Source organism: Danio rerio, chromosome 3 (genome assembly GCF_052040795.2).
Source record: "Danio rerio strain M-AB ecotype USA chromosome 3, GRCz13ab, whole genome shotgun sequence".
In the NCBI taxonomy this organism is placed as follows: domain Eukaryota; kingdom Metazoa; phylum Chordata; class Actinopteri; order Cypriniformes; family Danionidae; genus Danio; species Danio rerio.
The window spans coordinates 36,201,607-36,345,785 of NC_141023.1; the positions used below are offsets into that span (position 1 = coordinate 36,201,607).

The 144,179-nt window shown below is 36.3% G+C and overlaps 4 protein-coding genes and 2 long non-coding RNA genes across 10 annotated transcripts; 3 read left to right on the forward strand and 3 right to left on the reverse strand.

Moving 5' to 3' along the window:
- The first annotated feature begins 6,123 nt into the window (after positions 1-6,123).
- nde1 (nudE neurodevelopment protein 1) lies at positions 6,124-18,887 on the forward strand. Its single transcript, NM_001030203.1, is given in 9 exon segments — positions 6,124-6,333; positions 8,409-8,513; positions 9,006-9,159; positions 14,547-14,695; positions 14,772-14,908; positions 15,007-15,210; positions 16,847-16,932; positions 17,027-17,172; positions 17,275-18,887. Coding segments are annotated over 8 exon segments (1,011 nt in total). The 5' UTR covers positions 6,124-6,333; positions 8,409-8,427; the 3' UTR covers positions 17,324-18,887.
- A 63-nt stretch (positions 18,888-18,950) lies between these two features.
- Positions 18,951-44,813, reverse strand: myh11b (myosin, heavy chain 11b, smooth muscle). Of its 2 annotated transcripts, none has more exons than XM_087244848.1 (43): positions 44,700-44,813; positions 42,640-43,002; positions 41,259-41,415; positions 39,979-40,006; positions 37,989-38,088; positions 37,830-37,856; positions 37,554-37,580; positions 36,687-36,779; positions 36,537-36,600; positions 36,336-36,434; positions 35,029-35,172; positions 34,857-34,952; positions 34,646-34,764; positions 33,512-33,664; positions 33,247-33,420; positions 32,763-32,936; positions 32,401-32,515; positions 32,085-32,284; positions 31,508-31,629; positions 30,140-30,209; positions 29,870-30,030; positions 27,814-27,922; positions 27,615-27,746; positions 27,307-27,513; positions 26,967-27,104; positions 25,510-25,633; positions 25,253-25,424; positions 24,948-25,160; positions 24,728-24,872; positions 24,405-24,611; positions 24,190-24,294; positions 23,092-23,244; positions 22,731-22,979; positions 22,451-22,657; positions 22,125-22,337; positions 21,841-22,002; positions 21,636-21,764; positions 21,469-21,557; positions 21,264-21,387; positions 20,974-21,182; positions 20,790-20,898; positions 20,539-20,711; positions 18,951-20,379 (listed from the first exon to the last, which is right to left on the reverse strand). In XM_087244848.1, exons 2-43 carry the CDS (start codon positions 42,976-42,978, stop codon positions 20,193-20,195), a joined length of 6,018 nt encoding a protein of 2,005 aa, XP_087100974.1. In that variant the 5' UTR covers positions 42,979-43,002; positions 44,700-44,813; the 3' UTR covers positions 18,951-20,192. The 2 variants fall into 2 exon arrangements, with proteins under 2 accessions (XP_087100974.1, XP_087100975.1); XM_087244849.1 differs by having other exon boundaries at positions 20,510-20,711.
- LOC141381241 (uncharacterized) lies at positions 25,374-28,072 on the forward strand. Its single transcript, XR_015481027.1, has 2 exons — positions 25,374-27,536; positions 27,645-28,072. It is a non-coding gene; the product is annotated as an uncharacterized LOC141381241 (long non-coding RNA).
- A 3,142-nt stretch (positions 44,814-47,955) lies between the features above and the next one.
- On the forward strand, positions 47,956-78,523 carry abcc1 (ATP binding cassette subfamily C member 1 (ABCC1 blood group)). 3 transcript variants are annotated; one of them, XM_087244850.1, is made up of 32 exons: positions 47,956-48,122; positions 51,610-51,786; positions 51,902-52,027; positions 52,199-52,336; positions 53,558-53,683; positions 54,805-54,866; positions 55,062-55,193; positions 55,302-55,529; positions 55,959-56,136; positions 57,416-57,577; positions 57,673-57,765; positions 57,860-58,063; positions 58,148-58,294; positions 59,473-59,560; positions 59,797-59,866; positions 60,976-61,102; positions 61,821-61,997; positions 63,897-64,064; positions 64,154-64,340; positions 64,549-64,590; positions 68,759-68,810; positions 69,938-70,079; positions 70,234-70,441; positions 71,223-71,533; positions 71,637-71,836; positions 73,203-73,329; positions 73,407-73,508; positions 74,513-74,659; positions 74,747-74,905; positions 75,119-75,285; positions 75,380-75,574; positions 76,913-78,523. In XM_087244850.1, the coding sequence occupies exons 1-32, from the start codon at positions 48,075-48,077 to the stop codon at positions 77,019-77,021; spliced, it is 4,599 nt and encodes a 1,532-aa protein (XP_087100976.1). In that variant the 5' UTR covers positions 47,956-48,074; the 3' UTR covers positions 77,022-78,523. The 3 variants fall into 3 exon arrangements, with proteins under 3 accessions (XP_087100976.1, XP_087100978.1, XP_087100977.1); XM_087244852.1 differs by lacking the exon at positions 64,549-64,590 and having other exon boundaries at positions 59,797-60,066; positions 60,208-61,102; XM_087244851.1 differs by lacking the exon at positions 64,549-64,590.
- An 85-nt stretch (positions 78,524-78,608) lies between these two features.
- On the reverse strand, positions 78,609-113,837 carry LOC137487238 (multidrug resistance-associated protein 1). Of its 2 annotated transcripts, none has more exons than XM_087244854.1 (31): positions 113,386-113,837; positions 107,246-107,422; positions 106,102-106,227; positions 104,875-105,012; positions 96,050-96,175; positions 95,613-95,674; positions 95,371-95,502; positions 93,482-93,688; positions 91,112-91,289; positions 90,874-91,035; positions 89,937-90,029; positions 89,326-89,529; positions 89,092-89,238; positions 88,906-88,993; positions 84,488-84,557; positions 84,260-84,386; positions 83,992-84,168; positions 83,675-83,842; positions 82,816-82,999; positions 82,655-82,727; positions 82,451-82,568; positions 81,963-82,086; positions 81,562-81,872; positions 81,278-81,477; positions 81,063-81,189; positions 80,874-80,975; positions 80,622-80,768; positions 80,377-80,535; positions 80,121-80,287; positions 79,832-80,026; positions 78,609-79,747 (listed from the first exon to the last, which is right to left on the reverse strand). In XM_087244854.1, exons 1-31 carry the CDS (start codon positions 113,425-113,427, stop codon positions 79,639-79,641), a joined length of 4,440 nt encoding a protein of 1,479 aa, XP_087100980.1. In that variant the 5' UTR covers positions 113,428-113,837; the 3' UTR covers positions 78,609-79,638. The 2 variants fall into 2 exon arrangements, with proteins under 2 accessions (XP_087100980.1, XP_087100979.1); XM_087244853.1 differs by having other exon boundaries at positions 81,963-82,170.
- A 21,724-nt stretch (positions 113,838-135,561) lies between these two features.
- On the reverse strand, positions 135,562-136,410 carry LOC147845700 (uncharacterized). The gene is made up of 2 exons (XR_015481029.1): positions 136,173-136,410; positions 135,562-135,990 (listed from the first exon to the last, which is right to left on the reverse strand). It is a non-coding gene; the product is annotated as an uncharacterized LOC147845700 (long non-coding RNA).
- Between the last annotated feature and the right edge of the window lie 7,769 nt (positions 136,411-144,179).

Consider the following 144,179-nt stretch of genomic DNA (forward strand, 5'->3'; position numbering starts at 1 on the left):
CTTTCATAAAAAAGAACACACACACACATATATATATATATATATATATATATATATATATATATATAATTATTATTATTATTATTAAGAAAAATAGTAAAATATATGAAAATTTGTTAGAAAAAAATTAACATGCATCCATAAACAGGCTAAAACTGCCCTAAAGATAACCTATACTCAATCTCTGTTTACAGACTAATCAGCATCAGGCACCGGAAATATCCATTTACTAATAAACCCTACATCTCCTAATACTTTGTGTGTGTGTTCGTGTTCAAGCTAAAATGATATTTTCAGTGTTTTCAAATGGCATAAATCCTATGCTTTGTAAAACAGGCTTGTTACAAGCTATGTTTATCCCTCTGCTTAAACCGGTAGCAGTGTGATTTTTATATTTAAGTGGAGACACAGGGACGCAAATAGGACAGTGTGGTCCTGCTCCAGATGTTCATATGGTCACACCCACAGGGAGTGGCTTTCCCTCCACTGTATTTTGTGGATAAATACAGTAACCGGCTGACAGAAGTGGAACAACAGCTTCCTTATAACTATTGATGGGCTTTGAGCTTTCGCAGTAAGTTTACTTTATTTTTTTTGATTGACGTGTTTGTGTGAGTAGTTTACTGATTTTAGTTAGAAGTTTTGGATCAGTAAGATTTTTGATGTCTTTAAAAGAAGCACTTTGTTATCACCAAGACTATTTATTTGATTTAAAAAACATATTTTCTATCATAAAATACGAATTTTCTAATCAAAAGTAGTATTTTTTTCTTTACTCCTCTGGCAAAGTTCATTTTCAGCACCATTAGTCCATCCTTCATTCTTGTCACATGGTCATCAGAAGTTCTGGTTTGCTGTTCCCTTATGATCAATTATTATTGGTTAATAATAAATTCTGTAATTATCAGTTGAAAACCTTTTTTTCTGCTTCTTACTTTTGTGTAAACAAATGCATTTTACTTTGTAGATATGTAATTTAATGAACAAAGGTCATGTGTAATTACATATCTGTTCATTATAAAGTTTAATGTGTCCCTGTCTAATGAAGCTTGTAATACTCTTAACAGTTTCCACAAAAAAAAAAAAATGAAGCAGCCCAACAGTTTTCAGCACCGATAATAATAATATTAATATTAATAAATTCAATTTATTGCAAATCATCATATTGCACTGATTTTCTGAAGGATCAAGTGACACTGAATAATAATTGAGAAAGTTGACACATCTTTCAATCAAAGAAACACATTTGAAGCTATCCAATAGGAAATTATGTCTTAAAATAATCATTCATATTTTACAGAATGGGCTTCTTTTAAAAAGTCTCTTAACTAATAGTGTACGCAGGGGCGGACATGGTGATTTGGGAGCCCTAGCATTGAAACTCAAAACATTCTCTTCAAGTATAGATTTTTTTTTCTCTGTAGATTATTATTATTACTGTAAATAAAGTGCATGTTAAAAAGTATTAAAATAAATAAATAAATATGGCGGTTCCCATAGATTAGTAAAGGGACTAAGCCAAAAAGAAAATATGTATAAAAAGTATACAAAAATATTTAAAGTATATTTTATGTGTTTTAATAATTACCAGAACCTTTTACTTTCTAATGTAAAATTAAATGCACTACAATCACAAATAAATAAAAAAACATTTACCTAAATAATTTGCAACTATATATACTAAATTAGCCATTTTTGTGAATATATTTTGATGTTAAAAAAAACAAAAACATTTTAACAAATTTAATTCATGATTATTCAACTAAATGAATTGAATAAATGCTGTTTGTGAATTGGCAGCTGTTAATTTTCACTGCAATGATATATATATATATATATATATATATATATATATATATATATATATATATATATATATATATATATATATATATATATATAATTTTTTTTAACAGACCTATACTCTTAATGGTTATATACAGATTTTACAACATATGATAGAAAATTTATAAAAGATTTATATGATTAAAATAGGCTTCTAAGCATTGGTCGGGGCCCCCTAATTCCCCGGGGCCCTAAGCAGCTGCTTACCTCGCTTATTAGTTTAGTAAGCCCCTGAGTGTAAGTTTTTGAGCTCATATCACTGCTCTTACATTCCAGCAGATCAACATGCATGCCAATATATCTGCAGTCAGGACGGAGAGCGTTGAAGCTGCTTCGTGCCCTAGAATGAAGTCCTGCAAAGGAGTGAAATGCAGCTGGAGTCATTTTCAAAAGCCAGCTCTGGCCATCTTCATTGGAGGTCTTCTCTTCGGGACAGGCACTGCATTATCCTTACTGTACTTCACCCAGGTGGGCAATGTGCCCTATTTAGTAGGACCAATCTTCCTTTCGGTGGGGCTGATGTTTCTGGTGACTGGACTTGTTTGGGTGCCTGTTATCAAGCAGAAGATGGTCCACTCGGCCATGACCCAAATGAGCCAAGTCAAACCTCTGCTGCCCGAGCAAAGGAATCATTCGCAGTCCTGTGTTACCATTTCATAAGGACTCCGAGTTGAGCTTCTATTTATGGGACAGTGTTTATTTTCTGTGTCTTTTACCTTGTGAAATGAGAAATGTCACATTTTTTCATGCGTGCAATCTGTAGATGTGTCTCCCTGTTGTGCTTTTTTTATTGTTTTGTTCCCGGCAAATCCCAACAACTGGATTAAAATGGCTTCAAATGCTCGTCGCTGATGTCATCAGAGGTCAGAATTAATTCAGCTCATAGTGAACAGGAGGGTCTCACCGAATACTGCAAAAGCAGTAAGATCTAGGTCAACCTTTAGATTGGAAACAGGATGCACTGGTTTTGTTTGCTGTTAAGTTACTGGTCACAGATCAGAATAAGGGGTTTTGAGCATTAAAGCAATCAAATGTATTACAGCTTAAAACTCTTTATTTTATGTTAGATGGCTGGGAAATATATATATTTTTAGCAGGATTTGCAGAAGATTTTAGACACTAACTACAACGTAATTCTGTGTAATAATAATTTACGTATAATTCTGTCAAGTTAAATGCCTGAACAAGAATTATTTGATTTTTTATTTTTATTTTTTATGTCTTTATAATTCATTCCAAGAGAAAATTATGATCACTATTTAATGATAAATTGTTATCTAAGTGCAGGTCAGAATAGGCATGCTGTTCCATTTTTACATAAATATGTTTATGTTAAACAATTATAATTATTTTACAATTATTTCACCCAGATAGGGCTACTTTAATGAAAGCGTTTGAACCACAAATGTTGACTACTGTATTTTTTCCCTGTTTATTCTTTTTTCCCCAATTTTTGTTAAACGGAGAGAAGATGTTTTCAACACATTTCTAAACATAATAGTTTTAATAAGTCATTTCTAATAACTGATTTATTTTATCTTTGCCATGATGACAGTAAATAATATTTGACTAGATATTTTTCAATACACTTCTATACAGCTTAAAGTGACATTTAAAGGCTTAACCAGGTTAATTAGGTCAACTAGGCAGGTTAGGGTAATTAGGCAAGTTATTGTGTAACGATGGTTTGTTCTGTAGACTATTGAAAAAAAATAGCTTAAAGGAGTTAATAATTTTGTCCTTAAAATGGTGTTTAAAAATTAAAAACTGTTTTTATTCTAGCCAAAATAAAAAATAAAAAAAACTTTCTCCAAAAGAAAAAAATATTATCAGACATACTGTGAATTATTCCTTGCTCTGTTAAACATAATTTGTGAAATATTTAACAAAAGAAAAAAGAAATTCAAAGGGGGCTAATAATTCTGACTTCAACTGCACATAAAAATGTATGTATAAATAAAGTATCCCCTATATTAAATTATAATCAAGAATGATTTATATTTTCTCATGTAAATTTAGGGAGTAGATCTATAAAATGTCTGATTAATTACAAATATTGGTTTGTGGGTTTCTCAGTAAATCTTCTGAATAACTGGCTTTTCGAACTGACCTGAGTGGTTAATGATTCACAGATTCACTGAGCACCTGCAAATGTGACTAACTATAGATTTTTCCTGGTAAATATATTTCTATAAGAGCTGTTGATGTGAATTGTCAGATTCTGGTGGAAAATTCAGAGCAATTATGTATTTGTAATGGAATGACACAAGGAGAAAGCGCTGAACTACTGAATTACATTTAATGTTTTGTATAAAAGGCTTTTGTTTTTGAAATGACATCTTCAAGACACCTATTGTATGGAGAATGAAGTCGTAGGCATTACTCAGGTGTGATTTTTTTCTTTCTCAAACTTTGACAGTGTTTTAATCTAGACAGTTCTAACCCACCTCTGAGCTTTTGTTCTTATTTTCCATTGGATACAGGTTGGGTTATTGGCTGGGCCATTCCAACACCTATATTTTTTTTCTGAAAGCATTTGAGAGTTTCTTGGCTGTGTTTGGGGTCATTGTCTTGCTGAAATGTTCACCTTGGTTTCATAGTCATCATCTTGGTAAGAGGTGTTGAGACTGAATTCAATTACACAAGGGGCAGGGTTGCTAAATAACTACACAGAGACAAATATTTCCAGCTAATGAATTTAGTGTAATCTCATGCAAATATTTAGGGCCTAAACAGTATTTCAGCATGTGCCTATGAATGTATTTTGAGCAAGCAGGGGATCTGTAAGGAGGACGAATCCGGCAAAAACAATAAATAAATAAATAGGCAAATATATAAATAAATGAGTAATTACATCCATAAATTCCTGCATAAATATAATAAATAAATATGCAAATAAATAAATAGATGTATATGCAAATCCCTGCATAAATAAATATATAAATAATTTAAAATGTGTGCAGGTATATAAATAAATTACACGAATTTTAGGAGAATAAGAAAATGCTAAACTGAGAGTTTATTGCCCCTTTCAAACTTTTATTCATTCTTGAACTTTTCCTCATCTATACATGCTAATGAGAGGGTGCCTGTCAATCATCAGAAGGCGATCCTAGTGCCATCTTTGGTTGATCGATAGAAATATTTTGCATTTGATTTTTTTGACTAACTTCTGATGATTGATAGACACCCTCTCATTAGCATGTTGAGCTAAGGAAAAGTAAATACGCAACTACATTTATTTATGAATTATTAAACGTTTTAAAGAGGGGGAAGATCTAATTTTATTAACAAATGTACATTTTCTTATTCTTTCAACATTCATGTAATTTATTTAACTATTTACACTATTAACTGTCTATATATTTATTTATGCAGGAATTTGTAGATTTTATATATACATTAATTAATTAATTTATTTATTTATGGTTTTATTTATGAAGGAATTTATGGATTTATTTACTCATTAATTTGTAGATTTGCGTATTTATTTATTGTTTTGCAGGTCCTCTATAGATCTGTGGAAACTATGAAAAAAAGCATAATAATAAAAAAAAATAATTGACTTTAAAATAAATAATAAAGCAGTGGGTATCACAATCGCCTCACAGCAAGAAGGTCGCTGGTTCGAGCCCCGGCTGGGTCAGTTGGCATTTCTGTGTGGAGTTTGCATGTTCTCTCCGTTTTTGCATGGATTTCCTCTGGGTGCTCCGGTTTCCCCCACAAGTCCAAAAACATGCGGTGTAGGTGAATAAGCTAAATTGTCCGTAGCGTATGTGTGTGAATGAGTGTGTACGGAGTGTATGGTTTCCCAGTGATGGGCTGCAGCTGGAAGAGCATCTGCTGCGTAAAAACTATGCTGGATAAGTTAGCGGTTCATTCCGCTGTGGCAATCCCAGATTAATAAAAAGACTAAGCCAAAAAGAAAATTAATGTATGAATGAATTAAGATATTTACAAAATTCTAAAATAAGTAAAAAATAATGAAAGTTTTAAAATAATAAAAAATTTATTTAAAAAATGTTTATGTATAAAAAATGTGATTATTAAAATGAATCTATTAAAAATAGATATAATAAGCACCTTTTTTTGTTATTTTTTTTTTACAAAGAACTTTACAAAGCCACACTAAAATAATAATATTTTACAGAAGTCGAGCAGATGTTCAGCGCCTTCTAGTGCTCGACGAACGTAAGGCTGATCGCTTTAAAACAAACGGAACGGAACAACCAACCGAAGGCCAGTAAAATGATGGCATCATTACAAATCAGCCAATCGGATGCAGGCATGAATCAAACCACGAGCTGAGAGTTTTTACACAACAGAGGAAGAATTCTATTGTCAGGAGAGTGACGTTCCACAAAATTATTTATTGTATTGTTTTTATTTTATCCTCACAAAGCATAACCATAGCATTTAGCTCAAAATTATCTCTCACAGGAAATAGAAGGATATTCGGAAGAAAGCAACCTTGAGCACTACCCGGAGGTAAGTCGCTAGCTAGCGCGAAGGCTTTTGATAATGGCAGTTTCATTAACGTTAGTCCTGTTGAGTTGTGAGACGTGTTAGTCCTCTGAAACTCTCACCAACATGCTTATAATCATATAATTACTGTACTATATTGTATTTTACTTCAAATCACACGTCATACACTTACTTCATCTGTTGTTGAAGTGACTTCGTTACTCACAATTCTTGAATCCGCCGACTGTAGATAAAACTTTCTGTGTGCGGTTTGCTGTTAGCCAGCTAGCAGATTCAGCACAGATGTGTTTTTTATGAGATGGGGATGCTAGCTTTATGTCTATTAAAACTATAAATATTTTGCTCTGGGGTGGCTAATTCATAATTTAGACGGAAGCAGAACTGTATACTTAATTTCACATTTTTAAGAGGTTTGTTTTGTCGTTAGCTTAGCTTGAGTTGTAAATCCTTTTCGAGTGTCTTTTACACTGTTCTTAAACATTGTCTTTGTTAATAAAACAGTGAAATGTTGAGTTGTACGCCTGAGGGGAAATATTTTTAGTTGGTCAAAATCATCGCAAGACACACCCTTCCTCTTCTTTTTGTCCATGTTACAATAAACTACAGCCATACAAGACAGTGTTTCAATGGCTAACCTCATAACTTGGCCCTTTTCTGTGTGCACAGTATGTGTAAACAGGTTATTATTATGGTAGACTTCACAGTTTTTGATATAGCCTTTAGTGTTTCTGAGGGTTCCAGGATCGTTGTAAAAGTATTGATTTGCCCTTTCACAATTTAACGTCATAAATGTTATTTCACCAGAGCAGTGTTAAATTTAAGAAGTCATGGCATCAAATGTTTAATGCTGGTGAAAAACAGTAAGAGTAACAGTAAGGGTATTACTTAGTAATGGTAAGAAATAATATCTGCAAAATGAAGACATTCAAGACTACAATATATTTTTTTCTGAGAAATGTTTGTGTGTGTGTGTGTGTGTATATATATATATATATATATATATATATATATATATATATATATATACATATATATATATATATATATATATATATATATATATATATAAAATATAATTTTATATAATACACTTGAACACACACACACACACACACACACACACACACACACACACACACACACACATATATATATATATATATATATATATATATATATATATATATATATATATATATATATGGGGCATAGAAATTACTTTTCTTTGTGAATTACCATGATTTTTTTCTGAGCCCGTTGGCAGGTGAGCAATTCCATGCAAATGTCAATCTTGCCATAAAAATTGTGAAAAAAATTGAAAGCCTTTCTGTTTTTTTTAGTGTAGGCTTGTATTTTACAGTGCTTTAAAAATTCTCCGAAATGTCTCTGTAAATGTTTTTAAACAATCATATTTGATTACACAAGTGTCAATTTCACATCTGTCACATCCATAATGAAGAGATGTCATGGAGAGATGTCACACATATAAAGTATATAAACAAACAAACAAACAAACAAACATCCATAACCAAGCTTTTTCTCTCAAAAATGCATACATGTAAAGTAAATTAAAACCAAATATTTTTGATCTATAGAGAACTGTGGGTTGTGCAGTTTAATTTACAGAATTTCTACAAAGTATTTTGTGTTCTTTAAACTCACAGACTTTTTCTGGTCACATCCATAACACATGTTTATTTTCCTCATTTAAAATCTAAAAAAGATTTAAAGATTGATATTTTTCTGCTTCCACAACTCTGCGGTTAGCTGTTTTGGAAAATATTAACAGATGTTTCAATATAATGTTAACATATATTTCCTCTGTGAATTTATGTTCGGAGTTATTACTGCAAATGTCATGTCCATAACGCTGGAATTGCTCATATATTTGATTTTAAGGTTTAATTCTAAACTTAATTTGTTGTTACACACGTTCTCTCCCATAACGTATTACAATTTCAAGTCTTACGCTAACCTTCATAATAAAACTTGCAGAAGCTCAGTGGAAATCAGAGGGTTTCAACTGTACTAAAATGATTGAATTGTTTTTAATGTCTTAATATTTGTAATTTTCCCAGTAAGCTTGATTGAACAGCAATGAGTGACCCAGAGCCAGCATCGTTTGATTCTGTCGAACAAGAGAGAGACTACTGGAAGGAACAGGCTGACAAATGCAAGCAGAGGTACTTTCATCTTGTTTTTCCATTCAAATCACATCAAATCTACATGGGACTTTATGGAAATTTAGGTCTAGCAGGGTATCCGCTGGGTCCTAAAATGTTTTGAATAAAATAAAAAAAATTGTAGGCCTTTAAAAAGTGTTAAATTCACTAAAATATTGTTTTGTAGGTCTTAAATCATTTTAAACAGGACTTAAGTTTTCTATGTCTATGTAAAGCTACCCAATAGAGTATATGCCAAAGCATGCTAATAGGACTTTTAACTTGCCAGTAACCTGGGTTAAACGCTTCCGGTGAACTGTATCCAATTGCAAAATTGGCACGTTTAAGGTCTGATTACTTAATCCGTGATCTCCACTGGCTGATTGATATCCGATATAAAGTGGGTCTCAGATTGTACAAGAAGCACTGCAGTCTGGCTGATCTGGAGGATCTAGGAAGATCTGGCTGTACAAACAACATTGGGTAATTTGTATGGGATCTCTGCACTTTCAGGGCTGAGGAGGCACAGGAGGAGCTGCAGGAGTTTCAGCAGATGAGTCGAGACTATGAGGTGGAGCTGGAGACCGAGCTGAAGCAGTGTGACGCACGCAATCGGGAACTCCTTACAGCCAACAACAGACTCCGCATGGAGCTAGAAAACTACAAGGTAATGCCTGGTTAATCAACTGCTCTAGAAGAAGGTTTATAATAGTGGTAAATCGATTGCACGTAATACATACGTTGGATAGAAATTATAAATAGATAAAATTGTAGATTAACTCCCAAATTTAATAATGACAGAGTGAAAGACAGAATTAATTGTATGACAGAAGACCGATGTAATTTAAATTCTTCCTAATTAGAAGTATATTGAGATGGTAGTCATGTCTTTATGTGAATGTGGCTTGATGTACTTAAAGTTTCAGTTGCTCACAGAATTAATTCCAGGGTGTCCGCAGGGTCTTAAAAAGTCTTAAAATGTCCTAAATTCCCAAAACACATTTTTAGGCTTTTAAAATATTAAATTCAAAGAAATATAGTGTTGTAGGTCTTAAACAATTTTAAAAGGGTCTTAAATTTTCTTTTTCATGTAAAGCTTCCCAATCGATCCAACATACATCCAATCATTACAATACATCTCAATTAAACTTTTATAAGGAATATGATAACATTTTGTTGTGCATAAATTCGTTTATCAAAGTTTTTGACAGTTTTTTAAAGTTATGTTGAAAAAATTGCATGTATACAACTTGGGTCTGCTTGATTTGACACAATATTTTAAAGAGCCCATATTATACATTAAAAAGGGTCATATTTTGGTTATATGGGTCTCCAACAACATACTGATATGCACGCAAGGTCAAAAAAAAAACTTTCATGGTCTTATAATATGCATTTATTTTTACCCAATTATCCCAGCGACTCCCATATGAATCGTTCAGCGATTCATTTGTTCCCAAACCCCTCCTTAGCGCGAAGCTAATCTGTGCTGATTGGACCGATGACAGCCTGTTGCGATTGGTCGACAGCGTTCAGCGCTAGACAAATGCCCAGCGCGAGACAAATGCCCAGCGTTGTGTTAGTGGGCGGGGCGCAGGTTTAAATTTTCCTGGGTTTGCGCCCATAACAATTATGTTTCGTAGTCACGTCACGCCGAAACGGCAAAAGACACAATATAAAGATGATTCATTCTAACCACTATGAGTCGACTTTTTTTTTTTTTTTTTTTTTAGATGAATCAATAGTTTTAAAAACTGTCCACTTTCAGATTTAAGCCTTAACTGGATATTTCACTTTACTTAGATCTGTGTTACACACTACATGGAAGCTCATTTTCGAAAACCCACAATAGGGGCTCTTTAAATATGTGGCTAAAATAATAAATTAAAAATCGTTTCTTGATGGGGCAAGGTATGTTTTGTGCTGGGCCATTAAGAAAATACTATATAAGTCTCATATAGCCCTATAAAAGTCTGAAATTTCAATCTTGATGGTCTTAAAAAGTCTTAAATTTGACTTTATGAAACCTGCAGAAACTCTAAATTCAGAATATCTGAAATCACCAGTCTTCTTTTAAGTGATTCTAAACAGTTGAGGCAAAAATACAGATGTGTATAATTATATTAACATTAATACAACAAAAGAAAAGATGGAGTGACTGGCAAAAAATTATTTGAGGAGTCAATTCTGCATCGATTGTGAGGTTGTCAAAATTGTTTTCAAAACAATTATTCAAAGCTTAGTTTTGAACAGCAGATAGAATTCTCTAGCTTCCTGCTTCACAAACAGCTGTACTCTTTTAGCATCCTATTACTGTAATAATATAAAATCTAACTTGCATGACTATTGGTGCGTTCCAAATGGCACACATCACCAGGGCACTTCAGAGTAAAACAAACATGACCACCATATTGAAGTTGTTCTAATCTGAAGTATTCAAAGCTTGCCACATCTAAGGGCTCTTTAGAAGGAAGAATTTCGAATAGTACTAATTAATAAGCAACTAATTGACACTTCAAGCATCCATAAATCTTTGCACAGGGAAGTAGTTTAGTGTCATAGAATGACAACTGAAGGCTATAAATGTTTGTATAGGATAGTTTTATTGGCTACTACTGTAACATATAAATAAAGTAAATAAATGAAAACAAATAGTTATGAATAAAATAAATGAAAATTAGAAATGCATACAAACATCCATAAATAAATGCATCCATTCATCACAATATACTAATCACTCTGAGTGCGATTTGTGGGTGTCAACCTACAGACAAAGAGCGTGATGAAGGCCCACTTTTTTGGATCATCTTGTTAAGATGAATCAGAAGTGCATTCCAAAATAAGCTTTTTTTGCCCCCTACACCCTTCATTTCTTAGTTGTCACTCTGGATTGTAAACCCTTTGAAAGGATTAGGGCATAGGGATGATCCCTTCCAAATGGAATACAGTGGCTGTGTTCCAGTCCACTTTTAGACATGTACTCACAAACTTCTCCTCCCTTGTTCCCTTCGGGGTAATCCCCAACGCCATTTTGAAGTGTATTCCACTTCGTTTAGTGAATGAGGGAAGCTTACATGGACATACCCATGACCCCTTAACTTTGATCGAAGGAGTGAGTCGGCTTTATGTGTTCATGATGTAACACGATTGTGATGTCATAAAAGTGTAGTGCTCAAGGGTTTAGGATATTCCATTTAAACCCATTTGGATGTTCCACTGTTAGTAGGCACTGTCCATATTAAAGTTTCATATGGAGAAATTTATAAGTACATTTAAATTTAGAAAATGTGCAATTCACAACTGAACACTTTACATGGCGTATCTGTCTTTTATGCAAACTGTTGCTTAGTATTATTATTAGTATTATGTGGAAATATTAGTATGCTGTGCTCACAGAAAATGCAGCTTATATACAGCTTCAAACCCTACGTGAAATTCTATTAATAATACACTGTAAACTGAGGGATAATGGGGAGCCACTGCTGTGTCAGCGATGTCTCCCAAAGCACATTTTCTATCTGTACTATTTGAATATAAATTTTATTATCACCAACTGACATTCATTTGTAAGCATATAACCTCAGATAAAAGCCATTGATTTGAATGTTCTTTGACTCCTTGTGGACATCCAGAATGTATGTAGCTGTTTTCTTCAGTACTTCGTGAGAACACAGTCACACATTCATAGACAAGCAACAGAGATCCAATTCAGGATGAGGAAATCAGCTGATGCTTATTTTTGCTTCAGTTTCTAGAGGGCATGGAGGATCTCTCATGTTTTTAGTTATTTTTGGAAGGTGGTTGTAAAACAGTGTTGATTTTGGAAATAAACATTTTAAATTCTTGATTTCACAGAATTTGGGGCTTTAATGTACTATAAATCTAAATCAAATGGTTAAATATGATCGCTGATTTATCACAGTTCATTACCATTGCTTATACAGTATCAATATTTGCTGAGTTAACCCACCAAATAATGATAAATTAAATAAATTGCATTATTTTGCCACCGGATGACAAGGAATCGACAAGATGTAGCACACAAGAATTGCTGATCATATAGGATTTGATAGTGAGTTTTATTTCTGTTTGTTTTTTTTCATGGCTTGTAACTTTTTTCTCACAAGTTTTTGACCAGGTGTTTGTGTCTGTGCTGTAGTGGTAGTAAGGAAAAAGCTTATGCTATAAAGTATAGGGTCTCGTGAGAGATCCGCAGAGTGGATGGCAATCAAAAGCAAAGAAGGTCAAGGTGCTCTAGGATTGGCCAGCCCAGTCACCAGACTTGAACATTATTGAGCAGGTCTGGAGTAAGATGGAGGCATTGAAGATGAATCTTGGTGAACTCTGGAAGCCCTGCAAAACGTGTTTTTGCCGGATAACTTTATTAATAAGTTATTTAAATTTGAATTGAATTTAAGTCATTGCAGAGATGTATGGATGGTGTCCTCCAAGTTCATGGGGTCAGACACAATATTACTTGTTTTTCCACTGCACCATGACTTTATATTCTATACTGGACGTCATTTCTGTTAAGTGACAAGACTTTTGTCTAAGTAAAGTCAGACCTTACGGTCCTAATTAAATAATGAAAAAATCAAGGCATGATCATATTTTATTTTGGTAAAATAAGTGTAATTTAGAAGCCTTTGCCTTTCATATAAGCCACTTTTGATACCAAGTGATCAATTAAGGTATTATTTGTTGTGCCTAAAACTTTGATAGGCGACAAGACTTTTGTCAAGTAGTGTACACGAGGAAAAAGTTGACTTCTAACAAGTGAGTTGCAGAAGCATAAGTCGGGTAATTGTGTTTTTCATTCAGGGGCATCTAATGTTAGAGAGTGATTTTGTATGTTTACTCTGCTCATTGGCAATGACAAGTGATAATCATCCCAGTGCATGAGGAAGTTTTATTTTTGTTTTCTATATTTATTTTAATGATTATTCTATCTATCTATCTATCTATCTATCTATCTATCTATCTATCTATCTATCTATCTATCTATCTATCTATCTATCTATCTATCTATCTATCTATCTATCTATCTATCTATCTATCTATCTATCTATCTATCTATCTATCTATCTATCTATCTATCTATCTATCTATCTATCTATCTATCTATCTATCTATCTCTCTCTCTTCTCTCTCCTCTCTCTCTCTCTCTCTCTCTCTCTCTCTCTATATATATATATATATATATATATATATATATATATATATATATATATATATATATATATATATATATATATATAAATCATTGTTTATTTAACAAGGCTAGTAAAGACATTGATGTTGTTGAGATTTGTACTTTAAATAAGTGCTGTTTTTGTAAACCTTTTATTCACTGTAAAACGTATGAAAAAAAAAAGTACCACAACTAGTTTTTGCATTTGTCATATAAAAGGTATGGTTTTGCGCATTAAAGAGAGTTCACCCAAAAATGTCCTTTTTTAACCATTTAAAAGCAGTTCCAAAGTTTTATGAATTTCTTTCTTCTGTTGAACATAAAGGACAATGAGTTGAAAATGTTGGAAACCAGTAGCCATTGACATCTATACCTGGGACAGAAAAATACAATGGAAGTCAATAAATGCTTTTTTCCCAGTATTTTCAGTATATATTTTTGGTTTCAACAGAAAAATAACTCAAACTGGTTTGGAGTAAGTAAAGGATGAGTAAATGATGACAGGTTTTTTTCTTTTTGGCTGAACTGTCTCTTTTTATCTGCTTTATTAAAATTATTATTTAAGGATTAAGTGACTGATGATGAAAATTCAGCTTAACAGACATAAATAATTTTAAAATGTGTTAAAGTAGAAAAAATATTTTAAAATATATTTTCAATGTTAATGGTTTGTGTTTTTACCAAATAAATGCAACCTCAGTGAAATAATTTCAAAGACAATACAAATTTGACAGATTCCAAACTTCTATTCCCTCATTATTCTACACACCATCACTCTCTTACAGACATTTTAAGTCTAGTTTCCTGTACATTTAACTTTCAACCCAACTTTTTTTCCACACTTCCTCTGTGTGATCTAACAGGAGAAGTATGAAACGCAGCACTCAGAGGCAGTCAGGCAGATCTCGACTCTAGAAAGAGACCTGGCAGAGACCACAGCCATCAAGGACCAACTGCACAAGTATATCCGAGAGTTGGAGCAGTCCAATGATGACCTGGAAAGAGCTAAGAGGTGGGTTCAGTGCTTTTACTTGGAACATTTACATTTAACAATGTATTTCTAAACCTTATCTATCTTACTCTTACAGGGCAACTATAATGTCACTTGAAGACTTTGAGCAGAGAATGAATCACGTTATAGAGAGAAATGCCTTCCTTGAGAGCGAGCTTGATGAAAAAGAGAATCTTCTAGAGTCAGTGCAGAGGTTAAAAGATGAAGCTAGAGGTAAACTCAACAAAAACACGTCTTTATATACTGCGTTTACTTCCATCTCGTTTTCTTTCATGATTGCTGATTGTTTGCTATCTCTCTCCTCGGGGAAGATTTGAGACAGGAGCTGGCTGTTCAGCAGAAACAGGAGCGCAAGCCATCAATCAGCCTGGCTAAAGATGCGGAGAAGCCAGAAGCCACACCCGCAAGACCATCCTCTGTTGTTAACTCCGCCCTCCCGTCTCTCCTTGCCACACCCTCCAGACCTCCAGGATCAGGGAGTGCATTCAATACCCCGTCAGCATCCTACAGCAGAAGTAAGCACAGAGTAGGGGTGGCAAAATTAAATATTTGTATGGTGCATCACGCTGTAGACGAGATGATTTGGGACCGCCTTTTCTTAGCTGTTTTCCATACACCTATTTTTGTGAGTATTTTGGATGTGGGCATAAAAATGGTTGATGGAAACGCCAAGATGCGCATATATTTTGAAAATGCGCATAAAAATGTGCATAACTGTATTATAAACTTTTTATTCGATAAGAAAAGATGTGCATAAACTATGATGGAAGCACTTTTACTGAACAAATTCCAGTATGCGCATTAAATACGGTCATGTGATTTTGTTATAAGAGATCATGTGATGATAATAGTGTGAATGTACAAACCAGCAGACTGAGCACATTGTAAAACATCTGAAATGTTGTTTTGGTCATTCTAAAACTCCTTAAATGTTTCAGTATTAGTGTTATCATATTATTAATTACCTCCAAAATCAAGAGCGTCTTGTGTCTTCAAACGCTGCCACACATTTATTGCATGTCAGCGTTTTCTTCTAAGGCACAAGTAATTTATTAAATAAAGAAAAGATTAACGCAACCTCTCCTACGACAGTAAATTCCACCTTTACTTTAGGTATTTGGCGCCAGTTAATCAGGGAGTGATGATTTTGTTCTCTTTGACTCATTGGATGGAAACGTTGATTTTTTTTTTTTTTTTTTCATCTTTTATGCAATATTCCATTTTTTGCACAGAAATTTGGTTCGCATCTAGAAACATACCTACTGACACCCAAAGGTACCCAAGATCCCCATTTTACATTGTAAAAAAATAAACTCAATCCATAGAAACTGCAAACTTAAAACAGCCTTAATTATTTTACATGGTGCTGTGTGTTGCTTAAGGGGGTTGACCACTTGCCATTGACGTAGTGCAGTTACCTAACTGGAAAAAGTTTACTTAGTCATCTCAGAGATCACACTAGGATGTATCAGTCTTCTCTTCTGATCATCACTGGTCCAAGTTTACCACAATTGAACTTTGCAATGCAATGAAATGGCTTCAAACAGGCTTGTGTTTTTGGTCTCCCACAATTGCTTGTGTGTAAATAGGCGTCGAAGAAAAGAAAAATTTAGTGCAACCACACCATTATTCTTTGAACACTTGCACCCAGGAACAATACAGTTGTGTATTGTATTGTATTGAATAATAGTATGACTAAAAGCTAATTCAACAGAGCCGTATTTGAGTCTGGTTAAGCTTATCTAATAGAAATAGCTTTGAATGGCAACATGCCTATTGCATTATCTACTGACAGCTTTTTTTTTTTTTAGTTATTCTAGTGACTTAGCACTGATTTCAAAGGTTTTTGTCTTTCCAAGGCATAGGCAGCCAAGTTTAACACAACAAAAACTATTTGCTACTAGTAAAGTACCTCTAAAGTTATTGTGGCTGAATGATACCAAATCACTTGCAGAACATTGCAATGTGCACAATCACATAACCATTTTTTAAAAATAACTAAAAGAAAGTGAGGGTGAATTAACAAATGTGAAGCAAGAAAGCAGCTAAAGAAAGGAAAGTAGCTTACCCTAATTTTCCCGCCTTACATTTCAAACAATTTAAAGTAAAAAAAAAAACTGATTTCTACTTTGTCTTTCCTTTCCTGTCCAGTTGAAGGTCTGACTGGAACTCCTCTCACTACATCTGCACGAATATCTGCCCTCAATATAGTTGGAGAGTTGTTAAGAAAAGTCGGGGTAAGTCTCGCTGTAACTATTCTATCACCAAATGTTTCAGTTTATGGGGTCTGTTGTTTTTAAATCATATCTAATGTCACTTTGTTTGTTTCAGAATCTTGAATCAAAGCTGGCATCATGCAGAGAGCTACACATCCCTGAGAAAACATCAAACCGAGCACTGATAGGCCAGAGTTCACCAAGCATTGCACGAGAAACACCAGAAATCCCATCCAACACAAATGGCTTGTATGATAAGGGGTTAGTCTTGACGTTAATTCCAGCACATGTCTATTATTTTTCTATTATAACAGATCTGGCTTGGATTGTTTAAGTATTTCACACTTTGTATCTCCTTTGCAGTATGGTGAAACGACTGGACTTTGGAACAGGATCCAAGATAATGCTGTGACCAGCGCATCTTCTACAAACGCACAAGCATTCACACATCATCAGGAAAACAGTATTCCTAATCCAGTTATTATAAACAATGCTTTATTTTCAGAAGCTGAAGCAAGTGTTATGACCCAAGTCTTCCACGATCTAAGAAGGGTCTGCTTTTATGCTCATACAATATCAATCCTTCTGGTGTGCCTATATTAACTGTTCACCTGCTCTGTCTGGCCTGTGGACTTAAACTATAACTTTTTGCAGATGTACTAACTCTTTGTTTGTTTGTTTGTTTGTTTTTTATTTACGTTTTCAGGTTCTGGCGATTTATAGCCATTTTGAAATGCATAATCTGCACTGTAATCTTAATTTTTTTGGGTCCATAAATTGGGAGAATGTTGTGGGTGACTGAAAGTAAGTCCATAGATTTGCCTCTGCAACCCCAGTTACCTGGCACTAAACTACTGATCGATGTCTAGTGAATCGTCTACTGTACATGCATACTGTTGGACACAGGACTAGAGCAACGTTAACAGCAGGCTCTTTTTTTTTAATATAGAAATAGCTGATTTTATTTTTTTAGACACTAGCATTTTGATGAAATACGAGTTTGTTACTAACAGAATGTCAAGTCTTTAGCATTCAGAGTTAGAAATTGTTACAAGGAAGTTGGTGAGATGTTATGAGCTGAAGCTGCTGTTCATGTTGTTGGCTCATAGGGGTTGACGGAAGTTACCAGCAGTAGCCAAAATGTTTATGCATGAGGAAAACCCCCTAGTCTGGGGCCTTTTTTTATTTCTAGTAATAACTAACTCCTCTTTTGAATTGTCAGTGCCATCTTTGAATTCAAAGAATTTGTAGATCTCTACAATTCTGGGGAGTAGTTGATGTCATATCATGCACTGAACGTGAATTTAATGTGCCTTAATTTTGTGGCCATTATAAGCTTTGCCTCAAAGTTAACTTGGGTATTGGGGAACTTACTAGCCCGAAGGGAGCTGCAGCTTTTCTCGCTATTCTTCCCAATGTATTAATTCTCTGATATTTCAGGGATTCCAGGATGAGGAGAAATTGAAATTCTGAGTGGAGTTGTCTCGCTTAGTTTCCTACATTTCTTTCATCCATGATTTGAAGATATAGTCCAGTAACAAGCAATATGAATACTTCAGTGAAGGTTACAGATATTTTTATGTTAAAAATAGGAATTTATGGAAGAATTGATGCATTATATTATCCAGTTTTTTTAGAGGTACTAGTGAAAATGATAGAACTAGAGAATACTAGTTGATGGGAAGATTTAGCACACTTGATTGCACCATCTCAGGGCCATCTCAGCAATAACCTCACTAAAGATGTAATTACAGTCCAAATTCTATATGCACAAGGCATGCACAATTGCCAATTATGTAAATGTCAGCATGGGTTTTCTTTGCTATTAATGAACCTAAACATCTGTAATGTCCACGCATTCCTCAGCAAAGGCAATGCTTAGTTTATCCTGTGTCTAAGACCATTTGTTGGTTAATCCATAACCTACAAAATAAATGTCTGCTTGACAGGATTAAATGATTGACTCTTTTTGGAAATTGTTCTCTTTTTTTTCCCTTTGCATTTAATTCTGTAACACATCCAAGGCACAGATGGCAGTGTAGAAGCAGAAAATTTATTATAGGTCAAAAAAAGTATCTTATACACTTTACGGAGGAAAAAAATTAAGACTTGAAGAAAGAAAAAACTTTTTAAAGGCATGGTTTAAGGGGTAAGTTTCACAATTTTCAACCAGCTTTGTACGGTTATGTTGTAGGCATTATAAGAAAATGAACATTGCTTACTCCCGGGACTTGAAGAAGTCTGGTAGCATGGAAATCAACACTTTCAAATGCACAAGCATCAGACTATTTTTTTCTAGCATTGAGTACATGGTTATTTGAAGAAAAAAATCCATGGAACAGCGTGGCAGTACTTCATGATATTTAGAGATACACTATTGACCTTATTCTTCACATATAAGCAGGCACAGCCGTTTTAATCCTTTTGGCTTGAGATGTCACATTAACCTCCATTCTTTACAATAAAATGGCTTGTTGTGCTGCTTAATGTTGCAAACTGATATTTTGTGTTGTGTTGAAACATAATTGTTTGTAGAGCGAGTAGTTAAACCGTTTTCTGCTGCTTATTATTCCCAGTCATAGCTGCCAAAACAGCCCTATCAGGATAGACAAAGTATCCATTTTGGACACTTGAGACTTGCACTGAACATTTACTGAAAGGAAAAGCACCCCCAGAATGTCAGTATTACAACAGAAACCAAACTGTTAAACTTGTGGAATGCCCTATTTTTAATGTTATCAGACGTTGTTGTTTTTTTATCTGGATGGATTTTAAATGAAATATTTTTTAAATGTGTATCTTTCTAAAATTGTACTTTAAAAAAAAAAATCAATAGTAAACCTTAAACTGTTTGAGATTTTTATCTTGTATATTATTACTGTTATTATTTATGTATTTTATCTTGTGTATTATTTATTGCTGTTGATGACTTTTAATTGATAGACTTTTAATTGATTTAATTGATAGAATATTTAATACTAAAACAATCGCAAAAACAAGTGCACTTCCGTATTGCAGAATAAGGTCATTAGTGCTAAAGAGTTAATTAACCATTATTTTATGATGTTCATGCCCAAAATGCATGGAGGCACCATGGTACTCGGTAATAAATTTGCTTGCTTGTACAACCCTGCATACACACCCTTTTTAATTAGTCAGTTTTTACCCATAAAGAACAAACATAAGTACCAATCCTCCTTTGTAGGAGATGATCAAGATTAAATAAGTATAAATTACACAGAAATAGGAAAAAACATGAAGCGAGAAGGAAATCCGTTTTCTTAGTTGTTATCCTGGGTGTTGCTGATTGACTCCATCTGAAGTTCCCCAGGTTGACACACTGATGTAGCAGATGGACCCCCATCTTCTGGGATCTCTGACGTTTCCATCATGGTTCTGCGTGCTTGTCTAAAGCTTCCACCAGCGCTACGCCTTAATGGTGTGCTGAAGGATGAATCACTGCCACGCCTGAGGAACATAAAGGATACTAAGAATCCACTTGTCTCCAAACACGATTTTCAAAAGTGATTATCTATTCCACTGATTTTATATCTTTGTACAATACAGAGAATGTCAGTGGAATTCTGGTTTCACATACACAATAAAAAGGAGTCACTTCAGAACAACCTGAGTTTGCTCCTGAGTGAGGAAACTTCTCTGCTCAGGGCATCGTTGGCCTCGATGGCCTCATTCAGCTCTTTCTGAAGTTTACGCCGAGCAGCAGTAGCACGCTGAGATTCTTCATCGCTCTCTTCCATCTGCATCTTCAGCTGCCTTGCTCGAAGATTTGCTTTCTCAGCCTTAAACATATGCAACGTCCATTAGATTTGTCAGAATAGAACATAGGACGTCAAATACTTTACATGAACCCTTTATACCTGGTCCTTATATTGCTCCATCTGTTTCCGTTCATCCTCTACCTGATTCATCAGCTCCTTTAGTTTCTTGTCTTTCTGGCGCATGGCCTTTGCAATTGCTTGTCTCTCTCTAGAGCAAGAAAATATTTTAGTCGGGCCTACTTTTTCTTTACAACCAAATCCATCTTAATGCTGATGATCTCACCTGCTTTCATGATCCAGCTGGTCTTCTGTTTGTTGTAACTTCGACTCTAGGGCAGCTACAGTGGACCGTTGCTTGGACTTGACTTGTCCCTCCATCTCAAGCAGCTTGGCCCTGAGCTCTTTGTTCTGCCTCTCCATCTGCTGCCAGCCACTCTCCATCCTCTGAGCATTGGAGCGTTCAGTATGCAGCTCATTGGTCAGCTGGTCCACCTGGTTATAGATTAAAATAGATCTGTTGTATAAACTGGAACAACAGTAACTGCCTTAAAGTGATGAACAAAAACCAGTTACCTCCTGCACACTTCTTCGCAGTCTCTCATTAAGCGTCTCTGTGGTTGCCTGTTCATCATCAAGCTCCTCTTCCAAATGTTGGATCTTAGATTCCAGACGACGTTTCTCATCAGACGTACCAGATCTATCAGTGTGCAATAATTGTATGTTTAGTGGCTTGTCCTGTTTATTTTTCTCCTTTCACTAATAATAACCCTCAACTTACTTTCCGAAGGAACCACTTGCCATCTCCCCTGCTATCTCATCCCTCTCTCTTTCAGCATGTTTGCGAGCTTTCTCTGCTGAAGCAAGTTCCTATAAAGGGATTGGTATTGCCGTTGTATGGGAAGTAATTTAAGTACATTGCAGTAAAAAAATGTGGTATTATGTTACCTCATGCAAGTGTAAGATTTCGGCCTCCATAGCTCTGGCCTTTCGCTCAGATTCTCTAGCATCGGAAAGAACTTCCTTGTGGGATGCTCGAGCATCTTCCAGCTCCCTCTGGTAGTCTTTCATCTGAGTCTGTCATGGGGAAGATAAAGGCTGGTGGGAATGGCTTGGGAAATTCTGAAAGAATTTGAAGAGTTATCTTTCTGACCTGAATCTTTCGGAGTTGTTTAACGGCCTCATCCCTCGCTCTGCTGTTTACATCAACCTGGTCTTCAAGGTCCTGCAAATCCCCTTCCAGTTTCTTTTTGGCAGCAGCCAAGGACGTTCTCATCTTCTGCTCATCTTCTAGCTCAGCCTCAAGCTCACGGACCTGTGCATGAAGTGAGTAAATAATAAAAGAAAAGATTTCTTGCTATTGCTTTATGAATAAAGTTAAATAATCTACAAGTGCAGTTCAAATTCAAGAAGACCCAGAAAGAAATTGATCTACACCTGCTTGAGGAGTTGTTTCCTCTTCTCTTCACTTTGCTCCTCTCTGCCTTGGATGTCTCTTTGTATTTGGACTTTGAGGGCCTGCATATTTACTTCCAAATGGAGCTTAGCATCCTCCGCAGCCTGTAATTCATCTTCAAGCTCCTCCATCTGAATTGTCATTTCTTCCACTTGAGCCTCCAGTGCACGTTTGGTCTTCTCCAGCTCATGGGCCTTTTATAAATGTTATGTTTTTATTATTGTTTACATTCAGATGACTACTGTACACCTTCACATTTACAATTAACTTCTCTCCAATTTTCATTCGGCTTTAAAATGCAACTCACATTTTTGTTGTCTTTTGAACTGATTAGATCTTCCATGTCAGTGCGAAGTGTCTTGTTGAGTTTCTCTAACTCACGTAATGAACCCTGGCATTCCTCCAGCGCTCGAGTGAGGGCCAAACATTTGGTCTCCTTCTCCCGTGCCTCTGCCTCTGCGCAGTCACGCTCCTGAGAATATTTGCTGGAGAGGGTCTTCTCATCCGCAAGCATCTTGAAGAGAAAAAAGTAATTGAGCAGCAGTAATCTTACTGAGGAAAAGGACAAATTATAACAGAAATGCAACCTGGTCAAATTTCCTTTGTTTCTTCTCCATATTTGAAACCAGCTGTCTCTGGTTGTCTAGGTCTAACAGGACGTCATCCAGCTCTTGCTGAAGATGGTTCTTGGTCTTCTCTGACTTGTCATAGCTTGCAGTTTTCTCTTCTAATTCTCCTTTAGTGGCCTCCAGATCCCTCTGTAGCCGTTTTTTGCTTTCTTCAAGCATTTGGAAATTGCTGGAGTACTCGTCCAATCTCTTTTTTGCCTCCGACAACTGTTGTGGAAACAAACATTTTTAGCTCAGCTTTTCAGCTTCATTTGTACATTTTCTAAGATGCTTTTTAAAAAATATTCTGAGATATGCGTTACAAATGTGAGAGACTGACTTGTGTGTTAAGACTAGAGACATGTCTCTCCACATTCCTTCTGGCTTCTGTCTCTTCATCTATTTGTTCCAGAAGACCATTTCGTTCATCCTCCATTTGACGCAGTCTAGTGGAAAAGTTAAGTTTTTGACGTGTCTCCTCAGCAAGTAGCTCCTGACAGGAGGACAGACAAATCATCATCAATCAGGTGCATCTTAAAATATGCACTATAACCTTATGGTGTTCACTTCATTTTAGATGAGAGTTTTTCAAAAAGCATGACTCCACGTTATGACGATCCTGCTTTGAAAGTTTCTTATTTTAAAATATAAAGGTAGCTTCACTCGCCAGGCACATTATAAACTACTTCTTGCTAAACCAAAATTCAAATTATTACGATTGTATATGTTTATAGGGTGAAGAAGATTTGCTAAAAGTTAAACTGAGCATCAGAATGAGTTAGAAAAAGGAATTTAGGTTTATTCATAAACCATTTTCGAGAGAATCACATGCTTATAAATGATCTTCACCTTGAAGAATCCCCCCTTCCACCCTTACTCCTACACCCTACTCCTGGTGATCCAGTGGTTAGCAATGTTGCCTCAAAGCAAGATTGTCACTGGTTCAAGTCCTTTTCAGGCCAGTTGACATTTCTGTGTGGAGTTTACATGTTCTCCCTGTGCTCGTGTAGGTTTCCCCCGGCTTCCCCCGTTTTACTCCAACCGTCCAAAGGCATGCGGCATTAGTGAATTGACTAAACCAAATTGGCACCACACATTGAGCTCTTAGACGGCAGTACATAGCAATTATGAATTTCTCTGTAGCCATAAACAGCAGGGGAGTTCGCGAGGTCTACCTGAGCTCAAACTCCCTGGAAGGGGAGTGAGTCCTGGGCTGGAGGATCTTATGAGCTCAGCGCTCTCTCCCAGGACAGCACGCCTAACACACTTTATAATCAATTATCAGCTAAGTGTGAACTCTTGAAGGGACTTTAAACTTAAGATGATTGTCAATGCCATACAGAGTTGGTCAAAGTATTTCAGAATTTGCTGATCTTTGCGGATTGTCATGCTCTAAGAATGAAAATCTAAAAACCATTTGCTAGTGGTTATATAGTACCTGTGCATCTTGGAGCTGTGAGTTAAGGCTGACAACGTCTTTACTCAGCTTGATGTTCTTGCTCTCTGCCTCATTGAGGATGCTGTTCACATTGTTATACTCTGTCTAAAAGAGTTCACGAAAGACATTCGTTATTCGAATATGCCTGTACAGAAATATTGTTTCGTTTATACCATATTGTTTACTCAGTAAATTAATCTGAATGTAAAACTCACATTAAGTTTGGACACTGCATCTCCAAGCTCCTCCCTTTTTCTCTCGCTCTCATTGAAACGAGTCTGAAGGTCAGCAAGCTGGGTCTCTACCTTCTTCTTCTTCTGCTCCAAATCCTGCTTGGCATTACCCAGTGAGCGAAGGTTTCCATTTAGGTCTCCAACCTCCTTCTCAAGGGCTTGTTTAGCCTTCTCCAGAGTGGCTTTGGCCTGTTTTTCAAGATTAGACCCATTGCTTATATTTAATGATTTTGCAGATGCTTATATCCAAAGTGAACTTAAACATTTTGAACTTTTTTTTTGCCAGTGTTAAGCAGTTTTCTCACCCGTTTAGATTGGTCTAGCTGCTGACTAAGTTCATCTACAGCCTGAGCATGTTTTTGTTTCAGCTCATGCACTTGAGCCTCATGGCTTCGGCCTTCATCTTCTATCAACTTCTTCAACATAGCCACCTCCTGCTCCCTCTTAGCCCTGCTCAACATACACAAAGTCGATAGTATAGGAGGAATCATGTTGCTGAAATGTTAATGCTATTGAAGTAATCACCTTAGCTCTTGCTGCACGGCTGTGGTGTCTAATGAGTCCTCTAGTTCAGTCCTCAAGGCTGACAACTCTTCTTCCAACTCCTTTCTGGCCTTTTCTGACTTCCTACCAGCCCCCTGTTCAGCTTCAAGCTCATCTTGCAGCTCTGAGAGAAGTCCTTCCATTTCGTGAATCTTTTTCAGAGCATTGCTCTTCTGGGTTGATTCTGCTTCCACGCTGGGTGATATACAGGTTGTCTGGTTACAGTTTACATTGAGCAGTGAAGCAATATCTTTAAAAAGCTATTTATGGGATGAGTAACAATGCACCTTGCTTGAAGTTCTTGAATTTCCATTTCACTTCTGGCTTGCTGTGTCTTAAGCTCTGCTATCAGGGTCTGCAGGTTCTTCATTTGTTCCTGTAAATCACTATGCTCTGTCTCCAGTTTACGTTTTGCTTTCTCTACGTCCTGACGACTCTTCTCTTCCTTCTTCATTCGAACTGCACAGGCGCACAGTAATGATTGTTTTAAGGTATTGACAATATTATTTAATAATGTAGATGATTAAAAGAAACGTTAAAACACCTTCAAGATCTGAAATCATAGATTCATGTTTAGCCTTTAGTTTAGTCAGGTTTTTAGATTTTTCTTCCTCCTCAGCAAGGTTGGAGCTAAAGTCAGCTAACCGCTCCTCCAGCTGTTGCTTCTCCTAAAAGTGCCAAAACAATAGCTAATAATTTAACAGAAAAAACACTCCAATAAACCATGATTAATAACTACAATAAACTACAATAAAACATGAACAATAAAACTGAATGATTAAATTGACAAAAAATAATTAGCCTAAATTAAAAGATGGGTAGGCCGTTCCATAGCTTTGGCAAACAATACGAAATAGCCACCCATGGTCTTAGGTTTACAGCGTTGCTGATACAGGGTTAGTCAGTCTAGATGCAGAATGAAGACTGTGGGTGGGAGTGGCGAAAATTACCTGGTCTCAAATGTAGTCAGGTGCTAGCCCATGCACTGCTTTAGATGTTAATATTAAGGTCTTAAAATCAATACATGACTTAACAGGAAGCCAGTGAAGTTGCTGAAGTACAGGGGTGATATGGTGGTGCGAGGAAGTGTGGGTTAAAACTCATGCAAGAGCTTGTTGTCGGCTCCAATAGCTTAGTAGTTAAGTGCGCCGACATATAGCACCATGGTGCTCACAGCGACCCGAGTTCAATTTTGCCGACCCTTGCCCTTTTTCTGCTCTCAACTATTTCCTGTCAATTCTCTGTACTTTTCTATCCATTTCTATCCATTCTATCCAAGTTAAAACCCCCTAAATAATAATTATAAATTAAACCTCCGGCCCCCGAAGAGTGAGTTACAGAAATCACGACATGGTGTGATAAAGGCATGGATGTTCTGCATCAAGCATGATAGAAAGTCTGATCGGCGCAATGTTACGTAATGTATTGTAATGTTTATTTACATAGCACATTTAATGTGTATGGCCATACACCCAAAGTGCTTCACAATAATGAGAGGGGGGTCTCTCCACACCACCACCAGTGTGTTGCATCAACTTGGATGATGCGACGGCAGCCACAGGACAACGGCGCCAGTGCACTCACCACACACCAGCTATTGGTAGAGTGGAGAGACCGTTTCGGTGGATGGGATGCCATGAAAGGGCCGATGGAGGGAATTTAGCCAGGACACCGGGGTTATACCCCTTTTCAAGATGTGCAATGGATTTTTAATGACCACAGATAGGGCCTCGATTTAACGTCTCATTCGTAAGACGTAGGTAAAACAAGGCTGTTTCTGTCAAGTGTGAGGTAAAACTGAGCTGTGCATCAGAAAGTACTGCAAGGTTGCACATCTGGGCAGAGGGAGACACTTGGAGATCATCAACAGAGAGTTTAAAATCATTTCACTGGTTAACATTGAGTGCCAATTAGTAGAACCACTGTTGTTTATACCTGATGTTTGTTTTCCAAATGGGGATGATTATGATCCAAATAAAACTGGTCAAACTTGATACAAACCTTTTGCAACTTGTTTTTCTGATCCTCCATGATGAGGACATCCTCTTCAAGTTTCTTAATCTTCCCATCGGCAGCGCCACTTTCCAACTGAAGCTTCTGTCGGGTGGCATCTTGTTCTGCCAAATGGTTTTCTAACTCCTAAACATAAACAATTACAGAATTAAAGTTATACTACTAATAAGTATCAGTATTACTATTGCTTTATCATCATTATTACTATTGTTTGTCTTTTTTTAGTTTCAACAATAAAAATAACAATTTGATGATATGTTTTCGACAAATTACAGTCTCATTAAATTCCACTTGTTCTATAGTTTGCCATAAGTAATCACTATTTAACCTTAAGTTTTTGTTGCAAATTCCCTTTCTCTTGCTGAAAAGCCTGACTGCGCTCCTCCTCTTCCTCAAGTCGAGCCTCCATCTCATGCAGCACCTCCTCCAGTTCTTGCTTCTTGGTCTCCAGTCGTATCCTGACCTCCTCAGACTCTGCGTACAGTTCTGCTTCCTCCTGGAGCTTCGCCTGCAGCTTATTCCTCTCCTCCACAACCTGTTGAGTAAATGCTTCAGCTGGTAAGTGCATATTTAATCTGTATGAATGACAATAGTAATTACGGCTGAGTTTGTGTCACATTTTTGATCTGACTTTACCTGGTCGTGTTTCTGTGTGATCTCCTTTAGTTCCGTTTCAGACTTCTGGGCAATTTCTTTGGCTTTCTGGAGCTCCTCTTCTATTTGATTCATCTCCTCTTCTTGACGAGTCACCTGAAGCAGGGGTTTGACCTAAAGGAGAAAATAAACTGAGTACTTGAGCATACATGGATAATGTGTAGCTGGGTTTTACACTTACTTTAGTGAAAAGTCTCCACCACTGCCAGTTCCTGAGTGTCAGATAAACAGCACAGTTCCTCTGTAGCACTTTCATGGCTGTCAACTGCTTTTGTTTGTTGCTGAATGCCCTGTAAATTTAGAGGTTTTAGATTTACTTAAAATGGCCACTGTGAGGCATTTTGATAAATATGATTACTGTTAATACAGTAAGAAAATTCAAGTAGATGGTGACTGATGTACAGTGAAGATTAAAGTCAAGATCAGTGTGGAGAACAGCCTATGCATTTTGAGCTTACTGCTTTGGTCCTCTTTTTTTTAATTATTTAAATAGAAGGAGCAATTTTTAAACATTTACACACTACTTTCATGAGTTCGTTAATAATATTCGATGAATAACAAGTTTAAAGAACACTTTGATTTTTAGTGATGTTAATCTATCATCTGGTTGTGAATTCATTTATTATCAGACAACCCTATTTAACTGGCAATCAAACTTTAGTAACTAATTAATTTATATAGCATTTATATAGCACTTTTATAGTGTATGGACACACACCCAAAGAGCTTTACAATCATGAGAGGTTGGTCTTTCTACACCACCACCAGTGTGCATCATACACTCGGATGGTACAACAGCACCAGTCCGCTCACCACACACCAGCTACAGCTGGAGTTGAGAAATAGTAATAGAGCCAATTTGGTGATTGGGGATGAATTGGGATGCCATGATGGGTTCAGACCACTGGGGTTACATCCCAGTTCTTTACGAGAAGTACCATGGGGTTTATAATGACCACAGAGAGTCAGTTAACGTCTTATGCGAAAGACACTGCTCATTGACAGTATTGTGTCCTCATCACTATACTGGAGCATTAGGTTGAGTACCCCCTGCTATCCTCACTAACACCACTTCCAATAGCAACCTCGTTTTCCCATGTGGTCTCCCGTCCAGGTACTGACCAGACTAAAGCCTGGTTTATACTTCTGCGTCAAGAGATCGGCGTGACCCACGGCGCATGCAATGCGCGTCACTGTGCACTTATACTTCTGCGCACTGTTTCTGTTGTTCTGCAATAACACTTCCGAAAAGCTAGTTGGCAGTGAGGTGTTATTGTTCCTCTGTGTCGAGTTTCTTCGCCTGTGTTTTGTTTTTTCCGAACACTACCTTAATGTACAAGTGGCTTAAACTCGCTCATTTTTTCCACTTTAACCATGAGGTAAATGCAAAACAAAACTTTCCATCCGTAGCTCCTTCACGGGACTCCACACTTGTAAACAATCGCTCCATTGGCCTCGCGCGGCTCTCGGTCCCGCCCAGACTTGCAGACTTCCAAGCCGTTGCGGCGTGTAGTTACATTTTTTGAGAGGTGTGCGTCAGCGACTCCAACGGCCAGGCCGTAGGGCTATGCGTCAACGTGTAGGCTGCGCCGTAGCATACACGTGCGCTTAACGCAAAAGTATAAATCAGCCTTAAAAATGTCACTTTAAGCTGTAAAGAAGTGTCTTGAAAAATATCTTGTCAAATATTATTTACTGTCATCATGACAAAGATAAAATAAATCAGATATTAGAGATTAATTATTAAAACTAACTGACGGTCACCTCTCAAAAAAATTTAACCACATGTCGCAACGATGCGTATCGCAAGCTCTGTGATTAGTCGGCTTGGTAGCACTGATGAGTCTGGGCAGGACCGAGAGCTGGGTGAGCAGATGGAGCGATTATTTCCAAATGTGGAGTCCCATGAAGGAGCTCTGGATGGAAAGTTTTGTTTTGTGTTTACCTCATATAGGTTCCCCTAGGCTGCCTGGTGATATGGCTAGGGCAAACTGAGTGAGAAACTCACAGCTAGCCAGACAGAGAATTTGGTAATTACAAATCTGATTTCTAAAATATTTCATTATTTACAATGACATTAACTAACTCATTCAAAATAGCCACTACAGTGCAATTGTGGAAAACACAACTAGCATGGTAAAACTGGTATTACACTACTTAATATTATTATTATTATTTTTTTTTATGTAAATCTTTCTGCAATTTTGATCTCCTGTATGTGCATGTCAAGAACTCACTTTCTGCCAAGAAAACCACGGGCCTGGGCCTGGAAGGCTATTATAATATCAGTCAGTTTCAGGTCTCGTTCTTCCTCCAGCTGTGCCAACACTCCTGTGCGGAAGAATATCTTGCTCAGACCAATCCGATACAGGTTTGGGTCCAAGTCTAGATGTTTAATCTGATGTTCATAAAACAGGGAGAAATTGTCATCAAGGGTAAGATAGGTTAATATAGCATTTGAATTGTCCCTGCCAGTAGAGTAAAATGAGATATTTTGCTCAACTCACCATAAGCGTACAGGATTGTTTTCCATCCATGAAACCTTTAGGAATGGAACCGGCAGCAAGAACCTCATAGCTAGAAATTTATTAATATCAATTTATTCTACAAACCTCAACTTAAGTGCCTACTAATGCCCTAAGTTTAAAGTTTATTGACATATAAAGTAGTTTTATGGCACGTCATTTTTATGATGTCAAGATATCAAGGATTTAGTATATCAAAAATGCTGACTGTAGATAAAACAATTACATGTCAACTATTAACAATGTTAATTTTCTATCAACAATGATGTCATCATTTGCAGAAATACAATTCTTCATATCAAAAATGCTGATGGTTGATATCATCTATTTAATTCTTGATATCAAACATTTTATTCCTGAAATCAATAATTAAGATTTTGATATCAATAATTAAATTGTTTAAATCAGGAATTGCATTTCCACTAGTAAAATGGTTAATTCTTGATCTCAAAAATTCATTTTTACTAGTTAAAATGATCATTCTTGATATCGGAAATTGAATTTGGTTTCACTTTTTTGAAATAAACAATTTAGAGGACTTCATTTTTGATATCAGTAAGCAAGTGGCTACTAAAGTGCAAATGTCTATTCTCTGTAAAAATTTTAAATGTAAATCGACATCTGTAAATGTATTTCAACATGATACATTTCTGATATCTGGATAAATATTTCTGATTTGAATACATAATATCTACAATTTTAACTTGTAGCAACACAATTATTGATATCAGAAATTACATTTCAACTACAACAAAATTAATCAACAATTACATTTGAATGAGTATTGACACTAATGAAAATACAATCCCAGATAGCAAAAATTGAATTGTTGATTCTAGCAATTTAACTATTGATATTCATTCATTCATTCATTTTTTTTTTTTCGGTTTAGTCCCTTTAATAATCTGGTTGCCACAGCAGAATGAACCACCAACTTATCCAGCATATGATTTAGGCAGTGGATGCCCCTCCAGGTGCAACCCATAACTGGGAAATTTACTTTTGATATCAATATTTTAATTAATTAACAGTGCACATTTACTAGTAGTAATTCAGTTGTTGATATCAACAATATAAATCCTGAAATCAACAATGAATTTATTGATGTCAAGAATTACATTCAAACTATTTTGAATTTTGTTTTGCTAAATTTAAATTATTAACTTATGATGACATTTAATAATATGGTGACATTTAAATTTAATAAATTCAATTATTACATGTCAAAACGGCTTGCCATATTGCTTGCAATGTTACCTATGTCACACAGAATGTCTTAAGTCATCAAAATTAAACATGACCTTGGAGACATCTATGTCTACAAAAGTGTGTGTTACAGAAATGACTCACCGCTGGCGAAACTCATGAAAGACGATACGATTAGGGAAGCCCTGGCGACAAATGCGGATCCCTTCTAGTACACCATTACAGCTCAGCTGGTCTAGAACAAGATGGGCATCTATCTTGCCAGCCTGGGGATAGAAATGGGGATTTTTTTTTTCAAATACAACATCACACTCCAACAGTGCTGAGCAAATGTGTCAGGAGTCTCCAAAAAGTGATGAATCTGGCCGCTTCTATACACAAACAACAAGGAACAACCAGGGCGTTCGAATGAACAAAAAAACTTTTAGCTCTCCAACAATGCCATTGACTAAATAGGAAGCAGACAGATTTTTTTACTTTTTGTTTCATGCGTTATTTGCCACATGTTTCTGTTTGTGCATGTGTTGTCAAACAGATCTTGCAGTGTGTTTGAGCTATTTCGGTCAATGTACATATCTGCCCTTTAAAGAAGGCAAAGTTGTACAGTAGATTTGAACCATGCATGTGTATTCCTTGCAGTGTGTTTGAGCTTTTTCGGCCAATATACACAAGTTGTACCAGTAGGTTTAAACCACATTAAAGGATGATTGCTGTGGCATACCCTTTTTTCGTGGTTGGGAATGATACAGCGCACAAAGTTTGGTTGAGTGTTATGAAGAGTGGTCATGAGTTTGCCGAGGGACTCTTTGTACAGCTGCCCGACGGTGCGGAACATGCCTTTCTTGGACTTGGAAGCAGCAGGAGCTGAGCTGTCAGACTTGGCCATCTTAGCCATGGTTTCCAAACCCACCACACGGTCCACTGTGGAAACACCGGCATTTATTACAAGATACATTTTAATAACATGAAGGAGTCTCTTCTGCTTTTCAAACAGACTTGAGCAATCCATATTATTACTTATTCAGGCAAAGACTGACCATCTTTCCAGATGTCCTGAATAAAAGCACTGGATGAGTTGCTCAGCAATGCTGTGACGTTGTCGTTGAGTGGGTCCATGTTTTTAGTCAACCATGACATGGCATTATAGTCCACCTAAATTTAATGAAACTGTTACTATTATACAAACGGCAGTATATCTGTGCTGTTTTCCCACTTCATCTGCTTTAAACGTCTGTTCAGACAGATACTTATAGATACTCTTTTAGGATTGTTTTTAGGATTCTGTTGTGAAAATGTATAAGAACTGCATGTGAAATAGAAATCTTTTGTCCCATTATCAACACATTTACCGTCATTCTGTGCAATATAATGCTTTGACTGTTTGAGTAGATAGAAATACCTTGCCGGCATAGTGTTGCACAGTGAAGAAAGTCTTCTCCTTCAGATTCTTGGGTTTGGAGAATTTGCAGTGGCTTGAGTGAGTGTTTGTGAGTTTCTCAACAAAAGAAACATCAGTTGCCTTCGGAAACCAGCACTCCTCATCAAGCAGAGCAAGAATACCTGGAGGGTTGTTCTGTAAGAGAAAACCACTAGAAACATCATGACTGAGTAACCTTCGCCAGTTCTTAAGAGTCGACCTTATACAGCAGGGGTCACCAATCTCGCTTCTGGAGGTCCGGTGTCCTGCAGGGTTTAGCTCCAACTTGCCTCAACACACCTGCCTGGGTGTTTCAAGTATACCTATTAAGACCTTGATTAGCTTGTTCAGGTGTGTTTGATTAGGATTGGAGCAAAAATCTGCAGGACACCGGACCTCCAGGAACAAGTTTGGTGATTCCTGTTATATGTTTAATATGATTGAATGATGTTGGTCATAAACTGACTGGTCTCTCGATGAGCTCAATGCAGGGCTGCAGGTCCAGACCAAAGTCAATGAAGCTCCACTCGATGCCTTCCTTCTTGTACTCCTCCTGCTCCAGGATGAACATGGTGTGATTGAAGAGCTGTTGCAGTTTCTCGTTGGTGTAGTTGATGCACAGCTGCTCGAATGAGTTATCCTGTGAGGAAATACAAAAAAAAGGAACGTTTTAAACTTCATGTTTTGGTAATGTGTTCATAAAGATAATTAACGCTTATTATCACACTCACCTCAAAAATCTCAAAACCTGCAATGTCTAGGATGCCTATAAAAGAGGCTCCCTGACGCTTTGTTTTATCGAGAGCCTTGTTGACACGGCCCAAGATCCAGCGAAACAGACGGTCATACATGGCCTTAGCCAAGGCTTCCACTGCAAAGTCAGCCTGGTAGATAGACAGTATATCATATGAATAAACATTCTTATACAGTTGAAAATAAAATTATGTGTATCTCTTCCTGTGCAATTTTAACAATTTTCCATTATTTCCCAAATTATATTTAATAAAGAGCAAAATTATATTTAAAAAAGCTATTTTTTTAAACAGCAATTCCTATTGTATTTTTCACCTGGAGAAATTATTTGTGTGTGTGTTTGTGTGTGTTTGTGTGTGTTTGTGTGTGTGTGTGTGTGTGTGTGTGTGTGTGTTTTCAATATTACTGTTAATATTATATATTTTTTATAAATATTTTTCCAGTTGGCTACAGAACAACCCCTGATGCAAAACCATTATTATGAAGAACATTTTAATAATCTAAAGAACCCTTTTTCACCATGAAAAATCTTTTGCTTGGAAAAATTATTAAATAAACTATGAATCAATATATATTTTTTTACAAACTACAATCAATCTGTTGATTAAACAAGCATTTAAAACATTCTGAAAGGATTTATTATGCTCTGGTTGCCAAATTTATTATCATGGTTATTATTAAGTTGTGGGTGATGTTTAGCACTGTGTGGATTAGAATTTTATTAAGTATTTAATCAGAATGACTTGTATGAAGTTCTATGACACTTTGATTCAGACTTTCTTATTCTTGTGATTTTCTAAATCAGTTGATGACTGTAATTTGATAATGTTTTGTTTGTTCAGAGTTTGAGAGGATTTAGAAAAGAATTAAAGAGATTGTTCAGCCAAAAAAGAAAATTTACTCATTATTTAATCATCCCCAAGTATCTCCAAACCTTTGTCAGTTTTTTTTTTTTTTTTTTTAACAAAAGAAAACATTTTGAAGAATGTTGGAAACCGGTAACCTTTGACTTTCCACGAAATACCATAGAAGTCAATGGTTATCAATTTTTAGGAGAAAAACAAAAGTTTGTGAGAAGTGAAGTGTGAAAGTTAGTGTGAGAGTTAATGCACCTGTTCTTTGGTCTGTGCCTTCTGCACCAGCTCTCGGCCCACTTTGATTTTAGGAGTGAGCATGGCTTTGGTAAAGTCAGTCACATTAATCCCCTGCAGATGGCACACTTTCTGTGCAGCTGGCGAGTACATTTAATGCAACACATGAGTATTTTTTATTTTAGTCTGGTTCAGGATAAGAGCAACGTTGCAGAATAATCCATCTGTTTACCTGTGTTGTCTGGCATACTGGCCTGCTCTTGGTTTTTTTCTGCTTTGAACTCAATATTGCCCAGTTGCAGCACAGTAGAACAGATTTTAAACATGCCTTAAAAAAGCAAAACACGTAAGCAACATGAACGGGTAAGGTGTACATTTGTGATTGTCAAATATGATTTAGACACCTATTCGTTCTTCCTCGTTGAAGCCCAGAACCTCCATGGCCTCAAGAGTCTCCTCTAACATCTCGTCATCTTGCTGGTTTTGAACCTGGACATGTCCAGCCACCAGGAAACGGTAGTTAGCAAAGTCCTCTAGCAAGAGCTCCTCTGTGGAGGGGAAAGACTGTTACTGCTATGTCTGAAATGCAGACGGTAATTAAATATCACCTATTTTTAACCCACCTAGAAATCTGATATATGGAAAATTATATGTAACCCAAGACCACAAAACCTAATATTGTAAATTCATGTGAATAGCATAAACACATTGCATAAATAAAAATGATTGATATTTTTATGCCAAAAAACATTAGTATATTAAGTAAAAATCATCTTCCATGAAAATACATTTACATTTTTTAGAAATATGCTTTGCTTAGAACTTAATTTGGACAACTTTAAAAGGGGTTTTCTCAATATTTATATGTTTTTGGAACCCTTAAATTCTTTGCCAAATAGTGTCCTATCCTAATAAACATACGTCAATGGAAGGCTTACTTATTCAGATTTCAGGTAATACATAAATCTCAATTTCCCAAAAAGAAAAAAAAAAAAAGAATTCTGGCCCAGATTTGGCATAAAGCTGGCACAGCGGGCATTCATCCGGCTCATGGGCCAAACATGGCCTGGGTTTGACAGAGGTGGCACCATCTTTAAGGCAGCACACAAGATTTGGGCCAGATGTAAAACGTAGTTTTTGGCTTAGATGTTAAAAATTGATATGTGGGCCATGTAAGTTTGGCCTGTCTTGACCCACATTCAAAATACATTACAATAATTTTTAAATAAAGTAAAAAAATCTACCAATCAGGTCGCTTTGAGAAAAAACATGTTCATAGTGTACCTAAAGCGCAATGCTTCGTGGGTTTATTAATTTCATTGCAATCGGCACACCAACATATCTGGCCCAGTTAAGAGTTATTAACTTGGCTGTGACTTGATCAAAAAAATGTTGCTTAAATAGGCTAATAATTTCTACCTTAAAAGGGTGTTTAAAAAATTAAAAACCGCTTTTATTCTAGCAGAATTAAAAATTTCAAAATATATGTCTCGTATTTTTATAAATGAAATCTAAATATGAGCCCATTTATGTCATTTGCATATATTTCCATGCATCCGATTTCTATACGGGAGCTCTCAGGAAGTAGAAAACAAATGCATCATTTTTTTTGTAAATAAAGTTATCTAATAAACTGACCAAATCAGGTTATATACTTCCACAAGACTGTGCTATAGAAGTAGATATGTTAAATACTCATGCTAGTCCTCACCTCGCATTTTGTCTTTTGCTCCAGCCACCATATAGTAGAAGATGTGGAAGGATCTCTCGATTTTGGCCTGTCGGATACAGCGAGACTTTTCCAGGAGGTCTGGATTCAGAGATGTTAAGGTGAGAGTGTTTGACTGTATAATTTACTATTGTAAGATGGATAGTTAAACTATTTATAAATTGAAAGAGATTATAAGGATACACGTTTCAATGTTTGCTCCAACGATGTAGCCGGTGTTGTCAAAGTTGATTTTGATAAATTTACCCTGAGAAGTTAAGAGCATTCTTTATTAGTTGATTATAAAGGTAATCAACAAATTTTCAGTATTGAAGCAATGAAGTGTAAACTCACAAATCTTGAAGAATTATCATTTTTGATGGTCTTTGCATTTCCAAATGCCTCCAGAATGGGATTGGCCTGCAGGAGCTGCTTCTCAAGCTCTCCCTGAATCAATTAATTCAATCAACCATTCAATGAAGTGTAATATAATATAATATAATATAATATAATATAATATAATATAATATAATATAATATAATATAATATAATATAATATAATATAACATAATATAACATAACACAATATAATATCATTTAATATAATATAACATAACACAATATAAAATAATATAATATAATATAACATAAAACAATATAATATAATATAACATAAAATAATATAATATAACATAACACAATATAATATAATATAATATAATATAATATAATATAATATAATATAATATAATATAATATAATATAACACAATATAATATAATATAACACAATATAAAATAATATAATATAATATAATATAACATAAAACAATATAATATAATATAACATAACACAATATAATATAATATAACACAATATAATATAATATAATATAATATAATATAATATAATATAATATAATATAATATAATATAATATAATATAATATAATATAATTAATTGATAAATTGTATAATATAATATGAATAATGTAAAATATTGGTAAATAATAATGCAATTATTCAGTTAAATGTATATTCCTGTAAAAATGAAATGTCGAGTCTTGAAGGATAGTAGCAAAAAATATTGATTGTAATTATTCTCTAAAAATTTAGTTTTAAAATCTTATTTAATTAAGAAAGCATGCTGCATTATACATCTTAGACACACTAAAGAAAAGAAAATGTCTTGGTCATGCATGATGCTTCATATATACTCACAAATGCTAGCTGGGATCCTTTTTGTTGCTAAACAAAGCCAAAAGAAGAAATTTAGAAACAAATAAATGGAAAAAATTGAGAATGACTTAAGTTTAAAATGTTTAGAAATGATAGTGTCTTTAATGTCTTCAGATCTGCATATCCTGCACATTATTGCTGAGAATGCATCAGTTGCATTTTGTTTTCTATATTTACAGCCACCAAAATTCAAAAACACATGCAAAAGCTTATGTACTACAGGATTAAAGTACTTTGCCATGTAACATTCAAACATACCTTGTTTGGTGCTGAAGAGCTTGTATCCTACATCAAAGATGTGACATTTGTATTAATCAAACACTGCACTGTTATTAAAATCTAAACAGTAATCAAGGACATGCAGAACCCATCTCACTGTACTGGATGGGGTATTATATATCAAACAGACGGACTCACAGAAGTGGCCTCTTTCTTTCCTTTATGTGATGATGCCACAACCGCCAGGTACTGGATGACTTTTTTGGTATTTTCAGTTTTGCCTGCACCAGACTCACCGCTATTAAACACACAGGATCACATGATGATTTGCATAGTAAGTGATAATAATTTACATTGAAGGCTGCTTTGCACATACAGTATGACATAAATGAGTATAATTTTATGGCCTGCGTAATGTTTGACCAGGCAAAATCTCTTGCAAAAACTCTTGCAAATTGTTCTGCTGATTACATCGTTACTGAATGGCACTTCAAAGGCACAATGAACACTTGTGTAAAATGAGTTTAAACGCTTTACCACTGAAAGAGGAGTTTGTAAAACTTTCAATAAAGCCTGTGTTTATAATGCACTATAAGTGAATGGTGACACTTTAGTTTAAGTACTGTTCCCAACTTCCAACTGTTAATTACTGGCTTATTATGGGCCTATATAAATAAATTTATATTTAATATAAATATATATTTTCCCAGTGTTGGGTTGCAGCTGGAAGGGCGTCTGCTACGTAAAACATGCTGGATAAGTTGGGTGTTCTTTCCGCTCTGGCGACCCCAGATTAATAAAGCGACTAAGCCCAAAAGAAAATAAATGAATGAATATATATTTATATTTTGATATCGGTTGTTAGTTGAAAATAGTATGGTCTTATTCTACACCCCTAATCCTACCCAATACCTAACTACTACCTATACTATTAATAAGCACCCAAGTTTGAGCTAAAAGTCTTAATAATTTCTACAATTCAGCAATTAAAGCATTAAACTTTTTAATAAATCGAGTATACATAATGTCTTATAGTAAAAGCTATATTATTATAGCTTTTTAAAGTTGAACTATTACTTTAGGAATACTGCATTATGCATACACTGTAAAAATGTACAGTTGAAGTCAGAATTATTAGCCCCCCTGAATTATTACCCCCCTGTTTATTTTTCCCCTCGATTTCTGTTTAACAGAGAAAAACAATTTTTCAACACATTTCTAAACATAATAGTTTTAATAACTCGTTTCTAATAAAAATGATTTATTTTATCTTTGCCATGATGACAGTAAATAATATTTGACTTGATATATTTCAAACTTAAAGTGACATTTAAAGGTTTAACTAGGTTAATTAGGTTAACTAGGCAGGTTAGAGTAATTAGACAATTATTGTATAATGATGGTTTGTCTTGTAGACTATCAGAAAAATATATATAGCTTAAAGGGGCTAACAATTTTGTCCTTAAAATGGTGTTTAAAAAATTTAATGCTGCTTTTATTCTAGTCGAAATAAAACAAAAGAAGAAAAAAAAATTATAAGGCATACAGTGAACATTTCCTTGCTCTGTTAAACATCATTTGGGAAATATTTAAAAAGAAAACAAATTCAAAAGGGGGCTAATAATTCTGATTTCAACTGTATGTGAACAATTAGTCATGACATCATATGTTTTTAGGTCATTGTAACTTGTTAAACTAAGATATTTATGTTCTAACTTAATTTTATAAGTTACACGAGCTGTTTTAAGTCCGTTTAACATAACAGAAGTTCAATGGACTCTTAAGGCTAATTTTATTCAGCTTAAAAATTTAAGACAACCAGCTTTTTTTAGTGTACATGCTTCACAGAAAGTCTTACTATTCCTTGAAAATTTTTTAGAGATAAAAATAAAAAACAATACAAGTAATAGATCACAGTTTAATGTAAAAAAATAATATTACAAAAAAAGCCATCACAAAAAAAGCTTTTATGTTACTTTAACTTATTTTAATATGTTCATCAGGTTTGAACACATTTTTTAAAGGTATACAAAGCCTAATATTTAACCTAATATCTTTAGTCAGTTTGACTGATGTAAGTTGAGATGACTAGAAAAGATCATGTGATTCAGCTAAAAAAATAAGGCAGTTTTTAATTTTTTTTATTTACAGTGTATATGGAGCAAATAACATGTATTTTAAAACTCACGTGCAGAGAATAGACTGGTCCTCACGCTCTGTGGAGAAAGAAAAACAAAACCCTGTAACTTCTGAACTAGTACAGTACATGAACAGGGCAAGAAATGCTTGAATTGTCACAGTTAAGAACCTGAAGAAGATTAACAAGGGGCCAGCCTGTCCTAACACAAACTCCACTATTGTTCACTGGAGCTCCCTGCCTCCTAAATTGTACGTATGCTTAACAGATTGCAGGGTGAGATTAACTTCAGTTCATCTTTCCAAAAATAGCTGTTAAAAGTTTTAGTAAGACCCCATGTATGGTGATTCTGATGGCTGTTCTGGTGCGATGTGCAGTGCCCATGCTCCAGTACATAACTGGACTGAATCACTATCCTAACATGGATCATTTTTACAATTTTGTCATTCAATATATGCAGTGCACAAACAGCCACAATAAAAAAGACATTTTTGGAAAGACAAAACTAAAAATAAACTACTAATAACACACTGTAAAAAAATTATATAATAGTCCTGGCATCATGTTATTCATGTTCTATTAATATAATAATTCACGTAAGCTGTTTTAAGTCAGTTTAACATAATATAAGTTCTTTGGACTCAGTAAGGTTAATTTGATTCAGTTTAATAATTTAAGGCAACCAGGATTTTTCACGGTGCAGTCAATAGCAGGAATTACTTCATATTTTGATTAAACTAATGTTAACATCTAATAAAATAAAGACAATTAAGTAAAATATGTTTATGATTTCTTTCGTTAATAAGCTGACTAAATGATAATGAAATATAAGTTGCATTTTACATTACTTTTGCAATTTCAACATGCATTTTAGTCCAATTTTAGTAGTTAATTCAAGTTATAGTTGGAAGGCCAGTGAACAAAAATCTTTGTATCTACTGGACAACTTCTAAAAACTAATTTTGTCTACAAAACATAATTAGTCAAAACGACAAAATCTTACAATTTTCATCTTTTTTCAGTGCACAGCTTTCTATTTTGTAAGATCATTTTTTTTCCATAGAACAATTTAATTTAGCCCATTCATTTACTAAACTGTAGAATATGTTGGGTTCCACACGATTCCTTCATGTTATCCAAACAAAAACAGATTAAGTTACCTTAATCGTTTTTACTCATTTAAGTGGAGCGTGACAAAACAATGAACTTGTCCCCACAACAATTAAAATTTTGTGTTGTTTCAACTCATTTTAAATAAGCAGTTTGAACAAGGAGCAAAACTTATTTTGTGTGTAAAAGTGTGCATTCAGTGAGTGAAAGCTGACAGTCACCTTGCAGCATGTTCCTGTAGGCATTATCAGTGACAGAGTAGATGTGTGGAGGAACCTCATGACGCTTCTTCCCCTTGTACATCTCAATGATCTTCTCAGAGTAGATGGGCAGCATCTTATAAGGGTTGATCACCACACAGAAGAGGCCTGAATATGTCTGGAGAATTGACATGATACATGTTAAAACAGGATGCAATATTGTTGCAACATTTGAAATATATTTGTGTACAAATACAAGTCTTTATTAAACATTATTAGACATTTTCAATATATTTGATACACTTTCTATGCTTTAGCATTGTGAAATTGAGAGTCCACTTGGAAATATTCAGGTTTCTGGATTTACAATTTGGAGTTTTGGTAAAGCTATTTTTGTTTTGTTCTACTAAACTACTGTTGACGTTTAAATAATAATGATTTCTTTCCAAAAAAAAAAAAATGTCATTGTTTCTAAATAAAAATTGGTCAAAACAACAAAAAAGTGACCCCCCCCTCCTCCCTCCCTCCCCCCCCTCCAGGGACAGACGAGTCTTCGCTGAGGCCAGCTTCCAGCCTTCACCACTGAGACTGCTGCTCTGCATAAGACTTTTGGCCAGCAGAGAAATTAAAATGGTCGTGCCGAACTGAGTCTGGTTTCTCTCAAGGTTTTTTTTCTTCACTTTCCTATCGGTGAAGTTTTTTTTCCCCTCTCCGCTGTCGCCACTGGCTTGCATGGTTCAGCATCGGTAGAGCTACGCATCGATAAATTTGCTTTTCAGTGTTTGGACTCTCAGTAATAATTTTAAACCACACTGAACTGAGCTAAACTGAAATGAACTTAAACACTAAAAACTAAACTACCCTGATTCAGTTACTATGACCATTTATGTGAAGCTGCTTTGACACAGTCGACATTGGAAAAGTGCTATACAAATAAAGCTGAATTGAATTGAACACACACACACACACACACACCATTAGAAGGGCATAAGAAAGCAGTACTTGGTGGAATACCCCCTAAAATTTAATTTACAACTAATGAAAACGTTAGTTTTTTTTAAATAAATGACAATATTATTTTATTTGAAATTTGAAAGAAATGTAATCAGACCTTCATAAATAAAATCAATATTGCCATTTTACTTAAACACACTTAGAAAAATCAGTCATTTAATTTTTCTTCAATTTTTCAAACAAATCCATCCATTCATATTTGACATTTACAGATTCACTTTTATATTTTTAAACCAAATCTCTAAAACTAAATGGAAAACATTTAAATCAGATTTGATACTAACCATGTTTTTCAGTTTTCACATATTGCAGAAAGAGAAAAGCTAAATTCATGTACCCTGTGTAATCACTTATCTGTCTGTATATGGTGATTATTGAATGCACTTACATAAATAAGGCCTGAGAAGTACCTCTCCCTGAGGTTGTGCAGCACTGAAGCCTCGTTCAGGCAGGTCAGAGCAGCCATGTCTTCAACCTTGTTGAATTTGGGTGGGTTCATCTTCTGAATGTCGTCTTTGCTGACGGTCACCTTCTGCCCGTTGTCCAGCTCCACCACCACCTCATTCCCCGTCTCTTCTTTAATGCTGGCTGACTGAAAACCATCCCTTTCTGAGGGAATCCACACCATCTTTCTGGTGGACCAGTCAGCCTGAGCCACCCCACTGTTTTTGAACTCACTGTCCAGGAAAAGGAACTTGTTGCTGTCATCGTTGTCCTGCATGGTCATCTTGAAGAACTTCTGTGAGTTATTCTGTGGTTAAAAGTCAATTCATTATTTGACTTTTTTTACAAAAAATATTTCAATCAAGAATGATATTTCTTCAGTGTGAAGCAAGCTTATGTTATTCAGGCGATATTAGAAACATGCAGTTGAAGTCACAATAATTAGCCCCCCTTTTATTATTATTTTTTAAATATTCCCCAAATGATGTTTAACAGAGCAAGGAAATTTTCACAGTATGTCTGATAATATTTTTTTCTTCTGGAGAAAGTCTTATTTGTTTTATTTCACTTGGAATAAAAGCAGTTTTAATTAAAAAAAAAAATCATTTTAAGGTCAAAATTATTAGCCCCTTTAAGCTTTATATTTTTCGATAGTCTACAGAACAAACCATCGTTATACAATAACTTGCCTAATTACCATAACCTGCCTAGTTAACCTAATTAACCTAGTTAAGCCTTTAAATGTCACTTTAAGCTGTATAGAAGTGTCTTGAAAAATATCTAGTCAAATATTATTTACTGTCATCATGGCAAAGATAAAATAAATCAGTTATTAGAAATGAGTTAATAACTATTATGTTTAAAAATGTGTTGAAAAAAATCTTCTCTCCGTTAAACAGAAATAGGGGAAAAAAATAAACAGGGGCTAATAATTCAGGGGGTTTAATAATTCTGACTTCAACTGTAAATGTATTTTATCACGTGTCTGTATTTGACACTGGGATGGGTGTGCAAACATTTGGCCTTATTTTATAATCTAATTAGGCAAACTGTAGTTATATCTTTGCCATTCATGGGTCACTTGTGCTCTCTAGCTGTAAACCTGTTGAAAGTCAATAATGAATGGCCCATGATCATTCCTTATATGGAGTGTGTCCAGTGAACGCAGTCCCAATGACAATTACAAGCTTTTCTGCTTTGCATGATTTTTACAGTCCCTGTCATGGACATTTGCAGTCTATTCTGTAAAAATGGCAGGTTTTCTGGTAATCGTTTACATATTTAAATAACCGTACACTGCAGAAACATGAAATTCTTATGACAGTAACAGTCCCAACTATTAAAAATGTTATTTATAATTAAGAGTTAAGATGAATTAACATGAAAAAGTAAAGAATGCTTGTCTTTCTTTTGGAATAAAGTACAATAACTCATCCTTTAAATTAAGTAGTATATGCAAGTATTATATACTACTTATAAGTTAAATAGTGCACAGAATAAATGAATACACCCCTATTGAAAAATTATGATTTTTAACCATTTCTTAGTGAATAAGGACAAAATATATTGATGCAATTTTACAAAACAGTTTTATTAAACAGTTATATTCATTAAAATAAGACTGTTGCTTGTTAACATTTTAATATTTATTAAATATATATTTACATTTTATATTTAATATTTTTTAAATTAAAAATAGGTGTTGCAAAACTGATTAATTGGGAAATTTCAATTTTACAAACATATTCATGGGGTTTACTCATTTTTGCACCATGACCTTAAATTACTTTGTTAAAATGGGTTTGGTTTTGGCTTACAAACATTTAAAAAAAGCAGATTTACACAAATGTTTCACTGAAAGTGTTTATTTAAAAGTAGTTTTTCTAAAAAAAAAGAAAAAAAATAAAATAAATAAAAATAAAAAACAATTTATCAGAGGTACTCGTTTATGCTGAGTACCCGTATAGCCTTATACATATAAAAGTATAAATTATTAATACTTACATGATATGATAACCTCTTCTTGGCTTTGCAGTGTCAGTGTGTGTGTGCTTGGAGCAGTATCCAGAAAGTGAGTGCCTTGGATGATCTTCATTAATATCTGAGTTTTAATTTATGGACAGCCTTGGCTTTGGTGGGCGGAGCAGACCACCTTACAGCCAAATTCATCAGAATAAACTGCAAGGGCTATTTGCCTATACCCAAATGACAAGGCCTTCCTTCTGAAAGGCAGCTTTGTACAGGTCATTAAACACTAAATTGCTATCTGTATGTGTCTAAGTGCCTTCACTGAAGTCATTATTTAATATTTGTGTTTTAACTTGGGCAGCTGATAACTGTGGAGCATTTAACCCACACACTATAAATATGTTACAAAACTTTAGTGTAAAATCACACAGGCCAGGTTCATGTGTTATTATTTTCAAGGTTTACACAAGTACACAAGTCTTTCCTTTCATTTTTAACTTTTAAATGAATAGTTTAAACACCAATACAAAAATGTGCTCTCAAGTTACTCAACCCCAGGCCTTTCTAGATGTATCTGACTTGCTTTCTTCAGCTGTAATTTTGAATTTGAGTTGTGTCACCTCATGCGTGAGTCATATTTTCATGTCTTGTTGCTGTGAATTAAAAATTAATTCATAATAAATAGTCTATAAATAAATAGAAATAGTATGTAAATAAATACTAAATAATATTCAGGTTCCCACACAGACAGTTTTTCCCTAGTATGAGTCATAGTTGTAATTGACATGTTTATTTTTACTCTTAAAGAGTCAGTAGTTGTTGATATAAATTGTATGAATTATCAAGGAACACAGTTTTAGCCTAAAATACTCTTTATTGTTCTCCTAAAGAAATAGAGTCATGTATTTCTTGGATGGCCTGAGGGTCAATAAATTTAGAGAAGTTTTAAGTTTAGAGTGAACTATATCCCGTCAATAAATTCTTTTTGCTACTGTATTTCAATGATCAAACCAAAGTAAAAAATAATTAAAAGAACCCTTAAAGGGATGGTTCTCCCCAAAGCAAGCTTATGTTATTCAGGCGATTTAAAAAACACAGTTGAAGTCAGAATTATAAGACCCCCTTTTAATTTTTTTTCTTTTTTAAATGTTCCCCAAATTATGTTTAACAGAGCAAGGACATTTTCACAGTATATCTGATAATATTTTTTCTTCTGGAGAAAGTCTTATTTGTTTTATTTCAGCTAGAATAGAAGCAGCTTGTAATTTTTTTAAAAACCATTTTAAGATCACAATTATTAGCCCCTTTAAGCATAATCAAACCAAAGTAAAAAATAATTAAAAGAACCCTTAAAGGGATGGTTCTCCCCAAAATAAAAAGTTGCTCTCATTATTGCTCCAATTTACTATTTCACTTACCCTTTATATGTGACAGGGTGGCTCAGTGGTTGGCACTGTCACCTCAAAGCAAGAAGGTTGCTCCTTGAGCCCTGGCTGGGTCAGTTGGTATTTCTGTGTAGAGTTTGCATGTTCTCCCCATGTTCATGTTGGTGTTCTCTGGGTGCTCAGGTTTCCCCTAAAGTACAAAGACATGCAGTATACTGCATGTGTGAATGAGTGTGTATGGGTGTTTCCCAGTACTGGGTTGCGGCTGGAAGGGCATTCGCTGTGTAAAAGTTATGCTGGAATTGTTGGCAGCTCATTCCGCTGTAGCGACCCCTGATGAATTAAGGGAATAAGCCAAAGGAAAGTGAATGAATGAAAGAACTTACCCTTTACTTGTTCTAAACCTGATTGAGTTTGAAACAAAAAAGCAGTCACTTGTCCATATTTGTTTTTGCTATGGAAGACAATGGTTACAAGTTTTCAACTTCAAAGCCTCTTTTGTTTTTAACAGAAAAAATAAACTCAAAGGTTTGGAACCACTTTAGGTTGAGTAAATAGTGAGTAAATAAAATTATTTTTGGTTGAACTATGCCTTTAACTATGCCAATGGTTAGCCTTCAAAACAAAAACAACAACAAAAACTCTAAAAACCGTTGAGTTATTGATTTAACCCAATGGTTGAGTTATACCTATTTGGTGCTCTGTTTTTATTTTATTATTATTATTATTATTATTATTATTATTATTATTATTATTATTATTATTATTATTATTTTTATTTTTATTTTTATTTTTAACCTTTATTAGGTTATTTATTTAATAACTTAATCAGTTGGGTTAAATATTTGGTTCTTTGTTGGGTTATTTTTAACCTTTATTTGGTTATTTTTTAAATAACTCAACCAGTTGGGTTTAACAACTTTAATTTCACCAGTCAACTGATTTAACTGACAAAGAACAGCTGTATCAGAATCAGAACAGCTGATTCTATATTTATTTACATACATTTATATACATACAATTTAAGTCAGAATTATTAGCCCCATTGAATTATTAGCCCCCTGTTTATTTTTTCCCCAATTTCTGTTTAATAGAGAGAACACATTTCAACACATTTCTAAACATAATAGTTTTAATGACTCATCTCTAATAACTGATTTATTTTATCTTTTCATGATGACAGTAAATAATATTTGACTAGATATTTTTCAAGACACTTCTATACAGCTTAAAGTGACATTTAAAGGCATAACTAGGTTAATTAGGTTAACTAGGCAGGTTAGGGTAATTAGGCAAGATATTGTATAATGATGTTTTTTTCTGTAGACTATCGAAAAAAAAAATAGCTTAAAGGGGCCTTAAAATGGCTTTAAAAAATAATAACTGCTTGTATTGTGGCAAAAATAAAACAAATAAGAATTTCACCAGAAGAAAAAAATACTATCAGACATACTGTGAAAATTTTCTTGCTCTATTAAACATCATTTAGGAAATATTTAAAAAAGGAAAAGAAAATTCTAAGGGGGGCTAATAATTCTGACTTCAACTGTACATAATGTTGTTGTTTTTTGTATACATGTTTTGTTGGTATTGTATTTGTAAAATTGTATTATTATTAGTTGTATTAAATTTTATGTTATTCAACAACTAATATATAAGGAAAAAACATTTAAAGGGCACTTTATAAATACACTGCAAGTAGGTTAATACAGGGTTGAAAACCAAATAAACCAAAAGCTAGAACATTAGCTGAGTTAACCTATCTAGGCTGGTAAGATTATAATAGCCTACTTACTTCCTCTTGTTAATTTACAAACTAGTTTTAACATTTAAAAAACACTTGTCATGCTGTCGTGCGTGACTTTCGTTACGTCAATAGTTAAATCAATGAAGCAGCAGCGCCCTCTATGTGTGACCACATGTGTGGCATTTGTACACAGGTCCCCATCACCATAACACACAGCAGTGGTTATGAAACGGCGGCAGTGTAAACTCAGCACACTTAATTAGACCTTTCCTGGGGCGAATGGGTATTGACAGTTTCTGCAGTTTGGACGGTTCTGATCCGTTGTGGGTGAGTAAACAAACATTTCTACCTTCACGAATTATATTTTTCCGACGATATGTTGTATTGTACAGATTGGTGAGGTTCGCCGGGGTTTTGTTTCACAGCATGGAGACACCGGGTGTGTGTCAATACATAGCGAGCTGACTAACTAGACAGCATGTGTGTCGTCTTGGACGGTAGTTAACGGCCTTTTGAATAGTCATATAAATTCCAGGCACCACTTATGTATGTGAAGAGTACGGATTAGTTTGTTATGATGCGTTCAAACGCCTAGTAATACCGTCTAGGTAGGCAGCTCACTAATATTGAGACGCAGCCACGGTTGCTAAGCTAACCGGTTAGCTACTCGGCAAACTACCATAAATGTTTATACCTCTATGGACTTTGGTTTTGTTCTGTTAGTATTTCTCTGCGAGAGCATAATCGTCACATATAAAGGTGATTTATAAACAGTGACACCTGCTCAATGTTTGTCTTTACCACAGTGTAAAGCTTAAGAATTGACTTGTCACTGCTCTGACTTGTTTTTTGCTTGCTAACTTAATTCCTCTCATGCCAGACAGTTTAATTTTTACTTGAGAACATGTGTAATCATTTGTCATATTTAGAAAAAAGGAAACTTTGTTTATTTGAGTTGCAAGATCTGACAGGTCATTGGATTAGGAGTATTAGTTGGAGTGTGACATGTTTAGACAGTCAGTTTGTCCTTTAGGATCAGAAGGCCAAAACACTGAAATATGAATCAGTCTGGCAGGTGACTGCTTACCAAGAAAGTATGCTGCTTTTCTCGAAAAGCTCTCAACTTTTTTCTTAAAGTAGGAAGTCATTTTTTAATCCAAGACTACAATGCAGTGGAAGTTTGCCTGGTTTGTAAAGACAAAACTTTTTTGAGTCTACCAGGGTAACTATTTAAAACCCTCTGAACAACATGTTCTAGTCATGTTTACCACAAAATAATAGTTGTTATTATTAATAATATTATTGTTATTAAATTATATTAAAAAGAATAGTTAGGGCTGGGCCAATAAAAAATATTATATTAAATTGCGATAAAATTTATATCAGTGACATCTGATCTAAAAGCCAATCACACAGCAGAAGTGTGCAACATTGTGAATCTAAAAGTGTTTTGATATTAGAGGTGTACCACATTTTCAGCCACCAAAAAGTTATCGGTTGAAATATGCTATGCCATTTAATGGACAATCTAATTTTTGCGGCTTCAGTCTTTGTTGGGAGACTCTTAAATCTGGAAGCATTAGCAACTTATATCAAAATATATACAGTTGAAGTCAAAATTATTAGCCCCTCTGTTTGTTTTTTTTCCCCTATTTTCTGTTTAACAGAGAGCTGATTTTTTTTCAACACATTTCTAAACATAGTAGTTTTAATAACTCATCTCTAATAACTGATTTATTTTATCTTTTCATGATGACAGTAAATAATATTTGACTAGATATTTTTCAAGACACTTCTATACAGCTTAAAGTGACATTTAAAGGCGTAACTATGTTAATTAGGTTAACTAGGCAGGTTAGGGTAATTAGGCAAGTTATTGTATAACAATGTTTGTTCTGTAGACTATCGAAAAAAAATTAGCCTAAAGGGGCTAATAAATTTGTCCTTAAAATGGTGTTTAAAAAAAATTAAAACTGCTTCTATTTTAGCCGAAAAAAAAATTCTCCAGAAGAAAAAAATATTGTCAGACATTCTGTGGAAATTTCCTTGCACTGTTAAACATCATTTAGGAAATATTTAAAAAAAGTGAAAAAAAATCAAAGGGGGGGTTGTTTGGGTAATAATTCTGACTTATATATTTAGCGTTAACATACATATACTTATATACTATATATATAGTTATTGTTCAATATGGAAATTAATTATTGAGATTGCATTTTGCCATATCGCCCAGCTCTAATAGTAGTAGTAGTAGTAATAATAATTGCAATATTAGATTTTTTTTGTGAATAAATTATAAGCTATTTTAGAAGGTTATCATAGTAATTTTAGATGATATTATTCTAACAGCCATTTTTCAGACTTTTTTATTTAAGAAATTGAGCAATCTTTTTGTTCAGCCATAAGTGAGGAAATAGATCAAATGCCTCCACTAGGCTTGTCACGATATCTATTTTTTGTTGTACATTATATTGCACCAAAATATATTTGGATAAACGATATTATTGTCATTTTAAGACAGTTTTATGCCACTCATTATATCATGTCAGAACTCAGAACACAATGCAAGTACAATATAAAATATGATATGTATTTAATTTAATTATAGTAATAAGGTTTTTGTAATCAGAATGGGAAAACACATATCCTAAATAAATAATAATCAATGTTAACAAACAAGTGCAACCTAAAAAGTATTAGAGGCTGCGATATCTGCTACTAGATCAACACCCACATAAAAATATACTTTAGTAATTTATAGTAAATACTACAGTGTTTTAACCATACTGACACTAACACCTCCAGTAGAGATAGATATGTTGCACAATCAGCTACAATGTTGCTAGAATTGTTTTTTTGTATGGACGATATATATTGCATCATCAAAAATGATTGAGGTGATGTCCATGTGTTGTGCGATAAGTCGATATATATATATATATATATATATATATATATATATATTAATCATTGCGACTTCCATGATATAAAAATACTAATTTAAATGTCAAATTTCCTTATCACATTGTAATATTATTTGAATAAATTCTACAATATTGTCAACTACATGTTTTGCAGTAAAATAAAATTTCATTATTAGCACATATTTAAAATAAAAATGTAATTTGCTTCTATCATATTTTCACTTATTTAATGTTTTTTTTATATGGGGAGTTTTACATTTTATATGAATTATTGTCCTTTAGTCCTAGTGGTTCTAAAAACTGGCTTTGTTTTTCTTTTAGGAAAAACAAGTACTTTAGAATATAAATGCCATGAAATACGTTGCTCTTAACAGCTTTTGAAGGAATCATTAGTGTCAACATAAAATGTTGATATTGCTGTTCAGATGCATTTAACTCAACAGTTCAAATGTCAGGCAAATCACATTTCGTGTCTTGCACTTGAGCAGCCTTTTATTTATTGATCTGTTATTCTCATTAATTTATTGATCTATTTTTTTTCTCCTCAGAGACAGCAGGGTTATGGGAACACATGCTTCCTGCAGAGAACAAGATTAGATTTTCTTTGTAAGGAAAAGGTTTAGTTAATGTTTTAGAAGTTACTACTTAAAGAAGACTCTCAGCTCTGCTCTATTGCGTAGAAAAAAACATCCTTGACTTTGGTTCTCAGAAGGCTCCTCGCAGAAGTCCTGAAGTGTTTGTTCCTTGCACACATCATTAGTTCTTTGTGTGCTTTACTACTCGTCTGAGATCACAGTGTCCACTTCAATAATTGCTTTGTTTCCATGTTTCATCTAAAGAATTTCTAGAGATGTGGAGAAAGGAATGAAGCCCTCTTGTCTTGTTTTCAGGATTGGAACCGGACATGGCAAACATACTATCCAGACCTGACCCCATGTTTCCAGAACACTGTGCTGGTTTGGATACCCTGTCTCTACCTCTGGCTTTTTGCACCACTCTACATCCTATACCTCAAAAGCCATGATCGCGGATACATATGCATGACCCACCTCAACAGAGCCAAAACAGTGAGTACAGTAAACAACTCTGTTTGCGTGTTGCAGCCTGCTTTGTGAATGTGTTTCCTGATAACTCTGTCAAGGTCAACAGGGGTTTGAAGGTCATGTGACTCTCCTCCACCAGGTTATCGGGTTTACCCTATGGCTTATCTGCTGGGCAGATGTTTTCTACTCTTTCTGGGAAAGAAGCCACGGGGCTACAGTAGCCCCAGTCTACCTAGTCAGCCCCACAATGCTTGGTGTTACAATGGTGAGACCCGTTCTTTCACAAAAGGAAGAGCTGAGCTAAACTGCTTTGCCTGTAATTTACTTTGCATTGATTTCATATTCAAATGACATACATGTATTTTCCTTGAAGGGAGGAAATAGATTTCTTTATAGATGGTAGCATGGTCTGCTCATGTTCATGTATGTCTTTCAGTTGCTGGCTACTTTCTTGATCCAGTACGAGCGGATGAAGGGGGTCCAGTCCTCAGGAGTGATGCTCAATTTTTGGCTGATCACTATAGTGTGTGCTACGATCACCTTTCGCTCCAAGATCATGCACGCACTGAATGATGTAAATATTATTCTTTTGTTAAAACTTAACAAAATATTATAATTTTTGGTTAGATTTTATAATTTATTTGTTTTGCAATTTGTGCTATTATTATTATTTAAAATGATTATATAGTTCCCAGAAATGTGTTGCAGCTCGAAAGGCATCCGCTGCATAAAACATGTGCTGGATAAGTTAGCTGTTCATTTCGCTGTGGCAACCCTGGATTAATAAATGGACTAATGCGAAAAGAAAATGAATGGATAAATGAATGATTATATAGTTTTTAGATTTATTTATTTATTTATTTATGTTTCTAATTATTTTATTAGCCACAACAAATCTGCAGGTAATGGACCGATAACCAATAATTAACTAATAATCAAAAATTAAAATCTGTAAATCAAAACAAAAACAAATTGATACAAATAAAATGCAATGCTGAAATACAAAATTGCATGTACAGTTAAAGTCAAAATACTGGGATTTTTATTGTATTTTTTTCAAATATTTCCTTGAGGATTTTTAACAGAGCAAGGAATTGGAATAATATTAAATGCATCTTAATAAATATTAAAGACGAATGCATATATTTCAAATACAAGTTTTTTATAAATATTTTCTAAATTTCTTTCATTTAAATTACAAAATGGTTATAGTTTTGTGTATGTATATATCTTAATTTCACATTTAATTTACATTCAATACATTTTACAGTCACTCTTGAATGAGACTGAATGGGAGTGATTTACTAAAGCTGATCTAAACAGTTTACAAAACTGGCCACAGAATTTAATATTTTTTTATCATTATAAAGAGTTATATATCTGTATCTATAAGTGAATTCACTTATTCGTGTTCATTCTTAACTTATGTAGTGAACTAAATGGAGTTCTGTATGTAAAAATGTGGGCATGAGTAAATAGTCATTTGATTTAGATGCAGTATTTTCATGAAAATGTTAAACGCCTCTGTTGCTTATGTCATGTGGGCTCTGGACCGCAGGAAAAGCCAAATTTCTTGTCTGTTTTTACACTGTCAGCTAATTTTCAGTTCCTGTAAAAGAAGAACGTTCAGTATTACATTGATTGTAATATCATTACTGTAGCAACTAATAAATAAAAACTGACTCCACTCTCAATTGCAAAATTATAGTTAGACCTGAGTGAACATTGAACCAAATCAGATTTCTCTGTAATGTGATCAACGCCTTAAAGTAGTATTGTTTGGTTTTCCTTATAGCCTGCAAGTGTGGGTGTATTCAGATATACCACCTTTTACATATATTACACCCTGCTGCTCATCTCCCTGATCCTTGCCTGCTTGTCTGACCAACCTCCACTGTTTTCAGAGGTCGTCAAAGACTCGGTTAGTAAATTTCCTTATTTTATCCAGATATTGTTGTTCAATCTCTACATCCCTCTCTCTTTCTTTCTCTCTCTAAAATGTTTTGTTTGGGTCATTTAGAACCATTAAGTATATTTAGATTACAGAGTGTTAACATGTTCTATGAAGCTATATTAATTTTAGAAACATAAAAAAATATACACTACTTGACTAAATTCTTCTGCAGGATAGCGCCCCTTCTCGTACTTTAGCCTCCTTTTTTCAAGTTCCTGAAAGCAAAAAAGGGCAAGGTGCTTTAGGATTGGCCACTCCAGTCACCATGTATTAACATTATTGAGCATGCCTGTGGTAAGATAAAGGAGGAGGCATTGATGATTAATCCATTGGATGAACTATGGGAGTCCTGCAGGAACGCTTTCTTTCCCATTCCAGATGACTTTATGAATAAGTTATTTGAGTCATTGCAGAGATGTATGAATGCAGTCCTCCAAGTTAATGGGGGTCATACACAATATTAATTGTTTTTCCACTTTACCATGACTTTATATTCTATACTGGACATCATTTCTGTTAGGTGACAAGACTTTTGTCTTAGTAAAGTCAGACCTGTCCAAATTAAATAATTAAAAATCAAGGCATGATCATATTTTATTTTGGTAAAATAAGTGTAATCTAGAAGCCTTTGCCTTTTATATAAGCCACTTCTGATACCAAATGATCAACTTATTATTTCTTGTTCCTAAAACTTGGAGAGGCGACAGGACTTTTGTCAGGTAGTGTATTAATCTTTTGTCCTGCATTAAACCCAACTTTGAAACCGACTTTGGTTGATAAATATGATCACGTATACCTGCAGATAAACCATTTTATTGTGAACCATGAAATATTTATTATGTATTTTTTCATCTTGAAGTGAAAGTTTTTCAGTGTAATATTAGACATGAATATGTATTAAAATAAATGTATATGTAGGATTTATACATTGGAAGAATGTCATTCATCCTGATTAATTGAGCTGATACTGTTTAATACACACTCATAAATATATTTATGTATATATACAAAAATAAACAATATTTAAAGTAAATAATACCATCTCCTTTCCCTCACGTTTACATGTTTTATCAAATGTTTGTTTATAGAATCCATGTCCAGAGTCAGGAGCTTCATTCTTGTCAAAAATCACTTTCTGGTGGATTACAGGGTGAGCTGAAATTCCATTTGTGAAAAAAAAAAATAATTGAGAGAGAAATTGCTTGCTTGTTTATGCATTTTTTTTTTGTCTTGCTCATGAAATTTCTTGCTCCCATTTGTTCAGTCTCTTTCTGTATTCTATGTACTATCTGTCAGCATTCAAAAAGTCCTTTTGTTACTTGACATTTGTTCCCTTCTTTCACAGATTGATGGTGAAGGGTTATAAACGGCCCCTGGAGGAGAAAGATCTGTGGTCACTCAACAATGAGGATAAGTCTGAGAGAGTGGTGCCACAGCTGGTGCGCCGCTGGGACCAGGAATGTGTCAAGGTCAAAAGGTCAGACAGAAGAGTTCGATTTTTAATCGTTTTCTCAAAGACAATAAAGACTGTGGATTTGCTACAAAATTGGCTAATCCTCTGGCTGGTGTATGTGTTTTGTGCTAGGCCGGTAGACAAGACACTGTACTCTCCAAAACGATCTACAAGAGGAGAAAAGAAGGACGGACAACCAGTAGAGGAGTCAGAGATTCTGCTTGCAAAAGCCCTTCAGAAAACCGGGGAACCGTCTCTCTTTTTTGCCCTCTGCCGAACATTCGGACCATACTTTCTCGTCAGCTCTCTGTATAAGATTATACATGACGTCTTGATGTTTGTTGGACCAGAAATTCTCAGGTATGAATCTACAGCAACAACATGAGCTATTTTTGCCTTTCTGCTTGTAATTATCTCAGTCTTTGCTGGGTTCAGGAGCAGTAGTGGTCTGCAGGGGCAAGGGCAAGCCTTCCCTCAGCGTTTTCACAGTCATGTGGCTAGAAATGACTTTAACTCAGTAGGAAGGCCTCGATGTCAAAACAACAGCTGTGGCTCTTAAAAGGGCTTCAATGAAGAGTTAGTTTTGGCATGTTGGAAGTTATGCCATCAAATTGTGCACTGGACCATGTTTAAATCCGCTTAATCTCTTGAAAATAACACTTGAACTCACGGCAGAGAGCCTTTAACCAGTTTGCCCAGTTTTCACACACTTGAATCTTGGATATTTGCATTCTTCTTGTGGTGAAGAGGACTGACATACAGTATTAAATTTGGTCTATTGTATCTTAGGCTGCTGATCCTGTTTGTGAATGATTCAAGTGCCCCCACCTGGCATGGCTACTTCTACACTGCCCTGCTGTTCGTTTGTACCTGCTTGCAAACACTCATTCTTCAGAAATATTTCCACGTTTGCTTTGTGACTGGCATGAGGTTACGCACAGCCATAGTTGGTGCTGTATACAGAAAAGTAAGTGTAGTTTTAATTGATTGATTGATAAAAATGCATGACATGCATTAATTATGAAGTGTAATAAGCTAATATTAATATTTATATTTCTTTTTATTTTTAGATATTAAAAAAAGCATAAATAATACATTTGTTCAATATCAGTGTGTAAAAATTTGGTTCTCAGAAATTTTATTGAATTATTAATGAATTAATTTGTTAATTTATTAAAGTTTTAAAATTGGTTACTAGTTTAGGGTTCAATGCTAAGGATTTTTTTTAATGACCCAATTTTTTACTTGCCCTACCAAAATTTTTAATATCCCCACCTACAAAAAAGGAAAAGTTAATAGCTCTTTTTTTAGCCACATATTTTAAATTATGTGTCAAAAATAACGTCTGTGATTCTAGAATTTAATTATTTTATAAATGTTAATAAATGCATAATATGCAAAATTAAGTGTTATGCAACCAAAATAAACAGTATGGAAAATGTGCAGGTATTTTATTGCGGTTCTGAAATATTTTACATAAGGTGGCCGACCTGCCAAACTTACAGCAAACTGTGCAAAACATCACTTCATTTTTTCATTATGTTGTACCCATATAAATGTCTGCTTCTAAGACGTTAGAAAATTTTTTTTTTTGCCTCATATTTTGATGTTGCTGTCTCTTCGCTGTACTGGTTGTTACCAGGTTATGGAAAAAAATAATAATGTGCTCACAACATCCAATCAGATAAGAGGAACTGAAAAACAATGTGGTCTATCTAACATTACAGAGAAGACGGCATTTAAAGGCTTAAAAGCACAAACTCTTTCTCGATTCTAAGACCATATTTGCACACAATTTACAAATAGTCACATGCAAATTAAACTTTAGTGATCCCGATTTTACTGATCGGGCCAGTAACGATTCTGTCTACTGTCCCTAGCATCTCTCACGGTGGCCCCAGGCCATCATGCAGTCCTTATTGTTGTGCCCTGTAGTTTCAATTTGGCATCTCATGCTCACTCAAGCTGTATTTAATCAATCAAATATGTTAAATTTTATGTAAAAAATAAATAAACATATATCATTACAATGTAAAATTTTTGTTTTCTATTTGAATATATTTTAATGTAAAATATCCTATTATTAGTAAAGCAGTGTTGAAAACCTTAAAATTTACATTCAACATGCAACTTTATTTAGGATTCTAAAAAGACTGCAGCATGTATTTAAATGCATTTTTATTGTGCATTATATATGTCTTCACTGTCAATTTTAATCCATTTAAATTTATTCGGAATTTTTTAAGGCCTTAGTGATTACCAATGCTGCCCGGCGAACATCCACAGTTGGAGAGATTGTGAATCTGATGTCTGTAGACGCGCAGCGGTTCATGGACCTCATTACATATATCAATATGATTTGGTCAGCACCTTTGCAGGTTATCCTGGCTCTATACTTTCTGTGGCAGGTATGTAAAGAGATTTTGAATTGTATAAACTGTGTGTTTGTTTCATTCAACATCACTAATGCCTGTATTATTTTCCCTCTCTTTTTTTAAATCAGAATTTGGGTGCTTCAGTGCTCGCAGGAGTTGCCGTAATGGTGCTAATGGTTCCTCTAAATGCGGTCATTGCCATGAAAACTAAAACCTACCAGGTTTTTTGCACCTCTGTTCCTGCATGACAGGTTTATTTACCTCAAAATGTTGTTAATCAGATCATGTTTGGTAATCTGAAGCACTCACCCACAGGTTGCCCAAATGAAAAGCAAGGACAATAGGATCAAGCTTATGAATGAGGTGCTGAATGGCATTAAAGTGCTTAAACTCTACGCATGGGAACTTGCTTTCAAAGGCAAAGTATCTGCTATCCGAGAGAGTGAATTGCGTGTGCTGAAGAAAATGGCTTACCTTGGTGCTATTTCCACCTTTACTTGGGTCTGCGCGCCGTTTTTGGTAAGTGGCTCTTTTGTACAATTTTCAATGTTTGCTTGTGGTTGTGGAGTTACACTCGCTCATGTCTTGTTTTTTGTTATGAAGGTTGCACTCTCCACGTTCGCTGTATATGTTTTAGTGGATGAAAACAATATTTTGGATGCTCAGAAGGCATTTGTTTCTCTGGCTCTATTCAACATTCTTCGTTTCCCTCTTAATATGTTGCCCATGGTAATCAGCAGCATGGTGCAGGTATTACAGTCTCTCTCTTATTAAAATGCTGCATGTATACCTCAGAATATGGTCAACATTTTCTGAAATGGTTATTACCTTGACCATACAGTTGAAGTCAGAATTATTCACCCTCCTGTAAATTTCTTTTTCAAATATTTCCCAAATTATGTTTAATAGAGCAATGAATTTTTCACTGTATTTCCAATAATATATATATTTTTTCTGGATAAGTCTTGTTTTATTTTGGATAGAATAAAGCAGTTTTTAATTTTTAAAACTGTATTTTCAATAATATATATATTTTTTCTGGATAAGTCTTGTTTTATTTTGGATAGAATAAAGCAGTTTTTAATTTTTAAAACCATTTTAAGGTCAATATTATGCAGTATTATACAATGATTTGCTTAATTACTCTAACTTGCCTAATTAACCTATTTAAGCCTTTACATTTCACTTTAAGCTGAATACTAGTATCTTGAAAAAAATCTAGTAAAATATTATGTATTGTCATCATGGCAACGATAAAATAAATCGTTTTTTAGAAATTAGTTATTAGGACTTATGCTTAGAAATGTGTTGGAATAAAAAAAGAAATTGGGGAACAATATAAAAAAGCTAATATTTCAGAAGGGCTAATAATGGGCAATATGCCCAGCTAGTGTTTTTCAGCCAATGATGAACTTCCGGTGAAAGCTTTATGTGACTATTTTTAATTTCATAAGGTTCCTTTTACAGCATCGATTTTGTAATGTAATTACAATACATTCAGTTAAATAGACTTAAGCGTCCATTTGGTTGTTAAATCGTAAAAAGAGATGAAAAACACAGGCGCCATCATTAGCAGCAGGCTAGCGCAGAGATTCCATTAGAAATAGTGAGGTAAAATTAATTTCCACATTTTAAAGACATGGCGCAGAAAGATATAATTTAATGCAATGTTTCTTGTTTGCTCTGATACCCACTTTATATCAGATCTCATCCAGGCAGTGAAAAACACATTTTTTTGAAGATATCAGATCTTAAATGAGGAAATTTTTAAAGGGGATGGCAAGTAACCAGAAGCCCTGTGGCTGGCTAACTGAAATTACAAGTCTGTTTGCATATACCGCATTCTGACTTCAACTGTAGATCAAGTAATGTGAAGAAGTGTTGTCTGCATGGCTTTCTTTTTTTACGACTTGCATTGCTTTCTTCAGGCCAGTGTGTCTATGCAACGCCTGCGTGTGTTTCTGTCCCATGAGGAGTTGGATGATGACAATGTGGAGCGGCCAGCCATTTCTGGAAGTAAGTATATTGATTCAAAAGCACTTCACATTTACAATCAAACCAATGTGCTATGTATGCGGTTCATATTTGACTTTTAAAACCCTGCAGTCTCAAAATAGTTTCCACAGATGGACATAAACCAGCATTGTATGAAAGAGCAGAACAGCTGTATGACAAATCTGTGGGTTTAAAGACATCCCAATGTGTTTTGATGTTCACTTGAGAGACTTCATTGTTGTCTCCTGCCCATTCAGCTCCTGACAGCATCCGGATTGCAGACGGAGCTTTCAGCTGGTCGAAAGATGACCCTCCAACTTTGAAGAGGTAACATCAATTGATTTGTCTGTAAAGGATGTTTCAAGTACTAGTGGTATAATAAAAAGCATCTCATTCAGTGTTACAGAGTATTAGGGTTGGGAATTGTTTGGAATTTTATGATTCAAGTGTTTATTTTACTCTTTAAGATGCATGATTATCTCACAGTGGTTACTCAAGAGTAAACAAATACAATATCTTTGAATGACATTTGAATGTTTTGAATGTATAGTTTGTTACAGTAAAACAATGTAACAACACATACACACACACACACACACACACAAACACACACACACACACACACACACATATATATACATATCTCCATAACATTGTTTTACTGTAACAAACTATACATTCAAATGACACAATGACACAATTTTGAACAAATTCAATCCAGAAGAAAGTTTGCTTCATAGGACATATTTTATAGCACCCTCATGGTCCTGTTTATGTTACATTCAATAGCAAAAATGCAAAAGCCAAAGTTGATTACAATAGTTTCTGCCACATTGTAAGGCATTCATAAACCATTAACGTTACAGATCATCAATAAATGAGTTAGTTTTTGGTAAATTGTTCTGTTCTCAATTCCCAGCCCTATGGAAAACTCTGCACAAATGTAAATACATTCTAGGCATTAAAATGACATGTAGTACTGACACTCATTGACATTATTGCGGTTACACCGAGCAGAACCAGTGAAACAGGCTACTGAGGACATGACAGGCAAGTACATGTGCATGAACTCCATTACAGGAAAAATGTCAAACCCCAGAGCAATTGTAATCTGATGAATCTACGTTGATGTTAATGAGAGGGATGATGAAATTTGGGTCGCCGTTTTCCTTTTCAATCTTGATTTCTGCCACATCTACTTCAAATTAAGGATTGAAATGTTTAATTTGTCTTGCATTATTGCTCATTTTAAATTCAGTTGTTAATATCAGAGCACTCTATTATCACGTGAATGAAGAAATCATAATGAATGGAAGAATAGATGAACAAATGAAACCTTTTTTCTTGCAATACTGCATGTGTCCACAGGTGATTAAACAGTTAATTCTTTGTATCTGATTTAGTTTTATTCTCTCTTTCTCTCTACCTCCCTCCAGGATCAATGTAAGTATCCCTGAGGGGGCGCTGGTTGCTGTGGTGGGGCATGTGGGTTCGGGGAAGTCCTCTCTGCTTTCAGCTTTGCTGGGAGAGATGCATAAGCAAGAAGGATCGGTCTCGATCAAGGTACAGAGTCAGACCTTTGTCCTTGTGCTCCCTATTGAATTTCTTTGTAGTGAAGTCAACTGAAATGATGTTGTGTGAGGGCAGTGGCTCTTCTAATGGAGTGCTGCATTGTATTTAAGTTTAAAAGTATAGATACTGCTTTATAAAAAATAAATAAAAGACCACTTAGAAGTTTTCTGGATATGTTAATAATAGGTACATTGTTCATTTGTGTTTTATTTTATAAAGCACAGATAACAAATTTAGCATTTAGAGAATTTATTTGTAAAAAAAAAAAAAAAGTCAATAGAAAGTGAAAAAACAGACACATGCATGTATAAATCAGAAATTTGGCTTTTTTGTTTGTCCCCTTTTCCTTTAATGACAGCAGCACTCAAGCTGCTTGAACTTCACATGATTTGAAAATGATCCAGAAAGCATCTTGTGCCTCATTAGAAACAAGAACATCTGACCATCACATGATCATTGTCCCCAATTTTCTTAGAAATAGAGTTAGAAGTAAAAGTTTCTATCTGTAAAACTTGCCATTAATTTTTAGTCCTACTTTTTCTTTGTTTAGATTTCAGACATTTAATATTTAAGTGAACAATGCTAAAGATATTATCGAAAAATATCAGACTCTCAAAGTTTTCCACTTCTGTTGGCCCAAGCTGGGTGTTCGGATAACATTTCACAATTGGATGATAGAGAGAGATTGAGTGTCTCACTTTGTCTTCAGGGCTCTGTGGCTTACGTGCCTCAGCAAGCATGGATACAAAATGCCACTCTCAAAGACAACATTTTGTTTGGACGGGAAACCAAAGACAGCTGGTACCAGAAAGTGGTGGAGGCCTGTGCTCTTCTACCAGACCTTGAGATCCTTCCTGGAGGAGACACAACTGAGATTGGCGAGAAGGCAAGTCAAGTCTTAACTAACCATGGTAGATTAAAGAAGGCAGGTCTTAACCAAGTTCCATTTATAAATATTGTAAAGATATAACCATTGTTTAAATGTTTTATTCCATAATATGCTCTATTTTATTCCATAACATGCACATTTAGGGTTTCTTTTTTAAATTTATCTAATTTCTTCCTGTTTATTTCAAGAATAATACATGAGTTATATTTAAAAGCCATTTTCCCTCTTTTTTCATGCACTGAAATAAAAACAGGTTTAAAATATGAATAAACTATACTTTCTATGTTCATTATTTTATATATTCTCAAGGTTTTTATAAAATTGTGTGTATGTATATTGTTTACCTAGCTTACTTAACTTTCCTAAAAATGTGGAGAGTTTATTTCTTTTTTTTATTTTAAACCTAGCTTTGTCCCTTTTCTGTTCTGAGAAATATATGGAAATTATCACATTTTTATTATTTAATATGTAATTTCCTTAAGTAATTACTGCGTTAAAAACTTTTGATAAAAAGTAAAATCAATTAGCATATAGAAGTAGTGTCAATTGGCAATTTTTTTAAAATCAGATTCTTGACCCCTTCACGATATTCATCTCATATCCTGGTAACGAAATATAGCACAATATTGTACCATTTTCTGTAAATTCAATCAATTAATAGTTTAAATATATAGACCACATGTAAAGGACTGTTTCTTCTTTGTTTTATGTAGAAATGTAAAATTAATATTAATGAAATGTGTAACACTTTAAAAACTAAAGATTACAAATCCAACATTAAGATAAAAAAAATTGCTTAATAAAATGTAAGCATTACACTTTCAAGATTGCTCGAACTTTCTCACTATGCTGTTATTATTGTTTCTGTTTTCATTTTGTAATGGCTTATAATAGAGCTGCACGATTCTGGCTAAAATGAGAATCGCGTTTTTTTTGCTTAAAATAAAGATCACGATTCTCTCATGATTCTGTAGATGTAAAATAAAGGTATGGTAAAAACAAACATATGGCACAAGCTCGATAATAATATTATGTGTAGGTCTACTGGTTTCTATAAATAATTATATTCTACTTATAATAATTCTGATGGTGAATTATTATGTTTGAGATATATGCTTGCAATCTGTCATATTAGACAAATTTATTCATTGGTAAAATCAGATTATATTCAACAATATATAGGCTAAAGTAGTTATACTGACATTGTAAACCTTTATTTTCATGCACAACTGTGGGTTCACTATGAAAGAAAAAACATCAAATGCTTGACATGATCATAACTCTAAAATGCGATATGATCGTTTAAATGAAGTGCACACTTTCGGTTTCATTCTGACTGCTAAGTGCTTGTTCATACTTCGCGCGCGGCTCCCAAACGATCACTCTGTGACACAAACTGAATAATATTTGCAACTGTATTACCTGTTACTCGCAATTATACCTTATAAATACAGTATGTGACTCATTCAACATCATTTGGAGGTGTCAATATCACTGAGTGTGAAACATTGAAAAGACTCGTGCAGCCGCCTTTTCTTCTCTCCTGAACTTGAAAATATGATTGACAGAATCGTAGAAATGCTGGATTAAGATCGTTAAGGGGGTCGAAACGAGATCGCGATCTTTTAACTATTAATTGTGCAGCTCTAGCTTATAATATTGCACTATAATATTACACTCATAAATTATGAAAAAGTATTACTAAACAATGTATTTTGTGACACCACAAAATAAACGATTAAGCATAACATGAAATGCTACAGTGTATTTACAGTAGTCATATTGCACAGCCCTATATTGACCTCAGATTTGAGGCAAAGATGTGTCTTGCATTGAATGTGTAAAAAGAACAGTCAGTCGGGTTAACGATGTGATCTTGTGATCTTGTAATCTCAGGGTGTGAATCTTTCTGGAGGTCAGAAACAGCGTGTGAGTGTGGCCAGGGCTGTGTACTGCAACTGTTCAGTGTATCTGTTAGACGACCCGCTCTCTGCCGTGGACGCTCATGTTGGAAAACACATCTTTGAGAAAGTCATCGGACCTCAAGGGTTGCTACAGGGCAGAGTAAGCTCATTCCATTTGCATTACTCCAATAAATCATAATAGATCTCCAATAGATAGACATGTCACCATCACACATGCTCCACTTTCAGACTCGTGTTTTGGTGACCCATGGTCTGAGCTTCCTGCCCCAGGCTGACCTGATCTTGGTTATGGTGGATGGAGAAATCACAGAGATGGGCTCCTACACTGAGCTGCTGGGCCGGCAGGGTGCCTTCGCTGAGTTCCTGCGCACCTACACCAACACTGAGCAGGAGGAGGGGGAGGAGTCATTGGGAGGTGAGCAAACGTCTGAAGGGCTTTCATGCTTTCACACATCTGTCCAGTCTCAAAGCCACTGCTGCTGAATGATTCCTATTGTTCCCATTGTGTGTGATCTGTTCCCCCATTTAATCCTTGTCTGGAGATAAATCTCTTTTTGTGTTTGTCTGTATGTCTTCATCTCCATGTGTTCCTATTTTTTATGTCCCCTCTGTTGGCTCTTCAGAGGAGGGAGGGGAGGCAGAGGACGAAATGGGAAAATCTGAAGGTTTGAGGGTGTAATGGGTCCCCGGGCCATAGAAGTTCAATAGGTCTGCACGTACTGCATGTTAGAGTAGGGCTTGTTCTCATGCAGGTTTGAGGTGCAGTATGATGTTTGAAGTGCAGACTGAGGCCCCGTTTACACTAATACGTTTATTTTTAAAACAGCATTTTAGAATGAAAACGGTCCGCCTCCACACTGGCGTTTCACCTAGCATTTCTGAACAACTCTCCGTCCACTCTACACCACTGTAAACTCATATTACGCGACCACACACACACACACACACACACACACACACACACACACACACACACACACACTCTGGCATGCATACCTGGCATACCTAATATTGAGGAAAAACAATCAGATAGGTGAACGTCTGCAGCCACGCCTCTGTTTTTCGATGTCTCAGTTTTTTCCCATCCACACTAACACGGAGCAGCAGCGTTTTAAAATGAAAGTTGCTTCTTCAGCATTTTCAAAACGCTCCGTTTTCGGCACTCGACAACTCCGGCGTAGTGTGGACGGATGGAGTAACTGTAGCAAAACTTATGCGTTTTAAAACTAAAACGTATTAGTGTAAACAGGGTCTGAGTTAGTTCTTTAGTACTTCCCTGTAGTGATGGGAAAAGTAAACTTTTCAAAGCTTTGAAACCATTGAACCAATTGCTTCGCTAAATGATTCTCTTTTTTGAAGCATTTGAAACACCACATTACATGGACAGCTGCTGGTCAGAACTGTGTAAATGCAACAAAAACATAGGCAAAACATGGATTAAAATTGGCTTTTTTATGTAATATCTTGTAATATTTTTATGTAATATCGTCTCCACATAATATACTTTCTTTTAACAATTTTCAAGGTTTTTTTTTATTTCTGGACTCTGTTAAACAGGCCAACATGAGACTAATTGACTAATATTATTCCTTTTCACTTTACACATTAACACATTTACAAATTTGTAAAACTCATCCAGTCTATAGTAGAAACTATGAATCCTGTTTAGTTATTATTAAGTTATTATTAGTCATGGTGTACCACTACCCACAGTATTCATCCATAGATTGTTTAAAAATATGTACACCATATGTAGTGTCAGTGAAATCATCTGTAGGTTTTTAAAGAGCACAAATTAAGATACAAGTTTAATTACTTACACTCTTACTTACACCCTTATTAATATTTTATTTTTGTTTTAAGCTTTAATTTATATGTATTTCTTGTTTTACTTATTATATTGTATTATTATTTTATGAATATTGTGCCGGTTATTTTATATATATATATATATATATATATATATATATATATATATATATATATATATATATATATATATATATATATATATATATATATATATATATATATATATATATATATATTTTTTTTTTTTACTGCTTTAGCCCCTGGCCTCCTCTATGTTCTTTCTATAGTTCACAATGTTTCATTACATTGTTACAATTACTGACCATTTACTGTTTAATAATAATAAAAAAGATGATACAAGTGGGCGCAGACAGTCATTGCTATCTTTTTAGGATGTCCCCAGACCGATCGAGCATCACTCTCGGATAATTAAATGCATTTAGATTGATGTTTCAGTTTAGTTCAAGTTTATTTGTATAGCACTTTTAACAATAATTACTGTGTCGAGGTGCACATTACTGTATTACAATCAAATTCCAAAAAAGTTAAGGTTATTAGTTACCATAACTTTATTAGTTGCTTATAACTTCAACTAACTAACTAGTAACTAAAAGCTTTTAACAGTTATTACACTGTATAAAAACATAGTTCAATTCAATTTATCTTTATTTCTATAATGCCTTTACAGCATAGATTGTGTCAAAGCAGCTTAACATAGCAGTTGTAGTAAATTAAAACTGTGTCAGTCCAGTTTTGATGTAATGATGTTAAATGATCTATACTACTATACTGTACTATAACATGGAAGACGGGAAAATGAAAGGAACATTAATAAACCTACTCATATAATCGCCTTAATCATATTATTGCCTTATTTAAATTAAGGTAAATAGTGATTAATGGTGTCTTTGTAAAAGTAGTCAATGCAAGCAAATGCTAAGCTATTTATGAAATTTAGGCATAGTATTGTATGGCAACATTCTATTTTATTTTTTAACTCAATCGTTTTTTGTACAAGGCTGTCAAATTTTTTTCTCCTGTAAAGTTTGGGATCTTAGCAAGGGGAATTTTGGAGCCAGTCTCAAGCAGCTAGTCAATAACTTGCAATTTTAGTCACTTTCGTATTGGCTTGATGAGAGAGTCCAGGATGTTGCCACCCAGTGGAGAACTATTGAATTTAAGCGATTAGAAATAGTAATGATGTATCAAAGCCCTGTTTACTGAAATCTTGTGATCTTGCCAATTCTATACACAGTCTGAATCACTGATTCCAAACAAACTTTGTGAAGGATTCAAAGCTTCATAAATCAGTGTTTCCCAATCCATTTTCATGATGTTTATGAGTAACAAACTTCACTCTCCTTTTAAAATGGGTCACATCGCTTTCTGTTTACATATCTGTTATGTACTTTATAAAATATGGAACTTTTTTACTCAATATGGCATTAAAGGTGACATCTAATATACAAATTGATATAAAAAATGCAAATGACATTGCAAACAACTAGGTGGGTTACCTTAAAATTCACCATCAGCTCATTCTTCTGTTTGTATGGATGCGATGAGACCAGTTTTCCTGTTTCTTCGTGTGATTTCTAGCATGAAGACAAACTGGATTGTAGCTCACAACCCTTGATATACCTAGTACACATCCTTGCTTTAAGCTTTACTTTGGTAGAGTAAATGGTTGCCCTTTTTATAGTAGTACTCGAGGGAATAATTTATACTCTTTTTGAATAGTATGTTATATAAACTGACTAACTGACTAATTAAATATATATACAAAATTATGCAATGAGTTTAAGTCCAATTTTTGGGATTGTAATATTTTTAATGTTTCAAAGATTAACTCTTTACTGTTTTACTGTACAGTTCAGTACAGTATTTAACAGTTATTCCTGTACTGCAAAGCTGAACTTACAAAACATTACATCAAACCATCCTTCAGAAATCTTTTAATATGTGCCAATTTTAATAAGCCAGTTTTAGAATGACATTGATGCATTTTAGATTAGGTTTAATTTTATTGTCATTACACATGTGGAAGGCAACAAAATGCAGTTTAGGTCTAACCAGGAGTGCAATAGCAGCAAGTGCAGGATACAGGTATAAGTTATAAAGTGCAATTATAGAAAAACTATGGATAATATTTACAGATGGATGTACTATGAACATTATATACAGGTTGTATTAACTATGATCAGAGATTTACAAAAGATGAATATATGTACAGGATTTTTGGGGTCCCTCAGTGAATAAAATGTACAAATGTACAAAACCCTTTAGTGAATAAAATGTACAAAAGAACAACATTCATTTATAAAGGAAATATTTTGTATGAGTTTCAAACGATATGGTCACCTCACCAGCCTAATAAAAACAAAAATGTTTTTCAATGTTTAAAAATCTTTAGTTGTTATATTTAAAGTATTCAGTCACAGGCTGCTTTCGATGAAAATGATTCTTTTTTTCAAGTTTATAAAACAAACCATCTAAAATATTGTGTAATAATTTCTTAGATTTGTTTTTAATTAAAATAACTTGAAAATATGGTGTAAAATTCACACACAATAGTGTAAATGGTCATTTTAATTTTTATAAATAGGAAAAGCTCTTTGCTGTGTGCTGGACCGTTACATTCATCATTCTTTATTAGCATGGTGGATATATTTTAAAATGTCTGGTCATCAGCAATCTTTTCACTGTAACAGTTCCTTATTTGTCTGATTGTGTGTGAGGTGCTGGACTCTGTTACAGTACAGTCTGCTGGTGATTCTTCTAAACTTAACTCTCACCTTAGACCCTAAAAGGTTGTTTTACCTTCATTCATTTTTACAGAAATTCTCATTTCAATTGGCTTGAGAGGTGTTGTTGTTTTTAGAAGCAAATTATGCTTTTTATTTCTGTTTTTAATATAGACATGTTTGTGCTGAACTGCAGTATGGCTGTGGAATGGCATGAAGCATGCAGGAAGATGTGTCTTATTTATATCTGATTTAGTCAATGTTTTCTCTTCCTCAGATGCAGTCCCACGAAAAGGACTTGAGAATGGAGGTCCTGCTGCCCTATTAAGGTGAGAAAATGGCCTTTTTTTACTCGCATGTTTTGAAGTAACGAACATGTTGTTTATCTTGAATTAATTTGATTTGTAGGTTCATTTTTTACTAAATTGGTGAATCAGTTAATAACTACGTGTCATTAATTTCAAAAGCTTTTCAGTTTTAAAGAGAAGTAAAAAAAAATAAAAATAAATAAAAAAAAAGAGATCAACTATTCAAATCTAGTGCATCAGATCTTGAATAGTGTACAGTAGTGGCCTAAATGGTGAACTTATGTTGTTTCCTTTTGTTCAAACATATTGATGTTATGCTGATGTAGATTATCTAAACTAATTGTGTAGTTGTCCTTGAAGAGTGGAAAACTCAAGGTAACGCTTTAATAAGGTGTTCTAATTACATCGGTTTAATGTACTTACTTAAATGCATAGTTTAAGGACACTATCAAATAAAGTATACTCAAACTTTTGTATGTCATAATTGTTTCAGTTGATTGATTCATTATAACATAAGGAAACGTGCTTTGTGAGAAATACTCAAGAGGTTTGCCTTATGTGGTTTTACCAATGAAATATTAGTTCCAGTTTTTGCTGCAGTTACTTCCATTTTAGGTTATTATTATTGTATCGAACTAAAAAAAAAACATATCTAACCATATCTTCTCTTATTATGAAGTTATCATGCAATATGTTTTTATCTGTGTTGATCTTGCCACAATTTGCTGCCGTGTGAATAAATAAACAAACTAAAACTGCAGGTACTCTATGCATTTTATGCCATAGTAAAAAAAGAAATCATGTTCTTTGATAAGCTATGGTTTGCCTTTTTTTGCCAAATAATTTGTCAGATAAATATCTCAACCGAGTTTAGTGTTTTCCAATATAATTTTCATCTTATATTTTGAGGGTTTCTTCTTCTTGTTCTTCTTCTTGTTCTTGTTCTTGTTCTTGTTGTTCTTCTTCTTCTCCTTCTTCTTCTTCTTCTTCTTCTTCTTCTTCTTCTTCTTCTTCTATATTTAGGCTATTAAAAGTAAATGCTGTACACTTACTGTTTGTCCTAGATAATCTGATTGTTAGTTGGGCTTTATGTAACAATCATTTACCATTTGACATTTATTAACCTGTTGTTTTTCTGTGTCCTTTAGGCAGAGTCAGATCTCTCTTAATGCAACTGGTGCAGGTAAAACCACACAGAAAACTGAAGCTAATGATGATGCTGCTGCAACAAAGACCAAATCTGCAGAAGCTTCCCGACTGACCGAAGCAGACAAGGCCAACACTGGCAGAGTATGAGCCAACCGTCTCCTTATGTCAGGACATATTGTTTGTCTGTTTCTGAAAACAACTAATAGTTTGTTGTAAAATCATAGAATTTGAGTCATGTAAATTGAAATGTTTCAAGTTGATTTTGATGTTTTCTAAGTAATATTTTTTTGTGTAGGTGAAGCTGTCTGTGTTTTGGGAATACATGAAGGCTATCGGCTTGCCGCTGTCCATCTTCAGCATCTTTCTGTTCTTCTGTCATCATCTCTCCTCTCTGGGCTCAAACTACTGGCTCAGTCTCTGGACAGATGACCCTGTTGTCAACAACACACAGCCCAAAAGAGAGATGCGTTTAGGGGTTTATGGAGCTCTGGGAATTTCACAAGGTGATTTCACTTCTTTGGTTGTGTGTTTTTGTGTGACATTGCATATATTTGCATTATAATTTGTGAACAACGTTAATGATTTGACTATTTTTACTGAAGGTCAGTTGCATTATACAGCTTTCTCAACAATTGTAAATGTGTAAGATAATAATCCATACACCATAGGCATTTTGTATCAAGTCCCTAAAGGGATAGTTCACCCAAAAATTTGTATTCTTATTAGGATTGAATTGAAATTTTAATTGGAAAAATTTAAGGGTGAGTAAATAATGACATAATCTTACAAAAATTACATAACTCTTATTAACCTTTTTACTATTGATGCAGGTTTTTTTTTTCTTCTGTTAAAATGACAATTAGCAAAATTGCAATAGTTTAAATGTTGATAATTATATTTTTTGTTGATCAATCATTGTCAATCATTAAAACATTTAGATTTTAGATTTTCATTTTTTTGTCAGACAGATATTTTTGATGAATGCAGTTTAGTATAACCCTTCTTTCTTCAATATATTTTAATAAGCACAAGTCAGAATATATTTGTTGTTTTATTTGTACCTAAATAAGTTACAATGAATGAAACATTTTTGCCAGATTTTGCCATTTTATTTTTACAAATGTTATTTGAAATCTTAAAGGAGACACTTCACTTTACTTTACTTTCATTTAATGTATGAAATATGATTTATTTATTTATTTTGTCCCATGCATATTGTATGTATCTTTATTAAATTGGTTCTAAATCCAGCTTTTTAAACTTTTGTTTGTTTTTCTCTGACAGGCATTGCTGTGTTCTGCTATTCTGTGTCGGTGTCTGTCGGTGGGATCTTAGCCTCCCGCTACCTGCACCAGACAATGCTCTATAACGTCCTGAGATCACCCATGTCTTTCTTTGAACGCACACCCAGCGGCAACCTGGTCAACCGCTTTGCCAAAGAGACGGACACGATCGACTCAGTCATACCTAGCATCATAAAAATGTTCATGGGCTCCATGTTCAATGTTTTGGGCTCATGTGCAGTCATCCTCATCGCCACTCCATTGGTAGCCATCATCATTCCACCATTGGGCCTGCTGTACTTCTTTGTACAGGTCAGTCAGTTTTTTAACCTCTTGTTACACAGTGTTATTGCAGTATGACATTTAGAAATTCATTCGAAGTTTAGTCATTTCCTGGCTCTCTGTTTGTCTCTAGCGTTTCTATGTGGCGTCCTCTCGTCAAATGAAGCGACTGGAGTCTGTGAGCCGCTCTCCAGTCTACACACACTTCAATGAGACGCTGCTGGGCACTAGTGTGATCAGAGCGTTTGGAGAGCAGCAGCGCTTCATCAAGGAGAGTGACGGCAGAGTGGACCACAACCAGAAAGCTTATTTCCCCAGCATAGTAGCCAACCGGTAAGAATTCATATACATTTGGCATATACATGTTTTATTTAGCTGGTCGCCGCACAGCAAGAAGATCGCAGGTTCGAGCCCTGGCTGGGTCAGTTGGTGTTTCTGTGTGGAGTTTGCATGTTCTCCTCGTGTTTGCTCCAATACCTCCAAAGTGATGTGGTGTAGGTGAATTTAGTAAGCTAAATTGTCTGTAGTGCATGTGTGTGAAGAGAGTGTATGGGTGTTTCCCAGTAAGCTAGAAGGGTGTCCGCTGCAAAAAACGTTCTGCTGTGGCGACCTCTGATTAAAAAAGGGACTAAACTGGAAAGAATATGAGTGAATGAATGAATGTTCTATTTAGTTTATATTTATTGGCGTTCCAAACCTTTATGGACTTCTTTTTTCTGTTGAACACAAAAAAAAGTGTTAAAGAATGTTGGAAACCAGCAGCCCTTTGTCTTCTATAGTAGGGAGAAATAAAAACTCAGGAAGTTGATGGCAATTGATTTTGTGCCCTGACTGTTAATTCACTCAAAACTTATGATTATGTTATTAATTATTCAACCTTGTGACTTTCCAATCCCCTGAGACCTTCAATTTAACTTCAGAACACAAGTTCAGGTATTTTTGATGAAATCTGACAGTTCACAGACGTTCAAAGTGAAGAAAAGGAACTAAAACACTGAAAACTTTCCATGTGACTTCAGTGGATCAGTTATAGCCATATGATGCTTCAAGAACACTTTTGGCTGCCAAAAAAAAACTGTAAAAATGATTTTTTTTTTTCAAAACCCAAATCAAGACATATTGATAAGATAAAATATATTTATCTTATCAATATGTCTTGATTTAGGTTTTGATAATGAAGGAAGGTTTTCAGTTGATTAGAATGAAATGAGGGTGAGTAATTAACAGAATTTTCATTTTTTGTGAACTGTCCCTTGAACACTGGGTAAAAAAGGACGCTTAGTGTGTTGTGGTGTTATTTGTAGAGCCAGACAGAATCTGCTAACTAAAAATGTAATATATATGTATATATATATATAAACTTTTTATTCAACTTTTATTCAAACTTTTATTTAAGTTTAACAATGCAAATCCAATCAGTTCCACTTTTTTGGAAAACAAACAAGTCTCACAAAGAATATCTTTACTAAAAGACAGAAAATATTACTTTACAAACTGTATTGTCAATAAATCTTATGAACATTTTCATATTAGTCAAAAATATTACTGAAATTAATTTAAAAACTGAATAAATATAAATGTACACAAGTAAATAAATGGACTCGGAGATAGGCTTCAAATCTTTGGATTTCTGCACGCGCAGATTCCTTGTTGACCTAGCTATTTGTAATGTTTTGTGTGACTCTTCTGTGTCTTGCAGATGGCTGGCGGTGAGGTTGGAGTTTGTGGGGAATTGTATTGTGACGTTTGCAGCACTTTTTGCAGTGATGGCCAGGAACAATCTCAGTCCGGGTATCATGGGTCTGTCCATCTCTTACGCGCTGCAGGTTAGTCTGATAAATGAGATGTTAAGATACAGGCTAGATGTCCAAACACATTCTTACTCCTCTCCTATTCAACCCAGGTCACAGCATCTCTAAATTGGCTGGTGCGGATGTCCTCTGAGCTGGAGACTAATATAGTGGCGGTGGAGAGGGTGAAGGAATATGGAGACACAGAGAAAGAGGTCAGTGCATCAGCAGGCAGATTGTGTGTGTGTGTGTGTGTGTGTGTGTGTGTGTGTGTGTGTGTGTGTGTGTGTGTGTGTTCATTCTGTACCTCTGCAGAGTCCAATCTGTGATTAGCCCTGTTTCCTGCTTTATCTCACCGTACTAGAGAGGCAGTTAACATACAGGGACTAGACAGAAGATCTTTATGCAGTAGTTCTCAGAAACAATTTGGATCATTTAATCATGGACTTTTTCTTTAACTTAGGATACAATTTAGATAAATGGTTACATGAAAAGTGTGTATCTAAGATTCTGCTGCTGGTCTGTTTTTTTTTAAATAAACATTGGTAACTACTGCTGAGCAAGGTTATTTTTATTACTAACAGGTAGTTTTCTTTACTAATTCACTTTAAGCTGCCATTCAGTGTGACTTTACTTTGGAATTAAGTGAAATATTCCATATCCTATACACACAGTAAAATTGAAAAGAAATTGGCTTGAAGAAATGTATCACTGTTTACACAAAATATTTTTTTGCGCATTTTAGCATCAAATCATTGTATTGGAATGGTTTTTGAAGAATCATGTGACCCTGACGACACAAGGAATTATGCTGAAAATACAGTTTGGCTTCACTGAAATAAATGTAATAAAAATTATTCAAATAGAAATTAGTTATTTAGAATTGTAATATTTATATTATTACAATTATATTATGATATTTTAAGGTTTTTAATTAAATTAATTCACTCTCGTAAGTACAATTTTCTTAAAATATTTGTAATTTAATACACTATTTTTATAATATTTTAAATAATAAACAATAATAAAACTTTCCATGAACTATTATATAGTTTAATTAGTGCAGTTAACAGGCTAAACTAGTATTGGATATTCTGCTACAGTGTGGCATACTGTATTTATGTCAGCCTTGCAACAGTATTGTAAGTTTGCTTCATTTACTACATAATATATTGTTGCGATTTGTTTGTTTTTGCTCAACTGATGTCTCTTCTCACAGGCTGAATGGAAATTGGAGAACTCAAATTTGCCTCCTGGCTGGCCAACCGCCGGTCACATTGAAATCCACAAATTTGGCTTGAGATACAGAGAGGACTTAGAGCTGGCGATCTGTGATATCTCCGTTAACATTGCGGGAGGAGAAAAGGTCTGTCTCTTTGTGCTTTGACATTTCAGTCTACACCGGCATACCTATTTATCATACATGGTCATTCGTGTTTGTGTTTTTTCTTAGGTGGGAATTGTGGGTAGGACAGGAGCAGGAAAGTCCTCTCTGACGTTAGGACTGTTCCGTATCATTGAGGCAGCGGAGGGGGAGATCCGAATCGATGGAGTGAACATTGCTGACCTGGGCCTCCATGAGCTGCGATCCAGAATCACAATCATTCCACAGGTGTTTTTATTTATTTTCCTGACACTCATTTAAACTAACATTTCACTTTAAAATGAGAATCTACTGTTAATTTACTCACTCTCAGGGCATCTAAGATGTAGACTATTTTTTATTTTCTTTAGTACAACAATAACGATTTTTAGAGCAAACCTTGCTGATTAATTTAAAAAAGTCAATCACAAATGGTTATTTTTACTTGCTCCTCTCTTTTAGGATCCAGTTCTGTTTTCTGGTTCATTGCGTATGAATCTGGACCCCTTTGATGGCTACACTGATGAGGAGGTTTGGAGATCTCTAGAACTTGCACATCTCAAGACCTTTGTGTCTGGGCTGCCTGACAAACTCAACCATGAGTGTTCAGAGGGTGGAGAGAATCTCAGGTACAAACTCTAGATTTCTCCCTAATTTTTAACTCGAGTTGTTTTATTCATAAGTTGACTAACACCTGACCTGTCTGAACACTCTGGCCTTTAGTTTGGGTCAGCGGCAGCTGGTTTGCCTGGCTCGAGCTCTCCTCAGAAAGACCAAGATTTTGGTTTTGGATGAAGCCACTGCAGCGGTGGATCTAGAGACAGACAATCTGATACAGTCCACCATCCGAACTCAGTTTGAGGACTGCACAGTTCTGACCATTGCACACCGCCTCAACACCATCATGGACTACACAAGGTAAGCTGTGAGCTTTTATGATTATTGAAAAAATTAATACTGTTTATATTGAATGCTACTTCTCGTTTTTTTTTACTTTTGCTTCAAACTAATATTTTACATCTACATTCTCTAATGTGTGTTGGTGTGTAGTGAGGGGAAGTCAAATATGTGTTCATAATAGGAGTGTAACGGATCACGGTTCGTCTGTGATTCATACGGATCACATCTCATGGTTTGGAACACACGTGATTGTGGATTAATACATTTTTTTACTGGTAGATTAATCCTAAATTTGCAACTATCACAGAGAGATCGCCTTGCATCTTTCAAATCACATGTATGAAAGCATTTAGGCTTTTCTGTAAAATATAAAGGTGACGGAAGAAGTTGTGGTTGGTTATTAGGGATGTGGTGGGTTTCATTAAATGTGTTTTCTGTCACTATTGTTTAGCCTGCATCAATGTTTTCAGTGTAAGCTGCACGATTAATCATTAAAAGATGAGGATCTCAAACCCTACAAAACAAATTATAAATGATGGTGATTTGCTTATGTTTATTAATCCTTCGAATCGCTGCATTCAAATCCGTGTTTGAAAAACGCAAAAATCAAGAAAGAGATTCAGTCTTTAGTCTTTGTAGTTAATTATGAAGTTATGAACAGTCAAATATCACAGAAGCACTGGGATAACAGCGCTCAAAAATGAAAGTTGTAGGCAGCAATTACATTATTTACCAGCCATCAAAAATATGCCACTGAATAATTCTTCAAAAATGACACTTCTAGCAATGAAACATGAAGTTTTATGAGTGACTAACTGAATCATTTATTGAAAACGAGACTAAAAATAAATATCAATTGTACAAATTGTAATATTAGATTTCTACATTTAGCAACAGTTGTAGTAACAGTGTATTTTTCACAGTACTGAACATTTTACTATTTATTTTTATTCAGCTGATTATTTCTTTATTTTATTTTGAATAAAATTACAGGTTCTCAGTTCTGTTTGTCTGTTTTTGACAGATCCGAAAAATTATCTGATCCGTGACAAAAAAAAAAACATTGTTTGATCTGAACCATGAGATATGTGATCCGGTACACCACTAGTTCACGAGAGCTACTAGTTGCCAATTTTAAATAAAAAAAATTTTATTTTAAAATGTGAATTCATCGTTTTATTTTACTCTCTCAACAATGCGATTTTGACTGAATCAAACAACAGACAATTTTCATTTTCACTTTGTGTCCAATGTGGAAAGCTTTTGGTGTTTTTTTTTTGTCAGGTGTGGTTTACTTTCTGAAAAACATAGCATGTAAATTAAAACACTAAATATTTCCTCTTTTTTTCTCGGAAGGGTGCTGGTTCTCGATAAAGGCCAGATGGCAGAATTCGATTCTCCGTCCAATTTAATTGCCAAAAAGGGAATTTTCTACAAGATGGCCAAAGACTCAGGTTTGGTCTGATAAGTAGGTGGGCTGTAGAGCCTGTTCAAAATAGACTTTCAGTAAGTAAAGCGCATAGAGAGCAGAGCTGGTGAGAAATGGACTCTGAAGCTTCCTCTTCTATGGGCCTGGAGCTCAAACACACACACACACACACACACACACACACACACACACACACACACACACACACACACACACACACACACACACACACATACACACACACACACACACACCGTGTGTATATGACACCACTCCATTCTGCCACTCCTCAGCTAATGTTTCTGTTATCAATCATATCAAAGGTGTTGCTACAAATGCTGCTTTAAAAGTTGTTTGATGCCAACTTTTGGGATGTTTGATAACAATTTGATTTCTTCATTGCCATTTTGTTTGATTTTTTTTTTTTCATTACTTGTCAACAAGTTTCAAAAGAAAGACTTTTTTTTATATTTTACTACTAAGCCATCGTTTCATGCTTGTGAATGATTGTTTGTGATGAAAATATTTATTTACAAGATTATTTGACTAGAAAGCGTAAAGAACAAAGTTTCTCTGTGCAGTGAGCAGATGCTTGCTTACTAAACAGCTGCTCTAAATCCTTACATAAGCACGAGGGGCTTCAACCCAAGCCAAAGTTCACTTTTAAAGCTATTCTATAAGAATATTTAACATTTAAGTATCTTTAAAAAGACCCTTTTGATAAAAAAAACTGTTTCATTTCCAGGAGCCATTGTTTTTCCTTGTTTAGTTTTTATTTATTCATTTGAGAAAATCTGTTACAATATATCATTGATTTCTTTATATTTTCATTTAACATATTTATTACTGGGTATCTCCACTGATGGCCTGATCTTACCAATATCGTGCAGTGATAGCAGAATGCTACATTTGCTTTCTGCTTTCATTGGTGAATGTATTTAGATGATGTATTTGATTTATAATCTGTGTTTACTGTTACTATATATTTCAGTGATCATTTCACCAAAAAAGAAAAAAAGAAAGCTATAAATGCACTTATTGTTTTTTTTTTCTTCTGTGTAATAAGCTCATTCTAGGGTTTACTTTGTGGGAGTGGTGGGAGTGATATTGTTTTTGAAAGTAGTTGGAATTATCATTTAACCTTGACTTAACCAGTCAAATACCCAAATTGTAGTAGCTTTTAAGGGCAGGTTGTTGTGTTGATGCTGTTCTTGCTGAGCTGTGTGATGTGTGCTGTATACCATATATCTGTTGAATGTATGCTTGAGTGCATCACATTGTTTCATTCATCAGTACCTCCAATTAAGGTCATTTAAGCCTTTTGAGTTTATTTTAAGGAAAATTAGTTTTTTTTTAAAGAACTGACAATGTCAAACTTTAAATGATAGACACAAGAAATATATCTGATTTGTTACATATTTATATAATTTGTATGTAAGCAGCAAGTTATTATTTGATATTTGTATACATGCACTAGTTTTAAGTGTACTTAGTTTCATAAATAAGCAAAATATGTAATAAAATATTTTTTTTGTAAAGCGTGTTTTATCTTATCCTTTATTTATTTTTTTCACATTTTGAGAGCTTGATTTATTTTCTTAGAGATCAAAACAAAAACAATGATTTTTATCAACACAAAAATAATTAATTTAATGAAACTGTTCAGAGAATAAAAAACATTTTCAAGTCTGACAGTCACACGTGATGTGTGCTTGGAAATATAAATATATAAAAAATACAGTTATTGTACAGTATAAAATACATAAATACTGATTTAAAAGTGTTGGATTATGAAAAACAAATACTGGTATTAATACATACAGAGTTACAGACAAAGGAAAAAGTGTCGCATTATTTTGTAATCGACGTTTCTCACATCGTAAATAGCTTAATAAAATGCTTCTTTCACCTGTAGGGGAATTTAGCTTTCAATGTGCTTCTACATGAAATTATAAAGCATGTGAAGTTATAAACTTGTAACAACCTGAAAAGGTTCAAGTAGAAATGTGACTTGATCTACAGCGGTGTCTTATCTAGATCCTGTCTCAGGATCTATAAGAATAAACTACATATTTACAAAAACAATTCACTTTGACATAAATTAGAGATGATAAATAATGACCACCACAAATACCTGACCATCTGAAGACCTTTACGGTAAGTTACTCAGAGTCACTCAAGTCTTCATATTATGAGATGAGATTATTGACTTTCTGTTTCTTTAGCAAATGGGAGCCCAACTCGTACCTTGAGGGCCGGTGTCCTGCAAAGTTTAGTTTCAACCCAATCAGACACACCTGGGCTTGCTAATTAAGCTGTTACTAAGATTTCTAGAATCATCTGTGCAGGTGTGTTGTGGCAAGATGGTGGTATAATCTGCAGGACACTGGCCCTCAGGACTGAGCTTGGGCACCCCTGCTTTAGCACCTCAGACATCAGTGAAAGTATCAGCAGGAGAACGCTAAAGCACACTACTTCTACTACTAGAGAAAATGTGGACACATGCTATAGCATCCGAAACCTCTTCATCCTGAGCTCTGTGCTTCTTTTAAGAAGTCGTCTAAAGATGCCCTTTAGATATTGGTTGTTCGACACCAATATTTTCATTGTCTCTCCTAAGTGAAGATATGATTTTGTCACTGATGGTGAAGGTTCACACCAGCCCAGCCTCTCGACACATTCGATAGAATTGTCCATGCTGAGAAATCAGGTTAGATGGAGAGTCTACCTCCGTGATTTTTCCTCTGTCCATCACAATTACCCTGTTGGCAAAAGGATTGAGTTAGACCACTGTCAATCGTCATAATCATATTCATTTCAGCATTTAGATTTGCTCTTTGTTATACCTTGTGTAGTCCATGATGGTGTTGAGGCGGTGTGCAATGGTCAGAACTGTGCAGTCCTCAAACTGGGTTCGGATGGTGGACTGTATCAGATTGTCTGTCTCTAGATCCACTGCTGCAGTGGCTTCATCCAAAACCAGAATCTTGGTCTTTCTGAGGAGAGCTCGAGCCAGGCAAACCAGCTGCCGCTGACCCAAACTAAAGGCCAGAGTATTCAGACAGGTCAGGTGTAAGTCAACTTATGAATAAAACAACCCAAGCTAATAATTTGTGAGAAATCTAGAGTTTGTACCTGAGATTTTCTCCACCCTCTGAACACTCATGGTTGAGTTTGTCAGGCAAGTCAGACACAAAGGTCTTGAGATGTGCAAGTTCTAGAGATCTCCAAACCTCTTCATCAGTGTAGCGATCAAAGGGATCCAGATTTATACGTAACGAACCTGAGAACAGCACTGGATCCTAGGGCAAGAGGTGAGATTTAAATCAAGTCTTTTTCTAAAGTTTGTCTCATTTGCTATTAACTTCCTTTTTTTCATTTTCAGGTGTACCTGTGGGATGATAGTGATACGAGACCTCAGTTCATGCAGTCCAATCTCTGCTATGTTTATCCCATCTATAAAGATCTTTCCTTTTGCTGCCTCAAGGATACGAAAGATTCCAAGAGCCAGAGATGATTTTCCAGCTCCTGTTCTTCCCACAATTCCTACCTGATTGGATTTGATGAATGGCTTAGCATATATTAAATGATGAAATATGAAAAAATGTATTAAATTCCTCCAATTGTTATATTTACTTTTTCTCTCTCATTGACACTGAGGGAAATTTCTTTCAAGGCCCAGTCAAGACCCTTGCGATACTGAAGTCCATATGCCTGGAATCCAATGGATCCGCATCTGGGCCAGTCAGATGGGAGTGGACTGTCCTCGATTGTCCATGGTGCCTGTGACAACCCAAAACAAACTTGGTAACCGCAGGAATGAATACACTTTGGTCACTCATCATAAAGGAATTTATGGCAAAAACAGAGCATTCAGACCAACACTACCTCTTTTGCCGTTTCAGCATATTCTTTCACTCGCTCAACAGACACAATGTTGTTTTCTACATCAGTCCATGACCGCACAATCCAGCTTAGGATCCCGGTGACCTGCAGTGTGAATTGCCTTTAGAATTTCTTGTATGAAATGCTGACAACATGCATTTTTCCAAAGCTTTTTAAGACAGAGTTCCCTACCTGGAGAGAGTGAGACACAGCTAGCCCCACGATTCCAGGGCTTAAAGTTGCCCTTCCCATAACAGAGAGGATAGCTGCAGCAAGGACCAGCAAGTTACCCAGAAACTCTAGATTTACTGCCAGCCACCTATTGAAATAACATTACAAATATTGTAAAATGTTGGATCGAATAGCTGGACATGCAACAAAGAATGAATAAGCAAACTGAATCTGACCTTGTAGCCACAAATCTTGGGAAGTAGGACGTTTGATTGAGGTCCACTCGACAGTTAGCCTGAAGAATGAATCTAGGCTGTTCACCAAAGGCACGGATCACACTGGCTCCTTGGACTGTCTCATTGAAATGAGTATAAATGGGTGAACGACTCACTGACTCTAGTCTTCGCAACTGGCAGGATGTGGCAACATAGAAACTCTAAAAACAAAGTGGAATTTGTCAGATAAATTACAAATGCTCCTTGTTCTGATATTGTTTTTTGAGTGATATGTAGTAGCATACCTGAATAAAAGCATAGAGAAGAGCCAACGGCAGTATGATCACTCCTGCAAATGGAGTTGCCATCAGCACGATAATGCAAACCTCCAGAAGTTTGAACACATAGCCCAGCATCATCTTTAGACCATCAGGAATCATGCAATCAATGGCGTCTATCTCTTTTGAGAAACGATTGAGAAGGTTACCACTAGGTGTACTTTCAAAGAATGACATGGGAGAGTGAAGTACGTTGTTCAGAAGGTCCAGATGAAGTTGCCGGGATGCAATTATTCCTCCAAGGGATATTGCTACAGTAGTCCCGAAAATTGCAATTCCTGCAATAAATGATCACAGTTAATGTTCAAGACAGCTATACAGACCAAGGATACTAGATGCCTGTTGAAGAAACCTGAGAGAATGCAAACCTTGAGCAAAGCCAAGAGCTCCATATACACCAAGCTTCAGATCAGTGTTAACCTGTGTTCCATTTATAACCGGGTCATCTGCCCACAAACTGAGCCAGTAGTTGTAGGCCAGTGAAGCAGCTTGCTGGAACGCATAGAGGAAGATGATGGGGATGATGAGTGCCAAGCTTATGGTCCTGAAGTACTCCACATACATCTCCAGTTTCACCTATGTGACCCATTATCAAGAAGAAAATTTGATGAACTGCACTGTGAATTATACATTGCATGTAAAGGCTATATTATGGTGTTCAAAACAATATAGCTCAAAGGTCTGTAATCAGGAGTTAAAATTAGATCTCTGAGGTGACACAAGTATCTAAAACCCTTGTCACTGACCCATAGCTGAACTTTACAAAATGAACCTGCTACCTTAACTTTGGAACTGAGTTACACTTAAGGTATATTTTGATGTTTGTGAAGACTGCGGATGTGGGTGTACTGCTTACCCGGCCTGTATGTGCTTTGTCAGCTTGGGTGAGTCTGCCAACTTCTTCATTGTCCGTCTCCTGTTCTGTGTCAGATATGGTCTCCATTGTTTGTATGCTTGCACTTCCCATGTCTCCACTTCATTAAACAAAGTTGACAGGAAGGTGAATATGTGCTTTTCAACAAATGTTGAAGTTGCATTTTCAAAACTTGGTTACTTTTACCTGATGAGTTGCTCTTGAGAGAGGTCAATAGAGAAGTCTGTCATGCTTAGGCGAGATACTGATTTCCTGGTCCCTTAAAACAATGTGCATTTGCATTTATTTACTTTATTGACCTAGATTAACATGTATTTTTACTGTAGTTAATGTAAACTTAATCTTACCTTTGTGGGTGGCACTTTCCTTGCGTTCACTAACAGAAAAAGCCTTAACAAACTCTGCAAAGGCATTCTTTCTGCTCAGAAGCTCGACATAAGAGCCCATCTCTGTGATTTCTCCATCCACAATCACCAGGATCAGGTCTGCTTTGGGTAGGAAGCTGAGTCCATGAGTCACCAGAACACGAGTCTGTTTTAGCAAGGAATATAGAGCATGATCAATAAAGCTATTTACTACTGAAATTGCGAAAGTTTGTCACATCTGACTTTACAAGAACTTTCATTGTATCTCCATCTTAATCCCTATTGTTTTGTATGGAGTTAGCTGCACTTTGCAGCTTCAACTCTTGGGAAACTATTCCACAAGGTTTACCAATGTGTTATTTTATTTTATTTTATTATTATTATTATAAATTTTTGAGATTGGGCGAGTATCACAAACCTTTTAGCAATATATTGTTTGGAACTTTAAACCTGTAATGTGTCCCTTGCAGTAAATTAGCCATAGTTAAATCCACAAAGTTCAGTTAGGATGACAGGAATAGAAAATTGCTATTCAATTACAAAACTGAACTTCATTTCGAGCAGGGATGTCCAGACTCAGTTCTGGAGGGCCGGTGTCCTGCAAAGTTTAGTTTATATCCCAATCAGACACAGCTGGCCTAGCTAATCAAGTTCTTACTAGGCAGTCTAGAAACATCTATGCAGGTGGGTCGAAGCAAGTTGGAGCTAAAATCTGCAGGACACCAGCCCTCCATGACCGAGTTTGGACACCCCTGGTTTAAAGAATAGCATTTCGTAAATTAGTGTTTTTATATATATGAGTTTTTTGTTCTTCATCCTATTAATTTTTTTTTAATTGTACCTTATTTTTAAGAATCCCGTTTGGTCCAATGACCTTTTCAAAGATGTGTTGACCCACATGTGCATCCACCGCTGACAAGGGATCATCCAACAGATAGATATCAGCCTTCCTGTATACTGCTCGTGCCAGACTTACTCTCTGTTTTTGACCTCCTGACAGATTTAACCCCTGTGAACATTGTAAAAATACATTTAGTTATAACCCTTCTGAAACTTAGCATATCTCGAGTGTATAAAAGGTCACATTTAATGGCTTTTAACTTTATCAAATCACATCTGGTTTGCACAATTATTATTATTTTTTTCTCTATTATGCACCTTCTCTCCAATCTCTGTGGCGTCTCTTGCAGGAAGGATCTCCAAGTCTGGTAGGAGGGCACAGGCTTCCAGTACTTTCTGGTACAAGCTGTCTTTCTTCTCACATCCAAACAAAATGTTGTCTTTAAGAGTGGCATTCTGGATCCATGCTTGCTGAGGAACATAAGCCACAGAGCCCTGAAAGAAAGTGTTAGTAAAATGATGTGAAATATGTCATTGATGTTAATATATATATAAATATTTTTAATGATGTTCCTGAAAAGTTTACTGTGATTTTGATGTGGCCGCTTTTCTTTTCCATTTCTCCAAGCATTGCAGACAAGAGAGAGGATTTTCCACTGCCCACATGACCAACCACAGCCACCAGTGAACCTCGCTGAACTTTGACATTGATCCTGAAATGAATTGTTGCCAGATTTTAATCTATAGGAATGATGAACCTACAGAGATCTTCCAGCAGGTGTTAAAAGTAAGTGATAAATATGTTTAAATTTACCTTCTAAGACATGGTGTGCTGTCTTTACACCAGCTGAATGTGCCATTGTTAATAACAACACTTTCAAAATCTGAAAAGAGAATAGAATATATTTTATTGTCATTGGAACATGTATGAAGCCCAACAAAACTGTGCTTAGCATGTTCCACATAATACACAAATTACAAATGGCACTCTATACATTTAACATATATTTTGTGGGAAATAACAGATATTACACAAGCTATACACATATTACACATGAATAGTCAGATATTGCATAAGATTTCGTGCCATTTTCAAGCCCCCTCTCAGGGGTTTTAAACACAGCCTTATTAAGATCCAGTACTCAGGCTTAAAACTGATGAGGTTTGACCCTCTTCGTATGTCCTGACAGAAATTCCTTGCCATAGACATGTTGCTTTGGCATTCCCAGGTCCAACACACTACAGTTTACACACTCTACAAATAAGGAGACTTGGTATAGCTAGCTCGCTGTTCAATATGTGTAATACGTGTGGTATGGAGAGTTGTTTCTAAAGCATCCTCTGTAGATGTATTTGCTCTATATGCTCATTGATGCTGGTCAATGTTGGGCAGCAAGAATTTTATGTGATCACATACCAGGTTTTCAAAACACTTCATGACTACTTGTGCAATTGGTTGATAGTCATTTACGGTGGTGATGGTTGGTTTATTCAGTAGAAGAACTATGATGGAGGACTTTAGGCAGAATGGGACAGCACACTGTGATATTGACAAGTAGAAAATCTCAGTAAAAACACTGGCCAGTCTGAACTGCAGAGTCCTTCAGCACATGTAGACATCAGGTACATCATCAGGTTCTGTGGCTTTTTTTTTTGGATTTTTGTCCCTTAGAGCGTGACTTTCCTCCCACTCCTCCACTCTGAGGGTGAAGCTGCTGTTTTCTGCTGCATATGATGTATGTACCAATTCTTACTTCACCTCAAGATGTTCAATTTCCTTGTCAATGATCACCTTCAGCTTGTAGATTGGGCCAGTAGTTTGGTGAGGTGCCGAACACAATCACACATTTGCTTTCTGCTGTTAATGTTTAGATGTTACTAGATCTTGGTTTTGTACTCTGCCTTGGCCTTCTTGATGCATTTTAATGTTGACTCAAGCCTGTAGGTCCTGGTGTTTAAAAGTCTCCCAATCAGATCTACTAAAACACTCCTGCAGCTGCCGAGAGGCTCCATCTTGCCAGATTTGATGCCAGCAAAAACATTTTTTTTCTCAGGCCAGGGTGATGTCTGCAGGGATTAGGAGCAGGGACAAGTGGTCAGACTGTAACTCAGCTTTAAGTTTGAGTAAACCTAGTCCAATGTGTTAGTTCCTCTTGTTGCGCATTTTAAATGATGGTGGAATTTAGGCAACATTGCTTTCAAACCCACATGAATAAAGTTTGCAGTCACTCCATGTGAAAATTCCATCTCCTCCCAGATTATTCAAATCTTGTTTCACAGCATAAACAGCTGCTTCTTTGGCTCCATTCCTATGCGGTTAGTCTGCAGGACGGATTTTACAACTTTTCCATTGTGTTCCGAGTTTTGAAACCTTATTCTCAAATCTGACTTCTGCTTCGGATGCAGGAACAAGTAGAGCTTCTTTAGAGCAGGCCTAGAGGTTCAAAACAATAGCCCCTTTCACACATACAGACCTTTCCGGAAAATTACCGGCAATTTTCCGGAAAGGTTGTATGTGTGAACAGGTCCTTTTTGAAAATACCGGTAAATTCGTTCTGGCTATTTTCCGGAAAGAGAAGTTGTAACATTACCGGCAATTTACCGGAATGCTGCGCTGTGTGAACGCAGAAGGAAGATTTCCGGAATAAGCGTGTGCACGTCTAGAACGTGCTGACGTAAGACGTCTGCTTTAGCCAATCAGAACAGTCAGACGCATTTACGTCCGCGCGGTTTATGAGAATTAAAGCCTTTGAATATTTTCCCAGACACATTTAGCTGCTAGAAGTTAGTCAAATCACGTTTATATGTTCTTCTTAATGCCAACTGTGTAAATGATCATCGATGAGATGCTTATGATAAGCCGTTGTTTGTTTACCTTCAAGCTTTGCGTGTGCCCATGAAACAGCCTGTGAGCGCCTGCACACGCACATATTATGAACATCTCGAAATGCGAAAGTGATCCTGCGAAAGTTGTTTACAATATTGATCATCCACAGAGTTTGTAATTTAGTCAAATGTTTACAAATACAAGCGCAGCCGTTTAAAGCTCATTTGTGGTGAATGATGTCAGAATTTACCGGTATTTTGGAATGGATGTGTGAATGCTCTTTTCCGGAAAATTTCCGTAACGTCCTCGCCTGTGTGAACAGCGCTTTTTTCAATATACCGGTAAAGTCGTTCCGGAAATTTTCCAGATATTTACCGGTATCACTAGCCCCTTTCACACAGTGATACCGGTAAATATCTGGAAAATTTCCGCAACGACTTTACCGGTATATTGAAAAAAGCGCTGTTCACACAGGCGAGGACGTTACGGAAATTTTCCGGAAAAGAGCATTCACACATCCATTCCAAAATACCGGTACATTCTGACATCATTCACCACACATGAGCTTTAAACGGCTGCGCTTGTATTTGTAAACATTTGACTAAATTACAAACTCTGTGGATAATCAGTATTGTGAACAACTTTCGCAGGATTACTTTCGCATGTCGAAATGTTCATAATATGTGCGCAGGCGCTCACAGGCTGTTTCACAGGCACACGAACGTAAACAAACAACGGCTTATCATAAGCATCTCATCGATGATTATTTATACAGTTGGCATTAAGAAGAACATATAAACGTGATCTGACTAACTTTTAGCAGCTAAATGTGTCTGGAAAAATATTCAAAGGCTTTTATTCTCATAAACCGCGCGGACGTAAATGCATCTGACAGTTGTGATTGGCTAAAGCAGACGTCTCACGTCAGCACGTTCTAAACGTGCACGCGCTTATTCCGTCAATCTTCCTTCTGCGTTCACACAGCGCAGCATTCCGGCAAATTGCCGGTAATGTTACAACTTCTCTTTCCGGAAAATAGCCAGAACGAATTTACCGGTATTTTCAAAAAGGACCTGTTCACACATACAACCTTTCCGGAAAATTGCCGGTAATTTTCCGGAAAGGTCTGTATGTGTGAAAGGGGCTAAGTGTGAAAGGGGCTAATGACTCCATCTTCTCTCTCCCACCACACCACACAGCAACTCCAAATTATTATTAATTCTGAGTGTGCTTCACACAGGTAAGTGGGCTTGTCAAACCACCTATAGAAACATTCTTCTTCTTTATCTTCTTGTTCTTCTTCTTGTACTTCTTGTTCTTCTTTTTCTTCTTCTCGTTCTCTTTCAAAAATCTCCCTTCTCCCTTCCCCTTACTCTAATTGCTGAATCTCCTCCTCAAAATATACATACTCTCCTCATTTGGTTTGGCTGAATGAAACTTTTTCCCTCCAACATTTGGGTGATTTCTGCTACAACTTTCTGCCCCCCACCTTGACCTGACTGGATCCATGGTCTGAAGAATAATGATCATGTGTTTCGCTCCCCTGCTTAGGAAGTTTGCTTACTTGCTACATGCTGAATGCACTTTTAGCCAAATGCCTCTATTGTTTCAGTTGCTTCACTGTTTTTTTCCAATAACTTCCTTTGCTATTATAAGATGATTTCAGGTGTTTTACTCTGCAGACTTGGGTTTTTAATCCTTCTGTCTTCTGCCACACTTATTATCAATTGAGTTTTATTTTTAACTCTCCTGACAAAGAGCTGTCAAGGTCTGAAGGACGTCATGAAGCCATGCCAAAAGTAAATGAGGCGACAGGGTGACATTTTTGGTTGATGCTTTTGCATAAACTCCAACCACAGGTTATTATTACGAGTCTGAGTTCATTATTAAGCATAATCAAATGGTGAAGAAAAGAGAAAGACAGACTCTTTGACTTTATTACAAAAAAATAGATCCATTTTTTAATAAACCAGTTTTGAAAATAGACTTTTAACAGACAAAAATGTGGAAAAAAAGTTATATAAATATGTAATTACAGCTCCAAAGCTGAAAATCCCCTTCCACTGACTGCTGCATGAAGTCATAAAGCACACTTTAGCCTCTACCAAAACCCACCTCATAGCCACAAAATTTCCTTAAAGTGTTTGTGAAATTACAGTGTTTAAATTAATGTTTCAAAAGTCTTACACATGAGCTTGTCTCGCAGATATATTTTTCAAGGTGGGTGTTTCTGGCAAATCAGTAACTTGTTGTTTTTGTTTATCTGGATGATGGTTTTGGTTACGCCTTCTACTTTCTACTAGGAAAAAAAACTCTTTATTGTTCAACTGTAAAAATGTTTTTTAAATGAGGCATATGAAGTGTTTTATCTCATAGAACAAAGTCTGAAAAGCTAATGCACTTACCAGGATTGTATGGAACTCTTTCCACGCTATCAAGTTTCAGCTCATCTTGACAGAGAAACTTCCCGAGTCGTTTGAGAGAAACAACAGCCTTAGAAATAGAAAGCAAAAAAAAAGGGCTTTTAAATATTCTTGAAGTGAGTACTCTACTATTATAACATATATAGAGCATGTAGTACTGGTGCTCACCTGCATAGTAGTGCTCATTGCAAATGGCAGTTGGCTGAGTGGAGCTTTAAGTATGTTAATAAGAGCCATGGACACAAAGATTTTCTGAGCATCCAGAACATGCTTATCATCAATTAGCACATACACCCCGAACATGGCAAACGCAATCTGTAGGCAAAGTAGAGTAAGCCAAACAGTCATATAAATGTTATATATGATTATATGAATATTTTCTGATGTCCATATGAAATGTACCAAAAAAGTGGAGGAATTGAAGGAGGCGATGGAAATGGAGTAAAGTATCTGGGACTTCTTCAGAGCATTCAGCTCTTTTTCCCTGTATTCAAGCACTCGCTCTCTGAAGGCATTCTCCCAGGCGTAAAACTTCAGGATTTTTATGCCACTCAAAATCTCATTCATCAGCTTAATGCGTCCATCCATGTACCTCATCTGGACCTCCTGAAAGCAGTAAATGCATGTGAAATCAGAGTCATGCAGCCACAATTATTTGCAAGAATAGAAAGACATCAAGATGGGCAAGTTTTCGTTTTTTCATTACAAATTTCCTGTTTCTAAATTCTTTGGATGGCTGAGACCAAGCAAATAAAAGCATTCATTTTACTGTATGTCATTTGTAATTAATATATAAATTAACATGCAATCCTGTTATTTTTACTGTGTTCATAACATTATAACATCAGAGGACAGAACTGCATGGACTGTTCACATGCTTGCGTTTTAAATTATCTGTAGATATGAAGCAGATTGATAATACTATCTACCGATGTGACCTCACTTGTCACAACATGACCGTAATGTATAGGAACAATAATAATATAATATTATAGGAATAATATGGGCAATACCTGGAGCTTGCTTCTCATTTTGGCAATGAACCCATTCAAAGGAAAGATGAGAATCACAATGGCGATACCAGCCAATGCAGATGGGCCAAGGTGCTGTACAGGGGTGAGAGGAATGAAAAGTAAAAGGAATGAGTTTGAAAATGGATGCATTAATGACAGTTAAATTAACTTACTTTAAATTAATTTAATTTAATTTTCATGGCATGGCATGTTCTGGCCTTTTAAAAACCCAGTGACATGCTGTTGTTCCTTTAAAGCCCTTGTATACTTTACATATTTTTTGTAATTTAACTCATTGTCATGTTAAAGAAACCAGTTTGAGATTCTTCAAACTCTGTCAAAACTGTTACTCACTGAATATCTTTGTACCTTAGATCTTTTTTAACCTTAGAAATGTAATGCATGAAATTCCCAGTTGATCAGCCATTTCTAAAATACTCAGAACAGCCCGTATGGCACCAAAATTCATGACACCCCAAAGTCACTCACTTTCTTCTCCTTTTTTATGCTCTATTTGACACTTAGCAGATCATCTTGACCACATTTACATGCTGTAATACACAGAGTTTCTGCCATTTGATTGGCTGATTAGATACAAATGGGTGTACCTAATAAACTGAATGACCATATAAGTACATGTCCAATAACTGAACTTTTTGGAGTAGAACAGAAATTGATGAGAGAATGAGGGATAGGATCGGGAAAGGTCAGTGAGCCAGGATTTGCACTTGGGATGTCCAAAGCACAGCTGTACATGTTGGAGCACTTCCTACGAGACTATTGGACTGACTAATTGGAGTATACTTTGAATGGCTTTTGTACACTTTTTAGTAAATTAAATATACTTTGGAAAGGTAGAACTATACTACATATTGTAGAAGAACAATACAATATTCAAAAACATGTTTTGTATTTCTATAGAAGCAGCTGTTCTCACCTGCCAGAGGAAGAAAAGACACAAGGCGATTTCAATGGGAGCCAGCCACACTGCATTGAAGTACACTACAAAATCCATGAGCTTCTGGGTGTCAGCTGAAACCAGGTTCACTATCTCTCCGACTGTACATGTCTTGCGGGCTGCACTGTTGATGACCAAAGACTGTGGACAACCAGAGTAAATGTGAGAACCATTAAATGCTGCTTTGCATTTGTTAGTAAACACTTGTAAGATTTACCTTCCGGTACACCAGTCCCATAACTGCAGTTTTAACCCTCATGCCAACTGCGAAACAGGTATACATGTACTGATGGTTAAATAGGGACTGCAGACAAGACAACAGGAACAGAGAAAAGGCGAAGAGGTAACCCTTCCACAAGGGGGCATCTTCATCCCTCACATAGCCAAGCAGTAAACTGAAGAACAAGAACAAACATTATTATGATTTACTGAGACCCAAAGATTAGCATGCCATTATATATGTACAGTACTGTGCAAAAGTTTTAGACCACAATTACATTTGTTGTTTTAGTGATGGTATCGTAACAATATATAATTATTTAACATGTTTTTTATTAAAATACAACTAGAAAATACAGGTTAGAGTTGGATTTTTTTTTAAAGACCATTTAGGACATGCTGTTTTAGGTTAATTTTTGGTCTTATTGGAGGAATAGGGTAAAAAATTAGTTCTTGCAGCTTTTTGTGAAATATAGTGAAGGCTCTGGCCTGGTTTGGGTCTGCATTTATGCCAGCAGTGTTGGCAATATTGTCTAAATTGATAGGATTGTGGAAGCTAAAAACCACAGACAGGTTTTGATCCATTATGCCATTCCTTAGAGAGCATAACTGGTATTGGTTTGATATTTCAGCATGATAATGATCTCAAACACATTTCTAAAGCAGCTAAATCATATTTCAAGAAAAGAAAATAGCTAATTAAACACAGTCTGAAATGAAACAGGACAGATTAAGCAAAATTTGGCAGCCTAAATCTAAGGAAGAAGTTTGGGAAGAGCTGAAAGAGGCCTAATATTACATATCACAGTATGTTAGAAAGCTTCAGGACAGTCTTCTCAAAACAGTTCAAGCTGTGCCAAGGAAGGCCATATTATAGACTTTTGCTTGAAGTAATTTCATTCTAAAATGAAAAGTTTTTTTTTTTTTTTAAATCTTGTTTACACATTCTATAATATCTGTTTGTATCTTAATAAAGAGATCGTACTATTTGAAATTGTTTTTAAAATGAGCCCTTTTCTCAGTCTCCCATGTATGGCTTCAATATTTCATTCATTCATTCATTCATTTTCTTGTCGGCTTAATCCCTTTATTAATCAGGGGTCGCCACAGCGGAATGAACCGCCAACTTATCCAGCAAGTTTTTACGCAGCGGATGCCCTTCCAGCCGCAACCCATCTCTGGGAAAGGCTTCAATATTTTTGTTTTTGAAAATTATTATTATTATTTTTTATTCCATTTAAAGTGAAATAATTGAACATAATCATATGAAGCAGAGAAAAATGCTTATTTTTTATGAACATCTTCTAACAGCACTTTAAAGATTTAGCATCTGAACTTCATATGGATGTCTTTACAGTACTGTGCCTTAGACTATCAAAGCTAGTGGCAGCCTAAAGCTTACAGTACTGTTTTTTCAACATATAAATTTTGTATATTTAAACTTTGTCTGATTTACAATATAGCGAGCGCAAGCCAAACCTAAAGAAACTGGGATGTGCACATAATTGATGACCGCCTTCTTGGACCAAGTACAGCTAAACCTAATTTATATTATTGCCAGGTACATACATCAAAGTTATTCAGGGTGCACAGTCATTATAAAGGGGTGTTGTGGTGTTGGTGAGGCCTCGGTTCCTGTGGTTCTGGAGCAGTGAATCCACCACACTGCTCTTGGCTTGTTATATGCCAGAAATAGTGGCTTGTTATGATGATCTACTTGCAGTTTCTTTGCCTTTTCTGAGCTATAGCTCAGCCACAAACAACGTGATGCTGCGTGGAGTGTATGGCACGTAATTAACAGTGTGTGGCTGTACCAAAGCTGAATGTGCTGTTATTCCTGTCTGTGATGGGGATTCACACTCAATGCTGTGAAAGGCCAACAAGTTCATAGACATAGTTATGGTTCCCCCAGTGTTTTTGTTGCACAACACTGCAATTATGTGATAAAGGTCTTGCTCTACATTTGTGCAGTGGCATGTTTTTCCTTATCAAATATAATTTAATAAGTGTTGCCTCCTATATACTCTAGATAATTCATTGATAATATTCACATTTTAGACTAAATGGCAAAGGAACAATAATGATTTAAAATTGATTATAGACACTCTTAATTTTCGAAACAAATGAACACTTTTATTCAGCAAGAATCCATTAAAACTTACATATAATGTATATATTTTTAATTAATTTCATAAATTATTTAAAATAAACAAATATTTTAAAGCATATCATCATATCAAATCACAAAAGTAAATGTATAAAAAAAAGCCTTAAAACTGGTCTTTTAACTTGTAATAGTTCACAGTATTACCGTGTTTTGCTTTGGTGCATTTCTTTTAGTTCTTTTAATTTTCACTGCGTCTCTCACCTTAGGACTTGTGGGATGGAGAACATAAAAGCATCTTGAATGACAAGACAGAGAGTCCCAGTCAGAAAGTAAGGGCCGAAATTTTTGGCCAGTGTCCGGAGAAGAACGAAGCCTGCGCATTGTTCCTTGTGGAGTTTTCTGAGCAGCTGCTTCTGCTCACTCAGCTTATAACCACGTGCTTCTGTTCCATTCAGAGAGCTCTCTCTACTGTGGAGGAATGATCAGACACACTAAATCAATAAAAGAATCATTGCCAAACGTATGACTAGGCAGAAACATTTTAATCAATGCAACAGTTATACAACCAACAGAAATTAGGTTGGGATAGCATGGAAAACTCAATAAAAAAACAAAGTAGTGGTTTTCAAATTTACTTTGACTTGTATTTCAGTGCAGACAATATGAACACAAAATGTTTCATGTTTTTTCTGGTCAACTTCATTCATTGATTCATTTTCTTTTCAGCTTAGTCTTTTAATAATCCAGGGTTGCCACAGCGGAATGAACCGCCAACTTATCCAGCATATGTTTTATGCAGCGGATGCCCTTCCAGCTGCAACCCATCTCTGGGAAACATCCATACACTACGGACAATTTAGCCAACCCGATTCACTTGTACCACGTCTTTGGACTGTGGGGGAAACCGGGGCACCCGGAGGAAACCCACGCAAATGCGGGGAGAGCATGCAAACTCCACACAGAAACGCCAACTGACACAGCCGAGGCTCAAAACAGTGACCTTCTTGCTGTGAGGGGACAGCACTACCTACTTCGCCACCGCGTTGCCACTGGTCAACTTTATTTAAATTGTTGTTCAGACCTGCAACACTACAAAAAAGTAATATAGGACAAGAAATCAGGTAAATTACTTAAATAATGATGTGATTTAAAACAGGTGATGGTCATTATGGTTTGATGCAAAAGCAGCATCCAAGAAAGGTTTTGTTCTTTAGTAGCAAAGATGGGTCAAGGATAGCCAAAATTGCACTGTGCCAAAAGGAAGCCCTATGTTAACAGTGTGCAGAAGCGGCGTCCACTTCTTTGGGCCCAGAGGTAGCTGGGATGGACCTTCACACAGTGGAAACATGTACTCTGGCCAAATGAATCAGTATTTTTTGTGAGAAATGGACACTCCGAACCAAAGAAGAAAAGAAAAAGACAGAAAACAGAGTCTGTCATGGGATGGAGTTGTGTCAGTCCCCTTGGCAAAGATAAATTACACCTCTGTGTTGGAACCATTAATGCAAAAAATTACATAGAGATTTCAGAGCACTATATGCTGCCTTTTTTCCTTGGACGCTCATGCGTATTGCAACAAGACAATGCAAATCCACATTCTGCACACAGTACAATGTCCTGACTGCGGAGGAAGAGGATACAGGTACTTGACTGGCCTGCCGGCAGTCCCAACCTGTCTCCAATAGAGAATCTGTGACGCAGTTTGAAGCGCAAAATGTGAAGACCCAGTACTGTTACCTACCTTAAGACTTGTTTGCAGGAAAAATTGTACAAAATTGCATCCGAAACACTTCACCACTTGGTGTCTTCAGTCCCTAAACATCTCAAGTGTTGTGAAAAGGAATGCTAACATTACAAAGTGGTAAATGCTTTACTGTTCCAACTTTTTGTGTGTTTCAACTTTCAAGAACAAGAATTGGAATGTGTTAATTTGGACAAAATAAAAATCACGAGGAACACGTTAAATAATGTTTGTTATATTGTCTGCAATGAAATAAGTCAAATTAAATTTAGAAATCAATACTTTTTTATTTGCGTTTTTTATATTGTCACAAACTTTTCTGATTTGTGATTATAATTTTAATTAAACACTCTTGAATCCAAAGATTTTTTTGGAGTAAATATTCTATAAACAAATGTAGGTGTCTTACTGTTGCAGTTTGGCCCATTGTTTTGCCCACTCTTTTTCTAGATCACAGATGATTTTTTCAGACGTGTCCTCTTCTCGAAGAGACCAGAGATCTTCAGCTTTTAAAGGTGAGCGGTAGCCCTTCACCACCAGTCTGTGGAGCACAAATAACTGCATTTTTCAGTAAATCTGTGGCCTATTAATCCTTTGAGCTTTTCAACAACCTCAGAAGTCCAGAAAAGAGAGACAAAGAGGTGACTTTACCTGCCGTACCACCAGAACAGCAATTTTGACAGGAAAGAAGCATCCTCAACTGGACATGGGTTCTAGTGGAAAAAACAAGGTATTAGCAATTTTAACTATTTTCTAAAAATTAAAAGTGAAAAGCTAACACTTTACTTAAAGGGGTAGTTCATTAGACTTTAATAAAGCCATTTTAACATAATAACATGACACGACATGAACATGAATGGGACTTCATGACAATTATTAAGTCTCTTGACAATAATGTTTATGACAGATTTATGACAGGTATTCTTATATTGTTGTCTTACTAATGTCAAGTCGTCATGACAAAGACGCTGACAGGTTGTTATTTATTTCAAGTAATACATAACAAAGAGAGCTCAAAAAAATGTCACCCACTTCAAGTAAAGGGTTAACAAAAAATAGGTTGGGTTGTAACATGGATGAACCTGTACCTTCACATATACAGGTTTAAGAGTGTCTGGCCGCTGGTCAGCGAAACAGCTGAGGATGAGCTGTGCCAGCTGAAGAGAGAAGAATGTGAAAAATGCCACAAATCTCATCGCATCTGCAGAGAAACCCTGTAAAACACATGACTGGTTATCAGCAGGATGTAGACAGCAGTGCGGGGCACTTTACACAAAGACGGTACCCTTATTATAACAAATCACCAACATTTCTTTTTCTCCCTATTTTTTTGTGCTGTTGTTTATCTTTTTAAAATGATTTTTTATGTCACCAAAATACTTGTCTTTCCTTATTTTCTTTATAACTTATATTTTTGGGGTTTAATTTGTAGAGATAAAGATATTTTAATGCTCGGAGATCACCTCAGGATTAAATCTGATTGTCTCTCAGCATTTGAAAACGATTCTAGCAATGTTGTTCAATGTTATTGTCATTCATTCAATTGTGGTGTATTGTGAAGACTTTCAAAGCTATCATTATAGTTATTATACTTGGTGAAAATGGGTCTTCATTCTTATTTACCAAGCAAAAATATTTATGTAGTTTAGCCAAACTGTTAACATCAAGAATAAAAATCTGCACATGATTATTTCAGACAATAAAAAAAGTTTAGTTAGATGGTTAAAGTTTTGGTTAACTACATAAATCTGGATCAGAATTACTGGTCGGTGTTATTTACAATCAGCACTTCTTATCACAAATTTAAAACACTTGGTTTTTATTTTTCCCCAGTGTTGAGATGACCATTTAGACAGACATTTGCCAGGGATTTCCCAATGAGTCGTTCACCACATAATAAGCTTCATGCTTCCTGTGGTACCATCTCTATATTTTGTCTTCTACCAGCCTTAATGCCAGAGCTGATCTGGGATCAGCCGCCCACTTAGTCTGACCGCAGTGTGCAGAGTTGGGTCTGGTGGCTGAAGTGGGCAGATTTTTTTTTTTTGGTTTTGGGGATGGTGCCTGCTGTGCCCATCCCTTCCTTTTAAAGACCTCAGCTTAATATAAAGACCTAAACATTTCATTAAACCAACAACAAACCATTTATTGAACACTTCGATATCATGGTTGAAAACAATATAGACTATGGACATATTTGTTTCCGCAGATGCTGGTAAAGTAGAAAGATTCAACCACTGCATCATCGTAAACTATATAATAATGTTTGTCTGAAATAGCTGAATATTCTGTTTAATTATTGATCTTGCAAATAAGTAAGTATTTTCAACGTTCGTTCGTTCTTTCATTCATTCATACATTTCATTTTCGGCTTAGCCTCTTTATTAATCCGGGGTCACCACAGCGGAATGAACCGCCAACTTATCCAGCACATGTTTTACGCAACGGATGCCCTTCCAACTGCAACACATTTCTGGGAAATGTTGTTCAACATATTATTTCATAATTTTGACTTTTTGTCTCTTAATTTGCCAAAATGTAGATTTCTCAACTCTCAACTCAACTCACTTTATTTATAAAGCACTTTCACAACTCACAATGATTACCAAAGTGCTGTTCATAAAACACATAAAACGCATGTACAATATACATAAAACCAAAACACATAAACTCACATCACATGATTAAAAGCTGAAGAAAATTAGTGTGTTTTCAGTGACCTCTGAAAAGACTCAAAAGTTTGAGTTGTTCTTAAAGAGAGTGGGAGATCGTTCCAGAGTCTTGGAGCTGCTACCGAGAAAGCTCTATCACCTCGACATTTTAAGCGTGATCTTGGAACTTGCAAAATAGAGACAATCCATAGAGCGAGGAGATCTCACAGGTTGGTGCATAATAATTAGCTCAGAAATATACTCAGTGGCCAGGCCATGGAGAGATTTAAAAACATACAACAGAACTTTGTACTAAATTCTAAACTGGATCGGCAGCCAGTGTAGAGAAACAAGAACAGGTGTGATGTGTTCTCGTTTTTTTGTGCCTGTTAAAAGCCTGGCAGCTGCGTTCTGGACTAGCTGCAGTCGCAAGAGAGAGGCCTGACTCACACCCAGATACAATGCGTTGCAATAGTCCAGACGAGAAGAGATGAAAGCATGAACAACCTTCTCCAAATCACTGAAAGAGAGGACAGACTTCAGCTTGGCAATATATCTAAAATAGAAAAAACTATCTTTGACAACCGCATTAATTTGCCGATCAAATTTTAACTCAGAATCAAAGATGACACCAAGACTCTTTTCAGAGGAATGTATTTCCCCAGGAAGCAATGACAGATTGTCATTAGAATCCAAACCTTTTTGGCCAAAAACAATGAATTCGCACTCGTCTTTATTCAGTTTGAGAAAGTTATTTGCCAACCAACACTTCACATCAGCCAAACAATTAAGCAATTTCATTAAGACCTTTAAAATCCTAATTTCTATTTTATATGCAATTATTTTGAATGTCATAATTTCATCTTTTGTATCTCAATCATAACTGTCATGTATGTGTTTTATGAGTTATCTCTCATTATCTGTCATATTGTAGATTCAGAAGTTTATAATTATGACTTTTAATGTAACAAGTGTGAGTTTTTGTAAAACATTTGACTGTCACATTTATAATAATCTCCTAATTATGACTTTCAAAGTCAATAATTTCAACTATGTCAGACTTTTTATCTCATGTTTATGACTTTTAATATAAGAATTTCTACTTAATATATATGTATAACGAATAAATGTGTCATAAATTTGGCTTTTTATATCATAGTTTTGGCGCAAAATTACAACTTAATATGTAATAATTTAAATGTTAAAAAATGTTATAATAATTTTGACACTCTCATAATTTTGACTTTTATTGTCATGGTTATGAGTTTAAGTCAAACTTTAGACTAATGAAACTTGACATAATTGCAACTTTTCTTTGATAGTTTTTAAAGTAGTGGTCCACTACGATATCACATTTTAAACTAGTTCATTTATAATGTAGTTGTGTAAACATAAACAACATCTGATTGTGATATGCTCAAAGTTCAATGCAGACATTTGGCTTTTACAGAGTTAGCTGAGCAAAGCCTACAGCGAACAAAGTTTGGGGACCACAAAAAAAAAAGAAAAGAAAAATACACCCAGGATAATGAGATCACAGGGGCTTTCGGTTATGTGCATTCACCACGCGCATACACCTTGCACAGCAATGGGGCGTGGCCCGAGGCACTGTTATGTTATAGCCCAGAAAGCAAAAATGCTTTCTAAACGCTGCTATTTTCACAGAGCTTCTTCTGTGTCTGTATTTGGGCTTCCAAAGGACACAACACAAAAAGAGAAGTGCTTACAATTAAATTTTAATTATGTCTTAGAGAATCATAAAAAATATATAGCTAGCATTTGACAAAGGACAGCTTCCAGAATCTCTCAGTTCAGTGCTGGATTTGGCTAAAAACTTCTCAAAGAAGGAGCAGCTCCAACCATAATAGAAGAAGCTGTGAATTGTGAGCCACAACCTGTCAGTATTTTTATTTGTTAAAAATGATCATTTACATGCATAGTGTCTAGCGTTAACGGAATGTTGTAGCAAGGACATAAACAAGGATGTAAACAAGTGCAAATGCTGTTTGGCAATGTTAGGTACAAGTTCATATTTATTTGTCAAACCATTGTAAACATCCACAATCTTCACCAGCGCTGCAGTGTCTCTATGCAGCCACTTTCCCTGCGTTATACACTTGACTAACACACTTGCAAAAGATATGTGAGCTTTTCATATTACTTACACATCCTTATTCTGAATATATGTGTATGGTACTTGTTAGATTTTATTCTAGAGAGCAGGCATGACATTCAGCTGTGTCTTTTTTATATTCTGTCTGATTCAGGCTCATACTTATATGGCTAACAGCTACTCTGACTGTTTTTACACAGCAGAGGCAAAGCACATGCTTGTAGGGGTGTGACGCTTTTCCTGGTGATGTGGAGCCGATCCGCGAATCACAGCACGTTATGTTAGCTGACCATTTAGAGCTTCTTGATGGTCGATGAGTTGTTTTCATGTTAGCTAAGTAGCTGTATATAATCAAAGTAAGATATATGAATAAATAACGTGATTTTCTACAAATGAAGCATGAGCACACATTGCTTTGCATCTTATAAATACAATCAAGCCTTAAAAATACACTCTGGACCACCCCTTTAAATAGTCATAATTTTGACTACGTCATTTACATTAGATCTTTATTAAATCCTCAAACCAAAATGGGCCATGTCATCTTTGACCCAAATTTATTAAATGTTTCTACAAATAGATAAATAACGCTATTGATTGCATTACTGTGTTACAGCCAGTATTTTTGTTTGTTATTTGTCATAAAGTTTAACCTCCATGCATTTGACCTATTGTGTATAGCATGATACAAGGTTCAGGATTTATTTGAGAGAAAATATGCTAGAGGTCCGGGCTTTGGGTTCAAAACAACAACAACCCTTGCCAAAGGCCTGGAGCACCAGTTGAAAGTTTTACAGGGGCCAGAGAGGGCATCTATTCCTATGGACTTCTAACAGAATTGGTGTCAAATAGCCAAGCTATGAGAGAAAGTGGCCTCTTTAAGAGTGTGTGTAAACACAAGACTCTTTACTCAAATGGACACAGTCCAAACTCTGGATTCCACAATGCAGGACATTGTGATTATTTGTCCACCACACCATACGCTTTAACAGTTTGGACAAACTCAGACTGGTCAGGGAACATGTCTTCCCACAGTGTGGTATGAGGGGACCAAGAGCTGGTTGTTTTGCTTTTGCACATTGGCAGAGCGCTCATTTGGGGTGCAACAGATCCCACCACAAACCAAGCTTTAGCTCCTATGTCAATGTACAGGCTGTCATCATGAAGCTGTTTCTTACTGTATTTTTACTTCCTTATTGTACTTGTGCCCTACATTTTACAAGTGTCTATTTTCATCTGTCAGTATTTCCATTGTGTTCATTCACTTTTGCTTTTTAGGGCCATGCATTGAATACATACAGTATACATAAATATTTGTTTATGCTGTTCTTAATTTCACAGGTTCCAGGAGATGTTGTGAAATACAAAGTTTTTTCTTTTATATCGATTTTTAAAAGAAAAATTAATCTTTTGATTCAGATCCCAAATATATAAATCTAATGTTTGATTCACAGAATAATCGATTAACTCAATGTAATTCATAGCAGGTTTGAAATCAACAACAATACCTATACACTAGCTGTGTCTCATTTCAGAGGCTGTGCACTGCGTCATCGCAAACAAATTCGGAGGATCAGTCTCCAAACGCGTCCTTAGTTTCCCAGGTAATGAAGGAAACAACCGGTGGATCCTTCACAGCCTCGAACGTCCCAAGATTCATTGCGTGCTGATAACGGCAGGGCATTTTTAAAAGAAAACTCTGGATTAAATTCACCTTTGAAGTCTGCATCCTTTGGAGGATGCAGTCTCTGAAATGAGACACAGCTACTGTAAAATTGAAATTTTTAAGCTAAATCAAATTACTTACAAAAACTTATGTGAACCTGACCTAAAACAGCTTATAAAATTAAGCTAGAGCATGATTTACTTAGTTTAATAAGTTACAATGAACTAAAAACATATGCTGTCACAATTAATTGATCATATAATTTTCTACAGTATAAGAAATAGTTCTAAAATTGTTCTTAATTTGAAAGAGAAATAATGACAATATATTGGCATAATATGTGTCAATATGCTCCAATACTCCAATAAATTATGTTTGCTGTTTGTTCAAGCTACTTACTTAAAATGAGCTAAAACAACACAATTCTTGAGTTTTTTTTGACAACTTGTTTTATGTCCATTCCACTTAAAATTGTAAAAATTAATAAGTTAACTCCTTCTTGTTGTTCTAACACAAATCGGTTGTGTGGAACCCAGCAATTTTATAGTTTACGTAAAAACTATTAACCCACAAAAACTATGATTTTTTTTTAAGTGGTTGCTTAATTGTTTTCCTCATATCTATGTAGGATATACTGTATGTGTTTTATATGATAAAAATAAGTATTTCTGATTATTTCCTATTGGACATAATGCTGTTTTCATAATCTTGTTTACTTGCCATTTGAAGTATAATGTGTTCATAACAAACATGTTTTTCATTTTTTGCTTAAAATAAACAGAAGTTGGAAGAACCATTTAGAGTTTGCAAACATCCTAAAGCTCTTCAAACCGCTGAGAGTGGTGGAATATGCACATATATGCAAATATCTCCCACCTCAACATATGAAATCAACTGAATATTTCGACATCAAAGAAGGTGGAGCCTTCAGCCACACCCACCTATTCTGTAATGATAGTTAGAAGTTATTTAACAGCTGGATTTGTTTACCAGTTGTTGTTGTTTTATCCAGTTTTACTCACAACTATCTTGTAATTTTTGTATGAAGTATACCAGTGCCTTCAGTCTATAAGCTTGTTGACTAGGATATTTTTTGCTACACTTCCTTCACTATACATCAGTTCTGACAGGCACAGATTATACATTCCATGCTTAATATATACGCACAATTGTCTTTTCATGTGATTTTCTTATATATATTCTCTTCTCCAGTGTCAAGACGATGGTTGTTTTGTCTATGACAGATGCAGTGAAATAATTACGGAGCGGGTGGATCACAGTAGGCGAGGGACAGACAGAGGGAGACAGTAACGGCATCCACAAACATATATTGGGCTGCTTCTATCTGTCTGGAAAAGCCCCAGTGGTGATTGCGACTGCTCTGAGCTCTGAGACAAAGAGGCCATTGAGGGAAGCGGAAAGGGAAAAGAGCGACAGAACCAGACGTCAGCGCTGGGAAGAGCACAGCTGTAAGCACTCTGTTTACGTCTCGTCTCAGACACAACGCAGATAAATTTAGAAAGCAAGATTGAGTAACACTCATTAACAAAACCATGCGCGGGGGCCTGTTACGCATGCGTGAGGCCAGCATTCCAGAGAAAACACTTTTTTTTGATGTTCCCTTTTGGACTTTCTTTTCACTAGGCTACATGTAACTTTTCAAGTTCAAGTGAACTTATTTTACTAGCCCTAACTCTACCAAGCAGTCTACTAATACGCTACGACTTAGTTGATATGCAGTTGCAAAGATGCTAGTCATAATAGACTTTAATAGCTTTAATATCTGATTGGAAATAACTTTGCCAGTACATACGTTGTTCTACTAACTCAAAGTCTAACCTTATTGATCAGTCAATCCTCAAATATTACTGTATTGAGAGATAGTTAACATGTTGCTACATAATTGATGTATACAACATTTCAGTGCGGTAAAGTCACTGGCCCATGAACATATCCTGCTTGTTGTCAAACTATTTTAATTACTAACAAGAGGCAATTCAGCCATATCACAACATTAAAACAGCTGTCATAACATTATTTGTCAATATGTTGACCTTTCAGGATTCCCGGAAGCTATAGAAATGAGAAATGTAAAACAGGATATACATTTGGACCATTGTTTTTGTTTACATTCCTTAAAATGGTCTATAATTGTGACTGTGAAAATGTAGTGATCTTTTGTTGTGCTCTAAGACAAGACATCAGATTTGCTCGCTGTGTTTTGTGTAAACTCTTAATACACCATGAATAGATGTGATATTAGAAATCCTTAGGGTCCAAAGTGATCTAGGTAGTAAGCGAAAAATATGTTTCTTTAAAGTATTTTGCCTATTTTGTGAACATTTTCCTGTTTAATTTCACACTGCCATTTTAAAAGAGTAACTATTAATTTGACTAGTGAGTGAAATTTATTAATTACATGTATTACAGACTATATTGGTTATAGGGTTACTAAAATTACTACATTAAGTACACAAAACATGTCCAACATGGACAGTTTTATGTAAAAATATATTATTAGTTACAGTATATTAGTAGCTTAAAAGTTTAAATGCAAATCAATAAAAAATAGAGGTTTTAAAAATATTTCTAGTAAAATGGTTTAAATTTACTTTTAGAGACAAATGCAAATCTACTAAAATATAAAAAAGGCTGAGAGCATGGAATAAAAGTTAACCATTTATTTTGATAGTCTTTTTAAGACACTATGTTGATGTATTATAAGTTTTTACTTTTACTAGAGTACAATTTGTTGACTGATATCATACTGACAGTCTTGATAGAATGAGCTAATAAGAAATTATGTAAATGTAAAATTACTCATTGTTGAACTTAATAATAATAATTCCTTTAATTTAATAACACTTTTCTGGAGACTCAAAGCACTTTACACATTTTTTGTGGGGGTGGTATCTTCATCCACCACCAGTGTGCGGCATCCACCTGGAGCAGCCATATTGCGCCATACTGCACACCACACACCAGCTGATTGGTGGAGAGGAGACAGAGTGATGAAGCCAATTATAATATGGGGATGGTTAGGAGGCCATGATGGACAGGTCAGTGGGCAAATTTGGCTACTTTTTTTTTTTTTTCCATAGGACTTTGGTTTGACGTCTTTGAAGTCCCCATCAATATACTGGGGCGTTAGGATCCACACAGACCACAGATTGGACACCCCCTGCTGGTCTCACTAACACCACTTCCGGCACCAACACAGCTTTCCCATGTAGTCTCCCATGCAGGTACTGACCTGGCGCAGCCCTGCTTAGCTTCAGTGAGTGACCATGTGAGAGTTGAAGAGAGCTAGGCAAGCTTCAGTTGTGAGACCATCAAAATAGTCAAAGTCAAATGATGTGAGACCAAAATAGCAAACATATAGAGGGATTGCTAATGGGGAGGTTTAATAATGTGTTACCCCTAGTTTTATAATTATTATTGTTATTTGCAACAGCAATTGGATAATAGTGTTGATGTACAGACCTCCTCTATGATGGCTTGTATGTTGGCTCTGAGAGGCACCAGTGAGCAGACCACCGCCAGCATCCAAAACAGAAAGAGAAACATAGAGGAACGAAAGCCCCTCAGCCTTTCTAAGTGGATCATTAACATCGCCAGTATCTGTAGACACAGTGGGGTCAGTTTAGAAACATCCAACACACACACAAAAAAAAAATACAACTATAGAACATTAGGCAGTATTTAAAACAGGTATCAATTAATTTGGGTTAAGATATTTCTGTATTGATCCTGGTACAAAAATCTAATGTTATTGTTTAGTTTGTGTTTTAGGATCCTATATTTGACTTTTCTTAAAAAAAAATAAAATAAAAAATAAGTCATTTACTACAGTACAACCACTGTTGACACTGCAGTCTGCTGTGACCAGAGGTAAAAGAGGCTTATTTTTTCTGATCCCTTCAGGAAACTTCTGCCAGACGTCTAGCCACAAAAAGATTTGTTCATTCAAGCTTAAATATAACAGATTATAAATTTTGACTATCTTTAAAAATGAGTTTTATTGAAAAAAAACAAAACTATTTAAATCCTTAGTTTGGGCTCGTTGTTCTTCTCAGTTTTATTTTTCATAACACTGGTTAATGGACATTTTAAAATCACTCTATATCTTAAAATCATAGACTTTTACATCATATATGTATAATTACCAGTACAATTAAGAGCCATTTAAATAATAATAATAATAATACAATTATTGTATGTACCGCCTTTGTAGTGCTCATGGATGCTTTACAATAACAGTATTGGAATATGAAAAACAATAACTTTAAAAATGTTCAGAAAATAGAAATAAGACAAAGAAATGGACACAAAAGCTACAGAACATAATGATTATAACATTCAGAAAATGAGTGAGTTTTAAGGAGAAACTTAGTGATATTTAGAAATATTATTGTGCAACAGCACAGAATTTTCTTCCCCCATAAAGCGAGGCGATGCCAAGGGACAACAAGAAGGACAGAGCTCGAAGATTGCAATGACAGTGTTGGAGTGCAGTGAGTGAGTAAATTACAAAGGTTTGAGAGAGCTACAGCACGCAATGATATGAAGGCAAGTAAGAGAATTTCGGTACTGGAAGCCAGAGGAGGTTGTGTAGATTGGGGTGGTATGAGAGTTTGGTATTTTTAGTAGCAGAGTTTTGAATATATTTCAATTATGGAGGCTTGGGAAAATAGTAATAGTGTGATTTACCATGGTAAGGCTGCGGATTATAGGGCTCAGGAGAAAGACCATGTGATGCTCTATGTCTCTCCTTCTTTCCACCAGCAGGTAGACCGTCTCCAGAAAACCAAAGGAGGCCAGACAGAGAGCCAAACCCTATAAGATGTGCACAAAAACATGTGAGCAACATTATTCTGTCATTCTCTGAAAAAATGCTTTACTTGCATGACCGTTCTAATGTTGGGGGGCAAATAAGACTATTTTGCTCATTTAATCTGTCATTTGATTATTTTTGATAATTTAATTTTACAATATTATATATTTAAAATATTATTTATTATTTTGTCACTATATTAGTATTTTCAGCATCAATTTTCTTATTTGGATGTTTGACAAATCGGTCTATCATTTGCTTAAGCTCTCAGTTGAAAAAAAGTTGTGCTGCTTTTTTGTTTAGATAAAAAAAAACATGACTGACATTCTAGTCATTCAAGTTTATTTGAACTATAATATTTTTGTAACATTGTGAACATTTGTCATTTTTACTGTGAACTTTTAGTCTTAACGTTAACATTCAGTCCTGCTGAATATAATGTATAGATTAAGGAAAAGAGATCTTTTTGACCTCAAACGATAATGTATTCCCTGCTATGATTGATTTATTTGCTATCTTAAAAAATATTCTGGTGTTGATGAACAAACCTTAACATCCATTAGAGCAGTAGTCACCAAACTTGCTCCTGGAGGGCCGGTGTCCTGGAGATTGTAGCTCCAACCCTAATCAAACACACCTGAACAAGCTAATCAAGGTGTTATTAGGTATATTTGAAACATCCAGGCAGGTGTGTTGAGGCAAGTTGGAGCTAAACCCTGCAGGGACACCGGCCCTCCAGGACCGAGATTGGTGACCCCTGCATTAGAGGTTATTTGTAGTGGAAACTCTTTTTTTTAAATTAATATTTAGACACTAAAAACATGGGACTGAGCCCTGCATTATCCATTCATTAGTTTTTTTCCCCCACAGAATGTATTACATTTATTTTAAATGATTGTAGTGGTGTCATCCTGTTCTATATGTTTTTAATCCGACTGATGCTATATTCAAGTTAGCAGTTTAGAAAGCCTTGGGGATGATAACTAGAATGCAAGTCTTGATATGACTGAAATGACTCACCGTCTTGGCACAGCAGAGGCTGGATATAGATATGCGTCCATTGTCATAGAATTTGAGATACAAGCAGTAGAAAGGGGCACAGATCCAGAGATAGAAACAAGGGAACCACACCAGTATTGTGTGCTGGAAGCACTTTGTAAGGTCTGGATGTGCTGTGTACCACGTGACGTTCCAATCCTGAAACAAAACAATAAACCATTAGACCTCTCAAACTCCTTAACATGTTACATCAAGAGGGATATACATCTTAACAAACTCATAATGCATGTTTTATAACTTGTATTGCACTCATAGTTAAATGGATGTTCAGTGATGTTCCCCTGTGATGGTTCAGTCCAAAAGCCTCTGTGTCATTTGTGCTTGTTATGCTTCTAAAGTTTTAACAGCTAAATAGTGTGAAGTTGCACAGAGGTAAAAGGTGATACTCAAATAATAAATCTTCTCTGTTTTTCAGTGCTTTAAAATATAGCTTTGCTTGCCAAGTGAGTTCATGATGAATGCAGCAGGATTCACCCTGGTTGTTATCACAAGTCATGACAGGATAAAAACCTCTTCACATCAAAGAAAGAAGATTGAAACTTGAGGCAGTGACCTGACTTGTCCTTCAGTTATTAGGAATTCACACCTTTTGCAGGCATCAACATATTTGACATATTTGAAAAAATATGAATGTATTTTTTTTTAATCTGCAACAAGCCAATGTATTAACCTCATTTTAGCTTGACAGATTGTTTAGCTTCTTTATATAACATTTCCACAGCATTATACTCAAAAGAAACATTTGTAGATACATTTTAATTCTTTCTAGTAGTATTGGCGACAACAACTATGTACTTTCCAAAGTACATAGTGCGCACAAATATTGACGCTGAATAACACTTTGTGCACACTGCTGAGTGATAAATTGAAGAGTGTTCCCAGTGTTTGATAGTCTGAAAGTCTACATTTAAAATAAATGCAAATGTATTTCACAATTGAAAGCAAACAGGCTTTGATACAGGGCGAAATGATGCTCTCTGGATTTCGATTGCATCAAACACAGTGTTACCAGGCTTAAAATCATTGCCAAGTCTTTCTTAGGTGAATTTCACAGGCTCTTTCCAGTCTGACATCAAGTAATTCACACTGTATCTTTTCAGTTATTTCTGGCCCTTCCATCTTGGAAAGTAGGCTGATGTCCAAACGCAGCTGTAGAGCTGCTCTGTTTTTTTCTTTCAAACTTCCACTGGACTGACGAGAACTTATTTGGCTGTGTTTTATGCTGTGGTTATTTCGGCAATGGCACCACTCTGATGAATACTGCATGCTGGTTGGAAGGAGTCTTGTGGTATGGCAGTATATAAGATGTCACCTTTGGCAAGCCACAATGTAAACCCCATATACACCATGAGAAAGGCCATGAGCACCAAGCACATCAGCGTACTGTAGTACAGCCATTTTCCTATTTTTTTAAGATATATATGAACATTATTTTTCTTAAAATAAATTAAAACATTTGTTTATCATTATATAAGTTTGACATTATATTAAAATCCTGAAAGTAGTCCATACAATTAACATACTTCATTTAAAGTCTTGTGATTCATACAACATTGTTTTGTGAGAAATTTGACAAATGTAACCCTCAGTTCACCTTTAATGTAAAAGTGGCCAACAGGTAGAGGCTTTGTGAGTAAACCTTGCTCTCTTGGCCTCAACTAAGGGCTGTAGATTTTAGTGACCTCTTATGATGCCTGTCTGTACACTAGCACTCGACAACTACTCTATTGCCTGCCTGATATCAGTATGGCTTTTTATTCTTTTGTTTTCTGTTCATCTATGAGAATGGCTTTAACACGATTGACATTATAACTAGTCCTGCAGAAATAATTCTGACTTGACTTGAATCCCATTCCAGTAACACTGGTTGAAATCCTACGTTGAGTGAATGAGAAGAACAGCAAGAGTTTAATTGTTGTCGTGACCCAACTAGGAGTAAGCTTTTGGGAGAAGTCTAACAGAGGCAATCTTGTTGGAGCACTGTCAGTAAACCTCATTCTCTTGGCATCATTAGTTAAATCTGAGGAGAATGGGACAGGTTTTGTTGGTGTGTGACCCAATAGAGAGGCAGGTTTAGGGGCAAGTGTTAGGATCTTGTAGGAGCTGTGTGAGAATCACTTCTGGCTACACAAAGAACACCAGCAACTGATACCAGATGCTGTGGCCTTTGTTAGCATGCTAATCTTTCATGCTGCAAACCTTGTTAAAAAATATTACTTATGTGGGGTGCATATATTTAGAAGAAACACTCGTGCTGTGACTCAGATTTGTTTTATTATTATTATTATTTTTTGGAATATCAGTATAACAGAGTCCAGAGATAGTGTTATTATATTAATAAACTTCACTTTCCTGATCTCAATAGCAAAGGCTTCAATCTTTAGCATTCTTGTTAGCACAGTTTCCTGTGCCAAAAACCCTGGTTTGAATCCTGCTTGCTTGGATATAGATGTGCAATATGAAGGGGTTTCATTGGTTCTGTGACCTGAATGGGAACAAGGTTTAAGGCGTGATTGTAAAAGAGGCCATCTAATTAGACCTGTGCAAGTAAGTCTCAATCAACTGGTCTCAAGAAGAACAATTGCAACTGATGTTAGAGACGATTTTAGCCTCCTTGTTAGTGCACTTTTCTCCCATGCTGGAAATACTAGTTTGAATTCTGCTGAAAGAGAGGAAGGTGAAAAGGAAGGAACTGATAGAAATTAAACATAGCAAAATGATGACAGATTTTTTTTATTTTGAATGATCTACCCTAAAAGTGAAATCCCTACACTTACTGCAGATTTGAGATAAGATATTTGGCTAGGTTACATTATTGTTTTGGAGAGGATACGTCCTCGTTTTTGTGAGGTTGTACTGTGGCCTTGGTTTAGGAAGGGAAAGATATCCTTATTCACGTGGCAGTGCACCACACAGTCACAGTTTTCCACAGGGAGTTCAATGGACCTTAAAGACACCCACCTCTACCCATCTTGCAACCTCTAAGACTGTTTGCACTGGTCTAAACCCAATGGCAACCAAAGTCTCAGGAAGTGATTCAGAGCACTGTGTGTACCCTTCCTGAGAGTGTAGGAGTTCAGACTGCCGGTCAGCACATATAACGGTTTAAAAATGACACCACCGATGTTTGGATTTATTCAGAGGAAATGTGTAAGCATGGTTTGTAATTTAGAAGTCTCCAGTCATTTATTTTGGAATCTGAGAAGCTACTTTAACAATATATATTGCCAGCCATATTCAGTAAGTCGATTTTAAGCGCTTAATAAAAAGACTCAAACAGATTATGTAGAATCAGGACAGACAGAGTTACATTAGTCAGACCACTGCTGTCATGACCTTGACCTTCTTCAATTCTTACATTTCCTTAGTAATTCCTATTTTGTCACTAAGACTTACATTTTCAAATGTTATCAAGCCTATTAATGGCATGGTATCAGTTTTCTTAGGTTATCAAATATAAATTTTTGGGTTATGCAAGATAAAAATAGGTGTATTCAAATATCAGTGGAAGGTTAATAATTAAATACCAGAAATCGTACACTTGGAAACATCATAGACATCAACTTATGTCTTGTTGCCCTATTTTGCAATTTCCAATCTACTTGATTGGGGAAAAATAAAAACGGCTTTTCATGCTTGCGTTTAAATAACATATTTTAAATCAGCAACTCTGATGTGGCCTGTCAGATAAATATTAGTTTATCACCCTGCTGCCCAAGACCGGTTACTCACTGAAGCTAAGCTGGGCTGAGCCTGGTCAGTACCTGGATAGGAGACCATTAGGGAACACTAGGTTGCTGTTGGAAGTGGTGTTAGTAAGGCCTGCAGGGGGCGCTTAACCTGTGGTCTCTGTGAGTCCTAATGCCCCAGTAAAAGTGAAGGGGACACTACACTGTCAGTGGGCGCCGTCTTTCTGATGAGACGTTAAACCGAGGTCCTGACTCGGGTCATTCAAAATCCCATGGCACTTCTCGTGAAAGAGCAGCGGTGTAACCCCGGTTTCATGGCCAAAATCCCTCTATCGGCCCTTGCGATCATGGCCTCCTAATCATCCCTTTCCACCGAATTGGCTCTATCACTGTCTTTCCACTCCACCAATAGCTGGTGTGTGGTGAGCACACTGGCGCCGTTGTCCAGTGGTCCAATTGGATGCTGCACACTGGTGGTGTTGTGGAGAGACCCCCCTCATGATTGTGAAGCGCTTTGGGTGTATGGCCATACACAATAAATGCGCTATATAAATACACATTAAATTACATTACATTACGTTAGTTGTTTAATAATTTTAATAAATCATCAGTTGTGTAGAGCCATGTGCTTAATTATTTGTAAGGCACAACGTTTTTCTGCCATATTGCATGTAGCAATATCTCTCATTGATGGTAGTATGAGTGAGCCGGCATAAAGCATGTATGTGTAAATATATCAGTTTTAGTAAAGATAATAACGTACCCTAGCGATATTCCTAAGAAATCTTACTAATAGTAATTGAAACATATCAGAAATAAATGAGAACTGTGTATATTGATGTACAGTTGATGATTCTTGCAATGTTTTTGAGATGATAGGGTAACACTTTACAATAAGGTTCATTAGTTAATGCGTTTACTAACATGAACTAATCATGAACAACACATGTACAGCATTTATTAATCATAACTGAACATTTACTAATGCATTATTAACATCCAAGTCCATTCTTGTTAACATTAGTTAATGCACCATGAGTTAACATTAACTAATAATGAACTACTGTATTTTCATTAACTAACGTTAGCTAACATGAACAAATACAGTAGTAGATGTATTGTTCATTGTTTGTTCATGTTATTAAATGCATTATTTACATTAACTAATGAACCTTATTGTAAAGTGTGACCGATGATTGTATGCTGATTTACTAACTGCTTTGATGCAGTAGATTTTTTCAAAACATTTTAAAACATAAACGTTTTAATAACTCACCTGTTATAACTGATTTCTTTTATCTTTGTCATGTTGACAATAAATAATGTTTTACTAGATATTTTTCAAGACACTTCTACACAGCTTAAAGTGACATTTAAAGGCGTAACTAGGTAAATTAGGTTAACTAGGCAGGTTAGAGTAATTAGGCAAGTTATTGTGTAACGATGGTTTGTTCTGTAGACTATTAAAAAAAGCTAATAATTTTTACTTAATTTTTTTATTTAATCTGCTTTTATTTTAGCTAAAATAATACAAATAAGACTTTCTCCAGAAGAAATAAACATTATCAAATATTTCTGTGAAAATTTCCTTACTCTGTTAAACAGCATTTGGAAAAATTTTAAAAAAGAAAACAAATCAAAGGGGGGCTAATAATTCTGACTTCAACTGCAATTCTGTCAAAATTCATTTTTCTTTCATTTTATGGTTGTTTTCCGAGACATTACCTTGTTTGTTAGCTGTACTGCAACTCTTGCATTTTGAAATGCTATTAAATGTGGTCAGTTACTTATTGATTGAACATCATCATCTGCTTTATCATCATTGTGAAATGGTAAATATTGCATCATGAATGCACAGTGGAGAACCATAGTGTACCCTGATGATGTCACCACACCAATATCATTACACCTGATTATGCCTTGTTAGCCTTGTGCATTACACAACACTGCAGCAGAACATCATTTATCTTTTCTTTTTCCTGAATTTCAACACATGCAATGTACATGTACATGTACATGTACATGCAATCTGTAATCATTGTTTAAAATATGGGTTAAAGTACAGTTACATGCATTGAACTCCTGCCGATTGCAGTGCGCCTAGTTTGAATGTAAACACAGTGACATACTGACATACTTAAGTTTAAAGCATGTAAATAATCTTTTTGCTTATGTTTATGTGTGAATGAAAGGTTTAATATGATTAAACTTTTGCATTCTGTGCTGTTTTAAATCTTAGCCAATGAATCATTGGATCAAAAATACATAATTCCCCACAAATATCCAGAACCAGTGATCAACTCCAGGAATAACAGTCCACAAATAGTGAAAACTGATGACTAAATGACTAAATCTAATGTTTGAATTGGCTGTATTGAAATGAAGGATTTGATTTCATTACAGAAGACTCACCCAGAGAGGGTCCAGGCCACTGAGACTGCAGAGTGTGTCCATCCAGGCTCCTCTCTTTTTCCCTTCCTCAAGTAAATCCCTCAGCAGTGTCCCACTCTCCTGCCCGTGTCGTCTCTGCTGGCAAAGTAAGCGTGTTTGATAGTAGTTGTGCCTGTGTGTGTTTCACCCCCCGTTTTTTTTCTAAGCCAGCCTCCTGACTTATGTCTCGTACAGTCTGAGAGCAGGTTTGTGTAACTGTCCTGTTTATGAGCACTGGCCTGCCAGGTGGGTGGAAGATTTGGACTGTGTAAAACTGCTCTGTTTCGTCGCTCTGGCCCACGTGTGCTGAGGCCACAGCACCACAGACATTCCCCTGGAGGAGATGAGAGTACCGCAGACGTGGCCACACCTCGCTCTTCTTCAGGTCTTGCCTTTGTAAACTCCCCCAACCCCACCCTCACACTCTCCAGCCTGCTTTTCAATCGAAAGGGCAAATGTTTTATAGCAAGTATGACTTGCATTCTTCAAGAAATATGATCGTATTTTTAACAAGTGGAGCAAATGGCAATTTAGACTATATCCAAATAGAGAACACCATTAATTGTAGCATGAATAAAAACTACAGCTAAAATTTCAGATAGTTACAGGACTCCACAATGAGCAGAAAGTGAACAAGCCCTTTCTATAAACTACTAGAGTACATCTGCAGCCACAGGACTCTTACAGGACATTACTAGTCTCTCACAAAAAACACTAGTCTCTCATGGGACAATCACTAGTCTCTAACAGGACATCACTAATCTCTCACAGACCTCACTAGTCTCTTACAGCACATCACTAATCTCTCACAGACCTCACTAGTCTCTAACAGCACTTCGCTAGTCTCTAACAGACCTCACAAGTCTCTTACAGCACATCACTAGTCTCTCACAGACATAACTGGTCTCTTACAGCACATCATTGGACATCACTTGTCTCTTACAAAACATGTGTTCTTTGTTCATGTTCTCCATTTCAATCTCTTTCACAGTTCACTGGTTTCTAAGCTGTAACTTTGTCACCAGTGATATTCCAGAGAATTCATTTCAGGTTTAGGTCAGGACTCTTTGCTGGCTTTTTCATTATGTTAATGTTATCAACTTTAAGGAAATGCTTTATCCATTATGCTCATGAAACCACAGGATGATTAATGGGGGATGAATGTGGGGCAGGAACTGCATGTTGTTAAAGGAGCTTCATCTGGACAACCTGCTGTTAAAGAGTTTTTATTCATCTTATAAATTCAGTGAAAATGCTTAAAATCTGTTTATTTTTATTTTTTTAATCCAAACAGGATTAGGCAGCAAAGCAGTTGAATGCTATTGCGCTCTTTAGAAGTTGAAGTCAGAATTATTAGCCCCCTGTTTATTTTTTCCCTCAATTTCTGTTTAACAGAGAGCAGATTTTTTTTCAACACATTTCTAACATAACAGTTTTAATAAATCATTTCTAATAACTGATTTATTTTATCTTTGCCATGATGATAGTAAATAATATTTTACTAGATGTTTTTCAAGACGCTTCTATACACATTAAAGTGACATTTAAAGGCTCAACTAGGTTTATGTATAACGATGGTTTGTTCTGTAGACTATTGAAAAAAATATAGCTTAAAGGGGCTAATAATTGTGACCTAAAAATATTTTTTTAAAAATAAAAAACTGTTTTTATTCTAGGTAAAACAAAACAAATAAGACTTTCTCCAGAAGAAAAAATATTATCAGACATACTGTGAAAATGTTCTTGCTCTGTTAAACATCATTTGGGAAACAGTAAAAAAAATCAAAGGGGGGCTAATAATTCTGACTTTAATATATACATATTTTTAATTTTAATATGTCATTTTCATGTAAGTTATTATTTAAATATAACTACAGTATATACTCTTACTATAAAATGCATAGTGGGCTTCTTTAAACTTTAGAAGCTTTAAAGAAGCAAGTTATAAAATATAAATATTCTAAATCCCACTTGTGACCAAATTCAATTTCTCAATCCCATTACCAGTACTTTCCCTCTTATTTCCTGTCTTTTTTGTGGCAAGAAAGAAACATATTGGGATTTTCCATTTGGGAGTACTATGCTAACCAGCAAAAAAAAAAAAAAAAGGCACACAAATCCACTTCATTATGTTTCCACATTGGTGTGCATATGGTGGAATTATGACATAAGCTTCTCCATTTAGTTTAAATTCAACTCCAACTTGACTGTAACAGACATCAAAATAAACTCACGAATGTATCATCCTTCAGAAATGAAAATAGTGAAGTTTGGATTGGTAGTAACATTTAATATTCATCTAAACATCTCGAGCATTCATTCAATCATCTTAAGCCAACTTATCCTGCATATGTTTTACACAACGGATGCCCTGCAACCCAGTACTGGGAAACGATATGGAGCAAACAATCACAAAAAAGGTAATTTGAAATGGAACTTTACTGCTTATAAGTCTTTTTACAGTGACACGTTGTGCACTATTTCTATCTTCAATAATGGTTGTCCCTGCCCGTTTCCACACTTAATGAATAATGGCCATTGCAGATGACAGTGGAACTTTTATGGAAAAATGTTTTTTTTTTTTTTTTTTTTTTTTACAAAAATCTGCAATCATTTTCATAAAGCACATTTATAGGCTCATTTTAAAAATCATTTTTAGGATTTATAAACTTGAAATTGTACATATCACGCATTGTGATTTTTTTTACATGAAGTCACTTGTATTTTCTTCATGATTTATTGTGTGATGAATACTTAATTAAATGTCAGGGTAACTATAATGTGTTATATTTTTATTTTTCTATGCATACATTTACAGCCAGCATTCTTGAGGAGATGATTGCATACTCTGAGTTACTGGCCTGTGCTTTTGGCATTGTCCACCGTAAATGAAGATCACAACAGTGACCTTTGGCTAAACAATGGCTTTGTGCCTTGAAGTAAACTGTAATTTTTCATGCCTATTTTGTTAAGGAGGAGAATCTGTTTCACAGGTTTCCAAGGAACCTGTATTGATTTTTTAGGTTACCAATGGTCTCTTAAAGATGTATTAATGCCTATTTTTGTTTTTAGATAAGACATTTATAGGTTTTTTGGTCTAATGTTGCGTATGTTATTAAAATCCACAAATTATTCTGTTCATCATATAAAGTGATTAAGTCTTGAATTAGACCACTAAATTCACAGTTTTGATCTATTATTGTTTATGTTTTTATTAAAGCAAACCAAGTTTTTGGTGAATACTTTCGGATTTGATCTAAAAATATATTAATTTTTTGTTTCAAAGGTGAGTGAACTTCTTGGAAAACGACGTGACTGTGAGTAAACAACATCATTTATTATATATTACCTGTAATATTCTTGCAAATTTGTTTCTAGATTGAGCCTTTTATTCCTGCTATTAAACTCTTCCCATGTTATGCGATGCATGAGCACCTCCCAAACTAAAACAAAAGCAGTGAGCAGAGGGAGGAAAGGCCCATGTGAGCGTCAGAAACATATAGTCTGCTTCCTCAGAGGCCTCATATGCCAGCAAAACATAAGCAGCCTGTTTGCATAAGATGTTGCAGGAGTGACTCACTGACTGCGGGGATGCAGAGAGGAGATGGACTGTTTCCTCTAGTTGGATCTGTGCCACCGCCACACTCCCAATTACAGCATTCGACTGGCTGGCCGCGAAAAAAGCCGCCTCCACCAGACGGGCTGGGAGCAGCAGCCATGCAGTGGTAAACCAGATGCAGATAAACTACGCTTCCTCTGTCTTCTCGCGCTGCAGCAAACTTAGTCTAGTCAAAATAATAGCGTAACTTTCTGCTTGAGTTCTCAGACGAAGTGTAAATATACCCGCATCAGATTGAGACTGAGACAGAGAATAATATTTCTCATGAACAGGAAACATTCTCATGTCTGAAAATATTGTGGTCACTTAGGCCTCTGTACAGGAAAAGATGTTTGTGATTTATTACATACTAAAAATTAGGCTGCAAGTATTTGAAAGTACCATTCACCAAATGTCAGTGAAAATCAACTAAGTTTCTATCAAATCAGATCTAATGATTAATTAGTTTAAATCTAAGCTGTGACTTTGATAATTTGGTTATTTCTCTCTTTTTTTATTTTTTGTGCTGGCGATAAAAAAAAGTTCTGTTTGGCCAGTATCCTTACCATCTACAGCAGCAAGTTATCAGTCATGTTTGTTCAGACCAATTTGTTTTGTAAAGTATAAAGAAATAGCAGTTATTTACTGATCAGCTAATTACTAATCAGCCACACTGTAAAAAAAATATGATAAAAATCATGACAACTATTTTTTACTTTATCAGGTTTAAACTCAAATTTTTATTAGGTTATACACAACTTAACTTAAATACTTATTCAGTTTGACTGATTTAAGTTAAAAATGACTGGAAAAATTCATGTGATTAAACAAAAAAATTTATGCTGCAAAGATTTTTTTAAGTGTATAATTAAAATTATTATAGTTTATCTAATATGACAAAGCCAGCAGACACAGGAAGTCAACATGACGTCAGATTGACATTGTACCTCAATGTTGCGGGGTCATTTCATTGTGTTTAGAAATAAAAAATCAGGTGTCAGGACACAACATCAGGTTGATGTATGTCCAACATCCAACCTAAAATCAAATAAATATCAGCGTTTAATGATGTTACAGCTTGTCGTTGTGTGGATATTACAATTATGACGTCCATCAGACGTTGGATTTTGGTTGCCATAACTAATGAATAAATGTCAGTTAGAAATTACAGACTGTAAAAAACCTATTGAAGTTTTTTCCTAAGAAAATGAAAAAGGAAAATTCAAATGCCTAAACGATCAAATAATAAATCAAACTCTCAAAACAACTACCCAAATGATAAATCAAATGCTCAAACTATAAATCAAATTCTCAAATTGACTCCGCAAATGGTGAATCAAATCCTCAAATCAAATCCTCAAACTGACTCCGCAAATGGTGAATCAAATCCTCAAACTGACTCCACAAATAGTGAATCAAATCCTCAAACTGACACCGCAAATGGTGAATCAAATCCTCAAACTGACTCCACAAATGGTGAATTGAATTCTCAAACCAACTCCTCAAATGGTGAATCAAATCCTCAAACTGACTCCACAAATGGTGAATCAAATCCTCAAACTGACTCCACAAATGGTGAATTGAATTCTCAAACCAACTCCTCAAATGGTGAATCAAATCCAAAAACCGACTCCGCAAATGGTGAATCAAATCCTCAAACTGACTCCACAAATGGTGAATCAAATCTTCAAACTGACTCCGCAAATGGTGAATCAAATCCTCAAACTGACTCCGCAAATGTTGAATCAAATCTTCAAACTGACTCCACAAATAGTGAATCAAATGCTCAAACTGACTCCGCAAATGGTAAATCAAATCCTCAAACTGACTCCACAAATGGTGAATCGAATTCGCAAACCGACTCTGCAAATGGTGAATCAAATCCTCAAACTGACTCCGCAAATAGTGAATCAAATCCTCAAACTGACTCCGCAAATGGTGAATCAAATCTTCAAACTGACTCCACAAATGGTGAATTGAATTCTCAAACCAACTCCTCAAATGGTGAATCAAATCCTCAAACTGACTCCTCAAATGGTGAATCAAATCCTCAAACTGACTCCACAAATGGTGAATCAAATTCTCAAACCGACTCTGCAAATGGTGAATCAAATCCTCAAACTGACTCCACAAACCGACTCCGCAAAAGGTGAATCAAATCCTCAAACTGACTCCACAAATGGTGAACCAAATGCTCAAACCGACTCCGCAAATGGTGAATCAAATCCTCAAACTGACTCCACAAATGGTGAATCAAATTCTCAAACCGACTCTGCAAATGGTGAATCAAATCCTCAAACTGACTCCACAAACCGACTCCGCAAATGGTGAATCAAATGCTCAAACTGACTCCGCAAATGGTAAATCAAATCCTCAAACTGACTCCGCAAATGGTGAATCAAATCTTCAAACTGACTCCACAAATAGTGAATCAAATCCTCAAACTGACACCGCAAATGGTGAATCAAATCCTCAAACTGACTCCACAAATGGTGAATTGAATTCTCAAACCAACTCCTCAAATGGTGAATCAAATCCTCAAACTGACTCCACAAATGGTGAATCGAATTCTCAAACCGACTCCGCAAATGGTGAATCAAATCCTCAAACTGACTCCGCAAATGGTGAATCAAATCCTCAAACTGACTCCGCAAATGGTGAATCAAATCCTCAAACTGACTCCGCAAATGGTGAATCAAATCTTAAAACTGACTCCACAAATAGTGAATCAAATCCTCAAACTGACTCCGCAATTGGTGAATCGAATTCTCAAACTGACTCCACAAACCGACTCCACAAATGGTGAAGCAAATTCTCAAACCGACTCTGCAAATGGTGAATCAAATCCTCAAACTGACTCCACAAACCGACTCCGCAAATGGTGAATCTAATCCTCAAACTGACTCCACAAATGGTGAATCAAATCCTCAAACTGACTCCGCAAATGGTGAATCAAATCTTCAAACTGACTCCACAAATAGCGAATCAAATGCTCAAACTGACTCCGCAAATGGTAAATCAAATCCTCAAACTGACTCCACAAATGGTGAATCGAATTCTCAAACCGACTCTGCAAATGGTGAATCAAATCCTCAAACTGACTCCACAAATGGTGAAGCAAATTCTCAAACCGACTCTGCAAATGGTGAATCAAATCCTCAAACTGACTCCACAAACCGACTCCGCAAATGGTGAATCAAATCCTCAAACTGACTCCACAAATGGTGAATCAAATCCCCAAACTGACTCCGCAAATGGTGAATCAAATCCTCAAACTGACTCCACAAATGGTGAATCGAATTCTCAAACCGACTCCGCAAATGGTGAATCAAATCCTCAAACTGACTCCACAAATGGTGAATCAAATCCTCAAACTGACTCCGCAAATGGTGAATCAAATCTTCAAACTGACTCCACAAATAGTGAATCAAATCCTCAAACTGACTTCGCAATTGGTGAATCGAATTCTCAAACTGACTCCGCAAATGGTGAATCAAATCCTCAAACTGACTCCACAAATGGTGAATCAAATTCTCAAACCGACTCTGCAAATGGTGAATCAAATCCTCAAACTGACTCCACAAACCGACTCCGCAAATGGTGAATCAAATCCTCAAACTGACTCCACAAATGGTGAATCAAATCCTCAAACTGACTCCGCAAATGGTGAATCAAATCTTCAAACTGACTCCACAAATAGTGAATCAAATCCTCCAACTGACACCGCAAATGGTGAATCAAATCCTCAAACTGACTCCACAAATGGTGAATCAAATTCTCAAACCGACTCTGCAAATGGTGAATCAAATCCTCAAACTGACTCCACAAACCGACTCCGCAAATGGTGAATCAAATCCTCAAACTGACTCCACAAATGGTGAATCGAATTCTCAAACTGACTCCGCAAATGCTGAATCAAATCTTCAAACTGACTCCACAAATAGTGAATCAAATCCTCAAACTGACACCGCAAATGGTGAATCAAATCCTCAAACTGACTCCACAAATGGTGAATCAAATTCTCAAACCGACTCTGCAAATGGTGAATCAAATGCTCAAACTGACTCCACAAACCGACTCCGCAAATGGTGAATCAAATCCTCAAACTGACTCCACAAATGGTGAACCAAATGCTCAAACCGACTCCGCAAATGGTGAATCAAATCCTCAAACTGACTCCACAAATGTTGAATCAAATCCTCAAACTGACTCCGCAAATGGTGAATCAAATCTTCAAACTGACTCCACAAATAGTGAATCAAATGCTCAAACTGACTCCGCAAATGGTGAATCAAATCCTCAAACTGACTCCACAAATGGTGAATCAAATCCTCAAACTGACTCCACAAATGTTGAATCAAATCCTCAAACTGACTCCGCAAATGGTGAATCAAATCTTCAAACTGACTCCACAAATAGTGAATCAAATGCTCAAACTGACTCCGCAAATGGTGAATCAAATCCTTAAACTGACTCCACAAATGGTGAATCGAATTCTCAAACTGACTCCGCAAATGGTGAATCAAATCTTCAAACTGACTCCACAAATAGTGAATCAAAACCTCAAACTGACACCGCAAATGGTGAATCAAATCCTCAAACTGACTCCACAAATGGTGAATCAAATTCTCAAACCGACTCTGCAAATGGTAAATCAAATCCTCAAACTGACTCCACAAACCGACTCCGCAAATGGTGAATCAAATCCTCAAACTGACTCCACAAATGGTGAACCAAATGCTCAAACCGACTCCGCAAATGGTGAATCAAATCCTCAAACTGACTCCACAAATGGTGAATCAAATCCTCAAACTGACACCGCAAATGGTGAATCAAATCCTCAAACTGACTCCACAAATGGTGAATCAAATCCTCAAACTGACTCCACAAACCGACTCCGCAAATGGTGAATCAAATGCTCAAACTGACTCCGCAAATGGTAAATCAAATCCTCAAACTGACTCCGCAAATGGTGAATCAAATCTTCAAACTGACTCCACAAATAGTGAATCAAATGCTCAAACTGACTCCGCAAATGGTGAATCAAATCCTCAAACTGACTCCACAAATGGTGAATCGAATTCTCAAACTGACTCCGCAAATGGTGAATCAAATCCTCAAACTGACTCCGCAAATGGTGAATCAAAACCTCAAACTGACACCGCAAATGGTGAATCAAATCCTCAAACTGACTCCACAAATGGTGAATCAAATTCTCAAACCGACTCCGCAAATGGTGAATCAAATCCTCAAACTGACTCCACAAATGGTGAATCAAATTCTCAAACCGACTCTGCAAATGGTGAATCAAATCCTCAAACTGACTCCACAAACCGACTCCGCAAATGGTGAATCAAATGCTCAAACTGACTCCGCAAATGGTAAATCAAATCCTCAAACTGACTCCGCAAATGGTGAATCAAATCTTCAAACTGACTCCACAAATAGTGAATCAATTCCTCAAACTGACACCGCAAATGGTGAATCAAATCCTCAAACTGACTCCACAAATGGTGAATTGAATTCTCAAACCAACTCCTCAAATGGTGAATCAAATCCTCAAACTGACTCCACAAATGGTAAATCGAATTCTCAAACCGACTCCGCAAATGGTGAATCAAATCCTCAAACTGACTCCGCAAATGGTGAATCAAATCCTCAAACTGACTCCGCAAATGGTGAATCAAATCCTCAAACTTACTCCGCAAATGGTGAATCAAATCTTCAAACTGACTCCACAAATGGTGAAGCAAATTCTCAAACCGACTCTGCAAATGGTGAATCAAATCCTCAAACTGACTCCACAAACCGACTCCGCAAATGGTGAATCAAATCCTCAAACTGACTCCACAAATGGTGAATCAAATCCCCAAACTGACTCCGCAAATGGTGAATCAAATCCTCAAACTGACTCCACAAATGGTGAATCGAATTCTCAAACCGACTCCGCAAATGGTGAATCAAATCCTCAAACTGACTCCACAAACCGACTCCGCAAATGGTGAATCAAATCCTCAAACTGACTCCACAAATGGTGAATCAAATCCCCAAACTGACTCCGCAAATGGTGAATCAAATCCTCAAACTGACTCCACAAATGGTGAATCGAATTCTCAAACCGACTCCGCAAATGGTGAATCAAATCCTCAAACTGACTCCACAAACCGACTCCGCAAATGGTGAATCAAATCCTCAAACTGACTCCACAAATGGTGAATCAAATCCCCAAACTGACTCCGCAAATAGTGAATCAAATCCTCAAACTGACTCCACAAATGGTGAATCGAATTCTCAAACCGACTCCGCAAATGGTGAATCAAATCCTCAAACTGACTCCAGAAATGGTGAATCAAATCCTCAAACTGACTCCGCAAATGGTGAATCAAATCTTCAAACTGACTCCACAAATAGTGAATCAAATGCTCAAACTGACTCCGCAAATGGTGAATCAAATCCTCAAACTGACTCCACAAATGGTGAATCGAATTCTCAAACTGACTCCGCAAATGGTGAATCAAATCTTCAAACTGACTCCACAAATAGTGAATCAAATCCTCAAACTGACACCGCAAATGGTGAATCAAATCCTCAAACTGACTCCACAAATGGTGAATCAAATTCTCAAACCGACTCTGCAAATGGTAAATCAAATCCTCAAACTGACTCCACAAACCGACTCCGCAAATGGTGAATCAAATCCTCAAACTGACTCCACAAATGGTGAACCAAATGCTCAAACCGACTCCGCAAATGGTGAATCAAATCCTCAAACTGACTCCACAAATGTTGAATCAAATCCTCAAACTGACACCGCAAATGGTGAATCAAATCCTCAAACTGACTCCACAAATGGTGAATCAAATCCTCAAACTGACTCCACAAACCGACTCCGCAAATGGTGAATCAAATGCTCAAACTGACTCCGCAAATGGTAAATCAAATCCTCAAACTGACTCCGCAAATGGTGAATCAAATCTTCAAACTGACTCCACAAATAGTGAATCAAATCCTCAAACTGACACCGCAAATGGTGAATCAAATCCTCAAACTGACTCCACAAATGGTGAATTGAATTCTCAAACCAACTCCTCAAATGGTGAATCAAATCCTCAAACTGACTCCACAAATGGTGAATCAAATTCTCAAACCGACTCTGCAAATGGTGAATCAAATCCTCAAACTGACTCCACAAACCGACTCCGCAAAAGGTGAATCAAATCCTTAAACTGACTCCACAAATAGTGAATCAAATGCTCAAACTGACTCCGCAAATGGTAAATCAAATCCTCAAACTGACTCCACAAATGGTGAATCAAATCCTCAAACTGACTCCACAAATGGTGAATTGAATTCTCAAACCGACTCCGCAAATGGTGAATCAAATCCTCAAACTGACTCCACAAATGGTGAATCAAATTCTCAAACTGACTCCACAAACCGACTCCGCAAATGGTGAATCTAATCCTCAAACTGACTCCACAAATGGTGAATCAAATCCTCAAACTGACTCCGCAAATGGTGAATCAAATCTTCAAACTGACTCCACAAATAGTGAATCAAATCCTCAAACTGACTCCACAAATGGTAAATCAAATCCTCAAACCAACTCCTCAAATGGTGAATCAAATCCTCAAACTGACTCCACAAATGGTGAATCAAATTCTCAAACCGACTCCGCAAATGGTGAATCAAATCTTCAAACTGACTCCACAAACCGACTCCGCAAATGGTGAATCTAATCCTCAAACTGACTCCACAAATGGTGAATCAAATCCTCAAACTGACTCCGCAAATGGTGAATCAAATCTTCAAACTGACTCCGCAAATGGTGAATCAAATCCTCAAACTGACTCCGCAAATGTTGAATCAAATCTTCAAACTGACTCCACAAATAGTGAATCAAATGCTCAAACTGACTCCGTAAATGGTAAATCAAATCCTCAAACTGACTCCACAAATGGTGAATCGAATTCGCAAACCGACTCTGCAAATGGTGAATCAAATCCTCAAACTGACTCCGCAAATAGTGAATCAAATCCTCAAACTGACTCCGCAAATGGTGAATCAAATCTTCAAACTGACTCCACAAATGGTGAATTGAATTCTCAAACCAACTCCTCAAATGGTGAATCAAATCCTCAAACTGACTCCTCAAATGGTGAATCAAATCCTCAAACTGACTCCACAAATGGTGAATCAAATTCTCAAACCGACTCTGCAAATGGTGAATCAAATCCTCAAACTGACTCCACAAACCGACTCCGCAAAAGGTGAATCAAATCCTCAAACTGACTCCACAAATGGTGAACCAAATGCTCAAACCGACTCCGCAAATGGTGAATCAAATCCTCAAACTGACTCCACAAATGGTGAATCAAATTCTCAAACCGACTCTGCAAATGGTGAATCAAATCCTCAAACTGACTCCACAAACCGACTCCGCAAATGGTGAATCAAATGCTCAAACTGACTCCGCAAATGGTAAATCAAATCCTCAAACTGACTCCGCAAATGGTGAATCAAATCTTCAAACTGACTCCACAAATAGTGAATCAATTCCTCAAACTGACACCGCAAATGGTGAATCAAATCCTCAAACTGACTCCACAAATGGTGAATTGAATTCTCAAACCAACTCCTCAAATGGTGAATCAAATCCTCAAACTGACTCCACAAATGGTGAATCGAATTCTCAAACCGACTCCGCAAATGGTGAATCAAATCCTCAAACTGACTCCGCAAATGGTGAATCAAATCTTCAAACTGACTCCACAAATGGTGAAGCAAATTCTCAAACCGACTCTGCAAATGGTGAATCAAATCCTCAAACTGACTCCACAAACCGACTCCGCAAATGGTGAATTAAATCCTCAAACTGACTCCACAAATGGTGAATCAAATCCCCAAACTGACTCCGCAAATGGTGAATCAAATCCTCAAACTGACTCCACAAATGGTGAATCGAATTCTCAAACCGACTCCGCAAATGGTGAATCAAATCCTCAAACTGACTCCACAAACCGACTCCGCAAATGGTGAATCAAATCCTCAAACTGACTCCACAAATGGTGAATCAAATCCCCAAACTGACTCCGCAAATAGTGAATCAAATCCTCAAACTGACTCCACAAATGGTGAATCGAATTCTCAAACCGACTCCGCAAATGGTGAATCAAATCCTCAAACTGACTCCAGAAATGGTGAATCAAATCCTCAAACTGACTCCGCAAATGGTGAATCAAATCTTCAAACTGAATCCACAAATAGTGAATCAAATCCTCAAACTGACTCCGCAATTAGTGAATCGAATTCTCAAACTGACTCCGCAAATGGTGAATCAAATCCTCAAACTGACTCCACAAATGGTGAATCAAATTCTCAAACCGACTCTGCAAATGGTGAATCAAATCCTCAAACTGACTCCACAAACCGACTCCGCAAATGGTGAATCAAATCCTCAAACTGACTCCACAAATGGTGAATCAAATCCTCAAACTGACTCCGCAAATGGTGAATCAAATCTTCAAACTGACTCCACAAATAGTGAATCAAATCCTCAAACTGACACCGCAAATGGTGAATCAAATCCTCAAACTGACTCCACAAATGGTGAATCAAATTCTCAAACCGACTCTGCAAATGGTGAATCAAATCCTCAAACTGACTCCACAAACCGACTCCGCAAATGGTGAATCAAATCCTCAAACTGACTCCACAAATGGTGAATCGAATTCTCAAACTGACTCCGCAAATGCTGAATCAAATCTTCAAACTGACTCCACAAATAGTGAATCAAATCCTCAAACTGACACCGCAAATGGTGAATCAAATCCTCAAACTGACTCCACAAATGGTGAATCAAATTCTCAAACCGACTCTGCAAATGGTGAATCAAATGCTCAAACTGACTCCACAAACCGACTCCGCAAATGGTGAATCAAATCAAATCCTCAAACTGACTCCGCAAATGGTGAATCAAATCTTCAAACTGACTCCACAAATAGTGAATCAAATCCTCAAACTGACACCGCAAATGGTGAATCAAATCCTCAAACTGACTCCACAAATGGTGAATTGAATTCTCAAACCAACTCCTCAAATGGTGAATCAAATCCTCAAACTGACTCCACAAATGGTGAATCAAATTCTCAAACCGACTCTGCAAATGGTGAATCAAATCCTCAAACTGACTCCACAAACCGACTCCGCAAAAGGTGAATCAAATCCTTAAACTGACTCCACAAATAGTGAATCAAATGCTCAAACTGACTCCGCAAATGGTAAATCAAATCCTCAAACTGACTCCACAAATGGTGAATCAAATCCTCAAACTGACTCCACAAATGGTGAATTGAATTCTCAAACCGACTCCGCAAATGGTGAATCAAATCCTCAAATGGTGAATCAAATTCTCAAACTGACTCCACAAACCGACTCCGCAAATGGTGAATCTAATCCTCAAACTACCTCCACAAATGGTGAATCAAATCCTCAAACTGACTCCGCAAATGGTGAATCAAATCTTCAAACTGACTCCACAAATAGCGAATCAAATGCTCAAACTGACTCCGCAAATGGTAAATCAAACCCTCAAACTGACTCCACAAATGGTGAATCGAATTCTCAAACCGACTCCGCAAATGGTGAATCAAATCCTCAAACTGACTCCACAAATGGTGAAGCAAATTCTCAAACCGACTCTGCAAATGGTGAATCAAATCCTCAAACTGACTCCACAAACCGACTCCGCAAATGGTGAATCAAATCCTCAAACTGACTCCGCAAATGGTGAATCAAATCTTCAAACTGACTCCACAAATAGCGAATCAAATGCTCAAACTGACTCCGCAAATGGTAAATCAAATCCTCAAACTGACTCCACAAATGGTGAATCGAATTCTCAAACCGACTCCGCAAATGGTGAATCAAATCCTCAAACTGACTCCACAAATGGTGAAGCAAATTCTCAAACCGACTCTGCAAATGGTGAATCAAATCCTCAAACTGACTCCACAAACCGACTCCGCAAATGGTGAATCAAATCCTCAAACTGACTCCGCAAATGGTGAATCAAATCTTCAAACTGACTCCACAAATAGTGAATCAAATCCTCAAACTGACTCCGCAATTGGTGAATCAAATCTTCAAACTGACTCCACAAATAGTGAATCAAATCCTCAAACTGACTCCGCAATTGGTGAATCGAATTCTCAAACTGACTCCGCAAATGGTGAATCAAATCCTCAAACCGACTCTGCAAATGGTGAATCAAATCCTCAAACTGACTCCACAAACCGACTCCGCAAATGGTGAATCAAATCCTCAAACTGACTCCACAAATGGTGAATCAAATCCCCAAACTGACTCCGCAAATGGTGAATCAAATCCTCAAACTGACTCCACAAATGGTGAATCAAATCCTCAAACTGACTCCGCAAATGGTGAATCAAATCTTCAAACTGACTCCACAAATAGTGAATCAAATCCTCAAACTGACTCCGCAATTGGTGAATCGAATTCTCAAACTGACTCCGCAAATGGTGAATCAAATCCTCAAACTGACTCCACAAATGGTGAATCAAATTCTCAAACCGACTCTGCAAATGGTGAATCAAATCCTCAAACTGACTCCACAAACCGACTCCGCAAATGGTGAATCAAATCCTCAAACTGACTCCACAAATGGTAAATCAAATCCTCAAACTGACTCCGCAAATGGTGAATCAAATCTTCAAACTGACTCCACAAATAGTGAATTGAATTCTCAAACCGACTCCGCAAATGGTGAATCAAATCCTCAAACTGACTCCACAAATGGTGAATCAAATTCTCAAACCGACTCTGCAAATGGTGAATCAAATCCTCAAACTGACTCCACAAACCGACTCCGCAAATGGTGAATCAAATCCTCAAACTGACTCCACAAATGGTGAACCAAATGCTCAAACCGACTCCGCAAATGGTGAATCAAATCTTTAAACTGACTCCACAAATAGTGAATCAAATCCTCAAACTGACTCCACAAATGTTGAATCAAATCCTCAAACTGACTCCGCAAATGGTGAATTAAATCTTCAAACTGACTCCACAACAAGTGAATCAAATGCTCAAACTGACTCCGCAAATGGTAAATCAAATCCTCAAACTGACTCCACAAATGGTGAATCGAATTCTCAAACCGACAACATAGATTTCTTTCTCCCACTTATCAGCCAATTTATGCTTTCCTCTTAGCTTGACATTCCGTACTAGAACACGATCTTCAACCTCAAGGAATGAGGTGACTACTCGCTCATCAAATCGTTTCTTGTTCCTTCTTGCTAATTTTGAGGCATTCTCAGTAGCTATTCTATAGCTTTCCTCTAAGCGATCTTTCAGATTTCTCACATAAATGGAATGAGATGGGGATGACCCAGTAGCAGGTAAACCAAATGCTATGTCTACTGGCAGTCGAGGCTGTCTCCCAAACATCAGCTCGTAAGGTGAGAATCCTGTTGTGTCATTACGAGTGCAATTGTAAGCATGGACTAATGGTTTAACAAAGTCTTTCCAATAGGTCTTTTGTTTGTCCTCCAGGGTCCCTAACATTTGGAGCAATGTTCTGTTGAAACGTTCTACAGGGTTGCCTCTGGGATGGTAAGGCGTAGTTCTTACTTTTTGTATTCCTGCTATGCCACACAGTTCTTTGATTATTCTTGACTCAAAGTCGGGCCCCTGATCACTCAGAATTCTTTCAGGAAACCCGTAATGGATGAAAAAGTTGTCCCATAAGCATTTGGCCACAGTTTCAGCTTTCTGGTTTCTAGTGGGCACTGCAACAGCATACTTGGTGAAATGATCAGTAATTACAAGGATGTCTTTAGTGTTGCTTCGATCAGGCTCTAGTGACAAGTAGTCTATGCAGACTAGTTCAAGGGGTCTGCTGGTTGTGATATTCACCAGGGGTGCAGCCCTCTCAGGAGGGGTCTTTCGTTTTACACATCGCTCACAGGTCTTTACTTTCTCTTCCACAGTTATTGCCATTTTTGGCCAGTAAAAACGGGCTCTAGCCAGGTCCAAAGTCCTTTTAATTCCGAGATGCCCCATGTCATTGTGCAGATTTTTTAATACATTTCCTCTAAACTTTTTGGGCAAGGCCAACTGATACAATACGCCTCTTGGGTCCTGTCTCTTTCTAAATAAGATTCCATTCTTGAACTCAAAGCGGTCCCACTCTCTTAGCCACAAAGCTACTTCTGCAGGCTCTACTTTCCCATGAGGTTTCTTTCCAGAATTAAGGTGCCTAATTACTTTTTCAAGCACTGGATCAGTTCTTTGACATTCTTTTAACTCTTCCTCTGACATTTGGGGAAGAACTGGAAGGCCTCCTGCCTCCTGCTGGAATTCTTGGGGTACTGCATCAACACTTTGGGACAGTGATTCTACCACAGTAAGTTGAGAATACGGTAGGTTAGAATCACCACAGCTCTGATATACTTGGTGTCGTTCACAGAGGGCTTTTACTGCATCGGGCAAGATAACTTGTTGTTCTGTCTCAGCTAAGTGATGGAGAGTGAATTGTTTGATTCTTTCACGTTCTTTCTGAGAGGCGAAATCATCAATCTGTTCATCATGGGGCCGTCTTGAGAGTCCATCTGCATCTAGATTTCTTTTGCCTGCACGATACTGGATCTTAAAATTGAATGTTGACAGGCTGGACAGCCATCTGTAACTGGTTGCATCGAGTTTTGCAGATGTTAATATGTAGGTGAGTGGGTTGCTGTCTGTAATCACAGTGAACTCTCCTCCATACAGATAGTCACTGAATTTGGCTGTGACTGCCCACTTGAGTGCAAGGAACTCTAATTTGTGAGCGGGGTACTTTGCTTCACTTTTAGTTAGTCCCCTACTTGCAAAGGCAATCACCCTCATTCGACCTTCCTGCTCTTGATAAAGAGCTGCTCCAAGTCCAACAGTGCTGGCATCAGTGGTCAACACATAGGGGAGTCTAGGATCTGCGTATCCTAGGACTGGAGCAGAGGTCAACTTCTCTATGATTGTGTTAAATGCCCACTGACAATCCTGGTTCCATCGCTCTCCAAACTGTTCTTTAGGATCCAGGTAAGGTGTACTTTTTGTGGGGTTTCGTTTCTGATTTTTCTGCAGTGGGGGATATCCAATAGTAAGGTCATTAAGGGGTCTTGTGATTTTTGAGAAGTCTTGAACGAACCTTCTGTAGTATCCTGCAAATCCAAGAAAAGATTTCAGTTCTTTAAGGTTTTTAGGTCTTGGCCAGGTTTTGAGAGCTTCAATTTTGGTTGGATCTGTTTCAACACCATTCTGAGAGACTATGTGGCCTAAGTACTGGACTGATGTTTGGAAAAACTTGCACTTCTTGGGAGAAAGCTTTAATCCGTATTCTTTTAGTCGTGTCAGGACTTGCAAGAGTTTGGCTTTGTGCTCTTCTAATGTCTTGGAAAAGACTATAAGGTCGTCTATGAAAACTAGGACGTCTTTTCTGTTAAGATCACCCATGCATCGCTCCATCAGCCTCTGAAATGTACTTGGTGCATTAGTGACGCCTTGAGGCATTCTGTTGAATTCATAGAATCCTAAAGGACAGACGAATGCAGTCTTTGATTTATCAGCCTCTTCCATCTCAATTTGATAAAAGCCTGATTTTAAGTCGAGAACTGAAAACCATTTGGAGCCAGATAGAACAGAAAAGGCTTCCTCCAAATTAGGCAGGGCATATGCATCTTTTACAGTTTGCGAGTTTAACTTTCTGAAGTCAATGCAGAGGCGTACATCATTGTTTTTCTTTCTTACTACTACAATTGGAGAAGCAAAAGAGGATTCAGATTCTCTGATGATGTTTGCATCAAGGAGTTCTTTAAGATGCCGTCTTACAGCATCGACATCCTGGGGATGGATAGGCCGAGCACGCTGCTTGAATGGGGTGCTATCACTGAGATGGATATGGTGTTTTACTTTGTTTGTGTGGCCATAATCCAAGTCATGAAGTGCAAATACATCCTGCATGGAGTTTACAAGATCAGTTATCTTTTCCTTCCAATCATTTGATAACGGAGAGTCACCAAAGTCAGGGATGATTCTATTTTGTGCAGGATTTGTAACTTTGCTCACAGAAGCATTTACTGGTTTTCTTCCCTCAATCACACTTTGTACAGCATGTACTTCGGCCAATACTGCTTTTGGAGGAATAGTTAAATCAATTTGTGTCTCATTTCTTAGCACTATTGGTATTTGGACATTGCGTTTTGCAGGTAGAGAATGCAAACTGCTTGCCACAAGTAATCCACCAGGCAAAGATGACGATACTGAGGGTTCAATTGTAACACAAGTCTCTGAGAGTGGCCCAATAACTTTGACGCATCCATTAAGAACTACAGTACTTCCAGCTGCTATCACTTCAGGCATGTCTCCTTTTACTTTCACTTGGCCCAGGACATTCACACCAGCCTGCTGCAGTCTTGCTTCTAGAACTCTTATCACAGCTTGATACCCTTGATAACGTGACATAACTCTGGGCTTGACTGTTTGAGCATGACCAGCATATAAGACATCTAGGGTGTTAGTGCCAATAAGGATTTGGGGTGTTTGTGTTAGGTCTGGGACAACTAGGGCCAATGTTGGAACTTCGGCCTCAGTTCCTAAAAACTCTTGTGGAAACTTTAGAGTCAGTTCAACATATCCAAGGTAAGGAACAGCTTGGTCGTTTGCCCCTTCAACCTCCAACAGATGATTCAATGGCTGCATAGGATGTCGTGACAGGTAGCGGTTGTAGAAAGACATGGGGACTGTTGTGACTTGAGACCCTGTGTCTAGCAAGCAGTTCACTTCCTTTTCTTCAATTTTGACTCTAGCAGTACACTTCATTCCCACTAGTCCGGCTGGTAACTTTAAGGAGTTCCTGGTATCTGTATGCTTATTAAGTGACTGTTGATTATTTGGGCTTTGTTTTCTCTCAGTCCCCATCCGCCCTGCGATAGAGACTGATTTTAGTTTAAAGGCACTGTGGCTCCTCCATTTCTAAGATCCCACTCAGCTTGTTTCTCTCTTAATTTTTGTCTCTTTTCTTCAACTCCTAATGGGTTTGGTGCATTTTCACAGTAAATGGCAAGATGACCATCATCTCCACAGCGAAAGCAATACCATGGTCTGGGTCGATTGGTTCTTAATTCAGTGTTTTTTTGCCTTTCATTTCTCTCTCGACTGACACCAAAATCACTAGGATTATTACTCTGTTGAGGGGATTTCTGAAACTGCTTTCTCTGTGCTCCAGAAGTGGCAAGTTGGACTTTAAGCTCTGCTATCTGTCCTTTTAGTTGCTGAAGCTCACTTGCCTCAGTTCTCTCCCTTGCTTCCTGGTCAGCTGCTGTTTTAATGGCAGTGATTTGGCTTTGGAGAGCCATAATCTCCTTTTTCAAAGCATCAGCTTCAGATGTTTCAGGACACTGGGTTTTACTTTTCTGTTTAGAGACTTTCTGTTTTGGATTGTCAAATGCTGGAATATTAGTTGCATCCACTTCAAATGAGTTATTAAAGTGAGCAGACTGTTGGTGAGTTATTGTTCTTAATTTGAGTGTGGTTGGTGAGGGTCTGCCCAAACCAAGATGCTTTCTCATTCTCTCTTCTTTTGAAGTTTTCTTCTCCTCAGCTGTTCTTAAGAGTACTGCTAACTCAGCAAAGGAGAGTGGATCAGCTTTTATTCTCTCTAGCTGCAATTCAACTATCAAGGCATTGTCCCAGCAGCCACGGCAGAACTGTTTCAGGAGATAACGGTCTCGTTCACTCTCCGCAATCCCTCCACGCCTAATAGTAGTGCACAGGAGCACATACAATCTATGAAGATAGGCAGATGATTTTTCACCAGGATCCTGCAGAGTGTTTATGAACTTTGCTAATAATTCATCTCCATCTTCCACTGAACCGTAAACAGACTCTAGTAACCTCAGACACTCTGATGCTGGAGCATTGGGGCTCACATGCTTAATGACATCTGAAGCAGGCGGTAACAGGCTGTCTAGAATTTTTTGCATTTTATGTGACTCAGAAAGGGATAACTCATTCAACAAATAGTCAACGCTTGTCCGCCATGTGTCGAAGTCAGGCTCATTACCTGGACGAGGCATCCTTCCAGAAAAGGCTTTTAAGCGGAAAGAAGCACTGTGTTGGGGCACTGTTTCACTCATCTTCACAACATGTTCCATAATTACTCTCTGAATGTCTGGGGGGTGCATAGAGGATATAGGAATTCTCACAGATACAGAATTGGCTTCTGTTAAACTATGGGGCGATGTAGTACTCATGTTCACCTTGGCTGGGTTGTTATTATCAATTTTTAGAGCAGATGGCTTGAAACTTCCAGTTCGCTGAGGGGTGTTAGTTACACTTGTCAAGACTTTTGTGCTGGATTTTAAATTTTCAAGTCCACAATCTTCTCTGTGTGATGCATCATCCAAATGTGTCACCCCATTCATTTTCATTGAATTTTGCTTAATGATATCTTGTTGGGATTCTACATTTTTATCCTCTAGTGACTTCAGTTGCTTTGCTGTGTCGCTAGATGTGGCGGTGCTGTAAGCAGTACTCAATTTGTGTATGCGGAATATAACACTCATATCAGTAGGGCTTACGATAGTCAAAGGCAATTGAGGATCAATGTTGCAAATGGCGGAGTTGTGTGAAAACTCAACAACTGCATTATGATGAAATACAGACTGCGGATCATCAATCAGAAAGTTTTGCCGTATAGAACCAAATCTCAAAAGGTAGGATTCTACGACTTCATCGGTTTCAGTTAGGGTTAAACCACTAATAATCACTGCATTTTCTATTTTAACGTCTTCTCGTTCTATGACATCCATTGTAATGTTATATTTTCACTATATATGCGTATTTCAATAATTATTCACCTCAAAAGCTGCTGCTTTCTCGCTCCTGGCTGGCTCGCCAAAATTGTAGCAAGTACGATTGATATGTCGCGATAGCGTATTTTTCAATGTGGGCCAATTGGTCAGAAGAGAAAGAACGGCTACTGGAGAGAGAAAAGCAGCACAGCAGGTGAGTGAATAATCAGACACAGTCAGTTTTTTCCTTCAATATAGTTTATATAATTAGAAATATGTTATGAGTTTGTGAATTTCTGTCCAATAAGCATAAGTATTTATGTATATATAGGTTCGATTATAAATTATAATAATGAAAAGTAAATAGTTTTCTCTTTTTTTCTTTACACAGATGAACGTGAAGTCAATATACAGTTAAAACAAAGTTGTGATCAAGACAGTTGAGAAAATTCAAACACTTGTACAAAATAAAAATAAAAATCTTAGAAAGCTACAACACTGTGTTACCCTTTGTATAAAACAAAGTAAAGAAGGCAATAAATTCGTGATAAAAAATACTCTGTACTCTGAAAATAAAGAAATAAATCAATAATAAATATACCAACTCTACTCAAATGCAGGCTATAATTCAATATTCACACTTTTAACTCAATAAATCATTAATGTGCTCAAATAAATCACCTCTCTGTTCAAAGAATCAATACACGGTTCAAATGAATCACCTCCCTGTTCAAAAGATCGTTACTCTGTTCAAATGAATCGTTCGCTACTCAAAAGATTCGGTTTGCTGTCCAAAAGATTTGTTTCGCTTTTAGATGATTCGTTCCACCGTTTGCCGTTCACAGTTCAATACCAAGGATTTCGTGAAAGAGAACTGTTGATTCTCTTAGCTCAGTTCCAGTAAAGGTTTTCCGTTGAGGATTTTAGGAAAAGTAAGAAGGAAAACCGGAAGGTCGCGATGAGTCCGAGTCTCGTTTCTCCAAACAATCAAAAGAACTCTCCTACCAGTCTGGTGGCACAAACACACATTCTAACAGGAGAGTCGGTTCCGTGGGTGGCTCGCCGTAAGTTTCTCCTCGAGTCCAACGTGAATTAGGGACTCATCACAGATGCTTCAACACACACAAAAAACCCAGCCTTGCAAAACACAAGGCAAATATCAATTAATAGAATGTCTTTAACAATAAATCTCATATGTACACTCTTGCACATTTACTCAACATATATACACACATTGATCATAACATTCCTCAAATACCACATTTTTGACACTACTTGAAATCATGTTAAACTGAAAACAAAAATAAACACAAATTCACCAAGGAAATCACTCAAAATCAAAGCGAAAACCCAGGAAAACTCCAGGTGGCACTCGTGTGCAGATTTCACTCTCATATACAAATGACGCTTTTTCTCTCAATCCTTAATCAAAAATATATTACATAAATCATTGCAGCATCTTATTAATGGTAAAATTGCACAGTTAATACGAGTTTAGAACATTAAAAGATATAAATCTAATAATTTTCTACTGATAATACAATAACAACTTACTTCTACTTACTTCAAATTGACTCCACAAATGGTGAATCAAATCCTCAAACTGACTCCACAAATGGTGAATCAAATTCTCAAACCGACTCTGCAAATGGTAAATCAAATCCTCAAACTGACTCCACAAACCGACTCCGCAAATGGTGAATCAAATCCTCAAACTGACTCCACAAATGGTGAACCAAATGCTCAAACCGACTCCGCAAATGGTGAATCAAATCCTCAAACTGACTCCACAAATGTTGAATCAAATCCTCAAACTGACACCGCAAATGGTGAATCAAATCCTCAAACTGACTCCACAAATGGTGAATCAAATCCTCAAACTGACTCCGCAAATGGTGAATCAAATCTTCAAACTGACTCCACAAATAGTGAATCAAATCCTCAAACTGACACCGCAAATGGTGAATCAAATCCTCAAACTGACTCCACAAATGGTGAATTGAATTCTCAAACCAACTCCTCAAATGGTGAATCAAATCCTCAAACTGACTCCACAAATGGTGAATCAAATTCTCAAACCGACTCCGCAAATGGTGAATCAAATCCTCAAACTGACTCCACAAATGGTGAATCAAATTCTCAAACTGACTCCACAAACCGACTCCGCAAATGGTGAATCTAATCCTCAAACTGACTCCACAAATGGTGAATCAAATCCTCAAACTGACTCCGCAAATGGTGAATCAAATCTTCAAACTGACTCCACAAATAGCGAATCAAATGCTCAAACTGACTCCGCAAATGGTAAATCAAATCCTCAAACTGACTCCACAAATGGTGAATCGAATTCTCAAACCGACTCCGCAAATGGTGAATCAAATCCTCAAACTGACTCCACAAATGGTGAAGCAAATTCCCAAACCGACTCTGCAAATGGTGAATCAAATCCTCAAACTGACTCCACAAATGGTGAATCGAATTCTCAAACCGACTCCGCAAATGGTGAATCAAATCCTCAAACTGACTCCACAAATGGTGAAGCAAATTCTCAAACCGACTCTGCAAATGGTGAATCAAATCCTCAAACTGACTCCACAAACCGACTCCGCAAATGGTGAATCAAATCCTCAAACTGACTCCGCAAATGGTGAATCAAATCTTCAAACTGACTCCACAAATAGTGAATCAAATCCTCAAACTGACTCCGCAATTGGTGAATCAAATCTTCAAACTGACTCCACAAATAGTGAATCAAATCCTCAAACTGACTCCGCAATTGGTGAATCGAATTCTCAAACTGACTCCGCAAATGGTGAATCAAATCCTCAAACCGACTCTGCAAATGGTGAATCAAATCCTCAAACTGACTCCACAAACCGACTCCGCAAATGGTGAATCAAATCCTCAAACTGACTCCACAAATGGTGAATCAAATCCCCAAACTGACTCCGCAAATGGTGAATCAAATCCTCAAACTGACTCCACAAATGGTGAATCAAATCCTCAAACTGACTCCGCAAATGGTGAATCAAATCTTCAAACTGACTCCACAAATAGTGAATCAAATCCTCAAACTGACTCCGCAATTGGTGAATCGAATTCTCAAACTGACTCCGCAAATGGTGAATCAAATCCTCAAACTGACTCCACAAATGGTGAATCAAATTCTCAAACCGACTCTGCAAATGGTGAATCAAATCATCAAACTGACTCCACAAACCGACTCCGCAAATGGTGAATCAAATCCTCAAACTGACTCCACAAATGGTAAATCAAATCCTCAAACTGACTCCGCAAATGGTGAATCAAATCTTCAAACTGACTTCACAAATAGTGAATTGAATTCTCAAACCGACTCCGCAAATGGTGAATCAAATCCTCAAACTGACTCCACAAATGGTGAATCAAATTCTCAAACCGACTCTGCAAATGGTGAATCAAATCCTCAAACTGACTCCACAAACCGACTCCGCAAATGGTGAATCAAATCCTCAAACTGACTCCACAAATGGTGAACCAAATGCTCAAACCGACTCCGCAAATGGTGAATCAAATCTTTAAACTGACTCCACAAATAGTGAATCAAATCCTCAAACTGACTCCACAAATGTTGAATCAAATCCTCAAACTGACTCCGCAAATGGTGAATCAAATCTTCAAACTGACTCCACAACAAGTGAATCAAATGCTCAAACTGACTCCGCAAATGGTAAATCAAATCCTCAAACTGACTCCACAAATGGTGAATCGAATTCTCAAACCGACTCCGCAAATGGTGAATCAAATCCTCAAACTGACTCCACAAACTGACTCCACAAATGTTGAATCAAATCCTCAAACTGACTCCGCAAATGGTGAATCAAATCTTCAAACTGACTCCACACATAGTGAATCAAATGCTCAAACTGACTCCGCAAATGGTGAATCAAATCCTCAAACTGACTCCACAAATGGTGAATCAAATCCTCAAACTGACTCCACAAATGTTGAATCAAATCCTCAAACTGACTCCACAAATGTTGAATCAAATCCTCAAACTGACTCCGCAAATGGTGAATCAAATCTTCAAACTGACTCCACAAATAGTGAATCAAATGCTCAAACTGACTCCGCAAATGGTGAATCAAATCCTCAAACTGACTCCACAAATGGTGAATCGAATTCTCAAACTGACTCCACAAACCGACTCCGCAAATGGTGAATCAAATCCTCAAACTGACTCCGCAAATGGTGAATCAAATCTTCAAACTGACTCCACACATAGTGAATCAAATGCTCAAACTGACTCCGCAAATGGTGAATCAAATCCTCAAACTGACTCCACAAATGGTGAATCAAATCCTCAAACTGACTCCACAAATGTTGAATCAAATCCTCAAACTGACTCCGCAAATGGTGAATCAAATCTTCAAACTGACTCCACAAATAGTGAATCAAATGCTCAAACTGACTCCGCAAATGGTGAATCAAATCCTCAAACTGACTCCACAAATGGTGAATCGAATTCTCAAACTGACTCCACAAACCGACTCCGCAAATGGTGAATCAAATCCTCAAACTGACTCCGCAAATGGTGAATCAAATCCTCACACTGACTCCACAAATGGTGAATCGAATTCTCAAACTGACTCCACAAACCGACTCCGCAAATGGTGAATCAAATCTTCAAACTGACTCCGCAAATGGTGAATCAAATCTTCAAACTGACTCCGCAAATGGTGAATCAAATCCTCAAACTGACTCCGCAAATGGTGAATCAAATCTTCAAACTGACTCCACAAATAGTGAATCAAATGCTCAAACTGACTCCGCAAATGGTAAATCAAATCCTCAAACTGACTCCACAAATGGTGAATCGAATTCTCAAACCGACTCCGCAAATGGTGAATCAAATCCTCAAACTGACTCCGCAAATGGTGAATCAAATCCTCAAACTGACTCTGCAAATGGTGAATCAAATCTTCAAACCGACTCCGCAAATGGTGAATCAAATCCTCAAACTGACTCCACAAATGGTGAAGCAAATTCTCAAACCGACTCTGCAAATGGTGAATCAAATCCTCAAACTGACTCCACAAACCGACTCCGCAAATGGTGAATCAAATCCTCAAACTGACTCCACAAATGGTGAATCAAATCCTCAAACTGACTCCGCAAATGGTGAATCAAATATTCAAACTGACTCCACAAATAGTGAATCAAATCCTCAAACTGACACCGCAAATGGTGAATCAAATCCTCAAACTGACTCCACAAATGGTGAATTGAATTCTCAAACCAACTCCTCAAATGGTGAATCAAATCCTCAAACTGACTCCACAAATGGTGAATTGAATTCTCAAACCAACTCCGCAAATGGTGAATCAAATCCTCAAACTGACTCCACAAATGGTGAATCAAATTCTCAAACCGACTCCGCAAATGGTGAATCAAATCCTCAAACTGACTCCGCAAATGGTGAATCAAATCTTCAAACTGACTCCACAAATAGTGAATCAAATCCTCAAACTGACTCCGCAGTTGGTGAATCGAATTCTCAAACTGACTCCACAAACCGACTCCGCAAATGGTGAATCAAATCTTCAAACTGACTCCACAAATGGTGAATCGAATTCTCAAACTGACTCCGCAAATGGTGAATCAAATCTTCAAACTGACTCCACAAATGGTGAATCGAATTCTCAAACTGACTCCGCAAATGGTGAATCAAATCTTCAAACTGACTCCACAAATGGTGAATCGAATTCTCAAACTGACTCCGCAAATGGTGAATCAAATCTTCAAACTGACTCCACAAATGGTGAATCAAATCCTCAAACTGACTCCACAAATGGTGAATCAAATCCTCAAACTGACTCCGCAAATGGTGAATCAAATCTTCAAACTGACTCCACAAATGGTGAATCGAATTCTCAAACTGACTCCGCAAATGGTGAATCAAATCTTCAAACTGACTCCGCAAATGGTGAATCAAATCTTCAAACTGACTCCACAAATGGTGAATCGAATTCTCAAACCGACTCCGCAAATGGTGAATCAAATCCTCAAACTGACTCCACAAACCGACTCCGCAAATGGTGAACCAAATGCTCAAACCGACTCCGCAAATGGTGAATCAAATCCTCAAACTGACTCCACAAATGTTGAATCAAATCCTCAAACTGACTCCGCAAATGGTGAATCAAATCTTCAAACTGACTCCACACATAGTGAATCAAAAGCTCAAACTGACTCCGCAAATGGTGAATCAAATCTTCAAACTGACTCCACAAATGGTGAATCAAATCCTCAAACTGACTCCACAAATGTTGAATCAAATCCTCAAACTGACTCCGCAAATGGTGAATCAAATCTTCAAACTGACTCCACAAATAGTGAATCAAATGCTCAAACTGACTCCGCAAATGGTGAATCAAATCCTCAAACTGACTCCACAAATGGTGAATCGAATTCTCAAACTGACTCCACAAACCGACTCCGCAAATGGTGAATCAAATCCTCAAACTGACTCCGCAAATGGTGAATCAAATCTTCAAACTGACTCCACAAATAATGAATCAAATGCTCAAACTGACTCCGCAAATGGTGAATCAAATCCTCAAACTGACTCCACAAATGGTGAATCGAATTCTCAAACTGACTCCACAAACCGACTCCGCAAATGGTGAATCAAATCTTCAAACTGACTCCGCAAATGGTGAATCAAATCTTCAAACTGACTCCGCAAATGGTGAATCAAATCCTCAAACTGACTCCGCAAATTGTGAATCAAATCTTCAAACTGACTCCACAAATAGTGAATCAAATGCTCAAACTGACTCCGCAAATGGTAAATCAAATCCTCAAACTGACTCCGCAAATGGTAAATCAAATCCTCAAACTGACTCCACAAATGGTGAATCGAATTCTCAAACCGACTCCGCAAATGGTAAATCAAATCCTCAAACTGACTCCGCAAATGGTGAATCAAATCCTCAAACTGACTCTGCAAATGGTGAATCAAATCTTCAAACCGACTCCGCAAATGGTGAATCAAATCCTCAAACTGACTCCACAAATGGTTAAGCAAATTCTCAAACCGACTCTGCAAATGGTTAATCAAATCCTCAAACTGACTCCACAAACCGACTCCGCAAATGGTGAATCAAATCCTCAAACTGACTCCACAAATGGTGAATCAAATCCTCAAACTGACTCCGCAAATGGTGAATCAAATATTCAAACTGACTCCACAAATAGTGAATCAAATCCTCAAACTGACACCGCAAATGGTGAATCAAATCCTCAAACTGACTCCACAAATGGTGAATTGAATTCTCAAACCAACTCCTCAAATGGTGAATCAAATCCTCAAACTGACTCCACAAATGGTGAATTGAATTCTCAAACCAACTCCGCAAATGGTGAATCAAATCCTCAAACTGACTCCACAAATGGTGAATCAAATTCTCAAACCGACTCTGCAAATGGTGAATCAAATCCTCAAACTGACTCCACAAACCGACTCCGCAAATGGTGAATCAAATCCTCAAACTGACTCCACAAATGGTGAATCAAATCCTCAAACTGACTCCACAAATGGTGAAGCAAATTCTCAAACCGACTCTGCAAATGGTGAATCAAATCCTCAAACTGACTCCACAAACCGACTCCGCAAATGGTGAATCAAATCCTCAAACTGACTCCACAAATGGTGAATCAAATCCTCAAACTGACTCCGCAAATGGTGAATCAAATATTCAAACTGACTCCACAAATAGTGAATCAAATCCTCAAACTGACACCGCAAATGGTGAATCAAATCCTCAAACTGACTCCACAAATGGTGAATTGAATTCTCAAACCAACTCCTCAAATGGTGAATCAAATCCTCAAACTGACTCCACAAATGGTGAATTGAATTCTCAAACCAACTCCGCAAATGGTGAATCAAATCCTCAAACTGACTCCACAAATGGTGAATCAAATCCTCAAACCGACTCTGCAAATGGTGAATCAAATCCTCAAACTGACTCCACAAACCGACTCCGCAAATGGTGAATCAAATCCTCAAACTGACTCCACAAATGGTGAATCAAATCCTCAAACTGACTCCGCAAATGGTGAATCAAATATTCAAACTGACTCCACAAATAGTGAATCAAATCCTCAAACTGACTCCACAAATGGTGAATCGAATTCTCAAACCGACTCCGCAAAGGGTGAATCAAATCCTCAAACTGTCTCCGCAAATGGTGAATCAAATCCTCAAACTGACTCTGCAAATGGTGAATCAAATCTTCAAACCGACTCCGCAAATGGTGAATCAAATCCTCAAACTGACTCCACAAATGGTGAAGCAAATTCTCAAACCGACTCTGCAAATGGTGAATCAAATCCTCAAACTGACTCCACAAACCGACTCCGCAAATGGTGAATCAAATCCTCAAACTGACTCCACAAATGGTGAATCAAATCCTCAAACTGACTCCGCAAATGGTGAATCAAATATTCAAACTGACTCCACAAATAGTGAATCAAATCCTCAAACTGACACCGCAAATGGTGAATCAAATCCTCAAACTGACTCCACAAATGGTGAATTGAATTCTCAAACCAACTCCTCAAATGGTGAATCAAATCCTCAAACTGACTCCACAAATGGTGAATTGAATTCTCAAACCAACTCCGCAAATGGTGAATCAAATCCTCAAACTGACTCCACAAATGGTGAATCAAATTCTCAAACCGACTCTGCAAATGGTGAATCAAATCCTCAAACTGACTCCACAAACCGACTCCGCAAATGGTGAATCAAATCCTCAAACTGACTCCACAAATGGTGAATCAAATCCTCAAACTGACTCCGCAAATGGTGAATCAAATATTCAAACTGACTCCACAAATAGTGAATCAAATCCTCAAACTGACACCGCAAATGGTGAATCAAATCCTCAAACTGACTCCACAAATGGTGAATTGAATCTTCAAACTGACTCCACAAATGGTGAATCAAATCCTCAAACTGACTCCACAAATGGTGAATTGAATTCTCAACCCAACTCCGCAAATGGTGAATCAAATCCTCAAACTGACTCCACAAATGGTGAATCAAATTCTCAAACCGACTCCGCAAATGGTGAATCAAATCTTCAAACTGACTCCACAAATAGTGAATCAAATCCCCAAACTGACTCCGCAGTTGGTGAATCGAATTCTCAAACTGACTCCACAAACCGACTCCGCAAATGGTGAATCAAATCTTCAAACTGACTCCACAAATGGTGAATCGAATTCTCAAACTGACTCCGCAAATGGTGAATCAAATCTTCAAACTGACTCCACAA

Coding starts and splice junctions, on each gene's coding strand:
- myh11b (XM_087244848.1), bottom strand. CDS start 42,978: ATGACCATGCAGGACAACGATGACAGCAACAAGTTCCTTTTCCTGGAC. Junction 41,416..42,639: donor ACTTCTCAGGCCTTATTTAT/GTAAGTGCATTC, acceptor TCAATTCTCCAG/ACATATTCAGGCCTCTTCTG. Junction 22,338..22,450: donor GTTCAAAAGACAACAAAAAT/GTGAGTTGCATT, acceptor CATTTATAAAAG/GCCCATGAGCTGGAGAAGAC.
- abcc1 (XM_087244850.1), top strand. CDS start 48,075: ATGGGTATTGACAGTTTCTGCAGTTTGGACGGTTCTGATCCGTTGTGG. Junction 64,591..68,758: donor CGAAATGGGAAAATCTGAAG/GTTTGAGGGTGT, acceptor TCTCTTCCTCAG/ATGCAGTCCCACGAAAAGGA. Junction 73,509..74,512: donor ATGGAGACACAGAGAAAGAG/GTCAGTGCATCA, acceptor CTCTTCTCACAG/GCTGAATGGAAATTGGAGAA.
- LOC137487238 (XM_087244853.1), bottom strand. CDS start 113,427: ATGGACACACTCTGCAGTCTCAGTGGCCTGGACCCTCTCTGG. Junction 83,000..83,674: donor ACGGGATTCTTAAAAATAAG/GTACAATTAAAA, acceptor TTGCTAAAACAG/ACTCGTGTTCTGGTGACTCA. Junction 81,478..81,561: donor TTCTCTATGCTTTTATTCAG/GTATGCTACTAC, acceptor CTTTGTTTTTAG/AGTTTCTATGTTGCCACATC.